The sequence below is a fragment of the Cynocephalus volans genome, chromosome 1 (genome assembly GCF_027409185.1).
Source record: "Cynocephalus volans isolate mCynVol1 chromosome 1, mCynVol1.pri, whole genome shotgun sequence".
NCBI lineage: Eukaryota > Metazoa > Chordata > Mammalia > Dermoptera > Cynocephalidae > Cynocephalus > Cynocephalus volans.
Genome location: NC_084460.1, coordinates 95,181,354 through 95,325,532, shown reverse-complemented (window position 1 = coordinate 95,325,532; position 144,179 = coordinate 95,181,354). Strand labels below are relative to the sequence as shown.

Here is a 144,179-nt window from a genome sequence, read left to right as displayed (position 1 = left end):
AGACACACTGACCAATGGAATAGAATAGAGAATCCAGAAATCAACCCACACACTTACTGCCATCTGATCTTTGACAAAGGCACCAAGCCTATTCACTGGGGAAGGGACTGCCTCTTCAGCAAGTGGTGCTGGGATAACTGGATATCCATATGCAGGAGAATGAAACTAGATCCATACCTCTCACCGTATACTAAAATCAACTCAAAATGGATTAAGGATTTAAATATACACCCTGAGACAATAAAACTTCTTAAAGAAAACATAGGAGAAACACTTCAGGAAATAGGACTGGGCACAGACTTCATGAATACGACCCCAAAAGCACGGGCAACCAAAGGAAAAATAAACAAATGGGATTATATCAAACTAAAAAGCTTCTGCACAGCAAAAGAAACAATTAAAAGAGTTAAAAGACAACCAACAGAGTGGGAGAAAATATTTGCAAAATATACATCTGACAAAGGATTAATATCCAGAATATATAAGGAACTCAAACAACTTTACAAGAAGAAAACAAGCAACCCAATTCAAAAATGGGCAAAAGAGCTAAGTAGGCATTTCTCTAAGGAAGATATACAAATGGCCAACAGACATATGAAAAAATGCTCAACATCACTCAGCATCCGGGAAATGCAAATCAAAACCACATTGAGATACCATCTAACCCCAGTTAGGATGGCTAAAATCCAAAAGACTATGAACGATAAATGCTGGCGAGGCTGCGGAGAAAAAGGAACTCTCATACATTGTTGGTGGGACTGCAAAATGGTGCAGCCTCTATGGAAAATGGTATGGAGGTTCCTTAAACAATTGCAAATAGATCTACCATACGACCCAGCCATCCCACTGTTGGGAATATACCCAGAGGAATGGAAATCATCAAGTCGAAGGTATACCTGTTCCCCAATGTTCATCGCAGCACTCTTTTCAATAGCCAAGAGTTGGAACCAGCCCAAATGTCCATCATCAGATGAGTGGATATGGAAAATGTGGTACATCTACACAATGGAATACTACTCAGCTATAAAAACGAATGAAATACTGCCATTTGCAACAACATGGATGGACCTTGAGAGAATTATATTAAGTGAAACAAGTCAGGCACAGAAAGAGAAATACCACATGTTCTCACTTATTGGAGGGAGCTAAAAATTAATATATAAATTCACACACACACATACACACACACACACACAAACCGGGGGGGGGGGGGGAAGAAGATATAACAACCACAATTATTTGAAGTTGATACAACAAGCAAACAGAAAGGACATTGTTGGGGGGGAGGGGGGAGGGAGAAGGGAGGGAGGTTTTGGTGATGGGGAGCAATAATCAGCTACAATGTATATCGACAAAATAAAATTTTTTTAAAAAAAATGATCAAGTAGAAAGGAGAAGGGAAAAAATGAAGAAAAGTAAACAGAACCTAAGGTACTTATGGAACACTATTAAGTAACCAACATATCCTTCTCTGTAGTCTTAGGAAAAGAAAGAGAGGAACAGAGAGATTATTTGAATAATGGCTGAAAACTTCCCAAATTTGATAAAAAGACATGAATTTACAAGTCTAAGAAGCTCAAGAAATGGAAAATAGGATAAACACTATGATACCAAACTGCGGAAAGCCAAAGACAAAAGGAAAATCTTGAGAGTATCAACAGAAAAGCAACTCATCAGGCACAAGGGTCATCAATAAGATTATCAGCAGATTCTCAGCAGAAACCCTGGTAGAAGACAGTGGGATGATGTGTTTAAAATGCTGAAGGGAAAAATCTTTCAACCAAGAAATTTATATCTGGCAAAACTGTCCTTCAAAAATAAGAGAGGAATTAAGATACTCCCAGATAAACAAATGCTGAGGGAATTCATTACCACCATACCTGCCCTACAAGAAATGCTAAAGGGAGTCTTTTAGGTTAAAACAAATGGATACTAGGGAGTAACTTGAAGCCATAAGAAGAAATAAATACCTCTAGTAAAGGTAAATATATGGGAAAATATCAAAACCAGTACTAATATCAGTTTGTTTCTACAGTTTTTATTTTCTACATGACTTAATAGACAACTACTTTAAAAAATTATAAATCTAAGTTATTGGGAGATGGGATGGGAATCAAAACATTTCACTACAAAAAAATCAACTAAATATGCAAAAGGACAGTAATAGAGGAAATGAAGAACAAACAATGCTATAAGATACATAGAAAACAAATGGCAAAATGGCAATAGTAAAGCCTTCCTTATCAGTAATTATGTTAAATGTAAATGGATTAAACTCTTTAATTAAAAGACAGAGATTTGGGGAGTGACATCACCAAAATGGCACATAGGAGATACCACCTTTTATGCCTCCATGAATAAGCAAATATAGACAATTATTTACAAAACAAAATAGCCCAGAGAGGACTCAAGGGCCCATTAAAGAATCTGCAAAGATGTAATGGAGCAAAAAGGAGGAGAAAATCCACACAGGAAGGATCCCTTGTAAGATGGCATGCCTGAGAAGCAAGGAGACACCTAGGAACAAAGAAGAAAAGCAGAGGCTATCAGTATCAGCAACACAGTGAGAACCACAGTAGTTCTCAGCAGTCTGCTCCATGAAGGACTCTGGCATGTCTTGCCACTGAGGTAACCAATAGCCATTCCAATGAGAAATCCCAAAGAGTGAGAAACAGCTACACATTTCTCCCTCTTCTAAAAGTGGCCACTGTTGAACCACTTCAGGAAAGGAGCTACCACCTCTCCCAACCCAGTGTGTGGTCTGAACATGGAGTTGAGTGCCCATACTCCAGACTTGGGTTCTGTGACTGCTCACTCACATCTCAGACATTGGAATCTATCACAATAGTAAACACTCAGGGTTCCAGTGAACATTCATAGTCTACACTCAAGGTTTCCAAGTGTAGCCCTCACTGCATGTGCCTGCATACAAGGCACTGCCACAACTGCCATGGTGAACAAGGCCCCACGCCAACTCTGGGGCATGCTCTATCACTGTACATTCCTGTGCTTCCACTCTTAGCTCCCCCAGCTTCTTCACAAGCACCAACAACTCACACATGGTTACCAATGCAGCAGTGGGGGTGACTGCATCCCAGGCACCAGTGCCACTGAATGTCCCACATCTCAGAGCCATATTCTCTCCACATGTGCCAATGCATCAGGACTCAGCTCCATGGCCCACTCCACAAGTGCCACTCATCAGACACTGGTGCAACCACCACTGCAAGCCAGCCTACAAGCCAGACCCATTGCTACAAGGAATACTCCCAACCACAACTTCCCCAGTGGGAGAAAAAGAGATCTAGAGGACCATACTAACCATCACCACCACAGATGACCACAACCCTCGCCAACTCTGCAAATATCCAGTGTCGATGGCTGAGGATTCCTGCAATCTCTGTTAACACCAACCTCAGCCTACAGAGGTGCACAAAGACTACATAGATGGCACCATCATTAGTGACAGAACTGCTGCATCCCACCCAGCAAGCACCCTTGAACACCCCCCCCCCATAGGGAAGGTCTTTCCACAGTGAAGTTAGCCGTAAAGTCTGCAAGAGGTGACTGCTCAATTAGTGTGCAGACATCAACACAAGGCAATGAGAAACATGAAAATTCAAGGAGATAAACACCACCAAAAGAACACAATAATCTTCCAGGAGCTGACGACCCCCCACAATGGAAATGGAACACAGTTGTTTTGAAAACTTTGTCTAGCAGGCCTTATGTTTGGGCTTCTTCAAGAATTGTTTTTGTCCATTTTTTGGTTCTTTTGAATAGGTCATATTTTCCTGTTTTGTTAATGCCTTGTGATTTTTTTTTAAATTAGGTATATGGCAATTATAATTATATACCAATAAATTGAAGGTTTAGAGGAAATGGATAAAGTCCTAACAAATACAACCTACTAAAATCAAATTGTGAAGAAATAAAAAATCTGAATAGACCAATAAAGAGGAAGGAAATTGATTAAATCATTAAAAAGCAGTCTTCAATCAAAGAAAAGCCCAGGACCTGATAACTTCATTGCTGAATTCTACCAAACATTTAAATAAGAATTAATACTAATCCTTCTCAAACTCTTCCCAAAAATTAAAGAGGAGAAAAAACTTCCAAACATATTTTATGAGGCCAACATTACTCTGATACCAAAGCCTGACAAAGTAACTATGAGAAAATTACAGGCCAATATCCCTGATCACCCTACCTGCAAAAATCCTCAAGGAAATACTGGAAAGCTGAATTCAACAGCACATTAAAAGGATCATTCACAATGAACAAATTGATTTATCCCTGGGATGCAAGGATGGTTCAACATACACAAATCAATAAATGTGATATGCAACATTAACAGAATGAAAGACAAAAATCATATCATCTCAATATATGCAGAAAAGGCATTTGACATAATTCAACATCCTTTTATGATAAAAACTCATCAAACTAGGTATAGAAGGAATGTACCTCAACACAATAAAGGCCACATATGGCTCATAGCTAACATAATACTCAATGATGGAAAATCGAAAGCTTTTCTTCTAAAATCAGGAATGAGACAAGGATACTCACTCTCACCACTTCTATTCAACATAGCACTGGAAGTTCTAGCCAGAGCAATTAGGCAAGAGAAAGAAATAAAAGTCATCCAAATTGAAAAGGAAAAAAGTTAGATTGTCCCTGCTTGCAGATAACATGAACATATATATATATATATATATATCCCTATAGACACCATTAAAATCTACTAGAACTAATAAATGAATTGAGTAAAGTTACAGGATATAAAATCAACATACAAAAATCAGAAGCATTTTTATACACTAGCAACAAACTATCTGAAAAAGACATCAAGAAAACAATTCCATTTACAATAGCTACAAAAAATTAAATAAAATACTTAGGAATAAACTTAACCAAGGAGGTGAAAGGCCAGCACACTGAAAACTATAAAACATCGATGAAAGAACTGAAGAAGTTACAAATAAATGAAAAGATATCCCATGTTCATGGATTGGAAGAATTAGTATTGTTAAATGTCCATACTACTGAAAGTAATCTACAGACTCAATGTAATACCTTTCAAAATTTCAATGACATTTTTCACAGAAATAGAAAAAAAATCTTAAAGTTCATATGGAGCCACAAAAGACCCTGCATAGCCAAAGCAAAAAGAATGAAGCTAGAGGCATTATACTACCTGACTGAAAAGTATACTACAGAGCTATAGTAAACAAAACAGTTTGGTTCTGCCATAAAAACAGACACATAGATCAATGGAACAGAATAGAGAGCCCAGAAATAAATCCATGCATTTTTGGTCAATTGATTTTTGACATAGATGCCAAGAACACACAATAGGGTAAGGACAGTTTCTTCAATAAATGTGGCTTGGGCAACTGGATACCCATATGCAGAAGAATGAAATTAGGTGTTTATCTTACACAGTATACAAAAATTAACTCAAAATGCATTAATGACTTAAATGTAAGATCTGCAACAATAAAACTACTAGGAGAAAACAGAGGGAAAGCTCCACAGCATTGGTCTAAGCAATGATTTTTTTGGATATAAACCCCAAAGCACAGGCAACAAAAGCAAAAAATAGACAAATAGGATTCCATCAAACTAAAACCCAACTGCACAGCCAAAGAAACAGTCAACAAAATGAAAAGGCAACCCATGAACTGGGAGAAAATATTTGCAAATCATACGTTTCATAAGGGGTTAATATCCAAAATACATAAGGAACCCAAACAATAGCAAGAAAACCACCTAATTTTAAAATGGGCACAGGTTCTGAATAGACATTTCTCAAAAGAAGACATACAAATGGTCAATAGATGTATGAGAAAATGCTCAAAATCACTAATCATCAAAGACATGCAAATTGAAATCACAATGAGATATCTCCTCACATCTGTCAGAATGTCTGTTATTAAAAAGTTGAAAGATAAATGCTGGGAAGGATGTGGACAAAAGGTAACCCTTGCACAATATTTTAAGGAAGGAATGTTGGTAGGAATGTAAATTAGTACAGCCATTATAGAAAACAGTATGGAGGTTCTTTTTAAAATACTGGAGTGTAAAAAAGTCAAACTCATAGAAACAGAGAATAAACTAGTGGTTACCAGAGGATAGGAGATGGGGATATTGGGTAGATGTTTGCTAAAGAAATCAAAATTTTGGTTAGACAGGAAGAATAAGCTCAAGGATCTATTTTATACCATGGTGACTACAGTTAATAACAATATATTATATACTTGAAAATTGCTAAGCATATATTTTAAGTGTTCTCACCACAAAATAATAAGTATGTGAGGTAATGCATATGTTAAATAGCTTGCTTTAGCCATCCCACATGTATATATACATTAAAACATCATGTTGACAACATAAATATATAAAATTTTACTTGCTGATTTAAAAATAAAAATAAGACAGATTGACAGAATAGATTTTTAAAAATGAGTCGATTATATACTGTCTACAAGACACCCACTTGAAATCTAAAAATGCAAATAAAGTAAAAGTGAAAGGATGGAAAAAAGACATTACATGCAAATAGTAACCAAAAGAGAACTAAGGTGGCTCTACTAATATCAAAGTAGACTTTAAGTCAAAAGCTATTACAAGAGACAAAGGACATTATATATTGATAAAAGGGTCAATTCATCAAGAAGATATAAGAATTATAAATTTATATGCACCAAACAACAAAACTCCAAAATATATAAAGCAAACATAGATGGAATTGAAGGGAGAAACAGACGGTTCTACAACACCCTGCTTTCAATAATGAATACAATAGCCACACAGAAGAGCAGTAAGGAAATAGAAGACTTGAATAACACAATAAACCAATTAGACTTAACAGACATATACAGAATACTCCACCCAACACAATACACATTCATTCTTCTCACGTACACATGGGAATCTACATAATAGAGCATAAAGCAAGTCTTAATAAATGTAAAAGATTGAAATCATACAAAGTATCATTTCCAATCAAAATGTAATGAAAATAGAAATCAACTTAAGTAAAACTGAAAAATTCACAAATATGTGGAAATTAACCAATACACTCTTAAACAACCAATGGCTCAAAGAAGAAATCATAAGGGAAATTAGAAAATACCTTGAAACAAATAAAAATGATAATACAACATACTGAAATTTATGGAATGTAGCAAAAGCATTGATGATATGAAAATTTGTAGTTGTAAAGCATACATTAAAAAAGAAAAATCTCAGATCAATAAACAAATTGTAAACTTGGAGGAACTAGGAAAATAAGGTCAAACTAAACCCAAAACTAGTAGGAAAAAATAGTAAAGATTACAGCAGAGATAAATAAAATGGAGAATAGAAAACAATAGAGAAAAATCAATAAAACTGAAAGTTCTTTGAAAGGATCAACAAAATTGGCAAACCTTTAGCTAGATTTAAAAAAAAAAGACCACTAAAATCAGAAATGCAAATGGGTTACTATCAATGTTACCAAAATAAAAAGGGCTTTAAGAGGATAATATGATCAATTGTATGTCACCAAATTAGATAACCCAGATGAAATGGACAAATTCCTAGAAATACACAATCTACCAAAACTGACTCATGAAGAAATAGAAAATCTGAATAAACCTAAAATTATTTAGGAGACTAAATCAGCAATCAAAAACCTCCCAAACAAGAAAATCTCCATGGTGTCACCTGCACCATGCTCAGCCAGTGAGTGTACCAGCCATCCCTATATAGGATCCGAACCCACGGCGTGAGCGCCACTGCTCTCCCAGTGCCGCACTCTCCCGAGTGAGCCACGGGGTTGGCCCTCTACTAGTAAATTCTACCAAACACTTAAAGAAAGAATACCATTCCTTCACAAACTCTTCCAAATAATCGAAAAGGAGAGCTTTACTTTCTAATGCATTTTATGAGGCCAGGATTATCCTGATACCAAGGCCAAAGCTACAAGAAAAAGTAAAACTACAGACCAATATACCTTATAGATATTGATGCAAAAATCCTCAGTAAAATCCTAATAAACCAAATTCAGCAGCATATTAAAAGGATTATACACCATGACCAATGGCACTTATTTGGGAAACACAAAGATGGTTCAACATATGAAAGCCAACGTAATAGCCCACATTAATAGCATGATTTTAAAAGCCACAATCATCTCAATTAATGCAGAAAAAGCATTTGACAAAATTCAACATCCTTTCATTATAAAAACACTCAATAAAATACGAATAGAAGGAACTTCCTCAATGTGATAAATAGGCCATATACAAAAACTTCACAGCTAACATCACACTCAATGGTGCAAAGCTGAAAGCTTTTCCTCTAAGATCAGGAACATGACAAAGATGCTCACTTTCATCATTTCTACTTAACATAGTATTGAAAGTTCTAGCAGAGTGATTAGGCAACAAAAAGAAATAAAAAGCATCTAAATCTGAAAGGAAAAAGTAAAATTATCTCTGTTCACAGAAGACATGATCTTAAATTTAGAAAACCTAAGATTACACATACACACACACTGTTAGAGCTAATTAATGAATTCAGCAAAGTTTCAGGATACAAAATCAACACACAAAAATCAGTTGCACTTCTATACACTAGTAATCAGCAATCCAAATGGAAATTAAGAAAACAATTCCATTTACAATGCTTCAGAAAGAACAAAATACTTAGGAATAAATTTAACCAAGGAGAAGACTTATATGCTGAAAACTGCAAAATGTTCCTGAATGAAATTAAAGAAGACATAAATAAATGGAAAGACCTCCCATGTCCAGATTGGAAGATTTAATATTGTTGACAGTACTACCCCAAACCATCCACAGTTTTAGTGCGACCCCTGTTAAAATCCCAATGGTGTTTTTTGCAAAAATTGAAAAATCTTACCAAAATCCGTATAGAATCTCAAGGGACCCCAAAAAGTCAAAACAATCTTGAAATGATGAACAAATTTGAAAGACTCACACTTCCTCATCTCAAAACTTGCTAAAAAGCTACAGTAATCAAAGCAGTGTGGGACTGGCATAAGGACAGATGTATAGATTAATGTAATAAAATAGAGAGCTCAGAAATAAACACTCATATATACATGGCCAAATAATTTTCAAAAAGGGTGCCAAGACCATTCAATGGGGAAAGGACAGTTTTTTCAACAAAAGATGCTGGGAAAACCAGATACCTATCTGCAAAAGGATGAAGTCAGACTCTTACTTTACACCATATACAAAAATTAACTCAAAATGGAGCAAAAACCTAAACATAAGGTTAAAACTATAAAACACTTAGAAGAAAATATATAGAAGGAATGCTTCATAATACTGGATTTGTCAATAATTTCTTGGATATGACAGTAAAAGCATAGGCAACAAAAGAGAAAAAATAAACTGTACTTCATCAAAAGTTAGAAGTTTTGTGCTTCAAAGGATACTATCAAGAGTGAAAAGACAACCACAGAATGGGAGCAAATACTTATAAAATCATATCCTGATAAGGAATTAATATTCAAAACATATAAACAATATGTACAACTCAACTACAAAAAAACCAGACAACCCAATTTTTAAAATGAGCAAAGGACTGGAACAGACATTTCTCTAAAGACATCCAAATGGCCAATAAGCACATTTGATGCTCAACATCACTACTAACTAGGGAAATGTAAATCAAACCACAATGAAATAGCATCTCACACCCATTAGGATGTTTACAATGGATAAAATGGAAAGTAACATGTTGGCAAGGATGTGGAGAAAATGGAATCCTTGCATATTCCTGGTGAGAATGCAAAATGATGCAGCCCTGTGGAAAAGTTACGCAGTTCCCCAAAAAGTTAAATAGAACAGCCATGTGATCCAGCAATTCCACTCCTCAGTATATACCCAAAAGAACTGAAAGCAGGGACTTAGAGATATTTGTAAACCAATGTTCATAGCAGCATTATTCACAATAGCTAAAACGTTGAAACAACGTTTAAGTGTTCATCAATGGTTGAAAGGAGAAACAGAATGTTATAAACATACACAGTATGTTTTTATTCAGTATTTATTCAGTCATAAAAAGAAATTCTGATACATGTATCAACATGGATGTACCTCGAAAACATACTAAACGAAATAAAACAAACACAAATATTTTTATTCCTCTTAGGTACTTAAAATAGACAAATTCATAGAGACAGAAAGTAGACTAGAGGTTATAAGGGGCTGTGGGGAAGAGGGAATAGTTATAATTTAACAGGTACAGAGTTTCTGTTTGGGATGATGAAAAAGTTCTGGAAATAATGCTGATAGTTACACAACGTTGTGAATGTACTAAATGGCGCTGTGTGCTTAAAAATGGTTAAAATGGCAAACTTTGTTATGTATATCTTACCATAAAAAGATTAAAATTTGGAGGTAATTGCAGCCAGACTCTTAAGATGGTCCCCAATGGCCCCTGTCTCCTGCTATTCATACCCTTGTTAATCCCCTCCTATGGCATATGAGCTGAAATTAGTGACACTTCTAACAAACAGGATAAGGTAAAAGTCACAGTGTTTGACATCGAGTCTAGGTCATAAAGAAATTACAGCATTGCTCTTTTGGATTACTCTTTTAGGGTAAGCCAGCTACCATGTTGTGAACAAGCTCCAGGGACAGGTCTCCATAGTGAGGAACTGAGAACCTGTCAACAGCCATGTGAGTGAGCTTGAAAGCAGATCCTCTAGCTCATTCTAACTGCACCTTTACAGCAGTTCCTGAGCCAAAACAGCTAGCTAAACTGCTCTTGGATTTCTGCCCCTCAGATAGTCTGTGAGATAGTATTTGTTGTTCTAAGTTGCTAAATTTTGCAGTAACTTGTTATGCAGTAATAGATAATTTATACCAGGGGTAGGGGAAAGATGTTAAAGCAAAAGTCCAAGTACCATGAAAGAGAATGATCACAAACTGCTGGTACATTTCATCACTGTAAATATTGAATAAAATTTCATATTATAATAAAATAGATTTTTCAAGTTAATCCTTTAGTGTGTAATGATAACAGGCTTTAGAAACAAAACAAAAATGTCAATCTTAGGGAACAAGAAAGTTAAGCTCACACAGGATACTGAGATGAATTGAATCAAATTTCATTGGCATTAAAAGTTTTTATTTGGAATTTGACCCACAATCATACAAGTTATTTACAAGGCATGAAAATGGAAAACAGCACAAAATACAATTGAGGTATAAGCTAAGAGCACAGTATGTCATGTTTCAATAAATATAATTCAAAATTTGTAAACTAAGTAACCAGATAGATGAGTCTTGTTTTTAGTAAAACCATATAAAATATTTATTTCACGTGAGGTAGAGGACAGTTTTGTGTGTAATGTAATGCAACCAACCACAGCAATTTTAACCATAAAACTATACATCATTGGCAAAATTTTAAATTGAATAATGGCAATGTAGTTAACAATTTGTTTCAGTTGTAGTAAAGATACTTCATTTTACTGCCTTTATGAATTAGAAATTCAGAAATAATTTAAGACTACTATGTTGGCTTAAAATTATGATAAACAAATACCTCTAACAGGATGGTTAAAAGCAAATATATTTTATTTCTCACAAACTCTAATTCCTCAAAAGATGTCCTAGATTTAGCAATTATTTTAGTAGAATATTTTTATTAGAACTACTTTAAGTATGCTGTGCTTTATTTTCAAATGAGGTATCTATATTGAAGGAAAAAATCATAAATTTCTTTTATATTAAACTAACTTAATACACTATTTTGTTTTCTGGGCTTAATTTTTAAATTTGTTTTTACATTTTATCACTTTCTAATTCAAAAACGGTAGCACTATATAAAACATTTAATTCTATTACTAAGCAAGCTCGAAAATGCATTATATAGTTTAGAAGCTATTTAAATGGAAAGATTTTACAAAAAAAAAAAAAAGACTGTCCTTTTAAATAAAATGCAATATAAAATACCCATATGCTTTTCTCCCAATAGTGGAAATGCTTAAGTATCCTATACTAGAAAAAACTTCTAAGTTCTGTTTAAATTATTCAATTCCACAATGTATACAGTAGTTATATGTCCCTTATTGTCGACAGCTTCAAAAACTATTAACGAGTAGTTCCAAGCACAGACATAGATATACAGTATCAGCACAATTTTTCATTACATTAATTTTTAATGTCCTGTCATTTGGATTAAATGCATAAAGGGCAAATAAAAATGATGATTCTTCCCTAAGTAATCAAACATAAGTCTTACCATCGAAAAGAAAATTTTAGAAGCTGATCAAAAACTTTCAGCACCAGCTTTGCAATTAATTCTAGGGAAATATCTTGAGCACATTTTATATTACTTGAGTTTCCTTATCATTTTACTTTCCACCAAACACAAGCCACACATATGTGCAAATAAACTGGCTGTTCTCTCATGACTTCTAAAAGATAGGATAACCTGCAAATATCATAGTACTCGGTCTATTTCACCTACTTTAATAACTTCCTTATAATTCAGTATGTATAAATGATTTTATATCTAAACTGGTAATATATTAAATATGTTATAAAATTAGTTCAAGAAGCATAAAATGTCCAAACTCTCATGGATACAGAAATCCAGCAAAAGAACATGCTCTACAAAAACTAAAGTACAAGCCAAACTTAAGTTGTTGGTCAAATTGTTTCATAGTGTTACAAGTTGTTACAAGTTACAAGTGAAATTAGGGTGGTTTAAGAGCTTCCTCAGTGACAGCCGGTTTTACATTTACTACCTTTTTAGATTTGGTACATTTTTTTTTTTCTAATAAAGTTTAACTATAGAAACAATCACCACCCAAATTAAATATCACCCATTTTTAGTAAGCTAATATTCTTTCTTCATTCTAAAGATGCTCTAGCAAAACTTTTCATAGGCTTTTCCCTTAATGTAAGTTTTTCAAGCAAACATTTTTAGATTTTCCCAAAAAATAATAGTATTATGAAATCTGAGGGAAAATCTGCTTGCCTAGTGAATGTGGTACGCAAAAACTAATACCAAAACAAACTTTAAGCTAGCAACCAACACAAAAGATGAGCATGCAAAGAATAGAACAATAAGTTTTACACGGATATTTTAGCAGAGGCCACTTTTAAAGTATTATGAAATCTCTATATTGTTTTCAAGCTATGTGGTGCAGTTTTAACTTAGTTACTTTTATCAATAATAGGTATAATATTTACAACTGACTAATAAACTATTTTCAAGGAAGTTAGACAGAAACCTATGGCACATCAATTTATCTTCTGGAAAATGAAGATTATACAATGTGACAAATTTTCATCATGTGAATGACTAGAAAAAATATTTCTTTACTTAATTCTGAATAATTTAACAGTATTTAAGCACTGCTTAGAATTTTAAAATAACATATTTCAAAGATTAAACAATTTATTTTAGATGTTTTGGTTTGAAACTTAAGTAAGCTTACCATTTACTAAGTAACATAAGCAGAAAAGTTTTGAGTGAATTAAAAGATAAATGAGATTACAGGTGCTTGAGTTGCTTCCCCAAAAGCTAAGCTGTGACACAACTCATTTACAACTAAAATAAAACTGTATCATAAATGTCTATGATTTTTCTTTCTTCAGATCTAAATAAATTGTATTGGGAGGATATGCTATTTTTAACATGTGTTTCTGCATGTCATTTTAACATTTGTCCTCCTTGAGGAGATTCCAAGAATCACCAAATTAAATTACAAAGTTAATATGGCAAAGTTTAAATGGAAAATAAAAAATACACATTTAGATTATACTCTATTTAGTAAAGAAACAACATTTGGGGATGTACAAAAATTCTTTTTGGATATGAATACCATTAAGCAAAACATGAAAATAACTGGTTAAATGATAACCTAGGCATTTCTAAAGTTCTACACCTTCTATGTTGGAAATAATATATAACCTGAACCCTAGCTAATTTATTTTATAATAAATTTAGCTCTCAAGTAATTTTATACAGTACTAAGAGAACAGGAAAAACATAAAATTCATGGGATAATAATGTCAATTAATGATAGTTTCAGGAAACTTCCTTTAAAAAATGCATACTAAGCATTTTACCTAATATCTTCTAAGTCGAGAATTAACGAATATGAAATTTGCCATTAAAGAATGACAGACTTCTCTGTGCAAAAAAAAAAAAAAAAAAAGTGCAGAAGATGGTTACCCCTTCCCAAATTATGGAATTCTTTTGTCTTTGAAAAATCATCTAAAAACCTTTTAGTAGCAGATAACTGAACTGTCCTATATTAACCTATTATATACACTATCATTTGACTGTAAATTCCTGATTTTAATATTAAGTAGTAATTGAAAATGGTCCATTCGTGCAAATTTTGGTAAGACTTAACACATTTAAACATACAAAAGTCTAAAATAACCTTCAGAGTGTTTAATATTTTACAATTTAAAGCAAAACAAATCCATTAAACAAATTTCAGTAACACCCATAACTATATATAAAAACTGTACAGGAGGATTACGAATTGTATAGAAACTGATGTACATCAAGAGATCAGTTTTTCTCAAGAAGCTTAACATTTCCAAGCCACTACTAACAACATAAACAAAAGTTCAGAAATTATTACATTTTATTTTTCTGAAGTTGCTGCATAAAAAAAAGTCTAACTATAACCACATTTAAGCTGAAAAACAAATTACAACTGCTTCTTATGTTTAGTAGCAGCGCAAAACCAAGTATATTATCCTTCTCCATTGTGCCCATGGGTGTGCTGTAACCTTATTAATAAAATTGCTCTTAGGAGATATTAAAGAGTACTGGTGGAAATTCATTCCACAGTCTGAACAAATTAAAAGCAAATATTGTGTATAATAATGAGTATACTGAATCAATTTAGAAAGATTATGTTAATGAGAAAAATGGAGATTTAACTCCTTCAGTTGCTCTATATATTTGAAATATGAATCTACCACTGTGCCTAAAATTGAGTCTGAAATATGAATAACAAAATTGGCCACAGCTATTTTCCATCTCATAATGCAGTTTTTAAAAAGCATACATTGTTAAGTTTGTATTAGAAATATAGGCAGATTATCTACTTATAGTTGAAACCATATAGTATTGTTACTCAACTGACTGAAAAAGGAAAAAAGTACAAAGAAACATACATTTTCATTCATTTGGAAAATGTAAAAATTTATGTACAAATATATAATCTCTTCATTTCTCTTACCTACAGACAGAATGCCTAGTTATCTTCATGCAAATAAGTTGTTCAGAATTCAATGACCAAAGCAAGCAACAAACAAAAAGCCCTGTCAGTAACACACAGATGAATCTCTTTAAGGGTTTCTACTCTTTAACATTCTTTGATGATTTCAAAATCTGCAGCTTTAGCTCTTTTATCATCATCTCTAACTTCTGTCTTGCCTCCCGCTCCTGTCTGAGTTCATCTTGGAGTTCTTGCCTATCAGCCTCGGCATGGTCCAATCTCTGTCTCAGTTCTGCCAACTGTGTGATTTAAAAGGCTTTGTCAGTTTTCATTCAGTTTTGTTATTACATTCAATGGTCATATCATGGCAAAGACCTACTTTCAAAGTACTTTTTACAGAATGAACTATCTCGTGCATACCACAATCCCTTGAATACCTAATACTATTAATTTGACATGACATTAAATTGAGGGAAAAGCAAAGGATCAAGAGGAATGAACACCTATAGCACTTGCATTATATACTACACTTTACTACATAGCTCTCATCACAACCTGCTCATGTTAGTTATTTTTTCATCTTCCCTAAACTGTAAGCTACTATTAACAAAAGTACTATTATTTATTTTTGCTCCAGTGCTTTTGAACATAGTGGGCAACAGTTCATATTTGTTAATTTGTAAATGTGAAAGCTCACATACTACATTAAAATAATATGATATCTGATATTCAGAGAGCTACAGATTAGCAATTTAGGTAACTATAGAAAGCCAATAAAAGTTTAAAGTAATAAAGCAATAAAGGTCAAAAAATCATCTTGAACAATATAGCATAAAGTTGTATTTAAAAGGATTATTTATTTTGAAGTCTAGTCTACTGAAATGAGCTTGACAAAAAGTAATACCTTCCAATTGAGAAGTAAGTTTCCATGTGCAGGTTGAAAGGGCCCCATTGTACAAAATGAGTAATTCTTACCTGTGCTGCATATTCGGCCTCTTTGTCTTTTTCTAAGTTTGAGTCACAGGTACATTTTTGCTTCATAACCTGCTCCAATTTTTTCTCTAAGTCTTTCTGTTCAACATAAAATTCTTCCATCCTTTGAGCATGTTCATTCTGCAAAGTTTCAAGCTCTTTCTGTAAATTCTGCTGTTCTTCAGTGAGTTCCTTCATAGCTTTTGAACTACTCAACATTTCCACTTCCTGTAATATAAAGAATCACAAAACAATTTTTACTTTATTTCCATCGCGTTAAAAATTTCAGTTCAGGAAAAAATAGGTCAGAAAATATCTAAAATTCAGCTATCATATAAGTTCTATATAGAAGTAGTTATCTTGAAAACTATTTTCTCTAAAAGTTTAAAAGTATACTAAAATTGCTTATCAGTGTAAAACTGAATAATCTTAAGTACATTTGCAGCATCTCATGTTGACTTTTCTTACTTAAAATACACAAAAATATCTTTTACCATCTGAAGTTGTTGCTTCTTTTGCAAAATTGAGTTCAGTTTCTCCTGTTGCTTTACATAAGTTCTCATTACTTCTTCCATGATTTTTCCTTTATCATCCTCACAAATGACATCTTTGACAAGAAATGGAGATGAAGCTGCAGCACCATGGCCAATTCCCATCTTGCTTGTGTCTCTGACTAAGTTGCAAGTGGTAGACTCGGATTTCTTTTTACTTGTAGAATTATTTGAGATTGAAGGATCTTTGAGAAAAAATAAAAAAGTAAAGTATGAAATCACTCTGTTTAAAAGTCACTGGAACAATCCATAAATAAAATTAAGAAAACAATTTCATTTACAAATTAAATAAAAAAGAATAAAATACTAAGGAATAAATTTAACAAAAGTAGAACAAGATGTGTAGAATGACAACTACAAAACATTGCTAAAAGAAATCAGAGACCTAAATACATGGAAAGACATCCCATGTTCATGGATTGGAAGACTTAATTTTGTTAAGATAGTAGTAATACTCCCCAAATTTGATCTACTTATTCAGTTCGATACCTATCAAAATCTCCGCTGAGTTTTTTGCAGAAATTGACAAGCTGATCCTAAAATTCATATGGAAATGCAAAGAATTCAAAACAGACAAAACAATCTTGAAATCAAGACTGTGTGTGGTACTGGCATGAAGACAGACATATAGATGAGTAGAACAGAATTCAGAGTCCAGAAATTAATAAACTTATACTTTTATAGGCAATTGTTTTTTGACAAGGATGCCAAGACAATTCAATCAGGAAAGAACAGTCTTTTCATCAAATAGACAACTGTATCCACACGCAAAAGAATGAGGCTGGCCCTCACACTGTATATAAAAATAAACTGAAAATGGACCAAAGACCTAAATATAAATGTTTTAGCTCTTATAAATATAAGAATGTAAATCTTCTTAACCTTGGATTAGGCAATGGTTTCTTAGATATGACACCTAAAGCAAACATCCAAAGAAAAAACAGATAAATTAGACTTCATAAAAATTAAAAATTTTTATATTTCAAAGACACTAACAAGAAAGTGAAAAAGACTACAAAACATATATTTGATAAGGATCTACTATCAAAATGTATAAAGTACTCTTACAACTCAATAATAAACAGACAAGGGCCGAGCCCGTGGCGTACTGGGAGAGTGCGGCGCTGGGAGCGCGGCGACGCTCCCGCCGCGGGTTCAGAACCTATATAGGACTGGCCGGTGCACTCACTGGCTGAGTGCCGGTCACGAAAAAGACAAAAATAATAATAATAATAATAATAATAATAGTAATAAACAGACAATCCAACTTAAAAATAGGCAAAGGATCTGAATAGACATTTCTCTAAAGAAGAAATGCACTGTCCAAGAAAAACATGAAAAGATACTAACCATCATTAGTTACTGAGGAATTGCAAATCAAAATTACAATGAGATAACAACTTCACAATCAATAGGATGACTATATTCAAAAAACAAACAATAACAAGTGTTGACAAAGATGTGATGAAATTGAAGTCCTCATAAGCTGCTAGCAGGAATGTAAAATGGTGCAAAATGGTGTAAAATGGCTTTGGAAAACAGTTTGACAGTCCCTCAAAATGTTAAACATAGTTACCATATGACCCAGCAATTCCACACCTAAATACATACCCAAAAGAACTGAAAACATATGTCCACACTAAAATTTGTACATAAGTGTTCACAGCAGCATTATTCATAATAGCCAAAAAGTGAACACAATGAAAATGTCCATGAACTGTTGAAGGGATAAACAAAATGTGGTATATTCACATAATGAAATACTATTAAACCATAAAAAGGAAAGAAGTACTGATACATGCAACAACATGCACTAAAAAAACATTATGCTTAGTGAAGGAAGCTAGACACAAAAAGCCATATAGTGTATGATTCCTTTTATATGAAATGTCCAGAATGGGCAAATCCATAAAGACAGAAAATAGATTAGTGGTTGCCAGAGGCTGAAGGAAAGGGAGAACAGGAAGTGACTGCTAATGGATTACAGGTTTACTTTTTGGAGTGACAAAAATGTTCTAGAATTAAATAGTTGTGATGGTTGCACAACTTTGTGAATATAATAAAAACTACTGGATTATACACTTTAGATGGGTAAATGTTATAGTATGTGAATTATATCCCCCCCAAAATTTTAAAGTCACTAGAATTAATTTGGGAAATAAAACACAATGCAAATGTGGCATAACAGTACGTTACCAATTATTGTTTAACATATTTAAATTTTAAAAACTGACTTTTAAAAATCTCAAATTTAAAGTATAGAAAACTTTCAAGAATCGCAATTCTCTATGAAATCAGTTAAATAAGTAGAGGACTCTCCAAATGTTCCAAGGCAACTAAAATATCCATGACACTGCCTAAACACTAAGCAAAGATATGCTGCAATATGGAGGGTAACACAGGGAGCATTTGAGTGAACATGTCTTATTTGGTCCACAGTATTTTAAAAGGCATGGTAAAGTAGGCAGCTTTTTTTAGATGACCAATCAGCATTCTGCATTTATGCCATCTTGCCTGGCTCCCAGAGCTTTCAATCCTTGTTTTAGTCCATGATTAAGTTTCCCTGAGTTCTATACCCAACTACTCTTACTTATATACATTATCTTACATACGTATATTATATATATCTTATTTATATATATTATATATATATTAACTATAATTTAAATAGTTTCTCAATTCACAACAAATTAGAAAGAATAATAAGGATCTAACAAAGAAACCTGACAGCAAAGAAAAGGCAAGAAGAGGAAAAACATGAGACAAAAATTACTTGCAGTATGAAGCCAGGTAGCCTACATATACCTCATTAGCCTCTATAGCTATTACCATGCTAGAAAAGCATAGCAATTGAGGGTTGAAAAAATCACCCAGAGTTCTGAAAGATGGTCTGAAAGATGGTTTTTAAGGTAAAAGCTTCAATTCTCTGGAAAATTAGTTTAAACAGAAATTCTCTTTGAAAATGCTGAATAAATGTCTATTAGATATTCAATTTTAAAAAGATAATTTCTGAATACTTACCTAAATGGCTACTTGTTTTTAAATCCATTTTCTCCTGTTCCTCAAGTGAGACATCTGGATAAGACACTGTTTTTTGATGTTTACCATTACTGTGAGCTTTCTCTGTCTGTCTTGACATGGACTTACTTGACTCTGTCTTTGTGACCTCTTTAGACTGGGATACAGCAGAAGTAAGCGACACATTTGGGGCAACTACTTTATCACACATGTATAAGTAGTAGCTGGAAACAAAGAAAGGCAAAGTAAGACATATTACACATTTCTTTTAGGTAAAAATCAAAATATGTAACATATTTCTATGGTTAAACTCTTTTCTAACCAAACAGACAATATAACAACTAAAATAACAGGAGTCGCAGAAAAGACTTTCATAGAAAAAAATCAACACTTTAAGCATCAAAAGCAAAATTATGAGGGATTTTTGTTATTTTGCAAATAATTTCTAAGCACTAAAAAGATACTTACTGGGAAAGAAAATCAGTCCCTTCTTTCCTCAAAACCACCTGAGAACTAAAAGCATGAAGCACTTTATACAGCTGTTTAATAGCCCTGAGTAGGTAAGGTTTATTCCAGAAAGAGAACAGATTATATGCTACTTTGAAGGGCTATTTCTTGCTCACCACCCCTCCAAGGCAGGGAATCCTTGATTTTTGCTCCGGTGAAGCTGCTTCAGTTGCATACTACATGGCTACGGCCTGATTCACGACAGGCCCAATGAAGAGTTCCCAGGGCCCTTCTTATATAGCTCAGAGAGAGAGCAGGCACTCTGAATGTTGTCCAGCTACTGGGCATTTCTTCTTGTATCAAACCCTACACAGTAATCTTCTTAAAATACTTTAGTACTTCCTAGTTATTTGATGAAATAGCAATAAATGTGCAAAATAAGATTGAAGAGATAAGTACCAATTTTGCTAAAAGCTCACATAAAATTGCTCAGTAGATAATCTGGGAGACTCATGGAACAAATTTGAGCTAGATATTAAAGTATCATATTTGTAACTATAATATGAGTAACCTTTAGCAAAAGGGTATAACCATTTAACTGACAACATTTCATCCTCTAAACTCCACATATTCTCCTCTTACATCTCATTTTCTTTGTACAGGACATCTATATTGTTCCTCTCTACCAATCACATGAATTCTGAGGCTGAAAACTCTGTTCTCTATTAAGAAAACTGACAGGCTTAATAGTGCCCAAAAGACTTACTTCAAATGCAAAAGGTACAGTAGTGATTGTGCAAATGGAATATTCTTCATTGCCATGCTTTGGGGGTGGGGGTGGGGGCAGGAATACAGATTTAAAATAGCAGATAAGAATCTAGGACTCAGTAAATAAAAATCTTTGGTGCATTTTATTAAAAATATGAAACCTTGACTTTGAGAGGTATGGTTATTATGAAAGCTCTAAGTTTCAAAACAATTGATTTTTAAAATATCAAAGCTGCACACCACACTCTCGAAGAGTTGGTTTACCGTTTGAAGGACAGTAAGGAAATTAAAGGAGAACTTTGATTTTTTCACTTCAGGGCAAAAAGAAATAATCTATTTCTAGGAAAAAATACAGAAACACCAAGTAAAGGTTACCTCAAATATTCAATACGATTAACAATTCATTTCATTTTAGATTCTTTCTTTGCATTTTTTTGCTAATAAGAGTGACCAAACACTATAATTCTTCTCTAATTTCCCTATGATGATAAATAGAAACAAAAGATATATTAAATCCCAACATAATTCTTTAAAATTCTGAATTTTCAAAGATAATCTACTATTAACAAGAAAGCCTGAAACTTTGAATACTTTAAATAATGAATTCCCAGGTCCTAGAATAGTACCTGGCATATAGCTATTCAATGAATGAATGAATAAATAAACAAATGAATACTCACTCACCTGGGGTGTAAAAATGAATCTGTCTGATCAACGTGGTCAACTTCCTGCTTTATAACAGGATACCATGACTGCAATTCCATTCCTGATGGTGTATTGGTCTGTAGAGTGGAAGGGGAAAATGTGATGGTTAATTTTGTCTGTCAACCTGATTGGGCCACTGGGTAAAGAATAGTTACATTATTCAAGAGTCATCTTCTAATAAGGCAATTTTTCCTTAAAGTATCATATCTAGTCACTTGAAACTCAACATGAACTATCCCATCAAAGAACAGTTTTAGTATGTATGTTAACATGGATTACCAGAAATGATTTCATCAAATATCATACTTACAGAATCTATTTTAAATAATAGTACTCTAAAAATGTACAGCACTGGGAAGCTGTGATTCTTATTCTTACTGCTATAGTCAGCTAGAGGATATCCCACACCTACAGCATTTGTCAGCATATTAACCAAATAACATTCTACAGCAATAAATACTTTACACCAAACTAAACCCTAAGCCACTTTGTTTGTTGACACTTATCAATAAACCATATTTCCTCATAAATATGAAGTTTTTTTTAAACACTGAAAGATGAACTGTACTTGTTAATAACAGAAAAGAGACAAGTAACTGGTAACTTAGTTGCATCTCTCTGCTGAAAACTTTATACATACTGCTTAATTCTAACAAATTATCATTATCTCCATTTTACAGATTAGAAAACAACTGAAGTTCAGAAATTGAGGGGGGAAAAAGAATAAATGACTTGTGGTTACTAACTTTCCCCTGGTTTCCTCTTTGCTTTATACTTCCTCACCTGACCTCCCCCCATCATATTAATTATCCTGCTCTTATGGAGGGAAAAACCTAAAAAGGGTGGCAAGACTCACTGTTGGAAAAGGAAGAGGGGCTGAAAGGTGGCATGGTTGCTCATAAAGACAGAAGGTTAACAGACAAACCCAGTATAGTGAAGAAGAATGGGATTAGGAATGAGTTAAAGGAAAGATAGGACAAAAAGGAGAGCTGGACATTTTTCTGAATCCTGCCTCTGAGAGGCTACAGTCCCTTCTGCAACTAGGCAGGGTGTGTGCGAAATGACAACTTTATTCAATAATGAATAAACACCACATACAAGGGATAATCACTAAACACGAAGAAATTAGGAAAGCTGTTTTGCCCTGATGTCCCCATATTCCAGTTCAGAACCAAGAGGCTAAGGTAAGGAAAGGAAACAGATCTCTGGATGTTAAGCAGTTGTGATTAAAGCAAAATCAATCTAAGTTGTCCATGGTTTGAATTGGGAGATCCTGCTAATGGAGGAAACAAATGAGGGTGAAGAAATTCAGGAGATATCTGACAAGTAACCTACTGCCCCCAATAAAACAGTCTGGAAACAGAAAAGGAAACAGCTACTGTAATACACATTATACGACTTGATTAATCTGGAGATGATTTAAGGTCAATTAAAAGCCAAAAGTTAAAATATGGTAACTTTATTAGTGGGAGATATACATTTATGTTAAGAATTATTAGGCAAAGAATTTGAAAGACTAACAAGACCTCAAACTATATGGAAAAGAATAATACTTCAAAAGGATTTAAGAGTTGAATACTCAGTGAGGACCTCTAGGCTGTAAGAGTAGATTCTTAAAAAAAAAAAAAAAAAAACTCATAATCCTAATCAACTATTCTAAAGATTCAAATAAGCCTCACAATTCTGATAAAATATTCAGAAGCTGGGCAAATTCAACTGTTTATTTATAAAATAAACTGATCATTTGTTTACGTAGTTTCTCAGCCTACAGCTTAGTTCCAGCAGTGAATAAGACTTCTGGCAACAGAAATACTAAATGATAGATGCTAGGTAACAGCTGACAGCCTAAGGAGAGAGGAAAATTACAAGACGCAAACACAAAAACTGCTTCAAAAGCAAGACAGTCTGAGGGTACGAGCATAGGCCAGGGCAAGTAATTTAATATATCTCCACTGTCCTCTAACCCCAACTGAATAGAGTATAGTAATTAATATTTAAGAAGTCTTGAGTCAACACAAATAGTTTAATTATGTTTTATATGCCACTTAGATTCAAAACTAAGACATTTTAGAATTCATAAAAAAGGTTAGTTTTTAAAAACACAGTGCTTAAAAAAGGGGCATAATGGACAGAACATTTTGCAATGATAAAAGAGGTTTTAATGAGTATGGATAAGTTCACTCTAACAAATCAATGAAATCTAAGAATAGTTTGAATTAAATGAGTATTTCTTTTCTAGAAGTTATTTTTTAAACTTATTATATAGAAAACAAAGAAAGCTCCTTTTTAAATAAATCTTATATCTGAAACAATTCTAGATACACAGTGTTCCCTCAGTATCCATGGGGGATTGATCCCAGGACCTCCCACGGATACCAAAATCCTCAAATGCTCAAATTCCTGATATAAAATAACAGTATTTGCATATAATCTATGCACATGCTCCTGTATTCTTTAAATCTGCTCTAGATTATTTATAATATGTAACACAATGTAAATACTATGTAAATAGTTGTCATACTGTATTGTTCAGGGAATAATGACAAGGGAAAAAAAGCTTGTACAAATTAAGTACAGGCATGTTTTTTTCCCCTCATCGTTGGTTGAATCCAAGGATGTGGAACCCACAATACAGAGAGCCAACTGTACTGCCCAAGAAATCAATTGTTTGATTGATTTTTTAAATTAAAATTACTAAAATTGATTTACGTATTTAAAAGTTTTTCCTGGTATGGATACTGGAATCTCAAATCTTCAGAATAGCAAGCAAATTCTAAACTTCTTCAAAGACCTAGACATGAAATTTGACTCAATTTTGTTCATTAAGTTCATTTCAAACTATAGTTTGATTTGTATGGGTAAGTTTTATTTTTATTCATGATCCAAACCTATCATCTCTTTATTTCTATGATGTCTGTAAACTTTAGATGTCACCTTAAATAAATGCTAGTGCATTTGTCTATTTTTAAACATTCATCCCTCTTAGTTCTTATTCTTTATTTTATTTCCTACACTCGCACCAACCCAAAATGGAGTCAAAGACGAGGAAATCTCCCTTTAAGATCTTAAAGTTCTAAACAAATCTCCCTTAAAGATCACCTAGTATAGTCCCCAAGCCAATGTCTGGATTCCCTATTCAAATTTCCTGATAAGTGGCTATCTAGTCTGTGCTTGAATAGCAGTTTGAGGTCAAGAAGTGTCTTACTTTTGTATTTTCAGTACCTAGCACTATGCCTAGCATGTAGTAAGGACTCAATAAATATTTGTTGAATGAGTTCTGAATGACAGCATAGTTCATTAATTCCCAGAGTAGTCTTTTACAAGGTTACTCTGCTACCACAAACTCACAATAGTGCGTTTCACATTCGATATCTTTCTACTCCATGAAGCACCAAAGAAGTCCAACAGCCTCCAGGCTGTATTATACCCGATGGGGAAATGCACAACACTAACCACAATAAAATGCTGCAAGTCAATTTTACCTAATATACTGTGGTAAGCCATAAACACATTTGTAACAAATCATCCTAACTGCATGTTAAAAACAATTCAGAAAAGCACAATGTTTATTATACAACAAAACATTCACAGACATGCCAGATTTTCTGTCTATTCTATGTTTGTGTCAACATACAAATAAGGTTTTCAAAAAAAGAATAAAATTAAATGGCACAGCAGTAATAGTACTGATCAAGAATAAAAATCAGATACTAATAAGATATAAGCATCTACTGCCTTTTACCTAACTTTTCAACGTAGGAATAATTTATTCCTTTGTGTATTTAAGCATTAAAAGAAAATGCATTATATTACTTGTCAAAGGAAAGAAGTAGATTATTTAGTAGCTTAAGTTAGAGGCTTAACATTTTTAAATGCTTTTATCACCCACCTTTCCCACCATTATCTAGCCCAAAATGAACACATGGCATCCCCATTTCAGACACATAAGCAAAATTTTACCTATATTATTTTATTCCAAAGGTTCTTTCTGTAAGTCATAAAACTCCAAATAATATCTATAAAAATTCAAGCAATCTCAAAATGTATAGAAGAGTTCATTTAAAATAAGTAAAAATTAGGAAATGTTGTATGAAAGTTTCTCTACATTTCTGCACCTTACTGTTAGTTTGCATACATGACTCTCTGCTAACCAGATTTCCTAATAAAGAACCATTGCATTTTGGTAATACAATGCTTATTAGTCTCACAATAAAAAAATAATTTAAAAGACTTGATTTCATCTATAAAAAAATCATTTTGTTATCACTTTCTAAATACAAAAGAAATTCCACCAACTCAGCACTATTCACATACAAGTATTCCAATTTGTACTTTAAAAAGAAAAAAAACTCTAAAATTTCAAGACTTACTTTCAATAACAAATTTTAGGTGGCACTCTAGTTTTTAATTACAGCATCAAATTACTATTATGATCTTTAATTAAGTCCTAATGATACACATTAATAAATGAAAGAAATTAAGACAATGACTCAAAACACTAGTGGGACTTCCAAACTCCCAACAAAATCAGAATTAAGCCTATTTTAAAAAATATTTATATGTGGAAAAATTATTTTAAAAAATAGAATTTAAGAAGTATTATAAGTGATTATAATTAATTTTTAAATTTTTGTGTTCATAAAGACAGTAAGTAGGTTGGTAAATTCAACAGTTTCTATCTTCCTAATGACGTGTTAACACAATAAAATAAAGTGCATATTACTTTGTACTAATCCAACATATATTGTTAGCAATCTTACTAAACACATGACTGGATACACAGTTAGGAAATAACTCCTTAGGTATAAAGTGAATATACCGGTCAAGATCTTTTTACTGTTTATAATTCTAAGGCATTCAAGTGGTCAATAAATGATTTCAGAAGTACACAAAAGACACCCTACCAGACAGCTGCCAACATCTCTTACTGAAAGAAAATGAATCCCTCAGCAAAGCTATCAGGCTTCCTCAATACTTACAACTGTAGTGAATGAGAGTTTCAACAACTGAAACAGACTAGTGTTAGAAGGTAGCAAATAGCTACTTACAATATTTTTAAGGCTTAAACTTATGGCTCACTTCATTGTAATCACTAGAATTAATCAACCTAATGCAAACCTAGGACAATACGATGTAAGCACTTGCACTAACTTATCAAATACAGAACTTCAGGAGTCACAGCAATGCCTGCTGCTTCCACAGACTCACTACCTACCCCACAAAGGCGATTTTAGGTTTAAAGTGCTTCCAAAAGGTCACCGGAAAAGCAAAGGCTCAAGTTCTTATAATAAATGTACAGCTATTATCTTAAATCCTTCATGGAAATAAAGCCATGTGAAGTCAGTAGTATATTACTCCCTTTACAACTTGAAGGAAAAGGAACAAACTGATAAAATTCCTGTTAACTCCTGGGACTTTTCAAATTAAAAATTTTTATATTGGAATTCTGTAGTGTCCAATCCATTTAGTATTGCAACTATTTGGAAATCTCAATGTCACATACATATATTTTCACTGAAATATCTGTTGTCAAAATTTTTAATCTGTATAATCTAAGGCTTTATTTTTCTCTTTCATTTCAGCAGATATGCTTTTTTAAAAATTATGGCCCCGGATTACTTTGGTCTTCAAATAATATAAATTGGCGATATTAAAAAGGAGATTAATTAATCTTATTATGTGCAATGTACTCTATTTTCTATTTTATTCTATTTCATATTTCTTTTTAAGTGCTGGTGATGCACTAAACTGATTTCATGATTCTCCTGGCCCTTATCAATCGGGATTCTCAAGAGAATTAAAAATGCACCAAGGCATCCATTGCAAGTAATGAATTAACTTCTCTGATGCACTTACAATGGTACTATGTGCCATCCTCGGGAGAACTCGCAATCATTCAAATTATCTTCTGTAGGGCTTAACTCTCCCCTCATGGACACCTTATGAGAAAGGCTGCATGAATGACAAACTGCAGTTTGAAAAACACTGCTCTAAGTGAACTGTCTTTAAAAAAATGGTCCAAAAATATTATTCCAATAATTAGTCCTGTATAAATAACATGTGTGCACTCTAGAGATGCATTTGCACAGATTTACAATCACATATGTAAATGAACAAATTCTAGTGGCAGTTATCACTCCATGGTGAAATTATGAGGAAATTGTGTTTCCTTCTTTGCACTTTTTTAGTATTTATTACAATGGGCCTATATTGTGTTCATAATTACACAAAAAACTTTTTTTAACACAGAATATAAAAAGCATAAGAGTTCTGGAATTATTTACCACAATGGTCTATAGAAAGTTTCTTAAAGGCTGGCCGGTTAGCTCAGTTGTTTAGAGCACAGCCTGATAACATCAAGGTCATGGGCCTGGGTCCCCATACTAGCCAGCCGCCAAAAAAAAAAAAAAGTTTCTTAAGTGTTTTTATTCCTTGTCCCCATAAGACAGCAAAGTATGTACATTTTTTTAAATTTTAACTTCTCAATATACATTGCAGTTGATTTTCATGACCCCATTATAGTTGATTTTCACGACTTTCATGAACGGTCCTCTTCCCCCCTCCAAAGTATGTACTTATAATGTTATTTGAAATCTCAAAATAAATTCAGTATCACAAATAAAAACAAAATGCTGCTTTGTTTTTAAACTAAACCTGTTTTCTTCCTAGAAGATCACAGGTAACTCAACACGGCTACTAAGACTTTTCATTCAGTTGTTCAAACCTTTATTCAGCATCTACCACATTCTAGATTCAAAGACTAAAAAACAAATTCCTGTTCTAGGAGGCCTCCATCTAGTCTTTATATTACATATTTCTGTGACCCACTCCTAAGTCCAGAAATCATAAAATCAAAATGAGTTTTAAACTAATTTTATATCTTTCCTATTAATTCCTCTTCCTGTGTAGTATGGTGCTATAATACTGTATTTAGTGACTGAAGCGAACCACAACTTTAATAAAGATGTACAGTTTAAATTATATATTCTTTTGCTTTTTATAGTCTAATAAAATCCTTAAATTATTTCATGTAATATGAGCCCCCAGTAGAATAAAATTCTATATGTGGACAAAATACAGGTTCAAGCTATTTACTAAAGCTATTTCCAAACTAGTTCTATATATTTACTAGAATAGAATCAAGTTCTGGCTCCACAATCACCTTCCACCCCCAAAATTCTAAAGGGATTGAAATTAACCCAATTCTTGGTTACTTCCTTGTTCTGCCAGTGGTATAAATAATAACACACAGATAGCTAAGAGAACACTATTGGCTGACTACACACTGATTCAGGCCTACTCTGAAAAGATAGCAATCTCTTTTTCTTCTTTAAAGTTTCTTAATTTTTTCTCATTTCTCAGACCAAAAGGATAAATTTCTAAGTTTTTTTAATCGTAAGCCTTTTTAAAAAATGCTAAAAATTCCATTTTTCAATGGTAGAACTGAATACAGATTCTGTATTTTCTAAACCATAAGGGGCACTATTCCTAAAGCCATCCTAAAGATTTCCAAAAATGCCAGGGAAAGGGAAAGTCCACATATCTGCTACAAACAGAATGAGCTCCAAAAATTTGATTGAACTCATTACAAATGAGAAAGGTATTCTAAACAAACTCTAATCCAATTAAAATAGATCTGTGTTAGTCTCCATCACACAAAACCTCAATGAGACTTCAACCAAGTAATCGGAATGGGCACTACCTCCAAAAGAACTAATCAATGTACCTTTTTGGGTTGCAAGTCTAAAATAATAAAAGGATTTAGAAAATGTTTCTACTTTTTTTAACAAACCCATTTCACGCTTTCTTCTTGCACACTTCATTTTAGTAAGTAAAATATCCAACTGATATAATTACTGTGTACAAACAACTAAGAGTGAAATACATTTGAACCCAATATTTAGTTACCTTTTTTATCTTAAAATATCTTCACATAGTTATAGATAAGTTAAGAAGATATTTGGAGAAAGAAGGATCAAATATATATTAATAAGTATTTCAATAATAATTTAAAATACCGTCCTGCATTTCTACAGTGAAGACTTCCAAAATGCTTTCACATTCATTCTCTTATTTGATGAAGTTATATTAACAGTTTATATACAAATTATATATGCATTTACAGGTTAAACCATCATTTTTTTAAAAACATTCCATACTCTAAAATATAGTTTAGTGTTGTTTTTCAAAAATTTATTCAGTTAAAAAAAAACAAAGATTTCATTGAGTTCCTTTGACATGCCAGGCTCTCTAAATTAGGTTCTGGGAAAATAGGAAAGCCAGTCTCAACTCATGAAGAACAGTTAAATTAATATTGGTTAACACAAGCACTTCGTTTGACTCTGACCTTATTCCCACTTGATCAAAAATTATGCTAATCACAAAATGCAAACTATACCACCGAGGTAACAAGTTACCATCAAATCTACCACAATTATTTACTACTGGAACACATTTTGTCCAAACAATACTCCATGTAGTTGCCCATTCTCTCCAGTGCATTTCCTTATCTCATTAGGTTTATACTGAGAAACACACTTCCTAAACAAAAGTATAATAGCTTGCAAGAGAGAAGAAATTTTTTATGCTGTTGTTATTCCAATAAGCTCTGCAGAAATGAGGAACTGAAATAAAATGTAAATTTAAAGGTAGTGAAATGGTTAATATGCTTTCAGGGGAAAATTCTTAAAAGTTGATTGTATCATAGATAATCTACAGAATTTTTCTTCCCCCTACATAGAGTAAAAACCATATTATTTTATTTTACTAAGAGTAGTCCAGTCTGAATGTTAGAAATCTAAATTTTAACATACTTATAAGAGCATATACCATCCTTAACTTAGTAGAGATTGTCAGGCACATGCTGTAACAGTGAAGAACCACCTACAATTAGTTTATCAATTAACCGTAAATGGCCTCTTCTAATGTGCTTAAAAATAATCTTAAGTAAATATCACCCTTCAAATTTTATTTACAAATGATCAGTTTGCTTAGCAAACTTATTTCATGGACATAAAAGTAATATTCAACAAATAATTTGATCTGATTCTGATTCTGTTGAATATCCACTGAAGATGTGAAAAGAATCAGAAATATGACATTCCTGCATGTATACAGGCAATACAATCACCATTTTCCTAATGAAAAGCACAAAAAGCTCATATGGGATAAATTCCTTGGTTTGATAACATCATTCTGCACAGCAACCTAGGCAGATCTAAAATGATGTAGTACATTTCTTGTGGTGACCTAAGTAAGAAAGAGCTCAAAATACACCTTTAGTTTCTACAAAGAATAGATTCAGTTCTTTCCTTAGAACACTGACCTTACACAACTTATTTCTCCCTTCTACACATAGTTATTAACTGTGCAAGTTAAACATAGCTATTACTATGAAAATAAGTAGTTTGTTGATCATTACTAATATAATCTCCATGCTTTAAAAAAATTACATTTCCAACAATTGCCAATTGAATTTCAAGTTTCTTTTTTTTAATCTAAAAACAGTACTTTAGGGGGCTAGCCGGACTACTCCGTTAGTTTGAGCATGGTGTTATAACAATGACAAGGGTTCAGATCCCCACACCAGCCTGCCATCAAAAAAAAAAAAAAAAAAAAGGCCAAAAACAAACAAAAATACCCAATACTTTAACTATATAAACTATATAAACATGTCAAATTACATTCATACTCACACTACACATAAGGTATTTTATATAACAGGTAAATGTATTTAATATAGTCTTAAAAAAAAAAAAAAGAGCCTGGTTTGACTTTTAAAATGAGCTTCGTCTGGGTTACTTCAATTTGTTTGGCAACCAACTCACTGACTCAGAGAATATGATGAAAAACGTTCCCCAGTCAAGGACTATCTCCTTGTACCCTTCCCAGTTAAATACCTTAGTCTATAAATGCAGGTTAATACATAGTTTAAGAACCATTATACTAAGGTAAGTTGATAAGAAAAGTTTATGTTCTTCAAAACTCAGTTTCTACATTTGCTTTAGAGAGAAGTAGTAAAAATTACTAAACTTCAAGTCAGAAGACCGGCATTCAACACCTGATTCTACCATCTTTCTGTTATACAACCAGAAACATGTGACCCATGTGAGAGGGGTAAATATCATTCTAATCCACCTTCATCACAGACCTTCACAAAGGTCTTATAGCTCACAATATTTTGGGGAGCAAATTTTTTTAAATGTGAAGTGACAAGTATAATAAACAACCACTCAAGTATGTGCAATACCAAAATACAGTTGATCCTTGAACTCAGGGTTAGGGACACCAACCCTCACAATGGTCAAAAATCCCAGTATAACTTTTGATTCCCCAGAACCTTAACTTTTAATAGCCTACTGTTGACAAGAAGCCTTACCTATAACAGCTGATTAACACATATTTTGTATGTATGTATTATACACTGTTTTCTTACAATAAAGTAAGCTGCAGAAAACGTTATTAAGAAAACCATAAGGAAAACACATTTTAAAAAACACTTAAACACATTGAAAAAATTCCACATATAAGTGGACCCACACAGTTCAAAACTATATTGTTCAAGGATCAGCTATACACCACAAGCACTAAAGCAAATGCTACAAAAAATAACATAGCAAAAAGAAAAAAACCTCACACCCTTCCAAAATAAAAAATGTACTCCAATTAATAAGTTCAGGGACAATAAGGGACTGCATCCCAGATGAACGATGGTTTCAATTTTAACTAAAACTGAACACATTCAGTTTCAGTTAAGTAAATTCATCCATTACCTTTTTTTTTTTCTAACCTTTATCATGGTTCTCAGATGTTTTTTCACACAAACACAGCAGTAATATTAGGCAAAGTATAGTTTATCCCAAAAATACTTATGTCAAAGTAACAAAGATTGGAGCAAGAATATCTCTCAAATAATGTGGACAACTATAATTATGTAAGGGTCAAGGCCCTAATTAGCTTGGGGGCAAGATATCATAAATATCTAAAGGGGCATTCCACATTTTGAGAGTATAGATAATTTCTGAGCAAACTTCAGCATGAGACAAGTCCAGCTGTAAGCAAGTTCCACACACTTTGAGTACTGGCTTAAAGTCAATCCTGCTTTCATAACTAGTTAATAACTGCACCTGAAGAATATAAATTTATCTAGTAGCCAGTGGCAAGGAATTTCGAAGTGCTGACCTTCTAGAAGCAGCGAGCAGCAAACTACCCTAAGTGAGAGTCTAAAATTATTATCTTCATTGGGCTTCAGAAGCAAATCACTGTATTAAAACTACAGTTAATTAAATTTCCCTCAAAACCTTAAAGGCACCACAATAAAGCACAAGATACCAAATTTAGGTTTTAGTCCAAGCTCTAACACTGCTGTGAATAACCTTTGGTCATTTAATATGCTCATTCATTTCTTCTGTAAAATAGAAAGAGCAGAGATATTTCAAGGAATCAAAACTAATAGTGGAAAGATTAAAAGTTCTTAAATTAAACATGACCAAACCTTTTGTTGTAAGAATTAAATAAAATTACACAGGTAAAACTGCTCAAGAGCAATCCTTACCACATTTTAAACACTTAGTGTTAGGTATTGTTACTATATATCAACTTTAATCAATTGGGAAAACATATAAAAACCAGATAAACAAACAATACTTAACAGCCCAAATCTTGGTCATTATCCATTCAAAATCTTAGTGTAGCCTACCAGACAACACAGTTGGAAAATAACAAACTTAAGACCTCTTTGCTGATAGGCTTTTATATTAATATTTCATTAGCGTAAAATAAACTCTTCTTAATTCCAGCTGTCATAATTTTTTAAAATATTCCTTTCTTTAAAAAAAAACCCTTTGAATCCTAGAATCACAAATTCTTCAGATAAATGTCTTCTCCATTTGTTTCAAATATTGATCAAGCCTGAATATTCAAGCATAGAAACAACAAATTACAGGTGTACCTTTGAAAATGCTGTTTGGCAACCACCACAAGAATTGTTTTGGCTATTCAGTATACCATTTGCAAATAGAGATAACACCAGAGTGTAAATTATCTAGTCTTAGGAAAACAATAGATTTAGTGATCAAGAAGCAGGATGTGTGAAAAAGAAAGGGGACACCACTTGAGAAAGATGCTCCTACTCCTCCACAACCTGGCTACAATAATTTTGGGAAAGCTATTAGATCTCCCTGAGCTTCATTCTCTTTACCTGTAAAATGGGAATAATCCTACTTCTCTCACAAGGTTGTTCAGAAAGTCAAATGAGAAAACATACAGGAAAGCAATTTATAGCCTAAAAATTGCAAGACAAACATAACATCATATTCATATTTTCTGTTGCTGTTGCATAAGCAGTAAGTTTTGTAACAACACACAGGTTAATTTACACTCTAAGTACAGAATTTTAATTTCAAAGTAAACCATTACCATTATTCAAAATTGCTATTTAGGGCCGAGCCTGTGGCGCACTCGGGAGAGTGCGGCGCTGGGAGCTCAGCGACGCTCCCGCCGCGGGTTCGGATCCTATATAGGAATGGCCGGTGCATTCACTGGCTGAGTGCCAGTCACGAAAAAGACAAAAAAAAATAAAAAAATAAAACAAAATTGCTATTTTAAAAAACTTGCCTTGGATTGAGCTCTCTTTCCATTTCTCATGTTAAACTTCTCTTTCATTTCTTCTAAAATTATCTTCAGTTTCTTTTCCTCAGGTGTCCCTAAGTATTTTTGGTTCACATGAAGATAGCAATGCCATTTGGCAGATTCAAAGCCCCAGTGGCAAGTTCTTTTGTCAGGTGATCTGTGAGAATGCATCACAAATGTCTGGGGTGCAAACATTCCACAGCACTCCAAACACTGAATACACGGAGCATCAGGCTGAACATAAAACTGGGGTGCAAACAGACCCTGACATTTACCCAAGCATTCATGTTCCACTTCAAAGGCACTGCCAGTTTCCTTTAACTGGGCCAATGAGTTTTTAGCAGGAAGTACGCTACCATTTTGAGGAAAAGTCCGTGGCCGCAATAAAGCATTACATAGTCTTTGTGCATCAGTTAATGTAATCAGCCCACAGGATGGGGCATTGAATGGAAGTATTCCCAGGACCTTTAAGATATGAAGCTGGTCTGAAGTACACCTTGAACAATATATGTACAATTCATCACATACTGTATTTATTTGCTGGAGTGAAAATTCTCGAAGAACAGAATTTAAGACTTGGGGCAAACAGAGTCTCTTTTCTCCTCCAACTTGAAAACAAGAAATAGACTCCCCTTCCAACATTGTCTGGGTGAGTTCTGTGGAACTATCAGAAGGGATGAGCAGTGGGCCAGAAAGAACCTGAGGAGACGGAAGAGGCAGAAATACAGTAGGTGACATGCTTTCTTGGGAATACCGAGCAGAGAATGCTGCTGGCCCACCCAGAGAGCTCTGACTACTTAAGTGGAATTGTGCCAATGTGTGTTTCAAACTTGGATTTAAATTTAAAGGTTCAGGCACAGAAGCACAGGTTCGCTTGACGTGGTCTCCATCAGTTTCCATAGGTGCTTCTCCATAGTCATCCAAGTGTTCCTTCTTTACTGTTGGCACTTTATTTATCATTTTTCCATTTGCATGAATGTCTGTCATCATTTTTTTTGCTGGAGGGCTGCCATCATCTCCCATCCCATTCAGTTTTTTATTTGAGCTGTGAACCAAGGAGAAATTTGTCTGTAGGTTTTCCATAGCTACACCACTATGCTAAATAATTAAGTCTGACATTTGCATTTTTATTTAGTTGCTTGTTTGAAGAGAAAAAAGTAATGCTTACAACTAATTATGGTAACTTACTCACAGAAATTTTAAATTTCCAAAGAGATCTCCTCAAATTACTCAATAGATTTTGCAACTTTGTTTTGGTTCTGCTTATATATAATTTCACTGCAAATGCTATAAAATTTTTCGTTTTGCCTCTAATAATAAAGAATATAATTTTAAGAGGCACACCTATGAGGAAGCCTTTGTTTTCTTGAATTCCTCAGATACATGTATTAAAATAAAGTTACCAACTTTTCAATTCAAGATGTCCCGGTTCGACGCAATGGTTTGGTTTGATTTTTTTTTTTTTTTAAGCAAAACAAGAGGAAAGTTTATACGTTATTTGAGTCATAAAACCTAGATTCAAACACAAGTCAAAATGATGCAACCAAATTTAATTTTTGCCACCAAGGACACAAAAAAAGAGGGTGAGGGGAGTATCTCCTCCAAAAACGATCGTCTGTTGGTCTGTGTTGAAAAACTGAAGATTTGTATAAATCGTATAAATCCTCACAGCAGTAAGAGGAGCCTCTGACTCCACTTCAACTTCTACAATCCAAAATGATACTTAAGGAAAAATTGCCCAGTTATCTTCGAGAATTACAGCTCATTCTTCTTTTAATTAATCTGCAAGAAGAGAAGGGGGTTGGGGGAGAGTTACATTTGAATTTGCTCCAAAGGCCAAAGGGTCAGTTTGAAACCAGTTTCTTAATCTTAAACTGAGTTCACTTTACCAAAGGTGACACTTGAGTGATTTCTTTAAATCTAACACCCATTAACTAAAAGGACCTCATTTAAATAGGAAAGCAATTTGGAAGGTGGGTAAAGGAAGCAATAATATCCCTCTCAAAAGGAAGAAGGCTACTCCAATTCAGAGTATAAAGAATCTTCAACAGATCATCTCACCCAAAACTAAAGGCTTTTTCAGGTATGCCATTTTCAGCTTTAAAAAACCCAAAAAACAAAACACATATTACCTCATCTACTAATTAAAAAAAAAAAAAAAAAAAAACCACGAGTTTCAGCCAAAAAAAATCTGATATAAGTTAGCATACCAATCATATGTAACTAAGTTACAATCTTAAATTCATTAATTCATCTAGTCAGTGTATGCTATTCTCGAACAACTGTGGACAAAAATTAACTTTCCCTTTAAAAGGTTAGCGATTCTGCTTAATGGAAGCCAAAAACTGGAGACTCCACACATGGGAATCTCCATCCTTGAACAAGTCTAATCCGGGACAAAAAGCACAAGGCAGACAGACCTCACAAAGAATGCAAATGGAGGAGGAGGAAAAAAAGATTCTCCTTCCACTTCCTTCTTGAGAGAAAACCCAAAAGAAATGTAACAAATAGAAATATTTGCTTCCCAAACTCCCAGCAATTTACCTTAAAACAGACCCAAAGGATTAAAGACCAAGGCAAATAGCCTTCGTACTGACTTTCGTCCACCACAGGAACACCTCAGCCAACGCAGGCCAAGGAAGAGGGCAGGAGGCATGACCCAGGATGAGGGAACCCCTAAAACCCTGAAGTACTCCGCCAACGCCAAGTCACCCATCCACCTCTAACACGAAGGGGGGAGCATAAAGGACCCGGGACGCCTGGGGGTGTGCAAGAGGGTGGAGAGAAGTGGTGGGAGAAGTCCCCCAGCCCCCACCTGCAAGCTTGGGGTAACCCCAAGTATCCTCCCAACACCGCCCGGTCGCGGAGACCGCGGGGAGGACTGTGGAAATCCCCTGCGCACCCTCTCCCTCGGAAGTTCTCGGGTGTTACCCCAGCGCCCCTAAAGCTGCACCTCCCCCCGGCCCTCCCCAGGCCAGAATGAAGAGGGGACCGCGCGGGCAGGTCGGAATCTCAGCCCGGATCCCCGCGCCGCCGGGCGCTGACTGACCCAGTCGAGCCTAGTGCATCCCCGCGAAGCGCAGACGAACGGGGGAGGGGGGGCGGTGACGAACATCTCAGTCTCTGGGGTCCCAGCGGCCCCGGTCAAGTGCAGAGCCTTTTCCCTATCCGCGCCCACCGGCCGGGGTCAGCGAGTCATGATCCGCCGTAAGACACCCGCCTCGCGCCTCCCTCTGTCCCCGACCCCACCCGGGACCCGCGCATCCGGACCCCCAACTCCGGCCTCCACGCCCGGGGAAGCTCGACGAGCTTTGTTAACTCCCCACCACCCCTGTCGCCGCCTTAGGGCTCCCCGGAGGCCGCGCGCACCCTTCGCCTCCCGCCGCCTGCGCCGCGTCCCTCCCGAGAGCCGGGACCGCACCTGTGCCCGCCGCCGCCGTCGCCTCTCGCCAGCTCCCTTCAGCTGTGCCGGCGCCGCTCCGAACCCCACACACATCGCTACACACAGCCCTCTGACGTCACCGAGCCCTCGGCCCGCCCACGTCACTGCGGAGACACACGGCTTCCCGCAGACGCCGCCGCCGTCTCCGGCCGCCGGGGGAGAGCTAGGGCGGAGGGAGGGGGAGGGGAGGGGAACGGAGCCAGCTGAGGCACCGCGCGCGGACCCGCCAGCGACGCCGCCGCCTCGCGGCTCCCATCCCCCGTCGGGGACGCGCACGCCGTCTGGCCTATTGTGGCTCCTCAGGGCTCCCCACCCCCCACCCCCGTCGTCTCTCTCGCGCGCTCCTCCCCCCAGGCGCGCGCCCGACGCTCCGGGCCCCGCGCGCCGTCTGGGCGGCTGGCGCGCGGCGCTGTCTGCGGTGCGCCCGGCGCAGACAGGATGTTCCCTCCCCTCCCCGCCCCACCCCCACCGCCACCGCCACCGCCACCGCCTCCCTCCCTCCCTCCTTCCTTCCTTGAGTCGCCCAGCCGGCTGTCTGGGGCCACCACCGCCCCGCCCCCGCCCCACCCGCTGCTCTGTGGTGACCAGCCAGACCCGGGGGCGCCCTGGCCTCTCTGCCGCCGCGCGACAGGCACGGAGGGGGCAGGGCGGTCGCGCGGTGCACTATGCGCGACCCCAGCAGCCGGCAGGGCGGAGGCAGGGCCCGCCCGGCAGAGCGCCGTCGCCCGAGGTCGGGCACGGGCGACCCTCCCCCCGCGGGCCGCAGCTGGGCCGCCTCGCCCCGCAGGCAGCCGGGCGACGGCCGACCTGCAGCGCCCCCCGTGCTGGCCCCGCTTCCCCGGGCTCGTTGCGTAGACGCCCCCCGCCCCCGCGGGGCCTCCCGCCGGAGGGCAGCCCCGCCAGCTGGCAGCGCGCCGCCCCGCCCCGGCGGCCTCCACCCAGACGCCTTCCCCCGGCTGACCTCCATCCGCCATCGGGCCAGGAGGGAGGGGTGGCCAAAGTTCCGGCAGAGCCAAGAGAAAACATTTCTGTCTCGACTTCTCAGCCAGCCTCCCACCAGAGTGCTTTCTCGGTTCCAAAAGGGAGCTATAAATGACATGTTCTTACAGTGTTTGCTGAGGGTTTTTTTTTTTTTTGAAAGGGACAAGAGGAGGTGGAGAAAGATACGACTTAAGACCTTTCGTCTGTGACTCTCCGAGACGTAGGGTGGTCTTACTGGTCACTGTTCCCAGGGTAGCCAATTAGCATATTGAACTTTGCCAAGCTGCTCCGTCATATTTCGAAACACCGAGAAATCCCCCTTTCTCCACCCCACCGCAATATAGGAACTGAAATAGTCCACCGAGTAGCAGTGCATAAAATTCAGGAGACTCGAGCTTTGTCCTTTTTTTATGTTTGCCCATTTTCACCCAATTTTAGTTTTACTGTTTCGGGGTCGGGAGGTCTACATTTGGAGTCGGCCCACTAGGAATACTCTTATGCTCGTAGATCCCCCCAACGCCCTTTCCCTCAGAACAGGCCTACCAAAGGCTCACGGGCCTGTCATCCCCCGCTCCTCCCCTCTCTCCTGCCTAAGTCTCCTTCCTTACGCCCCCATCGCCCTGCTCCCAGGTCATGCCCCTTCTCCCACCCCCCACCTTTCCCTCCTTCTTGACTGCCTCCTTTTCTGAACATGAATAATTCCACAGCACTTCCCATCTGTTATTGCCATAGAGACAGAAGCTCGGCAAAGATAATGATGTTCTGTGTAGAGCCAGTGGGGGGAGAACAGCATCTGCGAGTCTGGGGGGCGGGGGGAATAGATTTTTCTAACCGCGAGAATATTAAGAAGGCCTGGCTTAAGATCTGGTGTGGAAGACTGGACAGTCCTGAGACTTGGCACTGGGTCAACTCTCGGCACCTGGCTCATTTGTCTGGCGAAAAGAAACAATTTTTAGAAACCAAGATGACTGATTTTTTTAAAAAAAGTTATTCCAAAACTGCAATTAACCATAAATGTTTAGTAGTAATTTTATCAGCCATAAAAAATAATTACTTGCTAGCATGTCCAAAGGCCTGACCAAAATAAATTGGACAGTTTATAGACTTGAGAATGAAACACATTTTCCCCCTCCCCTGTTCTTTTGATTTGTTTTCCCCAGGAAACTGATTTTGAGAGAAGGACCTTTTGTGTGGTGATTTTATGTACAATGGTTTCAGAAATAGTGACAGGCAAATGTGGCTAGAACCAATCAAGCTTTGAGGACATTTTTTTTCCATTATTCGTCAAAGTACAAAGTGTACCAATTAAAATTCACTTTGCCCTTGAATTCCCAAGGTCTTGGCCTCAAAGGTACAGGTTTGAACGCAAGTGAAACTGAGCAGGCTATATTTACACAGATCTGATGCAGATGGGGAAGCTCACACTAAGCCACATTTCTGCAGACCTACTTAAGGATTTTCAGAAATTAACAGTAAAATTGATTGTATAATATGAAATTAAAAACACCGAAAACAAATGATAATGGTTCTTTGTCCCAGAAAGAGAATTGAAGGGACACAGAAAATATAGGCCTTTGAAAAAAAAGTACTGTGAGGTAATAAATGTAATTCCACGTACTGATGGTCTTCATCAGTGTTGAAAAGTCAGCTTAAGAATTGGTCAGTAAATAGCTCTGAGGTGGATTTCTCTTGGCCTCCTACCTCACCTTCCTGGCTGCCATCGGGAGTTGAGCAAGATCTCTGTGACACAGGTATTAACAGTCAACACTGCTCCCTATAGATATGTACAATCAATTATGTTTCCATCATAAATAAATAGGTAGATAGATTAAGAAGCTCACTGTGAGAGTATGTGCCTGGTTGCGTGTAAGAATCCCAAATGATTGGAGAGGGAGACTGACCGCCCACTGTTTTTCATCTTTCATTTAGTAGTACAGATAGAAGATCCAAATGAACTTGTCCTAGGTAACCTAGAGTTTCCTCTTCAGTAGTCACGGCTGTCTAGTAATAAGAGAAATCAAGAGTTTAGAAGTTGTAAATTTGAAGGCCAATTCTAACTTGTGACCTGATAAATATTTGGGGCAAATGCTTTCCTTTTGTCTCCATTTACTTATTTATTGATAATGACATACTAATGTTAATTATGAAAAATATGAAAATGAAAAAACACAGGATAAAGTGCAAAAATTCAGCAGAAATTATTTTTATCATTATGAAGGAGAAGGAAGAAAAGTCAAATGTTAATTGAACATACAAACACTGGTTTGTGTTTTTCTTTATATTTTCTACTCTGTTCCAACAAAGAGAAACCAATTGCAGCCTGATGGTCCTTCTGCCTCCTCTTTCTCCTTCCTTGATCCTCAACCAAAATACAAAAAGAACTTGTCTGAAAGGTTTTTTAGCAGCAAGTGAAATGCTACCTGGTCCTTTGATTTCACAGAAGAAACTCAACCCTTTCCTTTTCCATCGTCTTTTCTTCTGTAGCTTTTCGCTTATTTCTATTTGTGAGGATGATGATGGTGATGCTCCTTAACTTCACAGTGCTTTAAAGTTTTTCTACCTGTTTTCTTCCCTGTACACTTTACTTCCCCATATTTGTTTAGTGCTGCTGTTCCTGCTGGTGCAAAATTTCTTTCCCTCATTGACTAAGCTTTCTCCTCAGGCCTTTCTCCTCTTATCTGCCAAGTCAGTACTGGATCCACAAGGTCCCAATTCCCATTTTTTTTGCCTTAAATAAGATGAAAACCAAATGCTTAAAAGTGATTAACCTCCTTTCCTTGAATAGTGTCACACAGAACTTTTTTTCAGGTTTATAACTTAGGCCCTGTGAAACTGGAAGGGAAAAAAGAAGAAAACAAAAAAGCAATAGCCAGAAAAGGCAAAATAGAGAAAAGTTACGCTAGAAATTTTCACATTTTCAATGTGAAAATTTCAAAAAATCCTAAAATCAATGTAACAGTCACATTAAGTGTATTTCATTGTCAATTCTAGGAATTTCATAAGTGTTTAGAAAGTTTGGCAAAGTTCAATTTATTGCAAATCAGAAATCTTTTCTCTGACTTTTTCCTAAAAAAAAAGGAAAGAATTATAATTAGCCCTGTGATGTTGCCGACCTCTGATTCACAATCTGCAAGTTGAAAGATGTTGTCTGATTAGTACTGCTGGACTCTAAGTAACTCAAAGTGCTTCACATGTTTCTATGAGATAAGTACAAGAAATTACCTCTTTTAACAAAAGGGAAGTTGAGGCAAAATCTAGGTCATCTGCTAAACCACACTGTTCACCAGTGACAGGACAGGCCAAATGCATTTGACCCACATCACTGGAGTTTCCATTCTTCATTTCCTCGGTCCTCTTGGTGTGCCTTCAAATAAGATATAAAGACTGATTCAAATTAGTCAAAAAGAGCAAATATTGAAACTCACAGGTTGGGTACACTTAACCCACGATAATACTTACCCTTACTATGTACAATGCTCTCTGATATTTTATTTTATTCTATTGTTTCTTCATATTTCAGTCCACTATTAATGCATTGCAAACTGCAGTTTAAGAAACAATGAATTAAAGAATAATAATTAATGTTAATATTTATATAGTGTTTACTATTGCTAGGCTATGTTCTAAGCACTTTACATATAATAACTCATTTAATTTTCATAACAACCTATGAGGTGGTGTCTATTATTATCCCATTTTACAAATGAGTAAACTGGCACAGAGTCGTATCCAAGATCACACAGCTAGATGAATCATTTCCCTCAGATTGTGAGAAAGGTCGTACTCAATTTTCAAATCTGAGTTCTATGCAGAATCAATCTGGATATCAAAAAAATAGGTTATCAAAGTTTATGTTATATGATTTGAGGGTCGCTAAAGAGTCTTTGATTAGAGGAGGGTATAGAAATTGTCGAAGTGTATTCATGATGTAGCTCAGGGAGGGAGAGCACAGGTGAAGGAACAAAGTGGAGAATACTGGGCATCAAATGGTAGAGTGAGAATTGTAGTGGCCTCCATAGGGTTGACTGCCCAGCCCCCATTTCTTTTCCTGACTCCTGCCTCAATCCCTGAACCACATGACCACAACAGTAGGGCTTCATGCAGCTATGGTTGACCTTGTCCCTTATCACAGCTAGTCAAACCAGGAATAGACATCTGAGCCAAGCTGGGCCAAAGAACACTTTCCCAGAGGTGTTTGGAATGATCACTGAAGGAGTCTAGCCTCAGCCTGGCTCATGTACTGAATGGAAAATCTTGGGAGGTAGTGGCATTGGTGGTCATACTTGGTATTATGGAGTGGAAAAGCAGTGTAAGCCAGTCTGCAGAGAGAAACCAAAATGAGGCAGATGCAAGAGAGGAGCAGATAGAGTGTCGATAAGACTCAGGGCTAAGGGCTCAGTTCCCCATGCCAGCTAGCTGCCAAAAAAAAAAAGACTTAGGTTCCAGTTTGTTCCAGAGGCTGAACTGTATTCTTGTCCTTGGATGCTCCTGCAACCTTGAACTGAATTCCCTCTTTGGCTTAAGCTAATCAAAGTGGGTTTCTGATACTTGCAGCCAGAGTCCTAACTAACTGAAGGGTGACTGACTCTGAGAAAGAAGTAGGATGGGGTAGTGGCAGCAAAGACCAGCCCACTTCAATTTCATTGGACTTAATCATAACTGCCAAATCTCACTAGCATTAGATTCCTCAGCCACAAAAAAATCGAACAATTAAAACACCCCACCTTTTTTGCTTTTGGCATAGAATATAAAATGTTCAAGGATCTGCTTGCTTCTTTTAACGGTAGGAATCTCTAGACCAATGCCATTCAATAGAACTTTCCGCAGTGATGGGTATGTTCTATATCTGCATTGTCCAGTAGGCAGCCCCTAGCTACATGAGACTGTTGAGTGTTTAAAATGTAGCTAATGCAACCAAGAAACTGAATTTTTATATTATTTTATTTTAGTTAATTAAATTTAAGTAGCCACATGTGGCTAGTGGCTACCACATTGGACAGCACAGTGCTCTAACCATTGAAAATCGGGTTTCTTCTGTGACAAGAAGCAAATAGTAAAGTTTGTTTGCAGTGTCAAGATGAGAATCAAAAGAAAACTGGAAGTGAGTACTACAGAAACACTAGGGGACAACTGTAAAGTACCTGACCCAGTCATTGCAAATGATGTCCCTACCTACAAATCCATGAAATAACTTGGAACAAAGGATAGTAAGATGGCTCCCTGAGAATTACTGTAAAACAAACAAAAAGAAAGGAGCAAGAAAAGGGAAAGAAGGAAGGACAGAGGGAAGCGGAAAGAGGCAAAGTAAATTTAAAGAGATAAAATGTTCTCTGTTCAGAGTAGAATTTAACTGTTGATTTACAAATCTACAAAATAAATGTATCCCTCAGAAGGCATAAGGGGTAAGCAATATTAGCAAGGTTATCTCAATTGTGGAGGTTAATAAATCAGCCTCAAATTATCCAGAAAGCAAATTATCTATTTAACCTCCGTTATTCTGATGCATTACCTATGAAGCAACCTTCTGATGACAATGGGGCTTCTCAAACCACTTGCATGTGGGAGATCCATGCCAATGCAAATGCTTCATCTCCTTTTCTAACTCTAAACAAACACATGGCATGCTGATTATGTACTTCCAGTGCTATGAATTTGGTTAATGTGAAGCGGCTCACAGACCAGATCCAATCGTGTTGACAAAATCAGGTGTCTGAACCTTCAAGACAAAGAGCCAGGTTTTAATGAACTCAGATAACCTCAGCCTGGTCAGGTTTGTGACATACAGCCAAATGTCCTCCTGACCAACTCCCTGACCTGTCCCAGGGACATAAATATTACCTCCTAAAGTAGGATCAGGATAAACTCTAGAGATCCTTAATGGATTCTAGCATGGCCTAATAAGAACAAGAGAACCAGAGGGGTTAGGAATGAAAGACTATGAGACAGATGAGTTAATTAAAAAGGATGATAGTAGAAAAATGCCAGGGCCAGCAGCATGCTTGTCTGGGAAGTACTGGGGAAACAGAGTTCAATATCCTCTGTGAGAAAGTTGTTTGATGAAATCCAGAACTGATTTACTGAAATAAAGAGTAGCATAACCAATGTTTTTAGCCTTTCTTTGTTTTTCACGGCTGGCCAGTATGGGGATCCAAACTCTTAGACCTTGGGGTTACAAGGCTACGCTCTAATCAGCTGAGCTAACTGGCCAGGCTTCAATGTTTTTAAATAGAAAACATTTCACCTTGATTTCCTCCCACACAAAAAGTACCCATCAAGTCCCCAAAGCAATTTTTCTCAAGTCCCACTAAGTGAGATTTACCAGAATCATCTGAGAAGCATGTCACCCCCATCCACACCCCCTACCCCTACTACCTGATTAGAATTTCAGAGATTGAAATGCAGGAATCTGCACTTTAAACAAGATCCCAGGTGTGCTTCTCTGCCCTCTCAAGTTTGAGAAGCTCAACACCAAGTGAAGCGGAGTCTAAAGAAAAGGTAGAGGGAAGAGTTCTCCTACCTGAAGAGTCACCCAGGGACGATGGTGGCAGTAGGATCACTCTGACCGGCCACTTGGGCAGGCAGGTCAGAAGTACAAATGCAGACTCCTGAGAGAAGGAACGAGCCCACTTCCCGAGATCTGTCTGCTGTTCTGCCACCCTGACAGCAGTCTGTGTTTTAAATGTCTTTTACAAAATTGGCAAAATTAAGTAAAAAGAGAACTGAAATCTCTCTCTGTCTCTGTCTTTCTCTTGGATTCTAGCCTCTCTTGCAGCAGTCAAGCTGCCCTAACCTTTTCTTGAAGTAAAAAACATTCTAGAGATATGAATATTTCCCAAAATAACATTAAAATTCTTTCACAAACAATCTCACAGGAAAACAGGGAAAAGAACAAGGTTGTAAGGTTCAACCACATTTGTGAGTTCATTACAGAAGTGAAACTTTTATTTCTCGTATGTGTCCACACACGGAAGGAGGGAGTGAGTGTTATGCTCATGGTGTTAGGTAAGTTAAATATGAAGAGACCAAGAGAAATGTAATAGTAGAAATATGGAAGATAGGTATCAAAATTAAAATTTTTCATACCCTTTGACTCAACAGTTACTCTTCTAGGAATTCATCCTAACAAAGTTAGCGGACAAATGCAAAAAGATGTGTAACAATGATGTACATCACTGTTGTTTACCATATTGAAAAACGAGAAACTTTCTAATATGAAACACATCAATCATGATACAGGCCACTCCCCTATCCTCTTCTAACAGAAACCATGCCGTGCATAGTCCATTGCTGTGGTCTTAGGGTATTCCTTGAGCAAAGGGGGGTCACTGAATGGATCAGGAGCAGAGACCGGAACCATAGGCTGGCCAACAATCTAGGCTTGGCCCGATGCCAAAAGCCTGGCCCAGAGGGTTGATACTGATTAATTAGGCCAATTAGACTTTCTCCTTTTACACTTACCAGTAAAAGACAGAGCTAGCCAATTGGAATTGATGTATGTATTTTCCTTTGTAAATAAGTTATATATTAAGTTATAGATTAAAACCTCAGGCAGTACAATGGGTATCTGCAAATATGCCTAATGTAAGTAGAAAAGTTTTTTTCCTGAGAAAACTGTTAACAACACCGTTGTTTTATCCATTAATGGTTCAACCATTTACCCATTAAATTAGTTACAGTAGGTGGTCAACATATTCTTTCAACTGACAGCATGAGAAACAAGTGTTGATAATGAAGTCTTATATTCTCGAAGTTAAATATCTTGGATTTTAAAGCTCATTAGAATTGGCCTCTGTGGGAAATGAATATTGGCTCTGTTACCAGAATCAGAGACTGGATTTCTAATGAATAGGTTTTCTTTACACAGGTAATATAGATTTTAAAGAAACCACATGGGCTCATTAAAGGTTAATATAAATGTGAAATTACTACCCTGAAGTTCCATTAGCCTGTGTTGATTTTTAAATAAATCAGCTTGTCAAGTAAAGCTCTATATAATATTTTTCTCATGTGCTTTTATTCACCTTCTTCTGGACAGACAAGGGCTAGGCATTCATTATTCAATATTTAAATCTTTTACACATTTAAAAATAGATAAAATAAATACTGCATTACCATAATTTTGGGAAAGTGGAGGACAACTTGCCAATAAATGTTACAAAATTTTTCAGTTGTAAACAATCATCCACAATGAGGTAGACTCTTAAGGCCATCTATTAAATACACACAGCAGAGGTGATGTTGGGCCAAAATACATGGGAAATAAGAGTCCTGTCTCGCACAGGCTTCTGTGACCTCACCAGCAGCACCACACCTGCTCTGGTGTTTAGTTGAGATCTCTATCTAAACTGGAAGATCTAGTATCACCTCTCCAGTTTTGGCTCCTTGCTTCCAGAAAATGATGCCAACCATAACCTCTGCCCCATTGATTGTCCAAATACCAAAATGTCAGAAATATGCATCTGCTATGAATCAGCTGTATCTAATTTCTGCCCTTCAGGATATAAGCTCTCTCCTCTTTAATTTTTTTCAAAGCATAGTTGTCAGGAATGCTATTTATCAAGGATTGCCTGGAAGATTGCAAGGCAGTGCTCTCTTCTAGGCATGTTACCTTTTTCCCCCCTTTTTTCCTTGAATCAAATCAAACCATGAGAAATGTTCATATTTAAAGGATAGAGAGTTCCCTCGATTTTTGGTACTGTGTTCTCCATCTGTGTAAGGGATTTTCTTTCTTTTGTTTGTTTGTTTTGTTTTTTTGGTGACTGGCCTGTATGGGATTCAAACCCCTGACACCAGTGTCAAAACACCATGCTCTAACTATCTGAGCTAACCGGCCAGCCTGTGTAAGGGACTTTCTAAGAAAGAGCCATCTACAGTTTATTGGTTGAGGATGACTGAGTGTTCCTTTTATGAGGACCCATGGGAGAATTTTGTTGGGCCACAAATGCTTTGCTTCTGTCTTACGAACACTAAAAATGTTGTTATTAACCATGTTTTCCCCTAGCTCCTTAGAGGCACAGAACCATATTTGCAGACTACCTCCAGCTACAATTGTGTGTTGTCTACTCTTGGTTTGATTTTATTTCCCACCTTAAATTGATCATTGTTCTTAATTCATCCATGAGGCAGGGAAGAAAGAGGAGAATGAGAGAGGGTGGGAGGGAGAGAAGTTTGGGATTAGAGAAAAAGAAACTAGAAGTTTTGGTTAACATAACTTGTTTTGGTTCCTCTTGCATACAAATGTAAGGGCAATGTCCACCTTATAAATACTAAGATGACTTTCAAGGTACTTATGTTGAGAGGGTCTCAGAACTAAGAAAGAAATAGGAAAAAACCAACTTGTTTCTATTTCCATTCATTTTGTCCATGTAATTTAGTCGATTAATTTTGGTTAAGGAGCAGATACCCATTCCATTTACTTCAAGTCACTTAGAGGTAGAGGATTATAAGGACCAGTAACTGAAACCAGAAAGTCCTTAGGCTCCTAGGTATCCTAGTACCACCTTCTTTTCTTCTTAACCTTGTCTTACAGGTGGTATCCTTTGACTTGAGTTCTTTCCATGTTTCTACACTTAAACTGTCAAGAAGGAGACTCTCATTGGCTCAGAATGTCTTTGTGTGCAAAGCTGTACTGGTCAGACCACACCAAGGATTGATAGTGCTTGGGTCACCTCCTGCCTAAACTGTTGGATCAGGGGGTCACAGGCATTCAAAGCATTACTGCCCAGAAGAGCCTTTGGGCAAGGTAGCTTCTTTGGAGGGAATAAGATGAGCAGGTGCTGGAAACATCTAGCACACCACAGAAGAATTTGATTGGAAGGAAGGTCTTCCTTCCACTTAACACCTACTGAAATTTGGGCCATCTTTCAAAGACAGAATCCATTCTCAGATCTCCTGTGAAGTTTAGCCTGACCATCTCCTAATCTCACAATCATTTACATTTACCATGTTATGTTTTAGAATCCTATAATTTTGTGTAATTCTTGGATCCGCATCTACAATGAGATCTGGCAGGGCAGGAACTGCATCTTCTTCATATCTGTGTCCCCCACAGGGCTTGGTTTGGTTCCTTTACATGGTACTCTCAATGAGTATCTATTCTTGACAATGCGAAAGTAGATACAGTGAGCCTTCTTGCTAACCCACCAAATAAATAATAATCCTATCTAATGAGCAAGATATTGAAATAGCAATAGAATGTTTTTTTCCCACATTCTGATGTTTCTCTAATATTTTAGGAAGAATCTCAGAATTATTTTTAAATTGAATAAAAATCAACCAACCACAGGCAGAAAAGAAATGTTCCCTGCCTCTTTCTTAGGCCTTTAATCCCCACCCTTCACTCCCTTAGCGCCCCAGGTAAGTCTCCATGACTGAGAAGTCTAGATATGCCCTTTGCCTGTGTGCGTAAGGGATGCCCTTTGGAGCCAATCAATGTGGCCACAGGCTATCAGTCCTGACTGGGACACTTCTGACTCTTCACCGAGGTGGATTTCCTGTGCTGGCTGACACACTTAGCGTACAGATTCTTATCGTAAAATCAACACAGTCGAGTTCCCCAAGGGACTGCCTTTTTCCTGGTAGAGCAGTTCCTCTTTGTCAGTATGATAAGCGTAATATTTTTAAATCTACCCTGACTAGGCACTAGACTTTTCTACTGACTGTCAGAGAAATGAATATAGCCAAAAGTTGTACTTCCAAGAAAAGTCTGGATTGAGCTCAAGTATATAAGTTTAAATCTACTTCAAGGATCATGAATTTGGCTAGAGGATATAGCTTAGAGCTAGGCTCCTTTTTGGTCTCCAGTGTTTTTCTCTTCCCCTCTTCTTCCATTGAATTTGAATGCCTTCAGATAGAGCATGCTGTTTAATTTACCATGGCCTCACTACTCCCTCACTGACCCACGCAGACATTTTCACAGCAATTCTACCATTCACAATGGCCAACTACCCTGAATCTTGCTTGGCTCTGCAGATCTAACCTGACCCCTATTGCCTACGCAGAGCAAGCTCTGCGACAAGTCAGAGGGGCCTGGGCATCTACACCAGCCTTCTGACGCTGTTGTGAAAGAGCTGACCCTGTGGAATAACAGTTTGTAGGAAAAGGAGGGCAGGCCATATAAGCCTCCCTTTACTTTGGTATGTATCTCTCAACAGCAAGAAGTCTTTGAAAACGCAATCGCAGTACCAGTATTGTACCTTAAACAATTAATTTCTTAATATTAAATATCTAGTCAATGTTCATATTTCCCTGATTATCTAATGCATATTTGTTTGTTTGCTTGTTTTTATAATTGGTGTGTTTGAATCAAGGTCCACATACTACATTTGGGCTTGTTTCCTGGGTCTCGTTATCTATAAGAACCCCTTCTTTTTCCTTGCACTTTATTTGTGGAAGAAACTGTGTCCTTTATCCTGTAGAGTTCTGAGTTTTGATCCCTATAAGGGTTGTCTGCATCCCTACAATGTCAATTTATCATGTTTTGGCTCCCTCTATTTTCTGTTTAGCTACTAAGAAAAATTTTATGCAGAATGGTCGTAAAATCTAGAGACTTGATCAGATTGCATGTGACTTTTTTTTTTTTGGCAAGAATGTTTTATTGGCAGTGTTATGTACTTTCTCTTACATCACATGAGACACATAACATCTGCTTGCCTCTCTCTTTTGTAATATTAAGACTGACCAGTGTGTTCAGCTGTTGTCAGCTGATCCATCTATTATAAAGTTCCCCAATCGGCTTTCAGAAAATGGTTTTCAGAAGCCATTTATGATCATTGTCTGGATCCGTGATTTCAGTATGGGTTGTGATATCATTTATTCCTTCTTCGTTGATTAGCTGGAAATTTTTTTAGAAGTTTTTTTTGAAAATTTTTCATTTTTTAGTTTTTAAAAAAGAACTCTCCCTTATCATCTATTGGTTACCCTGAGGTATAGTTTTTTTTGAGGAAAGGGAGAGATGTTTGAGTTCTTTTATTTACCAGTTTTCAGTATAATGAACCTCTCCCAAAGATGACCATGAGATTTTGGTTTTTGGGTTTCTGCGTCCAGATGAGCTCATAGATTTTAGCATATTTTATGTGTTCCAATCCGTTACAGTTTGTTTTTTACTCAAAATGTACCCCGGCCGTAGAGCCCTTTGTGTCGTAGAGATGAATGACCCACAATCACCTAAGCGTTCACTTTCCCATAAGACTAAGAGCTACTTTCCAAAACTTACAAAATGAGTTGCTATGAATTACTTAAATTTGGTATTTATAATTAAAATCATTGTGTTTCTGGAGTTTACAAGGACTTTACTTTCTACTATGAAGTCCTGGGCTGGCTGGTTAGCTCAGCTGGTTAGAGCGCAATCTTACAACGCCAAGGTCAAGGCTTTGGTTCCCCATTACAGCCAGCTGTCAAAAAAAGAAAAAAGAAACATATCTACTATGAAGTCAGACTGTCATGCAGATAATTGGGATCATCTCAGCCTGGGAAATGTCGCATTTTTGGTACCTGATAAGCCCTTTTGAAGAAATAATATCTGCACCTTCCTGAACCTTCATTAAAAGGGAAGTAAATGGATAAAATAAGTGGAAATGCATAAGGACCAAAAAATGCAAGAGATAAGGACAAAGGAATATGCAAGACTAATGGTGAAGACAAGCTCCAGGATGACAACTGCATACCAGCCAGATCAGCGCAGAAGAACGAGAAATGACAGAAAAGTATCACATTTCCTAATGTTTAAACATATCGAGAGAGATTTATTGTTTAGTGAGAAAGTTTGAAGATGAACGAGTGATAAATGAGTAGATAGAAAATTAAGCAAGGTTTTTTTTTTTTAAGGTATTTATTAACTCTAGAGAAAACAAAAAATTATTGAAGAAAATTGTAATACATTACCTGGCTCTGCTGTGAATAAAATTGACATAATAATAATAACGTAAACACTCTATTAATAACCAGAAATTGTGATATAACTATATTGAGAGGAGGAAGGGGAATAATGTGTGTGTAATAGAGTTGAATTTTCATCTTCCATAGTAGAAGTCCTTTGATAAATTGTAAAGAGCAAAAACTTCAGAGATAGCAATTGGAATACATTATTTAGAAATATGAAGGTAAATGTCAGAAGCAACAGCTAAAAATAGAAAGTAGTTGTTCCTGGGAAATAGAAATCTGGAGTGTGGGGGAGGGGCAGGGGACTTGTATTTTTATCACTATTTGACATTTTAAATTATGTAACTATGTACATTTGTTAAGATATTTTTAATTAAAAGTTTGTCACACTTCTATATGTCTCTAATTCAAATAATTTTGCTACCACGAAATTAATCTCAGACATGATTTGGGGTTCTCTTGCTCCTTAAGGTCATGCAAGAGTCCCAGATGGTCTCACATATTTTTGAATATACAAATAGTCCTCTGGTCTCCTGTGCATATAGGTCCCCACACCTTGCCCAAGCCCACAGTCTATTCAGTTTGGGGACCAAACTTGGGGAGAGGAGTCTTTAGCTGCTGCCCTCACATCTTAGCATCTCCCAACAGCTCTCATCAGAAAGGTCTTGTCACTTGCTGGGGCCCTACATGGAATGGGACTCCCATCCTTGCTCACAGAACCTGAAAACATAGACACAACTGCCTTCTCAGATTACAGTTACTTTTTTCCCAGCACTTTCCTCTCCCCCACCCCCTGTCCCTCTCCTTTACCTTTGAGAAAATCAGGAAAAATCTCCTCTTAATAATGTTTGGAAACCCAGAGCCCACCCCTCTTTCCTGCAGGCGGGATATTGGGAGAAGAAGGTACCAAGGAGAAACTTGAGCCTGCCCTAGTCCCTCACCCACAATCTTTCATTCAAACAATTAATTAACATCTTCCCTATTTTGTGTAATATTCTATGTAGAGACAGCCTCCCTTCTAGAACCCATCGCCTGTCACTCAGCCCCTCCTCTCCTTGCTTCACCCCGACAACAAATCTCTGCAGCTGCAGCTGGGGGGAGCCTACAGTCAGCTTTTTTTTTTTCTTACTTGGCTTGTTGCATTTATAATTATATTACTAAAATTATTGTGTTTCTGGAGTTTACAAGGACTTTACTTTCTACTATGAAGTCCTGGGCTGGCTGGTTATAATCAATTATATTACTTTGCTTGTATTTGCGTAACTCATGTGTTATTACATTTTTTATTGTAATTTTGTTTCTCTTTGATATAATCTCCCAGTGTTTCTCCCTCTGAAGGAGTGTGACAAATGGGTCCTTTGCCTCATCAAGAGCCAGTTTTAAGGTAGCAATCTCCAAAGAGGCATGTGCACACTCCAGGGACACACGTGGTGATGACTGGGGTGTGGAAAGAAGAGAGTAGGACTTCTACGTTCTTTTTTGTTTTCTATTTTTGCATGTTTTCTAATGTATGTAAAGTATATTTATAAACAAAAAAATTACATATTTGGGAGTGCATTCTCAAACCTTTTTTTTTTTTTTTCCTGACCAGTAAGGGGATCGCAACCCTCGGCACGGTGTGGTCCACACCACGCTCAGCCAGTGAGTGCACTGGCCATCCCTATACAGGATCCGAACCCGCGTCCTCGGCGCTGGTACATCCCTATACAGGATCCGAACCCGCGTCCTCGGCGCTACCAGCGCCGCACTCTCTGGAGTGAGCCACGGGGCCAGCCCTCAAACTTTTTTTTTAACTGATGAAATGTGTGATCTAAGATATTTAAGAGTTATGTTCTAGGGCAATGCTGTCTAATGGAAACATGTTGTAAGCCACAAATGTGATATGAAATTTTACATCTTCCATAGCCACCATAAAAAAGAAAAATAAAAAGAGGTTGAATTAATTTGTTTGTTTGTTTGTTTGTTTTGGGGGTTGGCTGGTTTGGGGAACTGAACCCCTGACCTTGGTGTTACCAGCACCACACCCTCCCTAATTTTAATAATATATTTTATTTAACCGAGTATGTCTAAAATATTCTCATTTCAACATGTAATCAATATAAAAATTATTAATAAAATATTTTGCATTCTTCTTATTTATTTTTTTACTAAATCTTTAAAATCTAGCATGTAGTTTACAGTGGCAACACATCTCAGTTTGGGCTAACCACACTGCAAGTGCTCAATAGCACCTGTGGATTGTGGCTACCATGTTGGACAGCACAGCCCCAGGTAGCAGAGGGCATGTTTGACAGGTCCCCACTCTAGAATTGCTTCTAGCAAAATAGCAGACCTCCTGGGGTGAGACAAAGCTGTACCTGCCTCATCTCTACAGCATGTCCACAACAGTAAAGAGGAGAGAGCTACAATTCGTTGAGCATCTACTTTGCACCTATGCACTTTTATGCTCATTTCATTTAATTTTCTAGCATCCCCTTTGAGGTAGAGATTATTAAACCATATCAAAGATGAAGAAACAGAAGCTTGGGTCACAGAACTAGCTAGAATCTGTCTTCTTCATCCAAAGCCCTAAACTGCAGATTCTTCTGACCACACCCCATTGCATCCTACAAGGCTCCTGAATTCACTTCACTCACTGTCCTGTGATGCTGTTACCTGTTTAGAACGCTTTCATAGAGCAAGCTAGCAAAGTCTGTGCAATCAGACTGCAGGATAGTCACAATGCCATCCTCCACCCCCTGAAAGAACAAAAATGCAGATTATATGGGCCACTCTATTGCCCTCTTACACTCTCCAACTACACACTGTCTGATTTCCTAGAGTGGTACTTTCCTAGTTGGGGCTTCTTTATGTGAAGTCAACCTGTAGTAGATTAATTAAATGCCATATTGATCTTTATATTCTCTGGGGTACTTCTAAAAGGGCTATATCCTTGAAGCCCCTTCTCTGAGTTAGTAGAACATTTCCCCTTTGCAACTGTGATACTTGGAACTTTATCACAGTCCTTCACCCACCGCCACTCAGACATCAGCCCTCGCCCCCCATCCCTCGGCATAAAATCTGACTTCCTGCCTTTCTCAAAAGATGATCATGGCAAGAAAAAAGGGAGGGAGTCCTGCTGGTTTTCAGGTCATATTGATTTAACACTTCATGATTTATGCATCCTGGCTGTCTTGCTTGTAGATTTTCACTTTTACATCCTGCTAAATACCTTGCAGGGGTGTTGTTCTTCTTAATTAGTTAATGTTTGTAAGGCACATAACAGACGAAAGTGCTGCATCAATGCTAAATGTGAACATTCAGGTATCCTCAAGCTGTCCTTTGTCTGCACAGGGGTTTTTAGTATAACAAGAATTGTGAAAGAGATTCGCATTTAAAAAAAGACGGGTATTTCCCCCTGAACTGTAGATTACTGAAATATACATATTTGGGAATTAAGAATGGCAATAAACACATGACTTTTTGCATTAGCACAGTTTTCTGACCTTGATGTAATAGCTTTCTCCACTTATTCAAAGTGCTGTGATCTGATGGGGGGTGAGAAGAGAACATTCCCGTGAATTGTGCTGCTTTTGTGGTAGACCCTTAACCTTGCTATGTAGCAAGTAATATGTGGTCAGGTTGTTTTATTTTGTTTTGTTTTTTTGTTCAGTGAGTGGGCGACTGAGATAATTTAGCTGCATTTCCAATGTGTCTGAGTAGGAAAAAAGATTCATTTAAAATTACAGCATGTTAAATTAAGTGTTGAGTAATGTTTCACTAAGAAAAACTTTAAATACCAGTTTCATTTGCTTTTGTTAACATATTCACTAAACCTGAGTTTATCAAATTTCTAAATGTGTAAAGAATCATGTTAAGCATCTTTATCAAGGTTTTTGATTTCATGTGGCTCATCTTTGCAAACACAAAAAATGTTTTCTTGTAGAAGACTGAGTGGTTTTCCATTCTCTATTCTCTAATTCTCAGATTTTAAGCTAGGTTGATATTTAAAAATAAGAAAACTAAAACAGCAGAGAAAGTCACAGTCTTCTATTTTACTTAAAAACAAGGGTTTATGAAAAATGTGGCTTTTGGTGGCACCTTTCATTTTTCCGTAAAGAAAAATATATAATTTTGTGGCCTAAAACCCACTTGATATTTTCTCTAAAATCCACAAATGGCTGTTACCGGTAAATACTTTACAATAATGTTAATAAATGGTATTTTGGCTGATCCAGATTTCATTCTAAGACTATAACAAATTATCCTTTACCTTTTAATTGCTTTTCAATGTAAGAAAATCCTCAGTTTATTTTTAATAATCAAAATTCCTAAATGCTCCAGCAGAATCCTCAGTCAATGTAAATTTACATAATTCATCTTCTTCCACTCAACTTGTTTTTCTATAATTAGTGCAGCTGTCACCAGGGAGCCACATTCTTGTGGGCAGGTAGCTATGGGTACAGCAGGCAGATTTCAGTCAAACATTTCCTTTCAAACCATCCATCAGTTTTTTCCCTCATTTCAAATGAATCAGGTTCTGTGAACAATTTGTTTCCTACCTCTTTTTTCAACATCATTCCCTAACTTACAATTCTCTCTCCAGGTCTACTTAGCCAGAAGACATAAATAAATCTCTAAAGAATTTCTCGGTCAGGCCAACTTTTAGGCTGCAAACATGACATCTCTCTTCATAGCTTTTATATTTTTATCAAGACAGATCCTCATTTCAAAATGTAGTTATAATGCTGTTAAAAACATGGCAAGGCCACATTATAAGTAAAATGGCAAAGCAAGTTTCAGAATAGTAGAGTAAACAACTAGCTTTATTTTTTCCTCTTATATACGGTATAGTCTTTAAACTGCCTTTCTCTTTAGTATTTCATACAGTCTTTGAAAGAGATAGAAAAAATGAAGTGTTGGACTTCTGGTCAAGATGGTGAAATAGACGGTCCCCAGCTTCACTGTCTCCCACAAATCAACCAATTTACAACTATAAAAAAAGCAATGACAGCAAAGCTGGGGCCACTAGAGCTCAGGGGAAGGGGAGGAGAGACCTACGAAGTACATGAAGGCAGGAGAAGCCACAATGAGAGAAAGAAAAAACTGCTCTGACCGTTTTGAGCCCTGACCACTTCCAGGCTAGAGCTGCCAAGTGCTCAGAGCAGGACCTGGCAAAAGCCTCAGCTGTGTGCTTCAGATGAAGTTGCTTGGAGGCAGCAGGAGAGAAAAGGGACTTTGTGGCCCACAGGCCAGCAATACCACTGATAGGGTTTCCGTGGACCCACATAGGAGTGAAGAACCAAAACAACTGAAAAAAAGGAGCCACTCAGAGGCCAGTGAGTCATCACAAAGGACTGGTGCACAGCTCGTCCCATAGGAAGTGTTTGGAGCGTGGGCAGTGGGGGAGACGGGCCCACTGGGAGAACACTGGGACACAGCAATGACAGCTGATCTGCCCACCAATCAGTGTAGGACCACTCAGAGGAGACTGGTCAGGAATATAGAATTGCATGGGGTGCAGTTTGATGAAAAGACTCAGGCCCAGACCAGGTGCACTAGAATTCACTAGACCCAGAAGTACCTGTAAAGCCAGCCATTAAAACCAGAGCTGCACAAAAAGCCTTCCCTAGGGAATCAGCAGCAAAGCAGTAATTTAGCTCAACCACAGAGCTCAAGTACTGGTCCCCACAGGAAGTTCCCTCATTTTAGAAGTAAGCAAAGGACAACAAATTAGTTCCAGTGCAGAGTTGAAGTGTTAGGAACAGCATATAATTCAATACAGAACTGAAAGAAAAAACAAAGTACCCACAACCAGAGACAGAGTTTGATATTAACCCAAAGGTCTCATTTCACCAAAGGAACACCTATAACACCTAGAAGGACCAGAAGTTCCCTGGCTACCAAGTCAGAAATAGGGGAGGATTGGGGGCCTGATCAATGCTCCCTGACACCCGCAACCAGTCCTGAGGCTGGGGGATGAGGGCCTCAGCCACGCCCCCCTGACATGTGCAGCCAGCCCAAGGATGACCGCTGAGCTGCTGCAAAAAGACCCCTTTGTTCTCCTGATCTGGAGTGGTGAGGGACCTCAGGCCTCAACCACGCCCCCCTGACACCTACAGCCAGCCCAGTGGTGACCACTGAGCCACTTCAGGAAGTGCCCCAGGCTTTCCCAAGCCAGGGTGGTGGGGGGCCAAGGGCCTCAGCCATGCCCCCCGACACATGCAAATAGCCCAGTGACGACCACCAAGCCACAGCAAGAAGGGCCCTGGGTTCCCGAGCTGGAGTGGTGGGGGGCAAGGGCTTTTGCCACACCTCCCTGACATCTGCAACCAGCCCAGCAATGACGAAGCCACCACGGGAAGCCCCCCAGTCTCCCCTGTGGGAATGAGGGGGCTGCCACAGGCCCAATCCTACCCATCCTCCTTCCTCCTTCTTCCGTCACATTTCCTTCCCCTTCCCCCTTTCCCCTTTTCCCCCTCCCTCCCAACTGCTCTGCAACATCCTAGAATGTAAAAAATCATATTAATAAAATTACATTTTCTTTAAAAAAATAAATAAAAAGAAAAAATGAAGTGTTTTTCTTACTCTTACACATAGTTAAGACAGTACTCAACACAGAATACTTCACCTCTAGTCACCCAAATGTATGGGGATTTCTCCCTACCAACCACCAATCAATTCTCCAGCAGACAAACTAGGTGTCCTAGGATTTAACTGAATTTTGACACGATCTACTTGGTGATATTGTCAGATCTAACAGGTTAAGGGCTCAGTCCCACGAGACTGCTCCCCATGTCTGATGCCAGTTGTAAACTCCAGGTTGTGAGCTGTGTTTCTGACCAACCAGCTATAATTGGGGATCCCTCCAACCCCCTCCTCGGGTTTGATTAATTTCCTAGGACAGCTCACAGAACTCAGGGAAACACTTAACTGACATTTACCCATTTATTGTAAAGGATATCACATAGGATATAGGTGAACAGCCAGTGGGAAGAGATGCACAAGGCAAGGTGTGTGGTAAGGAGCACAGTTTCCATGCCCTCTCTGAGCACGTCCCCCTCCAGGCATATGTTCAGCAACCTGGAAGCGCTCCAAATCCTATCCTTCTGGGTTTCTATAGAGGCTTCATTACATTGGCTTGATTGATTACATAATTGGCTGTTGGTGATCACCTCAGCCTTTAGCCCCTTTCCTCTCCCTGGAGGTTGGGGGATGGGGCTGAAAGTCCCAACTCTCTAATCATGCTGTCTTAGTCTGTTTTGTGATTCTTTGACAAAATACCACAGACTAGGTAGTTTACAATGAACAGAAATTTATTTCTGATAGTCCTGGAGGCTCAGAAGTCCAAGATCAAGGTGCCGGCATCTGATGAGGGTCTTCTTGCTTTATCATCCATGGAGGAAGGATAAAGAGAAGGCAAGAGAGAGCAAGAGGAAGCTAAACTTGTCCATGTATAAGGAATCCACTCCAGTGAAAATGGCATTAATTCATTCATTTCACCCTCATGGCCCAATCACCTCTCATTAGACCCTATCTCCCAACACAGTCAAACCATAGCACATGTCTTTCTGGTGACCAGCCCCCATTCTGAAGCTATCTAGGGGCCCCAGCCACCAGTCATCTTATTAGCATATGAAAGACACACACTCTTATCACTCCAGAGATTCCAAGGGTTTTAGGAGCTGTGTGCCAGGAACCAGGGACAGAGACCAAATACGTATTCCTTATATCACAATATCACAGTCTTCCTCAGTAGTGCTATAGGTTCAGTCTTCTCTATCGTCTATTCTATCATTGCTTCATTTGTAATATTTATTTTAAGAGCATAGTAGCCAATGTTTTACATTATCTAAATCTTCACTATAAAAAGAATTTCCCTTAAAATCATAAATGGTTAAGGAAAAAGCTAATATTAATAATATTTAGGGATTGCCTAGTCCATGCTAGGTGCTGTGGAGTGAACAAAGTATATATGTGCACATAATAAGATATTCATTAAATATATACTAGGGGTTTGCAACTTAGATGGGAAAGGGATGCAGAGCACCTACATAAAAAAATCCTACCATTACAAGGCTGTTGACTTATGTTAAGTGGCAAAGGAAGGATTTTTACTGAGTGTATTTTAAGCCTGTGTGTTTTCTGAATTGGCTGGGCCACAGAAGGTTTTCAGTGAGGAAGCCCCTTGCAGGCAGGGGAAGTTGGAGTCCCAGGCCCTCAACACAGATGCGGTCTGGACCGTGGGGAGGTTGAGGGGATCAGATAGGCTCAACTTATCAGTGAGGTGGAAAGCTGAGTGTTTTCAAGTGTTAACAGGACAGACTCTAGAAGTCCAAGCCAGCAGTCAGCCAGGAGGGAGGTCAGATGGAGGTGAGAAAAATGAAAGAGGAAACCAAAGTGCCAAAGCTAAGGGGAGGCCCCAAAGGGCAGTGGCCTGGGCATGGGGCATCAGGACAAGGACTTGGAGCCCTGAGTGCTGTTGTCTACATTAAGGAGGAACAGAAGAGGACTCACACGACACGTGAGCCAAAAGTCAAGGAGTCCAGCGAGCAGCTGAATAAGGGGCCAGGAAGCTTGGTTGGTGGATCTTGGATAGCGAGGAAAGATTGGGAGCCCGGAGGCAGTGCCATGCTGAATGGGAGCAGCACACAGGAGGAGAGCAAGGGAGGCAGCCGTAAGTCCAGCCGAGCCAAGAATTGAAGAGGGAAACCAGAGCGGGACACAGCACCTACAGTGACCAGAAACCAAGGAAGGGTGGTGCTGGTGACCCTCTGAGCATCGATTCAGGGCTTCCTACCTGATCATTCTCAGTCTGAAACTTGCTGATGTTCCTCCAAGGGTTAATGCTGGGCTTCTCTGATGCCACTCAGTCTGAAAGAAGCTCTGCCCCAGCATGAGGCAGCTGGCAAGCCACCAAAATCTATTTGCCTCTTCTTCCTGGGCACATAGTTGGCTGGCATTCCTCAGCCTCTCTTGCTTTAGGAAAGGCCACTTGACTGAGTTCACAAGCCAAAGCAATGTGAACCTAAGTAAAGGAAGTTATTTTTCAGGCTGGGGTGTAAAACCTCCCACGAGTGTGCCTCCCGGGCTCTCTACTTCCTAGAAACTGTGGGTTGGAGATGGCAGAGCCATCCTCAGCCTGGATCACTGTCAATGAAAAACAGAGCCCCGTCTTTCCAGCTTTGGACCCAGAGCTTCTGTCCTGGACTGTTAGGAAAGGAAGAAATAAACTTCTGTCACCTTATGGGTCTATTTGTTAGAGCAGTGTAGCCTATCCTATATAATACAGTGTAGCCAGAGATTCTCCAAGGCCTCAAAAGGGTTATCACAGAGCAAATGCCCCCAGGCATCACCTTTATGTGTGTTTGGGGTATGACTACCCATGGAGACACACAGAGACTGTTTCCACGGTAACACTAGGTCCACTAGTTTGCTTGTTTATCCTTTGTTTGGAACACAGAAAATCTCTCCCATACAGATAGTGCTAGAAATGGCAATTAGGACCTCACTCCTACACCTGCTTAACCTACAATACCAAAAGCAGTAGTTCAGTACAGTCCACCATCATTTATAACATCTCTTCGCTTGGTGTCGGGGGTGAAGAAAACAGGAAATTGGGAAGGGAAAATCAGATATGGTTCCTGTCATGTCAAAATCCGTAGAGGGGGATTTTGTAATGTTACTCCAGGTTTAAAATGAGACAGATGCTCTTTTAAGTACCAAAGTTCCAAAGGCCCAAGAATCATGCTAGCAAGGAGACTATGAATCTTAAACGTGGACGTGGAGATGGCAAGCATAAGATATTAATCCTCAGAACGCAAGATATCTGATTTTTTTTTAAAAAAGAAATCTAGATGTGACTGAATTAAAACAAAAAACAGAAACCAAAAGCAAAGCAATTCCATTTCTTTCTTTCCCTTCTCCAAACCCAGAATGGCTGTGTTTCCTCTACCCATCATAGCAGCAGAGATGAGGGGTAGGGTAAGAATAGTGGATGTGGGTGGTGGGCAGGGAGAGAGGAAGGGGGGCTCTGGGTGGGACATTCTCTGCTATCTTAGGCCTGGCGATGAGCCCCTGTGGTTGTGTAAGCTTCTAGGGACAAGGATTCTACACTAGAATAAGGCCTCCCTTTTCATTCCCTCCCTTTTCATTCCTACTACCCCAGCCTTATGAAATTCCATCAAAAGCTGCTAGAGTACAGAACGGATTGAATATTGTTCTGGGTTCTACGAATATTGGCTTAGAAGAGCTTCAGAACTAGACCCTCCTGACCCTTGGCCCATAGCAAGCATCTTAGATACATCCAGTGGGCTCAATGCAGAGACACAGGGCACAGCTCTGGGGAATCACTGTGCTGGAGATAAAATATGTTTTCTGGGCCACCATTTCTTCTCCCCTGAGAGGTACTGAAGTCTTCTGTGGCCCAAAGAGAACGAGCAGAATGTCCTGTTTACCTCTAGAAGTCATCCTGTCGGGGGGTCCTCTGGCAGGGGGTGGACGAGGGACGGGCTAAGGCTCAAACTCCCAGAACAATATTTTGCAGATTTGCCACCCAAATTAAACTTGACTCCACGTGGCTTTTGAGTACTTCTGAGAACTGAATCCATCTCTTAAGTACAAAACGTGCTGCCATTGAGGACTTTCAATAGGTTTCTCTAGTTACTGCGTCAGAGGCAATCTATCCACCAAAATTCCCCTCTCCTAAATCCTTGTTACAAAACAGAAAACTCACAATCAACTATAATTAGTCTATGCTTTCCAGTCTTTATAATGTTTCAGGAGTCCTCCTTCCCTTGAGTTCCATTTACCACCTGAGTAATGGGCGCCTCCTCTAAAGCATCCATTTTTATCAGTGCTGGGGAATCCCACAAAGTTCCAGAGTGATTCAGTTTCCTTCCTGCAGCAAAAAGTTTCTCTAGCCTAGTTCAGCATTCAGTGTGTGGGTGAAGGCCTTTCCCTAGTGCAGTTTTCCAAACATTATCAGAGCATAGAAATCATCTGGGTGGCCTATTAAAAATAGTGGTTTCTTAGCCCCAACCCAGTTGCAGCAACAAAAATTTCCCTGCCAACCTCTACTCAGGGTGGAATCACAGGCCAGTGGGAGCTCTCTGTTTGCAAAGTACAGAGCTAATGTTCGTTCATTCACTCACTTATTTATTCATTTTACAAATATTTCTAGAGGGTCCATGTGCCAAGCATCGTTCTAGGTGCTGGGGCTGCAAGAGTAAATAAATGGACATGGCCCCTGTCCTTGTGGAAAGTACAGATTGGTGGACGTGACAGATGCTGATAAAATAAACCAGCAAATATATAATTGCACATTGTGGGAGACTCTATGACGGTACAGTGATAGAAAATAATGCAGAGAGCCATCAGATAAGGTGGCCTTGGGTAGGCCTCTCTGGGGAAAGCTATAAGGTGCTCACTGTAAGAAAGCAGGGAGAAAGAAGGGGAGGAGAGTATTACAGGCATGGGGACAGCATGTGTTAACATGCTTAGGTGGAAACAAGTGTGGTAGGAAAAAGATTGATAAGAAAGAAGGGACGGGATTTGGTGTTTGATTGGATGTTGGACTCCTGGCTTGCTTAGACCTTGAAGTTGTCAAAGATGGCAGGATAGAGCAGTCAGTGAACCAGGTGCCAAATCTTCCTCAAATGAAATGGAATAAGCATGAGTGTGGCATATGACAAAGAGGCAGAGCCACATAGCGTGAACCCCAAGAAGTAGGGCTTTTATACATGGGGGGGGGAGTAATAGTATGCAAGTGGCATAAAAGAACCAGAATGCTGAACCCTGGGAAATATCAGGACAATGAGCAGCCTCTGCTCGAGGGTAGCAAGAAAAGCAATGTCATTAGGGGTAGGTCAGAAGGGGAAGGGAAGGGCAGTGAATAATATAACACAGATTTTCATTTATCCAAGAAGGGGGGTCCCAGTAGGCACAGGAGAAATGTCAGGAGGGGAAGAAAGTCAGAAGGTTGAGTTTGGGAGGGGCAAGAACAGAGCAGAATGGGATGAGAGCACAGGGGAGGGGAGGTTACCAGATGCACATCGTGGGTGGTCACCACAGAGAGAACCAACATATGGGTATGACCATTCCAGGATATCTAAGAGAACTAACTCCAGCAGTCACCTATTGGATTAGAGGTACATGTTTAAGTTTTGGGGGGCACCTTGGTTTCCCAGAAATCAGCAGCCTCCTGGACTTCTTTATCTAAGGCAGTCATAGGCAGGTGAGGAGGCCAGCAACAGGACTGTTTCACTGGGCAGGCTCGCACCACATGTTGGACATAGGAACTGTTTCTGATGGACAGCATTCTGAGTGCTTGAAAGAAGGGGGTCTTGGAATGTCAAAGAGAATGTATTTCATAGGTACATAATGTAGGAGGCTCAAACCTTTGGAAGATAAAGTGCAACATCACGGGAAAAGGCTGAGAGGGCTGAACCAATAAAGACAGTTGCAGAGAAGGGACTAAGGCCTTGAACAGACCCACAGAGACAGCCGTCAAGGAATAAGCAAGACAGAGAGTTTGAAAAACAGTGCACAAGTCATGGGTGTGTACTTTCTTGGAAATAGAAGTTTTAAAGCAAATTCGACATACGCTGTCTTGAGGAGTAATGGGCACACTGGAGTCATATAAACTTTGGATAAGTTACCTAACTTCCCTACATCTTTTTTTATCTCCATCTGTTGAAAGAGGATAATAGTAATAGCTCTCATACTAATGCAAATTAGTGGTTCTCAAAATTTAACTTGAGACTAGCCTGGGATGCTAGTCCCAGATCTTATCTACCAAAGATTTTGGTTTAGTAATTGTAGGGTGGGAAACAGTCAGAGGACTGTTAGGATTAAATGAGCCATGTGTAAAATATCTAACACATGTCTGGCCCAGGTCAGCTATTATAACCCATAAATAATATTTCTATTTGTGTGGACCTAACATGAGGAGTAACTTCCTTTGGGAAACTTAACTTTCTTTGGCTTCACTGAAAATCAAACATAAGTTAAAAACACTAGGCCTCATTACAGTTATAAGGTACAAGTTTTCCCCTCTATTTTAAAATATTAAAAAATTCTTACATTTTCAAGAATAGTTTGTAAGTGGACAGATTTCATACTTAATTGCTCCTACTACCAAGTTACAAGGAAATTATAAAGTGGTGTTAATAACACAACAAATCTAAAAAAGATGTCGATAAAAATCCTGTGAAGGAGAAAGTGTGAGGTTGTTTAGTACAACCTATGGCACATTGTACAATCAGTTATTCTGGGCAATGAAGTAAATAGCTGCCTGAAATTGAGGCACGCTCGAAATTAATTTTCAACAGGATTAGCAGAAAAATGTCCTTCCTTGGCAAACAGATGATTTCAACTATTTACCTACCTTACAAAAATGTTTAGTGTTTGTGAAATATGAGGGTACTTCAAAAAGTTTGTGGAAAAATAGAATTAAAAGACAAAATGAATCTTTCCATGAAGTTTTTAAAGACTCCTTGTAGCAACATAGTCAAAACTCTTCTGAAATCATGTTTTTAAAGGACAATCTGAGTGTCTGCAAACATTTATGGGTTAGATCTGTAAATGACACTATTTTAATGCTATGCAATATTTGATACAGAAAGTTCACAACTGAAGAATGTGGACAATTTCTTGGATTTTGTTTTTACTGAATTCCTTTGTGTTTAAATGACCAAAATCAGCCCTGGTTTTATCTTCATCTAAAAGTATTCTTCAGAGATGTAATGAGACATGATTAGACTCTTGCTTGATGTATTCCTAGTGTCTAGCACATAGTAGAACCTCATTTATGTTAGAGAAGGCAAAGCAATTCAGCTGAAAAACTTGCCAGATAATATATTAGAGACTTCTGAAAAACAATTCAAATGGGATACGGACTTTTAATAGTTCTGTAAAATCAAAATACACAAGATCAGCACTGACAAAACCCTAGAACCTTTTGCTAACTGGCCTATAATGACTAAACTGGCTCCTCCAGAGGGCTGAGGTGCTGGTAACTCTGACCTTCATTACAGCAAAAGACTGGCCCCTGGTGGTGGTAAAGCAGATAGAACCACCATTCTGAGAGAACCAGGCATACTGGTGTCTCCTCCCCACTTACTACTCACTCTCCCTAGACCTCACTGCTAGAGGAAGAATGTTAATTTCTAATAGTCATAGGAAATATCTCCTACTTAAGGGGATAACATACACACAGAGTTTTTTAAAAACTTTAATCCAACTCTTCTGGAACATGCTTATTCCTTATATCACAAAAAGAAATCCATAAAAGATCACTTTTCCAAATCCTGCAGAATTGGTAGTGCTAGACATATTGTAAAGCCCCCAATAAACACATGAATTAAAATATAAAACTTAAATAAATAAGAATAATTTAGCAAAATACCAAGTCTTTGGCACACTGACTCATACTACCCCACTAGAAAATTACTAGTTCAACTGGGTAGAAGAGTCAAACTGTTCATAAATGCTTTCAAGATCCTTAAATTTAAAAATCTGTTTTAAATAAAAGTTTAGTGACTAGAAAAAAATTGTACCTAAAAATTTCTATTAAAGGGCATAAATGTGAGTTAGATTTCTGTATTTAACTATCTTTACATAATTTTATTCCTAAATATATTATGAATAATGTAAAAAGTCATCATGTGTGACCACCTACATTATATTTTATATCATTTAAGTTTTAAATCTGGTTATGTGACACTACCTCTAAAAAACACCCAGAACTTTCTTTTTATGGAAAAAACAAAGCATCTAATTTTTCAAGGATTTTGCTAGAGCCTTTCAACAGGCTCTTTCTTATGCAATTAGAATTAGCTTTTGATCAGCTAATTTTAAACTGTTGATGAAAACCTAAGCTAACACAACTCTCTCTCAAGTCTAATGAATCCATCTAGCATAGGTTTTAACTTTCAGGTATCCTGTAAAAGATCGTACTAAATAGCCACTTAATTCTTAGATACTTGGAATTTCAGTTTATCCAATAAAAATATTAAAAATAGTAATTGGAGTAAGAATACATTAATGCCAGTAAGGCACAAGTTGCTACATGAAAGTGAATTGTAATACCACATTTCATATCCAGAAATCATTCTCAAATTCTGAGCTGGATTCATGTTAATTATAAATTTCAGAGATGGATTGTAAAAAATCTAATCTAAGCAGAAGCATCTGACAATGTGCTCTTCCATTCCAAAGTAAAATCCAATTCATATCAGCACAAAAGCTGAAAACAGTCTCATAGTGTGTGTGGTGGTGGTGGTGGGGAGCAGAGATCTAAGATTTTATTATTCTTATTGTCTATATTATGAACTCAGAAAACTTTGTGGAATCTACTGGAAAACTGAAAAATGTCTAGCATGGATCAATTACAAAAGAATGTCAAGTAAAACTCATATAAATTTCATTAGTGTAGGTGATAAACTGTCATGATCACATAACACGTATTTTACTGCATTTATTTGGCTTTTATCACCAGACTATTTGTTGTGGAGATGAACATCTTTCTCAGTATGTCTGTTCTCTATCTTGAATGTCAAGGGGAGAGGTTCTGTCTTCTTAAGAGCTGTATTTGGCACTGTGCATAGTAAATTCCAGCATATTCTGGAACAATAAACTATGTATACAAACTACTCAGACTATCTGGGTCTTAACTGATTCCTTAAGTCCTACAGCAGAGGAGAGTAAAACTACGAAAAGGAGACTACCTGATATACCAAATGACTCACTGCTAGGTGTTGCCAGAAACCAAGCTATTGAATTTTGGGGGCAGGGGGGGAGCAGGCTGGTACTGGGAACTGAATCTTTGACCTTGGTGTTACAAGGATGTGCTCTAACCAACTGAGCTCACCAGCCAGCCCCCCAAGCTATCGAATTTCAAGGATTGGAGACTGGTTTTACCTTTTAGGGAGAAACCGGCTGCCCCAGTGACTAAAGCTTCCCTAAAGCTTCAAGTTCCTCTTTGGGTTCTGTTTTGGGATTTTACTAACTCATAGAAAGAAACAAAATTTATGATGTGATGCAGGGAATAGCCTGGACAGCACTTCACTAATACTGCCTATACCTCCATTTTAAGCAAGACTTGAAATTACAATAAAATAACAGGAGATCAGTCTTTGGTGGTTTTAACATACAGGCCCTTTGCTCTTTGACAAGTCAATTATGAATAAAGTAAGGGCACTTAAGATTTCATTCTCCCTGTGAAGGGAAGAAAACATTAAGTTATGGTAAAGAGGATTATATGTGTGGGACACCAGATTCATACTTGTTTATATATGGACACTAGCTATACTTGAGAAAGGAGAAGTTCTGGACTTTAGAATAGAATAGATTGCTGTAGAATATAATATGGGAATAATCTGTTCTGAATTTGTTTAAATTCACTTCAACTTTAAAACCAGCTAAAATGTTCTATGTTTAGCTGATTTTTTACTAATTTGCTTTCCAATAGAACAGATGAATGGAAGGGTAAGTTAAAAATACACAAAAGGGAGGGTTTCAAGATGGCGGCGGCTGCGGCGGCTGGCGCGGAGTAGCTGAGGTGGAAAAGGTGGCCACTGGGCCTCAGGCAGCCGGGAAACTTGTGGACCTTCCTCTGGCCATCTCTTAAGGGAGGACTGCTGCTGCTGGCCGGTCGTGGGGGCTCAACGCCACTTTGCCCCCGGCAGGAGAGGCTGCCTCATTTACAGGCAACAGCTTTGAAGTGTGGAGCAGGAAAAGAACTGATTCTTAGCTGCAAAAGTGAGTCTTGAAACAGGGAACACGGCGCCAGGGCTGCTGTGGATGCAGCCAGGATCCCGGAGGCTGGGGCCGCACTGAAGGCGGCCAGCTGCCCTATTCAAGATTCGAGGTTTCAGGCCGGCATTAAAGAAGACTCCTGGGAGCGCCCGAGCGGCGCCGCGACTGAACAGCCCGAGGCGGCAGCGCCGAGAACACGGAAGGCAACAAACCAGAGACAGAGCGAGCGCCCGACCTGGCACAGCACTGTGAGTGATCCCTGGCACAGCTCTGTTCGGGGGGTGGTTGCCCACGCGGCTCCCCGACTGCACCACCAGGCCACTCACTGCCCCGGTGCTGCCTCCATTTTCCCAGGTGCGGGCAGCTCCGCCCTGCTCGGCCATCACTGAGCCCATTTGCTTGGCCTGGCGCAGGGCTTTCCGGACCCTGCGGGCCGGCTTCCTCTCCCACTCCCTCCACGGTTCTCTGGCAGGGCTGGGGGTGTGGGGCGTCCCGACCAGTTTTGGGAGGGCTAGGAAGTACGGGCGGGCCGACTGTCACTCCACCACACCCTGGACTCCGGCCCCGGTAAACTTCCTGTTACTGGGAGGCAGATACCATCTCTGCGACCACCAGTTTGGAAAAAAGCCTAACGAATTTCTGGTTGGGAATAGTGTGGTAGGAGAGTTCCCAGGTCCGCTTGAACCTGCCGGAGAGCAGGCTGCAGGCGGGCACTAGACTCGGTTTATACCGGGGGGATACAAAGGTGAACAAGACCCGAGAAAGATCTACACAGTGTTACAAAGGCACCCAGAGAGACCGGTCGTCTGTGCCTAGCAGAAACCTGGTAGACTTCCTGGGCGAGGCGGTGCTGAGCAGGGTCTTGAAGGCCCAGCTGATAGACGAGGGGTGCAGAAGACACGCCCCAACCCAGCACAGTGTGCACAGAGGGGGGAGACGTGCGGCCAGGGAGGCGGAGACTTGACAGAAACCACACACCCGGTGGGGTCGCCACTGCACGATCTAACAGCCTGGGCCAGAGCACACGGAACGGGGAGAAGTCCTGTACAGAAAGTGAAAGCTCAACAGAGATCACACACCCTGTGGTACGTGATCCACCAGCCCAGCAGAGTACAAGCTGACCAGAAAGGTGGATCCCCGGAGAAGCCCAAGACCCGAGGCAACCACACACACAAGACACTAGAGGCCAACTGAGCAGTCACGGCGGGAGCCATACCAAATTGGCAACAACAGCAACATCCTAGTTAGTCATTAGTCTTAAACCGGTGGACTGTGAAACCCCCTGCCACAATGAATAAACACCAAAAAAAAGACACCAGAAATACAAAAAATCAAGAAAGTACACCACCAAAAGTTAATAAATCTCATACTCTAGATCCTATAGAACAAGAAGCCCTTGAAATAACTGACAAGGAATTTCGAGTGATAATTCTAAAGAAACTGAATGAGATACAAGAAAACTCAGCTAGACATCATGATGAAATGAGGAAAAGTATACAGGATCTGAAAGAGGAAATATACAAGGAAATCAATGTCCTGAAAAAAAATGTAGCAGAACTTGCTGAACTGAAGAAGTTATTCAGCGAAATAAAAAACACAACGGAGAGTTTAACCAGCAGGCTTGTCGAAGTTGAAGAGAGAACCTCTGAACTTGAAGATGGGCTGTTTGAAATAACACAAGCAGACAAAAAGAAAGAAAAAAGAATCAAGAACATGGAAGAAAATCTGAGAGAGATATCAGACAACCTCAAGCGCTCAAATATCCGAGTCATGGGTATTCCAGAAGGGGAGGAAAATGGAGATTCCATTGAAAACATATTCAACAAAATAGTGGCAGAAAACTTCCCAGGTATAGGAAAAATCACAGATCTTCAGATCCAGGAAGCTCAACGATCTCCAAACGTATTCAACCCAAAAAGGCCTTCTCCAAGACATGTCATAGTCAAATTGGCAAAACTCAGAGACAAAGAGAGAATCTTAAAAGCTGCAAGAGAGAAGCGTCAAATCACCTATAAGGGAGCCCCAATCAGGTTAACATCAGACTTTTCATCACAAACCCTAAAAGCTAGAAAGGAATGGGATGATATTTTCAAAATACTAAAAGACAAAGATTGCCAGCCAAGAATACTCTACCCTGCAAGGCTATCCTTCCGAAATGAGGGGCAAATAGTATATTTCTCAGACAAACAAAAACTGCGGGAGTTCACTACCACAAGACCACCCTTACAAGAAATCCTCAAGGGAGTACTGGGTTTGGTTCCTGAAAAATAACTACCACTGCCATAAAAACCTAAGAAAAATCTAAACCCGCTAGTACAATAAAAATGGCATTCATGAAGAGAAAACAAGCTAACAAAAACACTATCTACAACCTAAGGAACCAACAAACAAAGAAACCAAACAGTAAATCAGAAAGCAAGGAACAAAAGACACCTAAGACAACCAAACAACCAATAAAATGCTAGGAATAAATCAACACCTTTCAATAACAACTCTTAATGTTAAAGGCTTAAATTCCCCAATTAAAAGACACAGACTGGCTGACTGGATCAAAAAGCAGGACCCAACTATATGCTGCCTACAAGAGACCCACCTCACCCATAAAGATTCACACAGACTAAGAGTGAAAGGATGGAAAAAGATTTACCATGCAAACAGAAAAGAAAAACGAGCTGGAGTGGCTATTCTTATATCTGACAAAATAGACTTTAAACTAAAAACCATAAAAAGAGACAATGAGGGACACTACTTAATGATAAAAGGACTGATCCATCAAGAAGACATAACAATCATAAATATGTACGCACCCAATGTTGGAGCAGCCAGATTTATAAAACAAACTCTATTAGACCTAAAGAAGGAAATAGACACTAATACCATAATAGCAGGGGACCTGAACACTCCACTGTCAATATTAGACAGATCATCTAGGCAAAGAATCAGTAGAGAAACACAAGATCTAAACAAGACTCTAGACCAATTGGAATTGGCAGATATCTACAGAACATTCCACCCAACAACCTCAGAATATTCATTCTTCTCATCAGCACATGGATCATTCTCCAAGATAGATCACATATTAGGTCACAAATCAAGTCTCAATAAATTCAAAAAAATTGGAATTATCCCATGTATCTTCTCAGACCACAATGGATTAAAACTAGAAATTAATAACAAGCGAAACTCAGGAAACTATACAAACACATGGAAATTAAACAGCATTCTACTTAATGACATATGGGTCCAAGAAGAAATCAAGCAGGAAATCAAAAAGTTTATTGAAACTAATGAAAACAATGATACATCATACCAAAACCTGTGGGATACTGCAAAAGCAGTATTGAGGGGAAAATTTATTGCATTAAATGCTCACTTCAGAAGAATGGAAAGATGGCAAGTGAACAACCTAACACTTCACCTTAAAGAACTAGAAAAACAAGAACAATCCAAACCTAAAGTTAGCAGACGGAGAGAAATCATTAAGATCAGAGCAGAACTAAATGAAATTGAAAACCAAAAAACAATTCAAAAGATCAACGAATCAAAAAGTTGGTTTTTTGAAAAGATAAATAAAATTGACAAACCATTAGCATGGCTAACAAAAAAAAGAAGAGAGAAGACTCAAATAACAAAAATTAGAAATGAAAAAGGCGATATTACAACTGATTCATCTGAAATACAAGGAATCATTCGAGACTACTATAAACAACTATACGCCAACAAATTTGAAAATCTGGAGGAAATGGATAAATTTCTGGACACACACAAGCTCCCAAAACTGAACCGTGAAGACGTAGAAAATTTGAACAGACCAATAACAATAAAGGAGATTGAAGCTGTTATCAGAAGGCTCCCAACAAAGAAAAGCCCAGGACCAGATGGATTCACAGCAGAATTTTACCAAACATTCAAAGAGGAATTGACATCGATTCTTTACAAACTATTCCAAAAGATTGAAACGGACGCAAATCTCCCAAACTCATTCTATGAAGCAAACATCATCCTGATACCAAAACCAGGTAAAGATATAACCAAAAAAGAAAACTACAGGCCGATATCCTTGATGAATATAGATGCAAAAATCCTCACTAAAATACTAGCAAACAGAATACAGCAACACATACGAAAAATTATTCATCACGATCAAGTGGGATTCATCCCAGGGATGCAAGGTTGGTTCAACATACGCAAATCAATAAATGTGATACACCATATTAATAAACTCAAACACAAGGACCATATGATCATCTCTATAGATGCTGAAAAAGCATTTGATAAAGTTCAGCACTCATTCATGACAAAGACCCTCTATAAGTTAGGTATAGAGGGAAAGTATCTCAACATAATTAAAGCCATATATGACAAACCCACTGCCAATATCATCCTGAATGGGGAAAAGCTGAAAGCTTTTCCTTTAAGAACAGGCACTAGACAAGGATGCCCACTCTCACCACTCCTATTCAACATAGTGTTGGAAGTACTAGCCAGAGCAATCAGAGAAGAGAAGGAAATAAAGGGCATCCAGATTGGAAAAGATGAAGTCAAACAGTCCCTGTTTGCAGATGACATGATCCTATATATCGAACAGCCTAAAACCTCTACAAAAAAACTCTTGGAATTGATAAATGAATTCAGCACAGTAGCAGGATACAAAATCAACACACAAAAATCAGTAGCATTTCTTTTCTCCAATAGTGAACATGCAGAAGGAGAAATCAAGAAAGCCTGCCCATTTACAATAGCCACCAAAAAAATAAAATACTTAGGAATTGAGTTAACCAAGGAGGTGAAAAATCTCTATAATGAGAACTACAAACCACTGCTGAGAGAAATTAGAGAGGATACAAGAAGATGGAAAGATATTCCATGCTCTTGGATTGGAAGAATCAACATAGTGAAAATGTCCATACTACCCAAAGTGATATACAAATTCAATGCAATCCCCATCAAAATTCCAAAGACATTTTTCTCAGAAATGGAAAAAACTATTCAGACATTTATATGGAACAATAAAAGACCACGAATAGCCAAAGCAATGCTCAGCAAAAAAAATAAAGCTGGAGGCATAACACTACCTGACTTTAAGCTATACTACAAAGCTATAATAACCAAAACAGTATGGTACTGGCATAAAAACAGACACACTGACCAATGGAATAGAATAGAGAATCCAGAAATCAACCCACACACTTACTGCCATCTGATCTTTGACAAAGGCACCAAGCCTATTCACTGGGGAAGGGACTGCCTCTTCAGCAAGTGGTGCTGGGATAACTGGATATCGATATGCAGGAGAATGAAACTAGATCCATACCTCTCACCGTATACTAAAATCAACTCAAAATGGATTAAGGATTTAAATATACACCCTGAGACAATAAAACTTCTTAAAGAAAACATAGGGGAAACACTTCAGGAAATAGGACTGGGCACAGACTTCATGAATACGACCCCAAAAGCACGGGCAACCAAAGGAAAAATAAACAAATGGGATTATATCAAACTAAAAAGCTTCTGCACAGCAAAAGAAACAATTAAAAGAGTTAAAAGACAACCAACAGAGTGGGAGAAAATATTTGCAAAATATACATCTGACAAAGGATTAATATCCAGAATATATAAGGAACTCAAACAACTTTACAAGAAGAAAACAAGCAACCCAATTAAAAAATGGGCAAAAGAGCTAAGTAGGCATTTCTCTAAGGAAGATATCCAAATGGCCAGCAGACATATGAAAAAATGCTCAACATCACTCAGCATCCGGGAAATGCAAATCAAAACCACATTGAGATACCATCTAACCCCAGTTAGGATGGCTAAAATCCAAAAGACTATGAACGATAAATGCTGGCGAGGCTGCGGAGAAAAAGGAACTCTCATACATTGTTGGTGGGACTGCAAAATGGTGCAGCCTCTATGGAAAATGGTATGGAGGTTCCTTAAACAATTGCAGATAGATCTACCATACGACCCAGCCATCCCACTGTTGGGAATATACCCAGAGGAATGGAAATCATCAAGTCGAAGGTATACCTGTTCCCCAATGTTTATCGCAGCACTCTTTACAATAGCCAAGAGTTGGAACCAGCCCAAATGCCCATCATCAGATGAGTGGATACGGAAAATGTGGTACATCTACACAATGGAATACTACTCAGCTATAAAAACGAATGAAATACTGCCATTTGCAACAACATGGATGGACCTCGAGAGAATTATATTAAGTGAAACAAGTCAGGCACAGAAAGAGAAATACCACATGTTCTCACTTATTGGTGGGAGCTAAAAATTAATATATAAATTCACACACACACATACACACATACATACACAAACCGGGGGGGGGGGGGGGGAAGAAGATATAACAACCACAATTATTTGAAGTTGATACAACAAACAAACAGAAAGGACATGGTTGGGGGGAGGGGGGGAGGGAGAAGGGAGGGAGGTTTTGGTGATGGGGAGCATTAATCAGCTACAATGTATATCGACAAAATAAAATTAAAAAAAAAAAAAAAATACACAAAAGAATATTATAATTTATGAGTAAAATGTCTACACTATAATGTCAGTATTACTAGAATACCACTTTAAGTACAGCAAAATTCTGAATTTTAAAATTTTCCTTCTTCTCTTAAACAAATTTTGATATATCTTTTAGTTCTCACACAAATTTATCATATGCTACATAGTAAAAACAGCTGATTCTTGATGGGTATTAAGCATTTTATTTAAAGATTTTAAAGTAAAAAAAAAAAAAGTACACAAATTACATTATGATGACCAAGGCAGTATTCTACATGACAAAAATTTTTTAAAAACAAATTTATAATGTACCGGTACTGAACAAGCATTATACTTGATATCCAATGCAGGCTGCATATACATAAAATTATCTGACCACACGCTTATGCAAAATAAATTTTTTCTCAGAACGCCAAAATTCTAACCATTCTGACTGTCCACTGCTTTATTCACCTGGTGATTATTTTGAGAGAGTGCCTATATAATATAAAAAGAATTGGCATGGCACTTAAAGATTGCAAGAAACAAAACACAATTAAAACATATTTGTGATGCAATTCTGTATAAAATAATTACTTGGTGAATCTTATTAGTTAAAAAAAGATTTAAAAACGAAGGACCACACTGAATAATGGTTAAAACCTCATCATAGAAAAAAGCTCATCATTTGCACATTATTGGTAAAAAACTAACTGGTTTTTTGGGGGGATGGGGGAGATATCTAACTTTAAGAAGTTATTCATCCAAAACTGTTTGATATTGTGGATAAGATAATAACTCACTGCTTACCCCTTCTCAAAATGTTTTATCATGAATACTCTTTCTAATATTTAAACACAGGACAAAAGAAAAGAATAATTTGAAGAAAGCGTTTTTCAAAATGAGGTCCAAATGCCCAGAAGAATTCTAACATGGGCCCAGAAATGTCCATTTGAAACAAACTCCATAGGTGATTATTCCCCATTCTAAAATTTGATAACTAATGCCCTAGGGAAAACAGCACCACTTACAAGCAAGATCATAAACATATTTCTGACATAAGATGTCAGAATTCTCTATAAGTTTATGATTTGAAGTGAATACCGTTTTTTGTTTTAAAACAAGTTTCAGGTACTAAGAGACATATATATACCTCTCAAATAAACATGTGAATGTATATAAATATTTTCTTTTGAGGTTTTCATTGCTTTCATACTCAGTTATTTGAAGAAAAGAGAGTACATGGCCAGAAACTTTGGAAAAATTACATATTTAATGAAATGTAGTATCAAAAAAAGATAACTGATTAATGCTTACAAATTTTAAATCATTCTAAATTTAAGATTAGGTAGCTTCTCTAAAATTAAATTTTATTAAGATTGGAAATTTGTAAGTAATTTAGATAATCATGATTACCTTTTAAGTCCCTTTTCATAAAAAAAAAATTTTTTTTAAATAAACAACAGAAGGATGTTATAATTGGTACTCCTTTTTATGATAAATTGTTAAACACTAATATAAATAAAAAATAACCTGAAGAACTCCACTGAAATGTATTCTACTATGTATTACATGTGTTACCTACCTAATAAGAACTCACTTAAGGGACTGGAACTGTGATGTGTGTGAGTGTATATGTGTGTCCTGAATAATTATTCATGTTTACTTTATTATTTTTCTTGGATTTCATTGAAGACTCCATAAATAGGATCCAAAATTACAGATAACATAGTTTTGGTGAAAAAATGAGCACAGTTAGGACACCCTACATAGAAGATAAATTATTTTCCTGTATACTAAATTATAAGGAAAAAAAATTATACATCCTGCTTTTGCTGAATAAATGGAATACAATTATAAGTTTGGTAACAGGTGAGTGCCACCTTACTATTTAAATCATATAACAAAAAGCAACTGTGGGGTTCACTCTCCAGTAAGAAACAAATATTACCATTGCACTTGTCTGTATCTATTTTAACTTCATATTCTTTCCTTTCTATATACTGAGCAATTTTCCATTCAACTTCATCCTGGGTCTTTTGAACTACATATATTAACATTCTAGTTAAAGTTTTGGCTAAAGAGACAAGCTCAGAAGCTACCCCCCTTAATATACTAAAAAAGTCACTTGTGCCAGTTTTTCAAAAATAACTAATGATTTAGAATCTGATTCTTAATAAAATTACACTATTTTTTAACTTAAGAAGGATCTGTATGTCTCAACTCTAAACAAGCAACATCTGTTATTACCAATTTAGTAACTGTTAACCTTAAAAATCAGTAATTTAATTATCTCAGGCAATGATAAAATTTACAGTTGAATTTTTAAACATAAAGAACTCCAAAACTAATAGACATCATTAAAAGTTGTTGTATTTTGAATTTATCTTTTACTCTAAAATTAAACCCTCAAATGACCTAACAAAGCATGACGAAAATTATGGGAGGCTTATGAGGTAATACCACAATGTACCTTAATGCAACAGATACTTTCTTTTAAAAGCAGTGGTATTTCCTTTAAACAAAAAAGATAACTTCTTCTAAATCACAGTTCTATGACAAAAAAAAAAAAAACCCACAAAAAAACTTCATTACTCCTCAGTAGGCCTCTGAGGAACCAGTATACCAAACTCCTGACACGACTGTCTGGAAGCTAGCTTTAATTCCTTTTCCAGAGTCAAACCTAGATTTAATAACTGATTCTTATAGTCTACAATAGAAGATATTGAGTGTTGTTTGGCAGGTGGCAAATATAAAATGGTTAACTGTATACAAACTGGTAACAAGTTTATCCATGCATTAAATGGCAACACAAGCAGAATGCATAGTCGAAGAATGAGGGTCAGACACATTCTTCTGCAGACATCAACAGAGGATTGATATACTCAAAACCTTCAAATTCAGACTGATCAATCTTCCTCACAATGTCACTGTTGAAAGAAAAATAAATTTATTTTCATCATAATATTTCTTCAACCTTTGATTTAAATGGTAAAATAAGATTAAAAAACAAAAAATAAGGCTAATTATATAAACTGTGAAACAAAATCTCTAAATTCTTAGATTAAACCCAAAACATAGAATTAAGAATAAAAATTACTGAAAATCAAAAAAGACTAATAGTCACACAAGCAAGTTTAGACCAAAAGGTTGTTCAAAACTGAAGACTGGGAATAAAAAAGGCACATGTTGTCACAGTTCTAGTTAATCTTAGCTTTTGACCTGCACAACACTCTTAATTTAGATAAACATCCAGGTCTGAATTGGCAATTCAATTTAGTAGTCACCTCAACAGCCAGATGGGAGATGGTGAAGAGAAGGCCCAGAAGTTAGCCAAAAGGAAAACTCAATAGGAACAAGTACACTGAGAGACCTGGAATAAGGAGAGAACACCACAGGAAGATAACAGGTCACAGAGAGTGGAGAGGTTGGCATTCTGCTACACTGAGCATCTAGTTTAACATATAGTAAGAGTGAGTAGTACATCAAATATTTTAATACCTAAATGTACAAACCATACTGTGGATCACAAAGTTACAGAGGATACAGTCTCTTCCTTGGGAGGGAGGATGTGTATGTGTAACTCATATACTTGAAAGCTATGAAAGAAAGCAGTACCTGCAAAATTTCATATAGGATAAGCTAAGTCCTGTTCTAACCACAGTTCTAAATAAAGGGGTGACTTCTAGTTGGAGAAATCAAGGAAGGCAGCATTCATTCTACAAGCACTTAATGAATGGAATTATGAAAGATTATGGTAGTCTGGGGAAATGCAAATAATATACTAGAGTTGGAGCATAGGAATAGAAGGGTTATAAACGGCAGATGATGCTGAAAGGAAGGTAATGGCTAGATCAAAGAAACCAGTGATGTTTACAAAAAGGTGTTTCACCATGACCCATCCACCAAATGCAAAAGATTGCATTTGAGATGGCCCTGAAAGATGGGAAGATTTCAATGGTAAAACAGGGAGGAGGAATACAGAGGTATGAACAGGCAGCGGGATAGTGATACCCACTTACAGAGAATGGTGAGTAACTGAGACTGATCAGCACACCATTCGTGTTATAGTGGGAGATATGGCTATAGAAAGTTGGGCTGGAGCAGATGAGGAGAGGCCTTAAATGCTAGCCAAGAGAATAGATGTTATCTGATAGGCAATGTAGAAATTACCAGGAGGTTTCTGATTAAAGGGGTTAAATAATTGGAATGGTACTTCACGAAGTGTACAGAATAGGCTGCAAAGTAACGAAGTGAAGAAGATCAATTAGGAGGCTGGTGCAACACTCTAGGTATGATCCGAATGAGATCTGAACCAGGGTTATGGCAAATGGAGATGGAAAAGAAGGATGCGATACAAGTGACAAAGTAAAGGAAAAACAGACAAGGACTTTGCAGCTGCAGGTATTATATAATCTGCTAAGGAAAAAGAAGAGTCAGCAATCACTGACATATTTTTAATAGGAATGACAGGAATATGTGAGGATACAATAAGTAGGAAGAGGTGAATAAAAACAAGAAACTGATAGAGAACAAAAGAAAAAGAGACCACAAAGGGTCACAATTATGATTTTAGACATCATATATTTGAGGTGCTTATCTGAAAAACTGCAGGAGATGTTAAACAAACATGAAAATGTGGTTCTGGAGAGATATCAAGGAAGGGGCTAGGTGCTTCAGAGACCATCACTGGTTTATTCTTCACAGCAACCTTATGAGGTAGGCAATATGAAAAGAGATAGGCTCAGAGAAGTTAAGCAATTCACATTCAAGGTTACCCAGCTGGTAAGAGGTGGCATCGGGATTCAAATTCCTATCTTTTGATTAAATCCAGTGCTCTTTCTAATACACAATGCTGTCAGAAATAATGATTTGGTATATAACTCTCTCCTCTAGTAGATAGTACACTTTTTGTGAGATTTTACTATCTTAATTGTCTTCGAATGCCTAGTACTTAGCATAGTGCCTTTTGCTCAATAACTATTTGCCAATTTAGCTGGGAGTCATTTAAATAGTTGGTATCCATGCTGCAGGGCTTATTGAAATCTCAAGGTACAAACTGCATATAGCAGCGAAGGCGAACCATCAGCATCCTGGTCTCAAGGGGACAGGGAAAAAAGATGACAGACAAGTGGTCACAGAAATGAGCAGAACCAAGATGGGCAGTGATACCTAAGGCAGGACCATGACTGCCAAATGCCTCACAGACATCCAGAGAGACGAGGACTGACCACAAAAATGCTTTACAATTTAGAAGTTAAGAAGTTGATTCAACTTTCAAAAGCTGAAGGAATAAGCTAAACTAAATTTTAAGGGGTTAAAAGCATTGGCAGAAAGAAGTACAAGACAATCAGTGTTGACTACTCTGAAGGAATTTGACAGACATACTGCTTATTTATTTTTCTTTGACCATGAGCATCTATTAACTGTTTTTTTAAAGGCCTGAAGATGAAAAGCAAATGAGAAAAAAAAGCTCAAAGAGAGGCGAAGATTTGGGGGAAAAAAATCAGGATATCTGAGCATGTTTGTAGGCAAAGGAAAAGAAGCTGGAAAAAATAAATCAAAGAAGGTACAGTATTGAGATGATAGTTAACAATGAAATCCTGAAGGAAACCAGGGAAACAGGTCTAGGAAAACACAAGGGGTATCCCTTGCAAAAGACGGAGAGCCTTCCAAGAGTAGGGAAGAAGAAAAAGTTTGAGAAGAGTTAGAGAGCAATCCTGAGATGCAAAGTGGTCTGGTGACAGCTACAAAGGGAGCAAGTTCACACCAGAGAGGTCTCAATCCTTGCAGTCAAGTTAAGGCAAGGTCAATCCAAAGACTGATGGAGGCTGGGGTAGGACTGAAGGCTTCTAAAACATAGAGACTGTTCGGAACAGCTGCTGTGAGGAATGTGATAAGAATTAAGAAATAAGTTAAATGACTGTCAAACAGTAATGTCCTCCTTAAGATAAGAGAATGAATCTGTACTGACAGGTAAACAATCAAAATATCCCCAAATTATTCTAAACTATATTTTTAACAGATGCAACATAAACAGATCACAGCTGGCTGAATTTGATAACTTGATGTAGTCTTTTTTAAAAAGCAATTTGGCAATACATATCAAGAGCTTTGTAATTTTCACACCCTTTGCCCTAATTCCCTCTCTAGGAATCTATCATAACGTAATACTCAGAAATTTAGACGAAGACAGTCATGGTTAAAATGGGAAACAGCGCAGTGCTGTGGAAAGAGCACAGGCCTTAGTCAGTCAGATTTGGGTCTGAGTCCTGACTCTGCTACCTGACAGCTGTGTAACTTTGCTTAACCTCTCTGAGCCTCGTTTTCCTCATCTGTAAAATGAAGATGACAATAACCAGTTTACATAGTTGTTGTGGGAATTAGAGATAATGCATGTAAAACAAAGTAGAAAATAAATGGCAGCTGTTATAATTTATAGCAGTATAATGGATTCAAATATCCAGTAACTGAATGGTTAAATAAATTATAGTATAATCTGATAATGAAACATCGGATAGCCATTAAAAGTGGGATTTTCAAAGAACTCAAAAATATTTCAGTGTACAGAATTACTTACTCATCATCTGGAGTGAGCTGGACAGGTTCATTAGTAAACTGAGAATCGAAGTTGTCCAAACCAAATTCCCCAGAAATATTTGGTTTAAAGGGAGGTACCACCTGCTTTTGCTCCATCTGAAAAGACATACTGGATGCCAGCTCAAGCCTGCATTCTTAGAAAAATTTCATCTCAACATTTCTCCTCTGCCCTCAGATGTCTCCCCGTCTTATTAAATTGAGTCTCTGGACACGGTTCTATATTAACAATGATGGACATAATTTACAAATCCGACATGGGCCACAATAATATTACAAACAACCTGTTCTACTACATTTATATTCTCATATTTTTGTTTTAAAACTTTTTTTAAAAAAGCACTTTAGAAAGTGGTTTTTAGTTATTTTAGCTGGAATGTATTAGTTTTTCAACATTCTTTAAAGACAATAAAAATTGGCCCAAGATAATAAAATCTAATACAGAAAACAATCAAAATTTACATACCATATCCCAATCAACATTTCGGAAGAATGGGTGTCCCTGAATATCAGCAAATCCTGTTTGAGGATGACAACCCAATCGTTCTTTTGGGTCCTATTGTGGAAAGAAATGTTTTAAGAATTGGGTGAATGTCATGCTTTAAAATAAGCCATCCGGGGGTGGCCTGCTAGCTCAGTTGGTAAGAGCGCAGCTTTATAACCCCAAGGTCATGGGTTCGGATCCTTGTACCGGCCAGCCCCCAAAGGAAAAAATAAATAAATAAAATAAATCATCTTCATGACCTGTGTTTCATGCCTACTACATGATACCTCTAGTTCTAAAGTTGTAATGGTCTATCTTTTATATCTAGAAAATACAAAACTTGACCCAACTGAGTTATCTGAAGCTTGTGACAGGTAAGATTTCCTCATGGCTCTCTCTACCTATCATGTAATTAAAACACACAGAATTGCCACCACTCCTTGCTAAAGAAAAATGGGAGCAAAAAGAGAGCAGCAGAATCATTTGAGCAGTACCCAGTTATTTCTTTGGCATGGGCTAAAGCGACAGTCAAAATATGCAAACCCCCAATTTCACCACAAGTTTGTTCTTACCTCAATTTAAGAGCCCTATGCTCACTTACAGCAACAAACCATAACCTCTGTAAGCCAATGATACAACCAGAATCTGAATCATTGGACTGAGAAGGAGCCTGAAACTTATAAAATGTCTTGGCTTACTCACTACTGTGAAAGAGACACGTTCCCATTCCTGAATATTATTTTGCATATTAACATCTTTCACCTTCATTTTTCACTATGTAAAAAGATTGTTTTAAGTTTAAATCTTTCCTCACATCAAGTATCCAACTTATCTAAAGTTGGATTTATGATTACCAAGATCACAATCATAAATAGATCCTAAAACTCCTCTAGCCTACCAACTGCAACAAAGTGAATGATGTTCAGATTTTTAAGAGGCAAAGACAGTCATTTCATTTCTTCTGAATTTTACATAATTACAGAGTTCTTGATAGGAGAATTTATAGGGAACACTATTGGCCCAAATGCTCAAAAAGTATATGGTGATGAACAGAATCTATGGGTAATGACCCAGAGAAAATGAAAAAAATAGAGCCAAAAAAACAAGTGTGGCTAACCCCAAAGATCTAATTTTCTTATAATTGAGTATAGGTTATATATCATTTACATTAAAAACATCATATTACTATATAGCTGGGAGTGAATTATACTGGCAAAATGGCAAGGACAACTCATCTCAGGATCTAATGCTATTAATTTCTCTTTGGTTAAGAGACAAATTCCAGCTCTAACTAAAAAAGTTATATACTCTACTGTTTTGGAATTGTATGTTGCCTGAAGCTCTACTTACAGTTTGACTTATATAAATAGAGACAAAAGACTTTTACACACGATTTATACCTTGTTGAGAAAACTCTTCAGGACACTTGCAGCTTTTACAGACAGAGAACGTGGTATGCGAATTTGTTTTTCCAAAATAACTAGAGAGAGAAAGATTATGGTATTATATTTAGTTTTTACATGGCTTTCACCTCTAAATTTTTACTATGAGATATTTAAGACATTCCAGCAGAAAGAATAAGACATTACATACACAACTGCAGTGCCTCGTGTACTTTACCAATCCCATTCCTCTCCCTCCTTCTCAGAGACAACCTCTAATCCTAATGCTGTATTTATCATTTATGTGCATGTTTTATTCTTTGGCTACCTTACTGTGCCTCGATTTCCTCATCTGCAAAATAGGAATAAAAATAATACCTGTTTCACAGGTTGTTATGAGGTTTAAAGGAGTTAACGTTTGTAAAATGGTTGGCACATTATTATAATATTTAATTTTATTGGACATTGCCAAATTATTCTCCAAAGCTGTTTTGTCAATTTTCATTCCCAACAGCAATCTACGAGAGTTCCAGTTGCTCCACATCCTCATCAGGGCTGGTATTATCAGACTTTAACATTTTTGCAAAATATATGTGTATGAAATGGTAGCTCAATAATATTTTAAAGTGCATTGCCCTAATTACTAGTGAGGTTGAATGTCTTTCCACATATTCCATGGCCATTTGGGCTTCCTATCATATAAAATATTTATTCATATCCTGTGATGGCTTTATTAAATGTAGAATTTTATGTCAGTTAGCATACTTCCTTGGATTGGGTGATAGAGGTCGCTGTATTTGTCTGCTTGTTTCTGTTTTGTTCAATTCATCGTATTCTCCATTGCAAGCCTCTTTTTTTCACCTTTTGAACCCTCTTATGTCTCGGTACTCTACTTTTTCCCCATACTGTTCTTGAACTTATGCACTCAGCCTCAGTGTCCATGTATAAAGATTATCCTCTCTAGCCACAGGATTCCCTCCTCCTGTCTCTGTCTGTGATATATAATCTGAAAGGATCTCTTTGTTATGATTGAGTATGCGAAGATAACTGCGAATGGGACTAAAGACTATATAGGTAGAAAGGATGTATCAAAAAAAAATTAAAGCTTCACACAGTAAGTCAGGTGTATGCTGTCAAGATTATTCTTTTTTTCACTCAAAGTAGTAACCTGAGTCACCCTCATTTGTACTCTAGAATAGGTTATTCCACACAGAACCTCTGTAAAATACTGCCAGTTACCTTGGAAAAGATAATCCTCTGTGTTTTGATCAGGGTTATCAGAGCTGCCAACAATATCAAATGGAGATCTTCCTGCCATCATCTCAAACATTAGTACTCCAAGAGCCCACCAGTCAACACTAAAACCTTCAGAAAGAAATTTTAAGGCAACAGATTATCCACTCTGCATTCCTAAAGACCAGTAATCAGAGATTCATTTCATCACATAATGAAGAAATAAACGTAATGAAAAAATAAACTCTAAATGGGTTACAACTATCATGGTAGGGATTGAGAATTATAGAAATAATTTGCTTATTAATGAGGGTAGGTACCTAAAAGATAACTTTAAAAATAAAATTATGGGAAATAAAACATAAGTTTCTTTTTCCAAATATGTCTGTAACTTCAGACTCATGCCCAGTATCTAATATTTTTCTTGAGGATATAATAAAATTGTATTTGAGAATAACCTCCTTTGGTCTAAACCTTAATCTTTTTGCTAGCTGATTATAGACTCTTGCAGGACCTTGGATTCAGACTGTGAGCAGCTATCGTCAGTATTGCGTCTTACTTCACATATGCTGAAATCAGAGGGCCAGAATCCAAAGAGTGAAATGCTTTCTGAAGATGAATTTATCCTCTGGAGACTGATGAGTAATCTTTCCACCATCTTTCAGATTCCTGGGGAAAATATCCCAGGAAATCTGAATAATCTTGCATAGGTTCATGACTCTGGAATCACACAGCTACTGGTTTGAATTCCTACTCTGCCACTTTCTAGCTGTACGACCTTGGACAGGTTATTTAAATTTTCTGTACATCATTTCCTTATCTGTAAAATGGGAACTAATATAGGGTTGATGAGAGAATGAACTTGGTTAATATATGTAAACTCCTTAGAATAGTGCCTGCCACTCTTTAGTGTTTGTCACTAACGCAATATTATTCAAATGTGTACCTCCAAATACCACCAAGGTCCTACTATCTCAGATTTCAGAGTTTGTGGGGTATTCATGTAGATTTTAACAGGATCAAGAAAGTTTATATTAATAAGATCAGTATTAAAGTGCTATAGTATACTATAATGCAATTGGTACCACATTTTACCACCATCTAGCAATAGCTAAAAGACCACCTATTTATTTATTACCATAATCTTCTCCTCTTAAAATTTCAGGAGCAATGTAATTAGGAGTACCACAGAAAGTGCTCGTTGTATCTCCTGGCCGTAATCCTTCCTTTTATTAAAAAAAAAAGAAAGAAAGAATAAGATGCAAAATTCTGTTTTAAATTCACCTTTTCTATTTCATCTATCATATAATTTAAGTATCTGTAGGTAATACATTAAGCTTAAATAATATTTCACTAGAACTGCCTTTATTATTAAAATCATGGATTGCCCTTAATTAGCTTAAAGAAAACCTGTCCCCATTAGATATTGCTAAAGAGTCACTCCAATTAAATAAAATGTTGCATTTAAAATAATTTATATTCAAGTTAAAACTTAATACAAAAATTTAACCTCTGTGATTTAAATGAATCACATTTCATGAAGATAAGAAGCACTTCAAATCCTACCTCCTAACACAACCACTGTTGAAATTATAACGTTTTCCTTAGGGTCATTTTTCCTAAAGTACATGTTTTTTGGTTTTGTATTTTAATAGCTATAGGATGGAGAAAATTAAGGCAAAACATACTAGTAGGAATATGTGGAGAAACTACATAATAATAAAATGAGCAATCACCAAGAAGTTAAAACAAATACAAGCTTGTATACACATAGCAACATTGCCTCAAAATACAAAGAATAAAAATGAACAAAACTATCAGAATTTCACAATCCCCAATTATGACAGGAGATTTTAACAAATCTGTATCAGATATAGATCATACAGACAAAAAATTAGTAAAAAGAGAAAGATATGGACAAATGTAGACCTAAAAAATATACATAACATGCATACATATAGAATATGTATGTTCATACGTGTGTGGAGAGAGGCAGAGAGAGAGAGACTGCTTGCATGTAAAATAGAGAATATATATCCTTTTTAAGTACACACAGGATACTGACTGTATACTAAAGTCATAAAGAAAATCTTAATGTATTTCAAAGAACCATTCAGACCATTCTCTGGCCACAAGGCAATTAAGTAAGAAATCAACAGTAAAAAGAGAGCATAAAAACAACTGAATAATAGTATATATAATTAAGCATCTGGTTTTTTACTTTATAAGCATTTCCTAAGTAATTACAGACTTTCTGTTATTAATGATTACAGAAAATGCAACTGAACATGGGTACTTAGGATTTAACCATTTCTTTATTGTTAGATTATATGGTACAAAATTCCAAACCAAAAACGGGGGGAGATATACATTGAAAATCAAGCCTTCCTTCCATTCCTGTCCCTGACTCATACAGTTCCAGCTCCCTAGAGACAGCCTCTATTATGAGGTTCTTATGTGTCCTTCCAGAGACATTCTGGGCATGGTGTACATATTTTTCTTCAAATTTTACCCCATTATGTACAACACTGCTATAAATATCTAGAAAAAATATTTAGTAATATGTTGTGACTCCAAGGACTTTTTAAAAACGATTCCTAATAGGGATATATATGCTATTTTTGTATACTAAGAAATATGAATATTTTTAAAGTTGTTTTATATTATTGGCAATGGCTTATCATAAATTCTCAAGATAAATGACATGTATTTTCAGGGCAACAGTCAGAGGGGAGAGATGAAGTCTGTTAACTGGTAACAAAGCCATGCTAAGTCATTCATTTGTTGACTGAATATCTGAATGTAGGCCCGTTAGTTAAATTATCAACAGCATAACATAGATGTTGTTATTAAAATTCCCCTACTGATGAAAAAAGAGATAAAGGCACATCAATTTATAAAATGGCTAGTTTTTTACTCAATAAAATTAATGATCATAAAGTATTCCAAACTTAAGTCTGAAGATATTAATTCATGTTTTTATCACTGTCCTCTGCACTCTTTATATAAAAGCATCTAGTGAGAGGCTGAGGAAATTAAATAAATTAAAACCTGAAGGAAGTATTTCTGGAAAAACTGTGAAAAAATTTTTTAGTGTATCCAATTTCCCAAGGAATTGTTGTAAGCAAAAGAAGTTCATCCAATAATTGCATGAGGTCAGACTTAAGGTAAGTTTAAATATTGACTCTAGATTATAAGACAGTAGAATATAAACTTTTAGGGGGTTCATATTCCCATTAACTTTAACATCACAATGGTGTAAATGTGTCATTGAGAGAAGAGACAAAGTCTGTCAGTAAAGTCTTTGAACAGAAGTTCCAATCCTAGTGTCTTTTTCCACTAATAAAACTAAACAGTTCCTGAAGAAGAAGGGAAGGTAGATAGGGAGATAGGCAGAACAACTACTTTAAAGACCTACTAAATAAAGATCGCTGAGATTAGTAAAGATCCTGACTAATTTGATTGAGATCCTTGTAAAGAATGAGAACAAACCAATATTATTTTTCAATAAGAGTAACAAAATGTGAAGGAAGGAGGGAAGGAAGGAAGGAAGGAGGGAGGGAGGGAAGGAAGGAAGGAAGGAAGGAAGGAAGGAAAGAAGGAAGGAAGGAAGGAAGGAGGGAGGGAGGGAGGAAAGGAAGGAAGGAAGGAAGGAAGGAGGAAAGGAGGGAAGAAGGAAGGAAGAAAGAGAAAAAGGAAGAAAGGGAGGGAGGGGAGTAGAAATGGAGAGAGAGAAAGAGGACAGGAGGGAGAAAGGAAAGAAGGATAAAAGGAAGGAAGGAAAAAAGAAAGAAAACCTTAACTAATTTTTATGATTTTTATATTTTGACTGTTTATGTAATGCAAGGCCATTATAATAACTTAAAAATATATAGAAAAATAAACAGAACAAATGTGTGATGCTACATAATAGAATAATAATAATGGAATTAAAGAATTCCATACTTTAAGACTTAATGCTATATTATAAGCATTTTATATTGTTATGGATTTTTTGTAAACATCTTCTTACATGACTTTATAATAACTATCGTAAACTACAATAAAATTTTTGGTCATAATCATCTCCTCATAGACCAAACTATTCAGAATACCAAGAGGCAGAATTATTGGATCATGGCCATCTTTAAGATTCCTGATAGATCCCCACCAAACTGTTTTTCAAAAGGTTATAACAATTTATACACCCACCAATGACACAGGAGAATGCCCATTCCATTAATCTCTGGTAAATACAGACTATCCTAATTTTAAAACCAATATCTGACAGGCAAAAAAAGGTCTCATTGTTTTAATGTGTATACTTTGCTCGTCATATTTTTTGTTCGGTTTTATTTTCTCTTGAGAATTATGACTCCTTTATTATAGTTACTGTTTTTTTGAAATGAGAAAAAAAATCCTTTTAGAAAAAATGACAGAGATCAAAGAGGTATCACAAATATACGTAATGGGTACACAGGGGTTCCACTCTCTAAACTTTCTAATTGTTTATGATCGGAAATTTGCATAATAAAAAACTGAAGGAAGTTATCAGAAAACTGTCTTTGAGTTTTATACATAAGAAAAAAAGTAGTTTAACTGAAGGTTTTATATTCTATTGTACGCTGAACAGATAATAAGGTTGAATCTTAAATACGATTAGACATTTAGATAACCCAGCTCTGGAAGAACTTCTCTCAGGTGAATGAGGAATGCAGTTCACACATTTATATGCTTGTTGCCACATTGACTATGTGAAGGTAATTTTGGCCCAGCTACTTTAACAAGGAGAGTAGTTCCCTATACACTTTATGAAAAAAGACCAGACCTTTAAATGAAACACTGTTACAAAAAACAATAAAAGACCAAGAAATAAAGATGACATGTTCTGAGAGTAACTAAAATTCTTATTTTATTATATTTTATGTTAGATATTTAAATTTTAAATATAAAAAATGTTATAGACTTCTGAGGAAAATCCTGAATGGATTATTTAAGAGTCAATAAAAATGGCAAAAATTCTCACTAGGAAGGTGATATGCAAATGGTTGTGCTAAAGTAGAGGAATTGCAGACAATTTTTATTTACAAATTTTCTTCAACATTGCCACAACTTTCAAAACAAAAAGTTACAGATAATAAAAAGAGACTAACTCATTATGGCATATATAACACAAAAGATACGGAATTTAGCAAATGATTAGGACAAAAGTACATGTCTCTCTGTGGTAGAATTCCAAAAAGTATCCTAACAAAGTAGCAATCATTTCAGATCTTTAAACATTAAGTTACTTTATCAAGACAATTTTATGAGCTGCTGAAAATCTTTTTAATAACTAGAAAATTTTCCTCACCTTACACATGCCATAGTCAGTGAGCTTTATGTGCCCTTCAGAGTCCAGTAATACGTTGTCCAATTTCAAATCTCTATAAATTATCCCTCGCTCATGAAGATAATTTAATGCTAGACTGATTTCTGCAGAGTAAAACCTACAATAAAATAAAAAATAAGTAACTTGATTCAAATTATTAAATTGTGGTAAGTTTCTAGAGGAAGGTATTTAAGTCCTACTTTCACCTGCAGTCGGAAACACAAAAATCACATCATAAGATGTTTTCTCTTCCAATATTGTTAGAAACTAATATAAAAAAATAAACTGAAGTAATATTAAAAAAAAATTGAAGTACTTTAAAACATCTGAGCCCAAAACAAAATTATAAAAGTTCCAGTTTAACTCACATTGTTCATACAGTTATTAATTTGACAGTTTCAATCTGGGTCCTTGGATGGACTTTAGGCAGTACAACTGGAGGCAGAGTTGTATGGACATGTAAATTTTCTAGGGAGTTCCGACAGCTTTCATAACTTTTTAAGGGACCAAAGACACCCCCCCTACCCCCAAAGGCTAAAAACCATGGGTCTAGAATAAAAATAATACTATAAGTTGACTGCTCAAACCATAAAATTCACACCAAGATTTTAGAAAAGAAATGAGAAGAAATTATTCTACAACTATAAAATTTAATATTAAGAAAAAACTTTTTAAAACTGCCACCAACTCACTAGTGGTGATGACCAGAACTTTTGGCCTTAATAATGAAAATGAAATACCTAAGCTGGTTTTTGGCTGCTTAGGTGGCATGTTATCATGATTATGTTTGGAGGTACATAAAACACACCTTCTAGCTACTTAATTCCATGTTTAGGGAACTTGAGTTCTTATCCTGTGCTTTAGTTCCTAGAAAAGCAAAGACGGTATAAAACCAGAACTGGCACTTTAATACAGTAAAAACCAGACCCCCAAGTCCAACTGACCAAACAAGGAACAAATACTGGCTATATTTACAATTTAAAATATCATCTGTGACTTTACTAGGAAGGGTGGCCATTTGAAAAAGCCTAAATTCACAATAAACATAAACAAACAGTAAACTAAAAAATAAGCAGTAAGTTAAAAAATAATAATTAAAAATTAGATGAGTGCAATTTACACACATTTATAAAATTTAAAAATATTATATTTTCGAGATGTAATCAATGAACTAGTAAGACTTTCACTAAATAAGTTATTTTAAAAAATGAAATCTCTAACCTTTGTTTCCCATTTAATAATTATATGCATATAAAAACTCACATGCTTCATTTTGGCATTACTTTCATGAAACAGGAAAGAGTGAAAATTACTGCCGATATAAGTAAAAAAACAAAAAACATGGTACTGATGGGTTAAACTGTTTATTCAAGGCCATGATCCCTTTCCATGTACATATAAACAATTTATAATCTTGTACATTAATATCAAATTAAGGGCACAAAATTAATATTTAACACTTTTTCTCTTATTCATCAACATGTATGGGATGAGATGGAAAAAAGCCAAAGGCAGAACAATTCAGAAATTGTAATCATAGGAAGAACAGTAAGAATTACATAATAGTGTAAGAGGAATTATTTTATTTCTCTCAAGTATATATGCATAGCACTCTTCTACTGAAAACCTGTCACAGGGATTACTGAAAACCTGTCAAAGAGATCACTGCAAACTTGATAAGATTAATGTGTTTGTAAATTTATCAATTATTTAAGTGGCTGATGCTGAATAGAGAAAATATTTGAAAATAATTGGTTTTAGTAGACTAAAGTTTCCCCTTTAATACTGTTTATGCTTTTCAATTGCTTAGGAAGCACTATATATATATGATATATACTACAATTATAATACATAATGTTACATAAAATAATGTAAACTAACTTTTTGCTCAGCCTCTACATAACTTACAAAGAATTAACTAGTATCAAATTAAATGATTTTTTGACTGTTTTCAACCACTGCACATAAAAAGTCATGCAGCCCTGAAAAAATCCAACACAAATAAACAATGAACAAAAAACTTAACCTGGCATGTTCTTCAGGAAGTTTTCTTTGTCGCTGCATATGAAACATTAGATCTCCTCCATTTACGTACTCTATAACAAAGAACAATCTAAAACACAGGAGAGAACCCATCAAAACAGATGCAAAATAAGGTAGTATAACTGTACTTTAAACACTACAGAAACCAGTTACAACAAACAGTATTTTCTACGATTTAGCCTTTAAAAAGATGCCAAGAATTTGGTGGAAACAAAGGGTATCTAGAGTACAGAAGATAAGAGAAAGTAAACCAGCAGGATAATAATTCTGTAGCTTGCTACTTTTATTCCAAAGTAGTACCATTTGCAGTCCAGAGCCACTCACTCCCATCCCAATTTTAGTATTTACTAGATAACTCATGATCAACTGTTACTCAAGGTAAAGAAATTAGTTAAACTCTAGGAAACTTTAAGTCATAAAACTAGAATCCTGGGGATATTTAAAAGGTTGAATTTCTACTTCTATGATCTGGCTATTTGTTTTGCCTAAAGCAGGTGATTTCCTAATGCTGATCCAATGTCAAACTAGTATCACTGATTGGAGTATGACTAATAAGAAATTGTAAGCATAATACTGTTGTGTCCTTCTTCATGACTTCTACTTCATGAATCACAGCAGAAGGATTCTTATTGTATAATATACCGAAATGTATGAAGCCCAGTAAACATCCCATTATCTTTCAATCTTACCTGCTTTCTGTCTGAAAGCAAGAATGCAGCCCAACAAGAAAAGGATGATTGGATGCCTGCTCAAAAACATGTTTCTCTGTCTGTACCCAATCAATATCCTATTTTAAAATATGAAAGAAATCTATATCAAACTAAAATGATATCATCAAAACTAATAATAAATTTGTTCTTAGCAATTCAATTTTCACAAATGTAATAGTTAACCAACTAGGCTAGATAGCAAAACCATTGATAATCATGAAACAACTTACATACAGAGAAAAATACCTAGTAAATCTTTCAGTATTGTGAAATGGTCTAGAAAACTTTACAATGCTCAAGTACTTCCCTTGATGATAATATGGTTTGATTTTTGTGATTAAAAAATCTAATAATGATCAGATTACTTTAAATATCTCTTATATAATCTGTTTGAAGCATATATTTAGAAAAGTAGGCTGAAATAATAAAGCACAAACATTGAGCTTTCCTCTGAAATAGTACTCTTAAGCAGTTTAACAGTTTAGAAATAATAAAACATCAGTGTACTTACCTCATCATCATTGACAAGCTCTTTTTTCACAACTTTCATTGCATAAATACGATCTGTTTTTTTTAATCGAACCAACAGTACTTTGGCATAACTTCCTCTTCCTATTACCCGGAGCAAATCAAAATCCTGAAGGCCTAAACTGGATGAAGCTTTGCCACTTTCCCTGGTGTTCATTGCCTGTTGAAAACATTTATATCAAAGAGTTATACCTGGAAGCATTTTTGCATAATATGTTATATTTCTAACACCTACTTATAACGATAATAATTTAAAAGTAGTTTCTTAACATAAAAATACTATCTTAAGTTCTTAATTCTTTTCTTATATCATTCCAAACCATATAATCTAACTACCCAAGAGGCAGAATGAGTTCATGAGCTGAGGTAAAGAGGAGTGGTAACAGGAATGGAGAGTTAAAGGATGATAAATGTTAAAGGATGTCTTAAAAAGGACCCGATAACTTTTGGGTATGGGGGTAATGAATATGTGTGAATAAAAAATGACACTAACTTTGGTGACTAGGAGATTAGAAGTACCACTGACAGGGAAAATAAAGTATGTGGATAGGATAAGATTGACAGATTTGTTGGAGATAATACATTGGTTTTCATATTGAATTTAGAAGTTACAATGGGACATCAAGATTAAAGAATCTGCTGGAAGCTTGATATATGAAATTTGAGCTAGTGAAAGGACACATTCAGAGGCATGTGGCATTTCTGTATGCTATAGACAGAAAACAAGCACAAAGCAGTTCAGCCAGTGGAAGACATTCTTTTCCATAGAATACCAAGGCCCCTTTGGAATGACAAAGTAAGCCATATAATTCATTCACAACTAGAAATTTAAGCTTCAGGCAATTTATACAGAAGACTGAAGATAATATTTTATTAGATACCTGCAAAACCATCAGCACATAATCAACAGATTTACCCATGAGAAGAAAGTATGAATTCTCTGAAGAGTATTAAAAAAACAAAGAGCAAATTTTGAGAATGATAAAGAAATCAGTAAGCACAAAATAGAAAGGAGAGTATTATGTAAACTGAGAGACAATGACAATTCAAAAGAATAATCATACATGAAAATTTAGAAATAATAATTTAATTTGGTAACTAGGATAAATAGGGGAGTGAAATGAAACCAGAGTAGGAGCAGATTAAGAAAGAAGATAATGGTAAGAAAATAAGTCAATGTACAGACTTAAAATATGGTTATAACTGGAAACTATAAAAGAGAATGAAATGGAACAAAAAAGCACAGTACTTTCTCAGACACAATAATAAGACTGAAACAACAGAAGCCAGATAACAGTGGAATGTCCCCTTCAAAGGGCCTAAAAAAACCCCTGCTGACCTAGAATTCTTCTATTTATTTATTTATTTATTTTTGATTAAACACATTTATGGAGGGCACAGTTGACTATCAGTATTTGCGTACAGTATGTGATGATCAAATCAATATTACTAGCATGTTCATCATTTGACAAAGAATTCTAATCCTGCAAAAATAGCTCTCAAAATGAAAGTGAAATAAAAACATTTTTCAGACAAAAACAACAAACAAAAACCCCAGAAAATCCATCACCAGTAGGCTCTTGCTAAAGTAAACACTAAGTTGAGCTCTTCAAGAAGAGAAAATATGATCTCACATGAAAGGACAGAGATGTACAAGAGAATGAAGAACAAAAAAGGTGAAATGTGGGTAAATCTAAATAAGGATTGACTTTAAAAACACTAGTACACAGAATTTTAAAATATGACAAAAACAGCACCAAACATAGGAAGGGAGATGGAATTAATTTTTTTTTTTTTAATCTGTAGTTAACTATTTATTTTTTTATTTTTATTTTTTTATTATTATTATTATTTTTTTTGTCTTTTTCGTGACCGGTACTCAGCCAGTGAGTGCACCAGCCATTCCTATATAGGATCCGAACCCGCGGCGGCGGGAGCATCGCTGCGCTCCCAGCGCTGCACTCTACTGAGTACGCCACGGGGTCGGCCCAAGATGGAATTAATTTAAAGTGTGATAAGATCACTGCATTTTATGGGAAACAGTAAAAGACACTATGTTAAGTGAAATAAGTCAGGCACAGAAAGATAAATACTGCATGTTCTCACTCATATGTAGGAGCTAAAGCTCATCAAAGTAGAGATTGGAATAGTGGTTACCAGAGGCTGGGAAGGGTAGGGTGGGGAGAAAAGGGAGAGGTTGGTTAAAGGATACAAACTTACAGCTAGACAGAAAGAATAGGTTCTAGTGGTCTATAGCAATACTAGGTAGGTATAATTAACAATACTTTTTTGTATACTTTCAAATGACTAGAAGAGAGAGGAGTTTGAATGTTTTCAACACACAGAAGTGATAAATATTTGAGGTGATGGATATGCTAATTACCCTGATTTGATCATTACACATTGTGTACATGTATCAAAATATCACTCTGTACTCCCTAATATGTACAATTATTATGTGTCAATTAAAAAATTAAAAAGCAATAATTTGTATTCAATTTTAATAGGTAAAGAATGCAAGATGCAATCTCTAGACTAGCCGGTAAAAGAATGGCAAAAAATGTCAAACAAGTTATAAGAGGTTAAAAAAAAAAAAAAAAAAAAAAAGTAATAAAAAATAATTAAACCAAAAGAAGGCAAGAAAGGTAACACAGAATAAGTGAGATATAAAGAACGCACAGTAAAATGGTGGACTTAAACTTAAATAAATAATTACATTAAATACAAAAATACTTCATACTAAATACTAAAATAAACATACTAAATACTATAGTCAAGGATTTTCTGACCAGAGGGAAAGAAAAACCCAACTATATAATGTTAATAAAACACTCACCTTAAATATATGGATACAGAAAGACTGAAAGTAAAAGGATAAAAAACTATATCATGTAATCATTAGCCAAAAGAGAGTTGTTGTAGCTAAACTGAGACAAAGCAGCAGTAGCCTATTGTGGTAGGGTGACTTCTAAGATGGCTCCCAATGATCCCCAATTCCTGGTATTCATGCCATTGTGTAATTCTTCTCCCCTTGAGCATGGGCTGGACCTTATAACTTGCTTCTTTTGAACAAAATATGGCAAGAGTGATAGGATGCCACTTCTGAAATCAGGTTACAAAAGAATGTGACTTCCCTCTTGCTAGTACTCACTCTCTCTGAATCTTATTATTTGTTTGCTCTGATAAAGCAAGGTATGATGCTGTGAGCTACCCCATAACAGAGAGGCCCATGTGGCAAGGAACTCAATCCCTATGAACAACTAGGTAAGTGAATATGGAAGCTTTGAAATGATGGCAGCCCTTGTCAACACCTTGACTGTTTCCTGTATGGGACCCTGAGGCAGAGGACTTGTATTCCTTACCCACAGAAACTATGATGTAATAAATGTTGTTTTAAACTACTAAACTTTGAGGTAAATTAATATGCATTATTTATCTAATATACAGACTTTAAGGCAGGCAAGAAGCATTATTACAGACAGAAAAGGATAGTTCATTATGAAAAAGTATTAATCCAATAGAAGATATTATAATTTTAAATTTGTATGTACTTAATAACATAGCCTCAAAATACGTAAAGTAAAAAATAACAAAAACAGGCAAATCCACAATGAAATCTTTCAGTAGGAAGGAACAAGCAATTGGATATGTCACGAGATTACTGAAGATTGAATAATATTGTTAATAACCTTGACCTAATTGGCTTATACAGAACACTGTACCCACCAACTACAGAATACACAATGTATTCAAAAATTCATATAAGACATTTACCAATCCTATGTGCTTGGTCTTCAAGTAAGTTTCAACAAAATTCAAAGGACTAAAACCACACAGAACACAATCACTGACTTGCAGTGAAATTAATCTGGAAGCCAATAACAAAAAAAAATTTCTCAAATATTTGAAAATTAATCAGTATGCTTTTAAATAATATATCAGTCAAAGAAGAAATCACAATAGAGATAAGGATATATTTTAATCTGAATGACATAAAAGCATGAGGAAATGATGAGAGGGGAGATCAGTGCACTAGAATAGAAAATAAGCACTTAACAGAGAAGAGCCAAAAGTTTGTTCTTTGAAAAGACTAATAAATTGATATCGCCCTGGCAAGACTGATGGGGAAAAAGGGGAATACGCAGTAACCTTTATCAGGAATAAAAAAGGGTATCACTTCATATCCTCAGAAATGAACAACCTGGGCTGGCCAGTTAGCTCAGTTGGTTAGTGCATGGTACCGATAACATCAAAGTCAAGGGTTTGGATAGCCCTGTACCAGCCAGCTGCCAAAAAAAAGAAAACAAAACAAAAAGAAAACTCCAGGCCCAGAGTGCTTTTATGGTGAATCTTTCAAAAATTTAAGAAATAATGCCAATAAATAATGCCAAACAAAAAACAAAATAAAACAATATTGGCAAATCAAATCCACCATATATAAAGAGAATAACATCATGACACATGGAGTTTATTTCAGGAATGAAAAATAGGTTTCATATTTGAAAATTAATGAAATTTACATATGATTAATTCAATAAATGTCAAAGGATGTTTTTGACAAAATTTGACATCTTTTTATGATGAAGAAAAAAAATCTTAGCAAACTAGGAATAGAGGTAAACTCCCTTATTTTGATAAGGGGTATCAACCAAAAAAGAACCTACAGGAAACATCAAACTTAATGATAAAATACTAGAAAATTTCCCTTTGAGATGTAGAACAAGACAATAATGTCTGATTACCACTTCTGTTAACATCATTTTGGTTATCCGGAGAGGTCCCTGACAATTCAATAGGCAAGAAAACTAAATAAAAGCTATAAGATTTGTAAAGGAAGGAATTAAATTGTTATTCACAAATGACATGATCGTATACATAGAAAATCTAAAAGCATCCGTAAACAAACTATTAGAATTAATAAGTAAATTTAGCAAAGTCGCAGGATACAAAGGCAATTTAGAAAAAAAAAATTATATCTATAAAACAGCATTTAACAATTAGATAACTAAATCTAAAAATAATACCCAATACCTATATTGCAAGAACTCTGAAAACTACAAAACATTGCCAGAAATTAAAGAAGAGCTTAATAAATGAAAGAATATGCCATGTTCATGGATTGAAGACTTAATATTGTAAAGACATCCCTTTTCCTGAAATTGATCAGCAGGGTTTTTAGTTGATTTTGTGGAAACTGACAAGCTGATTCTAAAATTTGCATGAAAATTCAAAAAGCTAGTAACAGTAGCCAAGATAATTCCCAGAATAACAGAGTAGAAGAACTTACTTTACTAGATAAAAAGACTTAGTAAAAAAGACTTACTTTACTAGATGAAAAGCTATAGTAATCATAACAGTAGGATATTGGCACAAGGATAAGCAAGATGAGGGAAAATAAAAAAGAATCCAGAAATACATCATGTGATAGACATAATTGATGAAAAGATAGCTCTGCAGAATAACAGGTAAAAGTATAATCTTTTCATTATCTTCAATAACTTTGGGAAAGGCAAGAGATTTCTTGAACAGGACCCATAAAGGAAAAGATTTATGTATTTCACCATATTAAAAATCGAGAACTAAAACTATTAGGTGAACAATCTGAGCTGCAACAGGAAATCTACATAGACATGATAGTACTTCATAGACACTTCTTATTCTCTATAGATTGTAGTCTGGGTGCCTCTGGAAACTTTAACTTGGTGACTGTTAATATTTAATATAAAAGCCTAGTAGGTTGTCAATAAACGTTAGCTTTCTTCTCCTCTTCTAAAAGTCATTTATTTAATAATGAAAAAAAGAAATAAAAATCAAGAATATCTGTTTATCAAAAGACACCATCAAGAGAGTGAAAAAACAAGCCACAGAGTGTGAGAATATATAACTGATAAAGGACTAATGTCAAGGATATACGAAGAACACCTACAAATCAATAAGACAATGGCAGACCACCTCCCCTTTTTAAAAAAGGGGTAAAAGAGACAGAACAGGCACTTCACAAAAGATGATATCCAAATGGCCAATAAATATATGAAAAGGTATTCATCAAGGAATGTATAATAAGCTACCTCTATACAATCAACAGATTGGCTAAAATTTAAAAGACTGACTATATAAAGTGCTGACAAGAATGTGGAACAAATGGAACTCTCATACACTGTTGGTGAAAGAATAAATTAATACAAGCCCTTTAGAAAATTGTTTGCTATTATCTACTAAAGCTGAATGTACTCATGACTCAACAATTCCACTCCTAGTTATACACCTAACAGAAATGCTTATATAGGTGTGCCGAACCACATTTATAAAAGTGTTCATAGCAGAATATCATAATAATCCCAATCTAGGAACAAAAAAAATCAGCAGTAGAACAGATTAATTGAAACAACTGTGAAAATGAATGAAATACTCCTATATCAAACATAGCTGACTTGCACAAGCATAATGTTGAGTGAAAGAAGCCAGATACAAAAGAATATATACTGTATGAGTCCAGTTATACAAAATGAAAAAAAAAGGCAAAACTAAACTGTGGTGTTAAGATAGTGGTTACTTGTAGGGGATAAAGGAGTGTAAGTGACTGGGAGAAGGCACAAGACGGGCTTCTGGGATGTTGGTAGACCTATTGATCCAGGTGGTCATTACATGGTTACTGTTCACCATGTGCTAATTCATCTAGCTATATACTTGTGATTTGTGCATTTTTCTGTATGCATGATATTCTTCAATTTAAAAGTATAGTAAAAATCTTGAATATAAAGGCAAATGAGTCTTTGGTAAACAATCAAACCAAAATAATAATAATAATAATACTGGTAATGAGAAACTCCAAAAGGAACAAAAAGCTATAAAAGAGCATCAAGGACCAAATAAAAGGAAACATTAGCAACTTATGATTCTAGAAAAACAGAGGATTCACTCCTTATTATCAGGACTTTCCTTCTTTGACTGATTCATTCAACTTATGAAGAAAATATGGAGGATTTGGTTACAGTTGCATGACAGATTATAAATGTTACAAACCTTGGCAATGTAAAAATAAATACACGGCTAAAAGAAAAGTTGAGAGTAAGAGTAGGCATAGCTAAAAGAGAATCAAAATACTGACTAAAATAGAATAAGAAACTGAGATGTGAGATTAAATAAATTACCAACAGATTTGCTTCAAAATTATAGAGGGGTGAGGGAAGTGGGTAGATAAAACAAGACTGGCCATGTATTGATAATTGCTTTAACTGGGTAATGAATACAGGGGCTTTGTTATATTATTCTGTCTTTATTTATGCTCAAAATTTTCCATAATAATAGGTTGGGTTTTGTTTAAATGGTAACTAAGAGAAGACCAAAACATAATACACCTATCAAATATTGGAAAGAGAAGAGAAAAAGGGGAGGTAGTGTGAACTAAATCTTTCTTGGCTAGAAATACATAAATTTGAAAAACTGAGAAACAGAGATATAAACATTATGAACACAACTAAAAATGCTTAAAAACTTTTCAAGAGTAGAACACTAGTTACCAGATTCTGGGGAGGGTACAGGTGAAGGAAAAACAGGGAGAGACTGGCCAAAAGGTACACAATTACAATTAGATAGGAAGAATGAGTTTTGGTATTCCATTGCACAGTAGAGTGACTACGGTCAACAGTCAAGTTTTGTATATTACATAATAGCCAGAGGAGAGGCTTTTGAATGTTCTCATCACAAAGAAATGAGAAATGTATGAGGTGATGGATACACTATTCTGACTCGATAATTATACAACATATATGCATCAAAACATCAGATTATACCCCATAAATATGTACAGTTATAATGTGTCAATTAAAAAAAAAATAGTTGCCTCTAAGAAGTCAAGTTGGGAGTAGTCAATATGAGGCATAATAATCTTTTTTACTACCAGTTTTTTTCAAAAAATTGGTTATCATTTTAATTAAATATTTTTAACTAAAACTTTGTTTTGTTTTAAAAACTGATAAAGTGCTTAATAGTCAGAAAAAAATAGTGACAGTTAATATGATTAATTCTTTATACTTTAAATAAATAATTAGCCCACAAAATGGAAGTGTCTATAATATATTTTAAACAATACTACCAAGTATTCCAAACACTATTCTTAAATACATTATAATTTTCAGGGTATGTTATCTTAAACTGAAAATAAGTTATCCCACCAAATTACTTCCTAAATTAAATTAAATTAGTAATTTAATTACTAAATTAAATCAGAATCAAACTCTGGAATCATTAAAAATCATTCCTGTATTTTACCATTATGATCTAAAATCTAAGCAAGTTCATGTGTCATATTTTTAAACTGTTGAGGCTCATTAAAAAGCTAATGACATAATGTACAATAAGACAAATTATCTTACCTCCTTTTCTTCACCTACTTGGTCCAAACTCTCATGACTTGAAGGATTATATGGAATTACTAAAAACCAATCCCAAACATTAATATAAAAAAGGGAGAAAAACATAGCATCCATTAATGAGTTTGACATAAAAATTTTCTCCTGATTTTTTTTTTTAGTTTTTACTTCTAAAGAAGTTTTCAATATTTAAAACTGAGTATCTGTCCTACTAATAAAAAATTGTGTATAAATATACAAGTACAGAGTTATATCTTTAGTGAGGACCCAATCTGGTAGCCAAATAATACTCCTAACACATATTTTTGGTATTTTTTAAGCATTTCTCTTCTTTACAAATTAATCAAATAATTCCTTCTATAAGGGTGACTCTATAAACCCTATTTGAATCTTTTAGTATGAATGAGACATAGAAATAGAGGGCCTACGGTGTTCACTTCTCACTACCTTGATACTCAAAATGTTCCTGACTACCACATAGGTCTAGTAAAGAACTGACAAGGGGACCGGCATATTAGTTCAGCTGGTTAGAGGGCGGTGCTGATAACACCAAGGTCCAGGATTAGATCCCTGTACCCACCAGGTGCCAAAAAAAAAAAACCCAAACCAAACAACGAACTGGCAATGATGGGACTTCTATTTCCTTAAAGCTACTCAGGGCAAAAAAAGCCTACGTTTCATATAGCCAGCTTCTTCCATGACCAAGAGACTGTATTCTGTCCTTCCAGAAAAACTCCCTTGTCTTCCCTTTCCTTATTCAGCCCAGATCAGATTAGGCTGCTGTACCCCCTTTCACTGTTCTCCAGATTTCCCAGATACGTGTTTAAGGTTTTGTGCCTGTACACCATTTTAATTCACATCATCTTTCTGGAATTTCCTAAACTGCATCTCTATATCTTTTACATAATTTCTACTTCTGATAATAAAGCTTTTAATAAAAGCAGGTCACCTGAACACAGTCAACATGGCCCACAAAATCAGCTTTATATTTTTTTATTACAGAAAATATTGGGTTTGCTGAATTTAAAGGAGTCTCAAAAGAAATTTATCTGAACTAGAAAAAAAATAGTCATTTGTTGTAGTTTACATAGTTGTCTTTTTTATAATGCCAAACATGTATGTTAAATATTGTGACTGATCTTACCACCATAAAATATGCTTACCTACTTTTATTTGGGAAGAACATAAATGTTTTAAACTTGGGTGAAACAGTCATCTAAAGAAGTCTTGAGATGCTACTCTGTTAATGAACAATGGTTCATGCCAGCATCATTCTTACCTGTCTGTGCATGGTCTGAATGCATGGAAGACTGATCCAGGGACATCATTGGTTCCTACAGGTCAAACACATATACAGCAGGTCAAACAAAAAAGTTAACTATATCCTACAAATAAATATTAACATAGTAATTTCAAAAGTTACAAAGTTCACAATATGTTAACTGGAATGTAAAGTATTCCTACCCACACTCTGTAACAACTTTTGTGAGCTGTAATTCCTTAACACTTCTCTATTTCAACCCTCTGTTCTAGTCGTGTTATCAAACATGCTCTATTAAAAAAAAATTGACAACCGTGTCTTACCGGTGGCAAAGAATGCCGCCCACATTCAACTGTCACAAGTTTGTGACACTTCTTGTGAACCAGGAGTTTGCAGTTGATGCACTTATATCCCTGGCGTCCAAGTCCCCATATTCGGTCTGTGCAGATGGCACAGTGAGCACGCTGAAAAGAATAATTCAACAATATTTTATTGACCAAAAAAAAAAGGTCATAACCATTTTTCAACAGTTTACTCATAAAATAGTGAAAATAAGTGGTTTTCTTCTCCAACTCAATTCCCCTTATCATGATGTCAACTGCCAGCCCATGGCAAACAAAACAAAACAAAACAAAACAAAACAAAACAAAACTTTTTCAAAAGCTATGAAGGTCACTGAAAAATAAACAGAAAGGAGAGCTTAAAGAGAGAATGAAATTTCCAACCACACTGCTTTCTGTTATATAAGCCCAAGAATTTTCAGCCTTCATATTATTAAGTTCAGAAAAACAGAAAACAGGAATAGTGAATTAAAATTGAAAAACATATGACAGAAAAAGCCATGTAAGGACTCCTAAACAAACATAAACTTTCCAGACTGTTCAGAGATCAGACCAAAGCCTGCTTTGTTAAAAAGCAACACCTAAAGTGACTTTTCATTTCAAAGCCTTTTTTAATATATCAGTGCTACTGGGAACAAGAATTTGGGGATCTCAGGTGGTGGTTTCTATTTACGTTAATGAATTTAGGACATGGCATTAGTTTTAGAATAGAAATGGAGTCCATAAGTTTGTAGTTATGAAATGTTGTTAAAAATGCGGACTTCTGGAGACACACTGCCTGTTTTCAAGCCTTGGCTCTGCCACTTACTGGCTGTGTCATCATGGGCAAGGTACTTAACTGCCCTGCATTTCAGTTTCCTCATCTGTAAAATGGAAATATATCGTACCTGTCTCATAGAGTTATTGTAAGGATTAAATGAGTCAATATAGGTAAAAACATTTGGAAAAGAGCCTGGTACATAGTAAAAGCCAGGTTTGTGTTTGCTATTATTATTTTCTAAATAGTGAAAATTAAGTTACAATATTAAACGAATTGCAAAATAAACCTTGCTTACTTTCCAGTTGCCTTCAATTATATTTAAAAACCCAATTTTATTATAGCTAGGATAACCATATAATTAATCATCCTTTCTGGAGCATTTTTAAGAGAGAAAGGAGACGCTATTAAAAACTACAGGCATGGGCCGGCCCCATGGCTCACTAGGGAGAGTGTGGTGCTGGTAGCATTGAGGCTGCGGGTTCAGATCCTATCTATGGATGGCCAGTGTGTTCACTGGCTGAGCGTGGTGCAGACCACACCGTGCTGAGGGTTGCGATCCCCTTACTGGACAGAAAAAAAAAAAAAAATACAAAACTACAGGCATACAGTTTACATGTAAAGCCATGCTACTTAACTTCTTTAAAAAGGGATTAACAAGACATAATAACAATATCTTTCATGATAAAAAGGGAAAAAAAAATAGATGTCACAAATATTATCAGCATTCAACAAACTAAGTTTACCCTGTTGAAACGCTTGGCTTGAAAAGTGTGGCCATTTGCACAATAAAGTTTTCTCCAGCGGCGTGCACCTCGACGGTAGATGGATTCTGAAGAAAGGTTAAAAGTTAAAAAAAGAAAAAAAAAGAGCAGTGTGAGGAGAAGTCACTTTATAATTCTCTGTGATTATTTTCATGATGTTCACTGCAAGAAGAAAACATATACTGATTAAAACCCAAAAGTGAAAAAGTAAAATAGGCTCATTGAGGGACTAAATGAAAATAAACATCATGGGCTACAAATGTTTGAATAACTATTATTGCTTTCCTTTTATTAAATTTTCCCCCAGCTTTTTATTTTAATTTTTAAGCCCACAAAAAAGCTAAAAGCATAAACACCTTCCTCCCTCACCTAGATTTACCAATTATTAGTGTTTTGTCATATTTGCTTTTCTCTCTGCAAAAACAAACATTTTATATTTCTAAATCATTTGGAAGTAAGATGCAGGCACCAGGACACTTAAATACTCTTAAATACCTAAATATACATTGTTTGAGATTAAGGATATTTCCCCTAATTTTACATAACCATAATAACATTACCGTATCTTAGAAAATTAATATTAATTCAATATCACCAATATACAGTTCATATGAAAATTTCCCAATTGTTCCAAAGTGTCTTTCAAAGCTTTCTTTTTCTATCCAGGATCCAATCAAGATTCAGGCATTGCATTTGGTTGTTATACCTTTTTTGTCTCTTTAACGTATTCTAAAACATTCAGTCTGCCTTATTTGTTGTTTGTTTTTTTGTGGTGTTGACTTTAAAAAAAAAAAAGAGTCTAGACCGGACACCCCAGCCCACAACCAGGCACACCACCAGCACCTTGGGGCCCCTCCCAGGGCACAGAGCCAGGGACTGGACCCCCCACCCAGGAGCATGCCAAAAACATCACCTCTGTGTGGGTGGCCCACCACAGCCACCACAGTAACCTTGGCTGCCATGAAAGTGGCTAGACGTCACAATCACCACGCAGATGGTCTGCCAGCCACTGGAGTGCAATGACACAAGGAGAGTCACCAGCAGAGACCAAATAGAAGAGGATGTCTCTCTCCACAAAACCCATGACAGAGTGACAGAAGAAGCATCTGCTGTATGATATAATATTGGGGGACCTGAACACACCTTTCAGCATTGGACTGGTCATCTAGGCAACAAATCAACAGAGTAAACATTACTCTTTCAGAGGGAAAGAAGAAATCTAGGGTTATCAATGGTGTGAGGGGGGAGGTAGGGAGGTTAGGAAGAGACTGGACAATGGGCATAAAGAATAAGTACAATTTGTAACAATATGCAACTAGTAACATTGATTTGATCAACATATGTCAACACTGAATCCCAAAAATATGTATAATCAATTATGATTCAATTAAAAAAAAAAAAGAGTCCAGGCAATTGTTTTATATTGTGTCCCACATTCTGGATTTCTCTGTTTCTTCATGATTAGTCAATATTAAATACTTTTAGCAAAAATAATCATAGTGATGTGTATTTCTTATTGCATGACCTCATGAAGTATACAAATGTAAGAATGTTGGCTCCTACTGCTGATGCCAAATCACTATTAAAGGTAGCGATGGATAGATCTCTTCATTGTTAAGGCCCATTTTACTTTTTGTAAGTAATCTGTAAGTGATATTTTATAACCACAAGAATACATTCTTCCCCAACAACCTTTCATCCAATGTTTTTATATTAATGCTTTTCTTAAGCATACTTAGAGAAAGAGGTTCCAAAAGATCAAATCTAGTCCAACTCTGTAGTTTTGGTTAAGTCCATCACTATTATATATATTATCTACTAATCATTAATAGTAACATTCCACAGTAACAGTTAATACTATGAATGCATTAGGTTACTAAACTCATATTTTAAAGCAAATGTAGCACTGAATTTACTATTTAAATTAAGATAGAAAAGACCAATTGCAATGGTCTGAATTAGAAATCTTAAGATAACATAATACAAAACCTTAAATATAGATGCTTTTACTTTTAATTATATATTGTTAGCAGTAACCAAAGCAGAAAGTTTCTGTTAATAGCATTTTAAACTAAAAGAAGATTCTATTTCAGAAGCTTTCATGAACTACAACTTGACAAACCTTAAATTTAAACATTTTAATTTTGCCTAAGAATCAAAAGAGGGCTAAGATACCACATTAATGGTTATCAGTTTTTTTCCATGCTCTAGTTTAGTATTTATTTTCTGCGGGAGAGGTGGTGTCAAAATCTCCACCAATTAATTTTAAAGAGGGAAAGTAAGCATGAAGTATAATGAAAAGTTAGGAAATATTTTTTCTGGGAAGCATGCTACAGACCTTAAATAGATTTGGAGATGGAACTCTGGAACCAAGAAGATCTGCTACAATGGCAAGTCTTTCAAAATTTTGGCTCTGAACAAAGAGAAGATGGCTGTTTCTCCAACAGCTCTGTCAAGGAAGCCTACATGGCCTTAATCCATCTGCCACTGGAACCCTAGTGAAATATTCCTACCTGAATCTAGACTTGAATTTTTCAGTATTGCTTCTGGGTTGTACCTATTGCTTGTATTTCCCCATCTTCCTATGTAGTACATGGCCCCTGTTCAATCCTATGTACAAACGCCCATACTTCTTTAATTTTCCCTTTTCACCAGGGAGCATAAAGAGTCACAGAACTGAAAGTTTAGAACTATTTCACTTAATTCAAAGCAAAATATTTACCACTATTCCTTCTAAAGTCATGTACATATGAAGAAATCAGGTTTGAAAATTTCCAAAATTAAAAACTAGGAAGACCCGTAACTTAAAATTAACTTAATTTTCCTTTCATATGTGCAACAGACAATTAGGTGAGTAAGTTTGTAACTAAAAACTATCTATATTGGATCTGGCAAAAGTAGACTTTAGGCAGATGCTAATGCATTCTAAATTAGACTGAAAAATGGAAAAGAAATCACATGAACTTTTAGTTCTATTTCTGATTTCTTTTCACTTGTGCCGTTGCATAATATAACTTTTTTCAAAGGTATAAAGTACATAAACACTCACTATCTTCTCCTGGACAGGGCATTCCAGGACGTTCTGGAACACAAGGGAATACTGAAAGAAAATAAACTAAAATTAATTAAGTGCATGTTTAAAACATACAAATTATATAAAATTTAAAATTCAGATATAAAGGAAAAATGACTCAAATTTCAACCTGACCCTTTCTTCACTTGAGACAAGATACTTAGCATATGGACAATATTATCTGAAGGGATCCATTTTACCAAGGCTATCTAAAAGAAGTGTTTTCATGAAGACATGTCTATAAACAACTCATTAGAAGATCAAATTAGGGCTGGCCAGTTAGCTCAGTTGGTTGGCATGTGGTTTGATCTCTACACCAGTCAGCCGCCAAAAAAAAAAGAAGATCAAATTACTAATTTCAGTTCCTGTCACATCACTAATTACTTTTTTGTCCTTAAAGAAATCATTAAGTGACAAGTGTACTACAAAGAAGAATTAAAATTAATTTTTAAAAATGTATACAAATATGGAATATAAAACATTAAAGTTTTTAAAAGATGTACACTAAATCTAGGAATAAATTAACACCAGAAACAGTATCAAAATCCAAAAATAAGTATATATTAGAAACTATAAATTTATAAACATACTAATTCAAACCATTTTTATGACAAGGTAGAAAATAAAGCATAGTGAATTTATGAACATCTAGTTAACTATTTGTAGTCTGTGATGTACTAAAGGATACAGTTTAATAAAGAACACAAAGTATGAAAAGCACAATTCTTAATGTTATATTTTTAAAAGCTGAAATATAAGCTAAATTCTGAAAACTAACTTCTGTAGTATAAAAAACAATAAAACTTAAAACTGTTTAATACCACTGATCAATCAGCTCTTTAAAAGTTCGTTGTAATTTCACTCTAGAAAGAAATGACAGAAAAAAAAAAAAAAGATGACTTCTAACGCTCCACTGGGATGTCAACAAACTAGGTTATGGATCCCTTGGGAGTCACCATGTCAAGTCAAATTAAACTACTGTTTTTTTAAAAACCACACTCTAAAGAAAAGAACAAGGTATTGACATGATTCCTTGTACTTGGGAGACTTATATTTGTTCTATGTTTTAAAGAGCTTCCTATCTGTTCTCTTGCAACTCCCAAAAAAGTTACATGAAATATTGCCAATGTACTGCAACTAAATGTAGCATATCAAGTGGGTTCTACATGACATAAAAAATTTGAGGTTAGCATAGTAGAATGAAAAGAACACAGATTTGTTACCAGAATTCACAGATTCCCAACCCAGCTCTATAATGTATCAGTTACACGATCACCAAATTTAGGTTTCTTCCATACTACCCACTTCTCAGGGTTGCTGAAGTTTAAACACATTAATGTCTGTAAAATACTATGTAAATGGTTTCACTATTAGCTCTTAAACAAAAGAAAATATTTAAGATGCCTTACTTTGGGAGATTATTATTTGCATACATTACAAAACTGCAAGAGATGACTTAGGTTCACTAGGCTCTGAATTCTCATCATTCTATCCTAAACTTGAAATGCTATGAGATCATATTTTACTATCTAAGAAAGCATATACAGATAACAAATTTCCCAATACTATAAGAAGCAAATTAATTTCATCTTCCTTAACATTTGAAGAACTACTAAATAAGGACAATTACATAGGGACAAGGCATAGAGATTAAGAAAATGACATCAAGATTATGTTTTAAAATGGTCAAGAATATAGGGTTATTTAAAAAAGAAAAATTATAGCTCTAGAAGAGTAAGAAATGATTACTCCTTTACCATGAATTAAGAGTTCAGAATCCTTGTTTAGCTCATAAAGCCTAAAGGCTTCTTCTAACTCCAACTGAGATGATACTGTACACGGGTCTCCTAAAAAATACAAAAAGTAAAGTGAAGCTCATTTTTTTAAAACTTCTAAATGCAATGAGTAGTAAATAAATCCCATAATAAAATATCTTGAGGCAAAACAAATATATACACATGGAGAAATATTTGACAAGGATAATCTTCAGATATTTATTTAGACAATTTTATTCTCTGAAGTAGGTGATATAACTTTCATTTCTATTTGTACAAAATATTACACAAGGTTCAAAGACACCAAATTTTATACAAATAAAACCATTTTATTCTTCATATTATATGTATTCAAAATAGAGCAGACAGAATGTATCCTGACCACATTTTAAATTGTCACTGTTACACGGCTAGTGAGTATGATCAAGAGCAAGCTTTCTGTTACCTGTTTCTTTAAAAGAGGAAGAGAAAGTAGTTCCCTATTGCCACAGTATGGTTGGTTAGAGGTCTCCATGTAATTATTTTGTCAAATTTTTTCCTTTAAATAAGATCACGCTCAAAGGAGTCCCAGAAAAGAAATACAACTACCAGTGTACTCTGAAGTCAAGAACAGTTCCACTTGAGCTGCTTTTAAATGTAAATGCAGAGTTTTAGTAAATATACACAGAGAGAAGAAGGAAGAAACACCACCATTAGCCAACCAGCCAAAGAACTGAGTCATCTTTGGCAATCAATGAGGGAGCACATCTCCCTGGACAATGGCATTCCTCAATAAAAAAATCATTTAGAGCATAGTTGGGGCCTGAGCTGGATCCTCCACTCTGCCTTTCTTTCCTTCATTCTTGTGGTTAGACCAACCATTACTACACACTAGATGCCACCAACCCTATCAAACCTCAATCATCCTCAGCAAAGAACTCAGTCTACTACCTGAGAGAGAAAATGAAATCATCATCTTTCCTGATGTCTCAAAGAAAACAATGCCTCTATTCTTTTCTCCAACTTGGCCACAGAATCCCTACTTCCTTTTATCTTTTCTGCTCATTATTCCATTAGTCCTCCTCAGTTCCATTTCCTTTTCTTCTTTCCTCCCACTAACTCTTCTCAGGCAAAGGCATGCTTGAGTCTCCCTCTCAAAAATCTCTCTCCTACTCAGGTTGCCGCTCCATTCATTCAGTAGCCTCACTTCTCAAGAGCAAACTGTAGACAAACTAGAGGGGATGGGTAAAAAGGAAAAGGAAAAGGGCAGGGTCTTTGGTTTTTTTGTTTTGTACTTTTCTTTAGTGCTTTTAAATCATAAGTTTCTAATCTTTTATAATGAAATAACTGTTCTTAATATTAAGAGTAATCACATCCTGCTTTCTCCATGTTCTTATCTTACATGCATTTCTCAAAATTCTGCTATCAGGCTGTAGCCCAAATGCTCCACTAAGACTGCTGTAGTAAAGGTCATGAAAATAGCTGCCAAAATCATGGCATCTTTTCAGTTTTTTTCCTAGTTGACCTCTTTATAGCATCTGACAAAGTTGCCCACTGACTACAGAAACTCTGTGTCTGGATTTCTAAAACATCATTCTCCTGGTTTACCAACTCTACTTTTTAACTTTTTATTTTGGAAATTATCAAACATATTACAAAATCTTGTTTCCCCTGTCTACCCACCGGTTAGTCTCCCACCACTGTATCATTTTGAGCAAATCTCTATAGCTCTAGATAAAAGCTTATTAATATAATCATATACTATTATTAACCTATAAAAACTAACAGTAATTCTCTATAAAATATCCAGACATATCCATATGCAAAAGAATGAAGTTGGACATTTACCTTATACCATAAACAAAAATTAATTCAAAATGTATCAAAGCCCTTGATGTAAAAACTAAAACTACAAAACTCTTATAAGAAAACATAGAGGAAAACCTTTGTGATTGGATTTGGCAATGATTTCTTAGATATGACACCAAAAGTTTAGTCAAATAAAAAATAGATAAATTGGACTACTTCAAAACAAAAATTTTTATGCATCAAAGGACACTATCAACAGAGTGAAATGACAACCACAAAATGAAAGTATTTGCAAAAGATACATCTGATAAAGGATTAATATCCAGAATATGTAAAAAAAACTTCTACAACTCAACAACAACAACAATAAAACAAGCAAACTGATTTTAAAAAATAGGCAAAGGACATTTCTCCAAAGAAGACATACAAATGGCCAATAAGCATATGGCTCAACATCAACAATCATTAGGAAAATGCAAATCAAAACCATGAGATACCACTTCAAATCCATTTTAATGGTTATTACCAAAAAACCCAGAAAACAAGACCTAATGGCAAGGGACATAGAGAAACGGGAACTCTTGTGCACTAGTGGTAGGAATGTAAAATGGTGCAGCCACTGTGGAAAATGGTATGGCAGCTCCTCAAAATATTAAACATAGAATTACCATACGATCTAGCGATTCCATTTCTGGGTATATACCTAACAATCTGAAAACAGGAACTCAAACAGATAGTTTGTACTATCATATGCATAGCAGCATTATTTATAGCAATCAAGAGATAGAAGCAACCTAAATATCCATTGATAGATTAATAAACAAAATGTAGTATATACATACAAAGGAATATTAGTCTTAAAAAGAAAAGAAATTCTGACACATGCTTCAACATGGATAAACCTTGAGGACATTATGCTAAAATAAGCCAGTCACACAGGACAATATTGTATAATTTCATTTATATGAGTTACGTAGAGCAGTCAAATTCGTAGAGACAAAAAGTATAATGGTGATTACCAGGGTAGGGAAAATGGAGAGTTATTGTTTAGTGGGTACAGAGTTCAGTTTGGGAGTATGAAAAGTTCTGAAGATGATTGGTGGTGATGGTTGTACAACAATGTGAATGCCACTGAACTGTACATTTAAAATGGTTAAAATTGTAAATTATATATTTTATATAAACAACTTTAAAAAATTATAAAAATGCATTATCTTTTAAGCTAACAATTTTACTTGTAAGTATTTTCCCTCAGATATATCTGCATATGTGGAAAACGACACATATAAGAAAATTCATGAGGGTTGGGAAGAAAAAAAAAAAAGAAAATTCATGATAGCATTATTTAAAGTTGTAAAAGGTTGGAAAAAAACTAAATGTCTGTCAACAGTTTATGCAGACTTTAAAGAGAATGCAGCAGTTTTGTGTGTACTGATATGGATTACCTTCAAGCTACAATGCTCAGTGAAAAAAAATCAAAGTATACAACAATGTTTATTGTCTATTGTCTGGGGGGAAATACTTGTAAACACATGCACAATGTGCTCATATATGCATAGAATATATCTGAATGTTACAAAGTAAATTGATAACAGTGACTAGGAAGAAAGGGAGAGAGGTTTAGACTTTCACTATCTACCCTTTTTTGTACTATCTGAATTTTATTTTACACATACATAATCTATTGAAAAATAAACAATTTTCTTTAAATGGCTTACTTTCCAGGCTCTTTTCCAGGTGTCCTCAAAACTTATTGTACACTTTGATCATACTGAACTACTCAGCCATTGCTTCTGTGCCTCCCTAACTTGGTTCATATCTTCCTAGAAAGCCTTTCTGTGGTGGATTAAAGATGGCCACAAATTCTTTATCATTCTCACAATGAGAAGTGGAGCTTATTTCTCCTCTCTTTGAGTTTGGGCTGGTCTCTGACTGCTTCAGCCAAGAAAATGCTTTGAAAGTGGCACTATGGCAATTCTGGGCCCAGTCCTTAATAAGGCTTTGTGGCTTCCACTTACGTACTTTTGGAAGTCCTAAGCCATCGTGAAAGAAGTCCAGCTACCTTGCTGGAGAGGACACATGTCCATCCACAATGTGCAAAATGAAGCAAGAACTATGGACCTCCAACTTTGCAGGAGACAGTCTGAAAAAGCTAGTTGAGCTGCAAACACATGCCATTACTTCCGAAAATTGAAGAATGACTCAAAAGGCAAAGTCAAGAATCATGTAAAATCACTCCCATAAAGCAGCACTGGGTTTTAATGAAGGAACTGGCAATGTGATGCCCAGCTGTATTTCAAAATTAGGATGGAATAGTGACTGTCATATACCTTAGACTTTGAGCCTGATGCCATAATGGATGAGACTTTTGGGGTTTGAAAGAGTATATTTTATACATAGAAGGAATGTGAATAATCCGTGGCTAGAGAGCAAACTATATGCCACGAACTGTCACTCTTCCAAAAAAGGGTGTTTTATTTCTCTACCTCCTGAACCTAGGCTGGCCACAGCACTACATTAACTAAGATAAAGCCACAGAAGTGGTACTATGCCAGTTCTACGCTTCAGCCTTAACAAAATCTGGCATCTTTTGCTTTTTGTGCTTTTAGAATTTCTGAGCCACCATGTGAGAAGTTCAGCTACCTCTGCTGAAGAGAAAATAAGGAGACAACATGGAGTAGAAGCCCTAAGACTGCACAGAGAGGAGGAGAACCCACCACCTCAGCATCCCAGGTGAGCCTCCTCATAACTGCAGGCCCAGCTACCATCTGACAAAAATTGCACAAGAGATCTCAAGCAAGATCAGCAGAACCACTCAACCCACAGAAGTGCAACAAATAATAAAATAAAATGGTCTTTTTTTCAAAGCTACTAAGCTTTGAAGTGATTTGTTATATAACAATAAACAACCCAAACACCTTCCTACCATCTTTCAAGTTGAATCTTGAAATTTTGTAAATCTTACAAGACCCAGGACAAACGCCACCTCTTCTGTAAAGCCTTTTCAGAATGTGGGTATCTCACATTTTTTAAAAAAATGCTAAGTATAATCTACCAATTTTTTATAACAATTTTATTGAGATATAATTCACATAGCACTCAATGCAGTGGTTTTTAGTATGCTCACAGTACTGTGCAATTATCACTATAATCAATTTTAGAACATTTTTATTAAAAAAAAAGTTTTTATCACCCCCCCAAAAAAACTCTTGTCCATTAGCACTCTCCATTTTCCCCCAACCTCTCCTTCCTATATCAGACCTAGACAATCACTAATCTATTTTTAGCCTCCATAGATTTACCTATTCTGTATACTTCATATAAATGGAATCATATAATATGTGCTCTTTTGTGACTGGCTTCTTTCACTCAGCATGTTTTCAAGGTTTATCCTTGCAGAATGTATCAGTACTTCAGTCCTTCTTCTTGTGAATTATATAGTAAATATTCTTGAGCTGAAATATTTGTGTGCTTAAATAAGCTCTGATGATAATTTCCTAGAAGTAGAACTGACTGGTTAAAAAGTGTGACCACTTAAAATTTGGACAATATTCCCAATTGCCCTCCAAAAGTTTATTACATATATTCTCAACCAACAGTGTACCTTTCCTAACTCCCTACAGATAAGTATTAAATTTTAAGTATTTTCTAATCTGACAGGTGAAAAGTGATGTCTTTTTTTATATTTTTAATATCTTTAATTATTAGTGATTTTTCAGCTTTTGTTATTTATGAATTGGCTATTTTCACTTCTTTAAAAGTAGATTTTTCATCTTTTTTTGACTGACTTATTACACATTTGAAATAGTAATCTGTTGTAAATGTTACAAATATTTTTTGTTATTAATATTCTAGAATTTTTTGATACAGAATTAGGAAACGTCTTTCCTCTTTACACTTCCTTTTTCAGAATTTTCCTGTTTATTTTTGAGCATTTATCTTTCAAGGTGGAAATTTTTGTCATATTTCTTCAAATCTTGTTGGAAACTTAAGGGGAACTCTGTTCCTTATACATTAATTTGTGGGACATTTACATGTTGCTTCTTCCTAACACCATTCATTCAAGTTTTGTTTTGACACTCAATTTGGTTTTTTTGGTTTTCTTTATATGGTTTCTTAACATTTCTCAAGTTATTAATAGATTTAAAAAAAACAATTTTTATGTTGTTACTATAGATAAAATATTACTTCCAATATATTTTCTGATACAGTATTGTCTATATGAAGGAAAAGTACTGATTTTCATGTACAGTTGTCCCTCAGCACCCATGGAGGATTGGTTCCAGGGTTGCTGCAGATACCAAAATCCACAGATGCTCAAGTCCCTTATGTAAAATGGCGCAGCATTTACATATAACCTACATACATCTTCCCGTAAACTTTAAGTCACCTCTAGGTTACTTGTAATACCTAATACAATGTAAATGCTATGTAAATAGCTGTTACACTATTTGATGATGGTAATGGATGCACAATTCTGTGAACATAATGAAAACCACTGAACGGTATACTTTAAATGGGTGAATTATATCTCAATAAAGTTGTTTTTTAAAAAAGCATGTTTACTCCAGCATTTTTATAAAAGTAAGTTTCTCCACCATTAGGAATATTATGTCAGTTACTAAACTAGATCTGCTCAGGGGTTCTTAGATTTTCTTTTGTTATTGCTGTTTATTTTAATTTTTTAATTTTCAGGTGTGGAGCCGTAATACTGCTATCTAAATAAGTGTAGTAGCACTGAATACACATTTTGTCAAAAAGTTTTCCCCCACTCTTTTTTTCTGATATGACTACCACTGTCAATATACAGTGTGAGAAGATAAAGAAAAAGTATGAGTGATCTGTTATTTTAGTTCTTAACACACCAGCTAAAATTACATAAGACCAAAGCCATTCGGAAAATACCACATAAGAGAAGCATGTTTATTATCATCCTAAGAATTGTCTTGATATATCTTAGAATCCAATTTTCCCCCTATGAACCCGTCAGATTTTATAATGCAAGTCAAGAACTTTAAGCTCCTGGAATTCAGAAATACTCCATACTCTTTATGTCAAAGAATTCTTACACTAATTTAAAATTTCCATAAATCTCACTTTTGAAGTCATCAGGACATAAGTAAATAAATTACATCCAAATAATAATTTTAAAAAATAAAAAATAAAAATAAATTAAAAAAAATATATATATATGTACACTCTCCCACCCCCTACAAATCACCTATACTTTCAACTTCTTCCTTCACATTTTTTTCTACATTGTGTAAAAGAAAGAAACCACATATGCTATTGGTGAAAATGTAACAAAGGGTACAATACTTTTGGAGGTCAATTTGATACTACCTAGCATCAAAAACACATTCTATTTCAGAAAATTTACACTATAGATAATATAGCACAGGTACCCCCAAAATATATGCACAGAGATATCCTCTGCAGCAGTATCTGTAATAATTAAACTGCAAACAATCCAAATATCCATCAAAAGGGGATTGGCTATGTAAGGTATGGTACAACTATGTTATATAAAACTACACAGTGTTTAAGAGGAATGAGGTAAACCTACATGCCCTGATACAGAAAGATATCCATAAGACATAAAAAAAAAAGACAGTTAAAAAATAAGACAGTAAAAAAGCAAGTTACAGTTTTGTGTGGTATTAGTCTATTTGTAAGAAAGAAAAAAGTTGTTACCCAGCCTTTCTAGTTGTATATTCACAGAAAAGGACTTATGTACAGTAACTATTTATTTACAGCTGCTATCTCTGGGGATATGAGGATCCATCATGTCCATCAATGAATGGATAAATGGATTTAAAAAACTGAGGTATAGATATACTATTCAGCCTTAAAAAAGCAGGAAATTCTGTCATTTGTGTCAATATGGATGAGCCTACAGGGCATTATGCCAAGTGAAATAAGCCAGGCACAGAAAGACAAATATCACATGATCTTACTTATATGTGGAATCTAAAAAAGTCAAACTCCTGTAAGTAGAGAGCAGAATAGTGGTTAGCAGAGGCTGGGAAGGGGGAGGGGACATGAACAGGGAAAGGGGAGACACTAGTCAAAGGGTACAAAGCTGCAGTTAGACTAGAGGAATAAGTTCTGGTGATCTATTGCACAGCATGGTAATTATAGTTAATAATATTGAATTGTATATAGATAGAAGAGTGAATTTTAAATATTCTCACTACAAAGAAATGATAAGTATTTGAGGTGATGGATATGTTAATTAGCTTGATTTGATAATTCCACAAGGTATACATATATTGAAACATCACAATGTACCCCACAAACATATCAATTATTATTTATCAATTAAGAAGAAAATAAAACATTAACAAAGTACGGTGAACTAAAAACTCACATTTGTCATTCCCCGCTCTACACTCTCTTAACCACACGAGGGTATATGGGAAGAAAAAGGGGAGTATGATGGTTACAAGATACTACTCATTCTAAAATGTTTAGTTAGATTAAGCAAACTAGTTCTTCCTCATCAAAACAAATCAGTAAAACTGGTTTTGAGTGTAAAGAAAAAGGACAGTTGTCTTCAATCTTTTTAAAGAGATGATGTAAGTTTATATCTTTATTTGCTTGAACATAAAATCCCACAATTAAATGTTTTAGGTTTTAGAATATTTTTCATATGCCTGAGAAATCAAATTATACACAGTCCTGTCTTTGATCCTAGAGAAAAATTTTTCTCCAGATTAGCATGCCCCAATGCATACACAATTAAAAATAAAAGTGGCAAAATTACAATTGAAAAATAAGTGCAAGTAACTTAGAAATAATTACTGTTGGCTCTGTGTGCCTAAAATTAAGAAAAGCCTAGTATACAGAATTAAGCAAGAAGGATCACATGGGAGTCAACAGACCTTAATGAAAAACTTAACCTTTTACTTGGCAAGGCGAAGGCTATATTTTCATAGTTTTCCCCAGAAATCAGGACAGTTAATAGCTATTTAGGGAGAAAGAGCTATGAATTGCATTATAAGAGGATAAGACTAATTCATCAAAGAATTACTTTAAATTACTATGTGAATTAAATGTTAATTAAAAAATGCGATGACTTTAAAGAAAAAAAAAACAGAATAAACACAACTCCCAATGCTTGAGTCTCCAAAAACAAGTACTGTAAAACTAAACCATGGAAAGGCTTGTTACTAGCCTTTGTACAATTCACAAATATTTTTTGAGCATAGTATTCTTGAGTACTGCTCTAGGCACTGGAGCTCCATGGTCAATGAAACGAACAAGATCTCTGCTCTCATGGAGCTTATATTCTACCATACAATAAAAAAAAAACCTAAAAAACAAAGCAAAAACAGGATAAGAACATACAAAGTGAATGGGGGTAAGAAGGCTCCTTGGAAGACAGGACATTTGAGTTAGGACCCAAATGACAAGAAAGAGACAGCCATGTGACAATCTGGGAACAGAATTTTCTAGGCAAAGACAATACAAAATACAAAGGTACTATAAAAAATTTTGATGGATTATCTCTAAATCAAGTTCTTTTAATAAAAAGCATTATCCAGTGATTCCTATGTATGCTACTGTTTGAAAACCATTGATTGTAAAAACCCTAAATGGCAAATAAATAGTATGAAATGATCAGGACAGGATTAAAATAAGAATAACATTAGTTCATGATAAGAAGCATTTTATAGAATGCTAAGCATATGCTATGCACTGTGCTAAATTATATAGTTTCATTTTCAGGATGAAGACATTTTAAGATACCCATGACATTTATAATTAGCCATATTTAAACTAACTTTGTGATAAAGTAGGTCAAAAAGTGGCTGAATAGATGAAGATACTCAATCTTCCTCTTAAATCATGCAAAATTTAAAACACCAAGCTAGCATTTCACTTATTAGATATCCAAAAATGCTAATGACTCATAATATTCAAGGTTGGTGAGGGCTAGAGTGAAGGAATGCTCTCATTCAATATAGTTGTGTCATAAATTGTTTTAACTTTTTTTAACTAACAAAAATTACATATATTTATGGTGTACAACATGATGTTTTGAGATAATTAAACATTATGAAATGGCTGAATCAAGCTAATTAACATGCATTATCTCATATACTTATTTAACTTTTTTTGTTACCAACATTGATGACAAACTCTCATGCTGTGCATATTCTGATTATATGCCACACCTTAGTGACTCTCACATGACTGCATAAAATTACATTTAGAAATGTTCTTTATATATTGCTTATAGTAGTAAAAAATTGAGAACATCCCTAATGACTATCAAATAAGGGATTACATAAATACATAATGAAATATCTACAATATACAATACTACGCAGTGCTAAAAAAAAGTGGTGATGCAAACTGATGAACACTGAAATGAAAAAATGTCCAATATACATTATAAAAGGAAAATAATGCATGTTTGTATATAATTTTTGTGTTAACAGAAGTATGCTAATATTTATAAAACATACATGTTTACCTATAGAAAATACCTAGATGGACAGATACTAAGTCGTTACTAGTAGTTTTTCTCTTATGACTGGGATTGGTGAGGGGAGTAAGAACAGAAAGGATAAACAAGAGACTTCTTTTTAAATTTCATAAATGTAGTTTTTAAATGTCTAAGGTTCTGGTCAAGATGGTAGAAAAGATGGTTCCCAGTGTCACTCTCTCTCACAAATCAACCAATTTACAACTATAAAAATGTAACATCAGCCAAGATGGAGCCACTGGGGCTCAGGGGAAGAGGAGGAGAGACCTATGGAGTTCATGAAGGCAGGAGAAACCACGATGAGAGAAAGAAAAAGCTTCTCTGAGCGTTTTGGTCCGTGGCTGCTTTAATGCTGGATCTGATGAGTGCATGGAGCAGGAACAAGCAGAAGCCACAGCTGTGCCCTTCAGATGGAGTTACTTTGAGGCAGCAGGAGAGAAGAGGGCCTTGGCAGCCCCCAGGACAACAAGACCACTACTGGGTTCCCATGGACCCACACAGGAGGAGCCAGAACAATTGAAAAAAGGGAGCCATTTAGAGGCTGGTGAGGCATTGCAAGGACCAGTTCAGGGCCCGTCCCATGGGAAGTGTTTGGAGCACAGACAGTGGGTGAGATGGGCACACTGGGAGAATACTGGGACACAGCAAGGACAGCCAACCTGTCCCCTAATCAGCACAGGACCACTCAGAGGAGAATGGTCAGGAATGCAGAATGGCATGGGGTGCAGTTTGATGAAAAAACTCAGGCCCAGATCAGAGATTCTACAGAACACAGATCCACCGGGTCTCTGGAGAGTTGGAAGTACCTATAAGATCAACCATTAAACCCTGAGCTGCACAAAAAGCCTTCCCTAGGGAAACAGCAGCAAAGCAGCAATTTAGCTCAACCACGCAGCTCAAGTATTGGTTCCCGCAGGAAGTTCCCCTGTGTTAGAAGTAAGCAAAGGACAAAAATTAGTTCCGGCCCAGGCACACCACCGGCACCTTGGGGCCTGCCAGGGGACCTGAGGCATGTAGAAAGGGACCAGAACCCCCTCTCACAACCAGGCACACCAAGCCAGCACCTCAGGGCCCACCCGGGAACCCAAGGCATGGAGAACGGGACCAGACCTCTTTCCCACAACCAGGCACACCATGCCAGAGCCTCGGGGCCCACCTGGGGACCCGAAGCATGGAGAAGGGGACTGGACCCTCCTCCCACAACCAGGCACACGGCGCCAGCGCCTTGGGGCCTGCCCAGGGACCAGAGGCATGGAGAAGGGGACCAGACACACCCCACAAACAGGCACACTGACAGCACCAAGGAGCATGGCAAAAATATCACCTCCATGTGGGTGGCCCACCACAGCTACCACAATAACCATGGCTGCTGTGAAAGCGGCTAGATACCACAACCACCACACAGATGGTCTGCCAACCACTGGAGTGCATTCACACAAGGAGAGTCACCAGCAGAGACAAAGAAAAGAAGAGGATGTCTCTTTCCACAAAACCCATTTCAGAGTGACAGAAGAAGCATCTGCTCTACGATAATATTGGGGGAACTGATCATACCTCTCAGCATTGGACAGATCATCTAGGCAACAAATTAACAGAGTAACCATTATTCTTTCAGGAGAGAAGAAATCTAGGGTAATTAGAGGGGGGAGGGAATGGGGGAAGGGGAGAGATGGGACAAGGAGCATAAAGAATAATTATGATTTGTAACAATATATATGCTAGTAATATTGATGTGATCAACATACCTCAATGTTCAACCCCCAAAATATGTATAATCGATTTTGATTCAATAAATAAAATAAATTTTAAAAAATGAAAAAATAAAAAAATAAACTTCTCACCCCCTCAAAAAATAATAATAAATTTCATAAATGTTTATACCACTTTTCCCCCACTGAACATAAATTACTTTAGAGAAACTTTTAAAAACTTTTTAACCTATACTTTGGAGTTGGGATAAGGTCTTTCCAGAGTTCCTTATATCAGGGAACACAGAAATGGCCCCAAATATTGAACTAAATATAATGTCATTCCTTAAAATAAAATTCTATCTGTATTACAATTAATAGAAAACCATTATACAAAAGTAGTGTATTTAGGGTACCTTTTAACTACATTTCATTGGCATTCCATAACGTAAAATAAAGTCCAATGTGGTTTAGAAAGCCTTTTGGGATCTAGTCTTGTGCTTCTCAAGCTTTAATCATGCAACTTACCTGTGGGTCATGATAAAACATAGACTCTGTTTCAGTAGTCTATGATGGGGCCCAAAAGTTCCCATTTCTAAGTTCTGTAGATCACACTTTGAGTTCATACCTCACCACTCCCACACTTTAGATTTAGTGAATTACCACTCTTCCCCACCCACCATGTTCTTCATACCTCAGGCAGATGTCAATGCTGCTTCTTTTGGATTCCCTGCAGCCCCTATGAATTTATGTTCCAGAATTTATCACATTTGCTATACACATGTCCATCTCCCTATCAGATTACGAGTTTGAGGATAGGAAATGTCTATCCTCAGCACATAGATATTCAATAAATGTGTTCTGAGTACAAGTCACTAAGGTATCAAGTTCCTGCCCCCACTTTGAAATAGTGGCTACCACAATCACTTTCATTCCATAACATTTTCTTTTAAGTAAAATTCAGTAAAAAAAAAACTGAATTAATCTCTTAAATTAAAATATAAGACAACACATATTTAAAATTAAAGTAAAATGTCACACTATTTGATGAGATGTTTGCCTCATTGCTGAAAAAAGGTTAATGTCATTTCATTTTGAGGTAAAAAGGACAAAACAAGGATTATACATTTTGATACTTTTAATTTAAATAATTAAGAAAATAAGAATGGCATCAAATTTCTAATATACCTTTCCTCTTTAAGTGTATTAGGACTCTTTTATTGTTTTTTAAAAACAGATGACAGAATAATATCTTAAACAAAATGCTTATACAGGCAGCCGTCCCTTTACCACTCACCTTCCTCATCTATCCATTTCATGGTGAAAAGCTGTTCATTGTCAAAAGAACACATGTCTCGAACCTCACTGCAAAGGCCCTCAAAGGAGATGGAAGGTTCAAAATGTGTTATCATGATATCTCTGAAAAAGAAAAGGAGTTTTAAGTTTGAAAATGATTAAAATTTTATTTACATTTATTGAATGGCTGATGATTTGATAGACTTCAGCTATTTTGTGTGTGTATCAACATGCACTGCTTCCAGTAAACTATCTCTGCAAAGCAAAAATTAAAATATCAATATTAAATAATGACTTAAAAATAAAAATATTGGATTTTTGAGAAACCTTAATTCAATCTCCCCTCACTCTGGAAAACCACTCTAACTGCTCTAACAGATGATAGTCCCACTTCTTTAATGTTATTAGAAACTTACTCCTTTGGGACGCATTCCACTCTACAGATGAACAGCTCTATTATTGATAAGCTTCTGCCTTGTATTTAACTGAAATTTATTTCAATCACTAGCCTCAGATCTCCCCTCCCCCAAAAGTCTACCCTTCATCTAAGAGATAACACATCTCCATTGGCCTTGACTTCCACAGATTAACTACCCATGAGTCTGTTAATTGTTCTGTGTATGGCATGACATCTTCGTTTTCACCTTTTTCCAAAAGAATTACAGTTTGTCAAAATTGGTTTTTGACTTATATTTTAAGGTAGGTACTCAAAAAACATAGGAATAAATAAATAATAAATAATAAATGTGTATTTACTTTTGTATTGGTGTTAGATGAGCAACAATTATTTAAATAAATTCACCTAGCAGCTATTCACTATAAGACTTAAAACCGTAACAAAATGTTTTACAGTAGAGGCCTGGCATTTCCTCCAAGGAGCCATGAAAAGGCTTCCTACGGTCTAATCTCCATACAGCAGCCATAATGATCCTTTCAAATACAAGTCACATAGACTGAATGACTCTTAATTTAACACTTATATAGTAATCCCTGTGTTAGACTCTGTTCTAAGGGTTAAACTCTTCAAATACCTCTCCCCTCAGGTAGAATAAAATCCAGAGTCCCTGGAAGGGTCTACAAGGCCCTGTGTGAACTGGCCCTGGCTACCTCTCTGACTGACCTCTCCTACCACTGGACAGGTAAACAAATGTTTATAGTCCACCATCTGCACCAGCTACAACATAAGCTTGGTAAAAGCAGGGACTTTGCTTTCTTCATTATATTCCTAGAGGCCAATGCAGTGCCTAGCACAGAATGGCTGCTCAAATGGGTATTCGATAAATATTTGCTGAAGGAAGGAGGAAATGACACTGTTAGGAACTGTGAACAGACATGGGTTAGTCAGAACGCAGAGTAGGAAATAGGAATTAAAATTTTTAGTCATCTGCAAAAAATGTTACAGCTGCAGTCTTTAGGGGATATAGAGGGTAAGCAGAGAGCCAAGCAGGCATAGAAATCGAATGGCCTTTTCCTGGTTATCATTTTCTTCTAAGCATCTCCTATTTTTCTGCCCCTGCCTCTTAGAACTCTCTTGCTTTGGCTTTCCTAACTATATGCTTCTCTGGCTCTCATTCGATACTGTTCTGAACACTTAGGTCTCCTTTTGTCTTCAATCACAATACATTCTCTCATATTCATTCTCTCTCTCTCTCTCTCTCTGAAACCTAATTCACATTCAATGCTTTTACTATTTATTATCTCTACATAGATGTCTCCTAAATCTGTAATTCCAACTCTGTGTGGTATTTAAGATTCTCAGTAACCTGGTTCCAACTTCTATTTTCAACTTGATCCCAGCACTCCTAACACAAATACTCTGTTTACTCACCCATTAAGATCTTGATTATCCAAGTCTAATCCTGATATTCCCTCAGTTTATGGAGGGTGCAAGGAACTACTCTTAATGGGCGTTTCAACATCATCTTCCAATAAACCTTTTCAACCACACAAGTCTAAAGGTCTATACTTCTAAACCTGTCCAAAATGTATCTTATGTTCCGTCTTTTGTTATTTAATTCATAATATACTAATAAAGCATCCTCAACTAAATTGTAAACAAATGAAAGAAAAAATTCTCAGACTTTTTAATATATTCACAAAACTGTTAACACAATAGGGACTCAAATATTTCTTGACTGAATGTAGAAGAAATACTTTCTATGAGAAACCTATCTTCCAGCAAATGTACTTTTGACAGGTATATATTATTAAGTTTACTTTTCCTATAAACATTTATAAAATACTTATTATGTTCCAGATGTTTAAACAGGACTTATGTAATCTTCACGGTAACAGTCAAACTAAACATACTAATCCCATTTTATAGATTTTAAAAGCAAGGAACAAAGGCATACTTACCAGAGTCTCACAGAAAATAAGACAGGAATTCAAATCAGAATCTCCCAATGACACTAGTGGTGCATGCTGTGATCTGACCTTCCCCCTCTCCCACCGCACTCCCAGAATCCACTATCAGCAATGGAGAATTTATTATCTCTGCTGCTGGGAGTGCTGCCAGTAGACAATCTTCAGCTGTTAGCCCCCACCAGAGATTTGACTTGACTCCTTGTCTATGATCATACTCCATTCCTGGAGCAAACCACAACCAATGACTGACTGGATGTGGGAGTAGAAAGGCCTTAGATACAACACAGGAAAGCTCTAAAGTGTCAACTCATCTTCAGCCTGGAGGGTCAACTGTGGTTTCTGTTGAGACTTCAGGGCAGCTTGATTTCTTTTTTTGCCTAAGCTTGTGCTATGATTTGAATGTGTGACCCCTCAAAATTCATGTTAAGCTTAATACCCACTGTGGTAATATTTAAGAGGTTGGGCCTTTTGGGAAGTTAATAAGTCATGAGGGCTCCACCTTCATGAATGGATTAGTGCCTTATGAAAGGGCTGAATGGAATTAGCTTAGGCCTTTTTTTGCTCTTCTATCTCTTCCGCCATGTGAGGACCCAGTGTTTGTCCCTTCTGGAGGACCCAGCGACAAAGTGCTGTCTTGGAAGAAGAAATTAGGCCCTCATCAGACACGAACCTTCTGGCACTTTGATCTTGGACTTCACAGCATCCAGAATTGTGAGAAATAAATTTCTGTTGTTTATAAATTACCCAGGCTATGGTATTTTGTTATAGCAGCACAAACTGACTATGATTGCTTGCTTCCTTCCCTTCTCTTCTCTTCCACGCCAGTCAATGAGAAGAGCATTCCTGTATAAACCTCCTGCATGTGAATCTCCTGAGATACCACTTTACAGCAGAATTCACCCCAATGCACATGTCTTAACCTGTTCAGGCTGCTAAAATAAAATGCCATAGACTGGGTAGCTTATGGTCAACAGAAATTTATTTTTCAGACTTCTGGAGGCTGGGAAGTCCAAGATCAAGGCACCAGCAGATTTTGTGCCTGCTGAGGCCCTAATTCCTGGTTCAAACAGAATAGCACCTTCTATCTGTGTCCTCTGAGATCTCTTTTATAAGGGCACTAATCCCATACATGAGGGTAGAATCACCTCCCCAAAGCCCCACTTTTTAATACCATCACCTTAGGGGGTAGGGTTCAACATATAATTTTGGGATGACACAAACATTCAGACCACAGCAGCAAAATTATTATCAAATGACATTTTTTGACAAAAATATAATAAATACAAAGTCAATTTCACTTTTTTTCTAGTGCTTTTTCACTTAATTTCAGTTTTTTTAAGTGTAATTTTATTTTTTTTAATTTATTTTATTTTGTCAATATACAATGTGGTTGATTATTGTGGCCCATTAGTGAAGCCTCCCTCCCCCCTCCCTCCCAACAACCTCATATCTATTCTCTTGTCTTATCAATTTCAAGGAATTGTAGTCAATTTCCCTTTTTTAAGAGACTGGTTAATGAAAAATATAATCCTTCTTTTGGAGATTAAATTAGTCTACCTTACTACATGAAACTAGTTAGTTTTCTTTATTCTTCAGAGAATATACATTGCCAACATATATAAATTATACTTTTTTTTCTACCATGTAAAGTTATTTTATTATAAAATTTATTTTCTAATTAAATATGAATAAAATATAAAACACAAATTAAAAGTAAATCTTATAAATATTACTTTAAATATTTTTAAATTTTATTTTTTAAAAATAAAGCAAAAATAGAAAACAATTCCTTCTAGTGACATTAAAAGACAAGGTTTGGCCTGTTAGCTCACTTGGGAAAGGGCGTTGCTGGTAACACCAAGGTCAAGGGTTTGGATCCCTACAGAGGCCAGCTGCCAGAAAAAGAAAAAGAAAGAGAAAAACTGCTTGCCTTAAAGCAATCTTTCTTTCAAAGTACCCTCAAGGTTACTAGTATGAAGGTATAAGGGTTGGGAGAATGTAATTTGGTATTAAATTAGAAGAAATTCTCCTCCTATAGAATTTCTGCAGCAAAGAACAAATGTGGTTACCTTCTTTGAACGCAAGGGGGAAAAATTGGGAACATCAGACATCATCAAGGTATGACTTCCTTATTAAAGTCCACATGGAGTTAAAATTAACACATATGTAAGCATATCTGTAAAAACAGGGATTTTTCAGAAATCTTATTTTTCAAGAGCTAAAAAATATTTATCAGAAAATATAAATATTTTTAAAACATCTGTGTAATCCTTAAAAAGTATAAGTACATACAACCTTAAGAGACTCAATGAAAGAGTTATGCTATATCAACTAACACTCCTTAAGTTCCAGGAACTGAAGCATTTAAGGGAGTTTTATATAAACACTTATCTTAAGTAATTGGGAAAGCACAATGTTCATAGCATTCCATAATCACCAGATCCTAATTATAGTATCAAAGCTAAAAATGAGCTGGAAAATAAATATACCACATTCTAAAGGTATAAAAAAATTCTTGTTTAACTTCAGCATTAACATAAATTATTTTACCACTGATCTTCAACAGAATATAGTCTGCTTTACCACAAAGATTCTCAAAATGGAAAATTTTAGATATAGTTTTAACTAAATTAAAAGAAAAAGAAAAAGAAAAAAAGCATTTTTAATTTTGAGATTGGGATTCAGAAGACAAAAATGCTTTAAGCATTCAATGTTCATATGTTCTAAAATATAGACTCTAAAGTTTTTCCTAAGGACTAATTGCTTTTAAAAATAAACCCGCAAGAGAACCACATTGAGTTCTTCTGCTATCACAAAATAAGCTCTTCTAAATTAAATATAGACTGTGCAGGTAAAAAAAAGTATATGCAATCACCAATATCACAATCAGTTTAGGCAGGATTATCCAGGGATAGTAAAACCATTGTGTAAAAGGTTTTGGGGGAACAGAATACTCAAACAATCTCAAAGTATCACCCCTGAAATTAATTATTAATTACAAAAACAGTCATAAAGCAATTTCCATTTTTTAACAATCAGGAAGATAGATAGTAGACTCAAAGTAACAACTGTGAAATATGAATTTGGCAATAAAGCAAAAAAGCAATGTTATAAAGCCCCGTCAATACAGGAAAAGGGAAAAGAGAAATTTCTCTGAAGGTTTGCTAAGTCTCAATGTTATTTGTAAAATGGAGATATTGATATTTACCTCTGAGTATTACTGTGAAGATTAAATAAAAATGAGTGCAAAACACATATTACAGTTCTTGAAACATGCAGTTACGTTATAAAAGTTAGTTTCTATGCTCTTTCATACTTCAAAAGGAGAAAAGGGGGCTGAGTATCTCTGAAAACACTTTATGAGATTTTTCTCACTATTAATTATATTTCATTAAGATAAAAGATCATTGCTATAATTCAATACTGTCTGGACAATGCTAGCCAAATGTGAGGAGCTGCCCGAAATCGCCATTACAAGATGGCGCTGATTTCCGGTGGAGGGCAGGGCTGCTCGGTAACACGCCTGGGCCGATTAGGCAGCCACCAATAAGGTAGGAGCACGTCCTAGGCGAGGAGCAGTCTCTATATAAAGGGCGCGGGTTCCCTCGCTCGGGGTCTCCATTTTTGGCAAGCTTATGCTCTCCCTCTCAAGATGCATTAAAGCTGATCTGCAGAAGGATCCTTTGTGTGCCGCGTCGTTCTTGCTGGGGAGACGGTAGCGCGGGACAGCCAAATGGCTAAGATAAGAAAAATGGGGCTGACCAGTTAGTTCAGTAGGTTAGAGTGCGGTATTATACCACCAAGGTCAAGGGTTTGGATCACCATACTGGCCAGCAGCCAAAAAAAAAAAAAAAAAAGGAAAAAGAAATAAGATATAAAAAGGAAGAGGCAAAACTGTTACTTACAGATGACATTATCTACTTATAAATTCTAAGACAGTTAACTAAGAAATTACTAGAAGGTGGCCCATTCACTTTAAACATACAAAAATTGGCAGGATGTAATAAGCCTATGAGAATAAAATATCCCATTGGCAAAAGCAACAAAAATTTAAAATATATAGGAACAAACTTAACAGGAAATGTACAAGACCTATGGAACAGGAACTTAAAACTTTATAGAAAAACATGAAAGAAATGAATAAATAGGTATATATCACATACTTATAAGGCAAGGCTCAATATTATAAAATTATCAGTTTTCAAATTAACCTATAAACTCAATGCGATTCCAAATCAAAATGCCTATAGGATTTGGGGGGTGGTGGGTAGGGACTTACAAAACCTTCTAAAATTCATCTGGGAGTGAAAATACACAAGAATGGCCAAGAAAATTTGGGAATAGAAAATTAATAAGCCTTTCTACAACATATATCAAAATTAACTCTAATATTACAATTAAGCCAATAATGGTATGTGCAAAATAGATCTCTCCCGAAGAGTCAATGAAACAGAATATAAAGTACCTATTCACATTATGAGAAATTTAGAATAAAACAAAGTTGTTATTTCAAATCAGTAGTGAAAAGACAACCTATTCAATAATGGTATTAGAATAAACTTTGAAAAAAGTAACTTGTATCAGTACACTACAAATGATCAAACCCACACTACCAGATTTGTTGATAAGATAATCACCTAAAAAGCTGCATAATAAAAATTGTAAAACTTTTTTCAATGATAAACACATCTACATAAGACAGCAAACCCAGAAGCCATAAAAAAAAGACCAGATTTGATTACATAACAATGCTGACAACGCAGACAAAATATTAATGCCCCACTAAAAAATTAATTTTAAAAAAAATAGAAAAATAGGCAAAAGATATGAATAGAGGGCTGGCCAGTTAGCTCAGTTGGTTTGGTTAGAGCATGGTGCTGGTAACACCAAGGTCAAGGGTTCAGATTCCCATACTGGCCAGCTGCAAAAAAAACCCCTCAAAACAATGCCCCCCTACACACAAAAAGATATGAATGGACAATCCAGAGGAAATATGAGTTATCAATAATGTATAAAAAGACACTTGTAAAAAAAATAAAAGCTACCATTTTTTGTCAATCCAATTGACAAAAATTTAAAAGACAGATAACATACAATGGGAGCATAAGGAAAAAAACTTCACTTGTACACTGTTGTTGAGAATGTAAATTGAGTAGTTTTTTGGAGGACTATATCAAAATTTAAAATGGGCATATCTTTGACCATGGTTGCAAGAATATGTATTAATTATAAGGATGTTTCTTCAACATTATTTGAAATAGTGATTTAATGAATAAAACGTAAGATGTTCATCAATCAGAAAAAGTATTAAATAAATTATGGTATAACAATACTATGGAACACTATGTATCATCTAAAAAGAATGAGATCCACCTACCTGTCTATCCATCTATCTGTCTGTCCTGGCACAGAAATATGACCATGAATGGAAAAAATCAAGTTGCAGAAGCATGTGTAGAAATATGAACCCTTTATTAGAAAAATAAAAGGATGTGTCTATGTTTGTGTATGTTTATATATATCTATACTCATAGACATACTGATATGGTATAGAATATTTCAAACTGTTAACAATGGCTGCTCTTAGAAAGTGGGAGTAAGAGACTACAGAGGTAATTTCCACTTTACGTATTTCTATATGTTTAAAATTCAGCTTTAGTGTCCTGCTTTGTGATCTGCATTTGGCCACTCATGGCATTTTTGTTTCTATCATCATTCTCAGCCACATTCCTACATAGGTTAGCTGTCACGCACAGTGCTTACAACATAGAGCAGGCATGTAATAAATGATTGTTCAGTTAATTCTGGACATTTCCACCTGGATGCTTCATCAGCACTCAGAATTCAGTTAATTGTTTCAGGTAATGAATTAGCTTCTCCCACAAGTCTCTTCCTTCTATATTCTTCAGTCTCTCCCAAAAAGAAACCTATGAGTTGTCAAATTCCTCTCTCCCCCACAGGCAATTAATCTCTAATTCAAATCAATTCTACCCCCTAAGATCTCCATTGAATCCATACCCTCTTTTCCATCTCCTTAGAATCTCTTACCTGGACTACTTCAAAAGCCTTCAAATTAGTCTCATTCATCACCAATCCATCTCCCACAAGAGATCCATCTCCCACATCTTCCAAGAGAGATCTTTCTAAAATGCAGATCTGATCATGTATCTCTTTTACTTAAAATCTTCACTAATCAGAAAAGGTCTGAACTCCACAGCATGACATTCAAGGGAAAACTTTATTAGCCTCATGTCTCATCAGTGCCCACTTTGCACTTTATATCCTAATAGGTAATAAATATGAGACTAACAATCAAACCAATCTTAATTCCCCAAATTTATCACGCAGTTGTTCAATACCTGGAATGAACCCCCACCCAACATTATCATTCACCAAGCAAAGTACTATTTATCCTTTAAAAGCCTTAGACAGGGCTGGTCTGTTAGCTCAGTTGGTTAGAGCATTATGTGCTGATTACACCAAGTTCTAGGGTTTGATGCCTGTACCAGCCAGCTGACAAAAAAAAAAAAGCTTCAGCTATTTCATCCTCTAGGAAAGCTTCCGTGTCACCCCAGGCTCCTCCCCAATACTCCAATATCTATCCCTGCAAATACCACACACACACACACACACACACACACAGTCTTATATTACCTACCTCTACATCCTCTGTGCCCATGATAGCACCATGTGCCTAGATTAAAGTAGATGTCAAGCAATATTTATTAAACTGAGTTTAAATAATCTCTGGTAATATTTGAAATCCTAAGCAAGACCGGAATTTTAAAAATTCATGTTTTTAATTAGGCTAATTTCAACCATAAAAAAACAAACACTCAAGTTACCTTAAAAAGAGGGTAGAAGTGGGAGTTATATTAGAAAGCTGTTATGAACTAAGGAGTTCTAGGGAGAACTTTTCCTGCACAGAGCTGCTTCTTTCTTGTCTGCTTCTTCAGACCTTCTTTAGTTTGCAACATGGTCAGTTCTGGCCTCATCACCCTCTCCCTCCAACTCTTCAGTTTCTCCCTCAACTCTTCTCCAGGGCTGACAAGCAATTTATCTCCACGTTATCTAATCAAATTTCTGAGAAGGTTCTTTTATTTGGTTTGCTTTTCGGCACCAGGCCTCCATGCTCTATTTTTTTGTCTCTGGCCAAGCTATGATCAGCTGCCCTATGGTTAGGTGCCATGCCAGGACCAATCAACTAATTCCCCCAAACCTCAACTCAAGATACTATTTTTATTTCCGTAGAACCATTACTAAAGTATAATGCTAAAATAATTTAGCAATACTTTTAAAAACAAGTCCTGCCAAGACTTGTCCATAGTGAGAAAAATCCTGCATATTTCGTCACCGAATCAGCTTTGCATTCTTATTTCTCTAGATGTGCACAGAAGGAATCCTCTTAATTGTTATCACTGCTCAACAGCAGTAGTTTAAAGAGCATTTTTATAAAGTTTTTGCATAATTTCACTTAAATATATAAAGAAATGAGTAGCCCAGACATTGCCAAGTTAAATTCTATCCCATAATATCAAGTAACTTTATACAACAGCAATCTATCACTAACCAACAAAACCTGTTTCTCTTCCTCCAAACTAACACCAGTGGGTAATGACTGAAAATGGCCACTCACTGAAAAGCAGCCATGTTGGGGACAGAGGGGTGCAGGCCAGGGGAAAGAGGGGTGCAGGCCAGGAGACAGGCACTTTTAGGTGGTCTCCAATAAAATAGTATTCTCAGTGCCATCAGTCTCCTGCTTAAAAATTAGAAAAAAACAAATTAGATGTCTTTTATATCTGCGGAGACACCACATTTTCACTAAGATCAAACTTAACAAAATAAGAACACTATACACATCTTTGAAAGGAGAGGGCAATTTATTCACTAAAAAATTCTAGCTATTCCAAGAGTCAACATTCACTGGAAAGAAATATTGCTAGAAGGGGCAGGGGGAAAGCTACGTGACAGTGGCCATTCAGAGGATCTGAGGGAAAAGGAAACTTTTTCAAATGCAGGATGTCCTTACATTTCTTCATATAAAGGAAGCATTTTCTATTTTAAAATCAGGTAGGTGTTCTAGTTAGTCAACCTGTTTATTAACTATCCTGATTAGTGACTCATTTTTGTTTCATCTATATTAATGAGCAGCTGACTATGTAATATCACAACTATCAGTTTAAACTATATAACGTATAATCTCAACAGATCTAATTTCAGAGGATAGAAATTGGTACAATTTAGAAAGGGCTGATGTTGTCTATAAATGAGGCTTGAAATTGACACTATTAGAAAGCTTTCATTGAATAAAAACACTAAAGGCCAAGGGGTTATTCATGTCTTTCCTTAGTAAATTTTATAGGTTTTAAAAGACAATGTTAACTTGAATGTCTTGGAGAAATTTTAGTCAAACACTAAAAAAGGTCATACGCATTATTCTTTTTTTTAATAATTGGAGCAATAAGTCAAGAAAATACGATACCTATATTATGAAAGTACTAGCAGACTCTGATTTCTTACTAACAAAAATGGGAAAAAAGAAAGAAATACTAATTTCTCCATCTTTCATAGAGTCATTGAAGACTATCTAAATTTAACAAGTCAAGAATTAATACTGTTGAAAGTTATAAACGTAGCCCAGATAACTAAAAATAATAGTTTAACAACCAAAATTTGAGAGAGACCAGGAGAAGTAGAAGGTGGAGTGCACTGAATTTCTCACTTTTCAGTGGAAGTAATAACTAGATACTACTAAAAGTTGATAAATCATGAAAAAGAAGTACAACTTTTAAAGTAATAAATGTAACCTCCAGAAGAACCAAAAATAAATTGTCAACAGTGGTTACCTGTGGAGGTTGGGGGGATGGAATGGTGGACATTTTTTGTTTATTTTATACCTCTGTACAATTTGCACTTTCCTACCGTGTGCATGTAATCTAGTTCATTAAACTGTCAACAATCAGATACCTTTAAAAAAAACAATATCTACTATATTTCATTCTCTGCACATAATGACTCATGGTCAGTCAACTTTAAAAAATGGAACACACTCTAAAGATATATCATTCTAAAGTGATATACTCATCCATCAAATTACAGGGAAGGTTTTTTTAAAAAAGGCAAAAGAAGCTTTTTTCTCATCTTGCAAAATTCATGGTTGATCATCCTCAAGTCAAAATAGCTCTTGTGACAACTACAAACTTTTAAAAAATCCACACATTTCTTGGAAGTGTTTTAAAATAAAAAACTCCTTCAATTTTTCCTGTGTTTTAGTAAAAACACAGGTATAATGTTGTCCAATAGTAACTCCTATAAACTACTCCTAAATACAGTTAAGCTAATAAACCAAGGCCAGAAGCTTCATGGAAGCAAACTAGTAAGTCCTTACATCAAATCAATAGAACAGTTACGGGCTTATATTTTATTTGAAATCAAAAACAAGAGAAGCAATTTGAGAGTTTGCTATCTTCACTGACCTTCTCAGGAATGTAAAAGTATGCACTGCAGTTTCAGCCTTGCAGTGCCTGAGTTTTTTAAAGCAATTTACTTCTGCCTGAACAAGCAGTAGGACAGGCCAAAGCAGTTGGGTTTTCTATTAATCCTTAGTCTCAAACCTTAATGTTCACACTGACATTTCACCTTTCCAATGCTCCTAAACATAATTATCTCAAAGAAATTTCAAACCACAACTGAATATAAAGGAAGGGGGCATTTTGCATCACTGATGATAAAATATGATTTAACACAATGCTCTTAGGACTGAATTATTTCTAGTAATCACAGTAGTTATAACTTAGGTAAGAATATGAGTAAAGATCACAGAATTTAAAACTGTGCCTTAGCTCGTCCTCTTCTCACCTTGCAATATCTCACCCGATTGGATGGGCCTTGAAACAACACTGACAAAGGGTTAGCAAAATTTTAACTTACATATATGCAATTTAATCTTGGCGAGACATAAGTACCTAACGCACATCCCTGAAAACGCATCAACTTTACTCTTAAATATAACTCCTATGTCTAATATACTGGCAGTATGACCGCAGTCCTGATACTCTTCATGAACTCTTGAAGACGGTAAACCTGACCTACAGAACCATAGGCTTTAGGCCTTCTGATAATAAAAAGGACCAGCTAACTGACGCAGTCCTGTCCTCGAAGCCCATAGCAATTGAGATAACTGAGGGCATTACTAGGAATCCTCAAGTCTCAATCCCCAATACACCCGGACCTAATGAGGTTAAAGCTCTACAAATTTCTAAAGAGCGGTCTCTCCACCCCACCAGGTACTCCTACTCTGTTCCAAGCCTCCGCCTCCTCCTCGGACCCTATTCTGGGCCCCGGCTCCCCGATCCCTCGGCGCCCCGCACCACACCTGGGGGCGCCCCCAATTGCTCGCCCCCTTGTTCCTCCCCCGATCACTCCGTCACACACCCCGAGTGCCTTCCCCGGAGGCGCCTGCCCAGCCCAACCCGCCCACAATACCTCTAGCCCCTCATCCTCCCCTCCTCCAGGCCGAGTCCAGCTGGCCTTTCACTCCCCTCCCGCTCCTACCCCTTCTAGAGGATACTCACCCGCGGTAGTAGGCTTTCACCCGGACCTGGTGAGAATGGTCCCCGCTGCCGCCGCCCGCGACCGTGTGGGACATGGTGCTGCTGTCCCTCTGGGTCGGCATCTCCTTACTCCCCCGCCTCAACACAGGAGGTCGAGGGTGCAGGGGGCGCGCCGGGCGCCGCGGGGGACTCCGCCGCTGAAGCCTACCCGAGAGCTGCGGTCGTCAGCTCGCCTACCTGCCCGCCTCGTCGCAACGCCGACCCAAGGGTCGCTTCACCGAGGCAGCCGGAACCGCGCGGCTCCTCCCACCGCCAGTGGCCGCCGCCACCGCCTCTACAGCCGCCCCGGCCAGCACGCCTCCCTGCCTCGGTCCCTCCCACCTAGCTGGCTCCAAAGGCCCACATTCCGGGGTAGGGAGGGCGCAACCATCAGTCCAACTCAAGGAGCCTCAATGCCGGACTGAACCATCCTCACGGGGGCAGAGAAAGGGGGGAGGGGAATCGGAGACGCTGACGATCGCTCCAGGCACCGCAGAAAGGGACCTCGTGGGAGCAGTGACAGAGAATTCACTACTGTAGTTCTATTAAAAGCCCCTTCCCTACAGGAAAAATGTTAAGAGACAAATACTGCAACATCTCACCCCAATTTCCCATCTTGGCCGCGTCCGCGGTCAGCCGACTTGGCACCCCGGATACATTTGCCATGCGGGTTTCTGGGATTTGGAGTCCCCGTGGGATTCTGGGACTTAAGGTTCCTTACATGCGGAGAGCCCAACCTTCTCTCTGATAAGATTATGTCTCTTCAGCGCGCTCCGCTTAGAAATCTTGAATCCAACTTGGGCATCTGAGGGCACTGGAAATGATTGGGCCTCGTCACGATCTAGACTTTGTCCTCTGATGAATTCTTCCTTCCATTTGCACAAACCATCTAAATTATACAGTTCCTTTTTGGGGGCACAAGAACGTGTTTACCCGCTCATCCCGGGCATTTTTATGGAAAGAATTTAATAATATATGTAACAAATGTAATAATCAATGTAATAAAGGAAGAAACTCAACCAGACGATATGATGGAAGAGAGACTTTTCTTCCTTCGCGCCCCCCATATCTAGCCCCTGAATACTGATATTGCATGGAACAGGTGCTCAATGAATACTTATCCAGTCAATCAATCGATCAATCAATCCATCAGCATTTGTTCTGTTAATATTGGCTAACCAAGGATTAGAAAGAAACCGTCCTTGTAACCTAATCTCTGACTTTGCTCAGGTCTTGTCTGTCACAACTAATACTGCAATCACAGGTAGCAAAATTCCAGCCTTTGCGTCAGTCCTGGTAATACCACATGCTAAAAGAATTGGAATAATCAAACAAATAGCTTTCTTTATCATGATTAAATAGGCTTGAGGGATTGACTCAACAGAGTTATGGGTGATATTTAGGTTGGTATGAAGTCCTCTGACTGCTACAAACTTGGATTATATACCCTAAATAAAATTTTCCGTTTGGGAGGTGGGGAGATGTGTTCTTGTTGAAAAACTTGGTATCAATTTTTTGGCAATTGGGGATCTGCATGAGCATGTTAAATACGGACCAATTAGCTATGAAATATAAGTTATTTCTAAAGTGAAATGGTCAAATTTCAGTTAGATTAATGGAAAATTTAGTATGCTTGTGACATAATTGAAAGATTCTATCGTGTTCTAAAAGGTTTCATGTCATACAAAGAGTGAAAATTTATAGAAAAATGAAGGGTAAGGCACAGAAAACTTTCTTTCTTTTTTTTATCCTTGAACCTTTGTCAAAAATCAATTGACCAGGGCTGGCTAGTTAACTCAGTTGTTAGAGCGAAGTGTTATAACACCAAGGTCAAGGGTTTGGATTCCCTTACCAGCCAGCCACAAAAAATAAATAAATAAATAAATAAAATAATAAAATAAAAAAATCAGATGACCAAAATGTAAAGGTTTATTTCTAAAGTTTCAATTCTATTCCATTGATCTATATGTCTATCCTTACACAAGAATCACACTGTCTTCATTACTGTAGCTTTTTTTTAGTAACTTTTAAAACAGGTAAGTGTGAGACATAACTTTGTTCTTTTTCAAGGTTGTTTTGGTTATACTGGGTCTCTTACATTACCATATGAATTTTACAATCAACTTGACAGTTTCTCAAAAAAAACCCAGCTGGGATTTTCATAGAGATTGCGTTGAATCTGTAGATCAGTTTGTGGGGTTTTGTCATGTTAACAATATTAAACCCTTCAATCCATGAACATGGGATGACTTTCCATTTATTTAAGCCTTCTTAATTTCTTTCAATGCTTTGTAGTTTTCAGAGTATACGTTTTGTACTTCTTTTGTTAAACTTATTCCTAAGTATTGCATCCTTTTTAACGCTATTGTAAATAGAATTGCTTTCTTAATTTTATTTTTTGATTATTGGTTTCTAATGTACAAAAATACAATTAATTTTTGCATATTGATCTTATATTCTGCAAGCTTGCCGAACTTATTTCTTAGGTGGATTCTCTAGGATTTCCTATATACAAGATTATGTCATTTTAAAATATAGATAGATTTATATCTTCCTTTCCAATCTGGATGTCTTTTACGTCTTTTTCTCACCTGTTTGCTTTGGACAGAACCTCTAGTACTAAGGTAAATAGAAAAGGAGGGTGTAAACATCTTTGTATTGTTCTCTATCTTAGGTGGATAGCTTTTAGCCTTTCACCATTAACTGTGATAAGTGCTCTAGGTTTTTTGTGGATGTCCTTGATCAGGTTGAGAAACTATTCCTAGTTTGTTGACTTTTTATTGTGAAAGGACGCTGAGTTTTGTTAAGTGCTTTTTCTGTGTCCACTGAGATAATTATGTGGTTTTGTCCCTTATTTTATTGATATGGTGTATTACAGTAATTGATTTTTGGATGTAAGCCAACCTTACATTTCTGGGCCAAATCCCAGTTGGTTATGCTATATAATCCTTTTTTTTTTTTTTTTAATGTTGCTAGATTCAGTCTCCTAGTGTTTTGTTGAGGAATTTTGCATCTGTACTCATAAGAGATATTAGTTACTAGTGTTCTCTTGTGATGTCTTTAGTTTTGGTTATCAGGGCAATAGTGTCCTTATAGAATTAGTTGGAAAGTATTTTCTTTTCTTACACTATTTAGAACAGTTTGTGAAGAATTAGTATTAATTCTTCTTAAATATTTAAAAGGCCTCACATTTCTTTGTAAGGAAGATTTAAGTTACTGATTTAAGTTACCTATAACTTTACTTGTTTTAGGTTTATCCTTATTTTGTATTATTTTCTTGAGTCAGTTTTGGTAGGTTATGTCTTTCTAGGAGTTTGTGCATTTCATCTAAGTTATCTAATCTCTTCTCAGACAGTTGTTGATAGTATTCCCTTAATAATTCTTTTTATTTCTGTAAGATTGGTAGATATGACCCCTTTTTAATTCCTGATTTTAGTAATTTGAGTGTTCTCTCTCTTTTTTATCTTAGTCAGTTGAGTTAAAATTTGTCAATTTTGTTGATCTTTTCAAAGAACAAACTTTTGGTTTTGTCAGATTTTTTCTGTTGTGTTTTGTTCTCCATCTTATTAATTTTTGCTCTAATTTTCATTATTTCCTTCCTTCATATTGCATTAAATTTTGTTTGCCCCTCTTTATCTAGGTTATGAAGGTAGAATTTTGCCCTGGATTGAGTGTCTCCCCAAAACTTAACCTCCACCGTGACAGTGTTAAGAAGATTAGAAATCCTATTACAGTAATTCAAAGGTGGGCTCTTGAAGAGGTGATTAGATTGTAGGACCATACCATAGTGAACTGATTAATAATGGTGGTCAGGGGCATGGTTCTGAGGGCTTTAAGAGGAAAGCACACAAAGACTTTCTCTTCCTCTGCTCTGCCATTTTCTACCATGTGAGACCCCTGCATTACTGTAAAGCCACCTCCAAAGAAGGCCTTTACTGTTTGTGTTCCTTGGACTTCGAACTTCCTAGCCTCTGAAACTGTAGCAATAAATTTCATTTCCTTACAAATTACCAAGTACCATGTATTTTGTTATATGCAACAGAAACAGAGTAATGCAAAGTTTAAGTTACTGATTTGAGATCTTTCTTCCTTTTTAATGTAGGTGTTTATAGCTATCAAAGGAAATACTCCAAACAATTCTTTAACTGCCTCCCATAAATTTTGTCATGTTGTGTTTTTATTTTCATCTGTCTCACAGTATTTCTGTTTCCTTTGTGATTTCTTATTTTTAGGAGTGTGTTTGTTAATATCCAGTTACTGTGAATATCTCAAATTTCCTTCTATTATTAATGTCTAATTTCATTCCATTGTGGTCAGAGGACATACTTTGTATGATTTCAGTTCTTTTAATTTTATTGAAGCTTGTTTTATGATAAGCATATGGCCTATCTGGGAGAATGTTCCATGTTCACTTGAGAAGAATGTATATTCAGCTGTTGTTGGGTAGTGTTCTATAGATATCTGTTAGGTCTAGTTAGTTTACAGTTCTGTCCAACTCTTCTATATCTTTGTTGGCCCACTGCCTAGTTGTTCTATCCAATATTGAAAGTGGGATATTGCAATCTCCAAGTATAACTGTTAAATAATCTACTCTGTTAGTTTTTGCTTCATGAGTTTTTGAGCTGTGTTGTTAGGTGCATATGTGTTTATAATTGTTATATCTTCCAGATGAATTAACACCTTTTAATTATACAATGTCCCTCTTTAACTCTGATAACATTTTTTGTTTTAAAGTCTCTTTTCTTATATTAATATAGCCACTGCAGCTCCCTTGAGGTTGCTGTTTCCATGGCATATCTTTTTCTATTCTTTTACTTAATGTCTACTTGTATCTTTTTTTTTTTTTTTCTGACTGGTAAGGGGATCACAACCCTTGGCTTGGTGTTGTCTTCACTACGCCCAGCCAGTGAGCACACCGGCCATCCCTATGTAGGATCCGAACCCGCGGCCTCGGCGCTACCAGCACTGCACTCTCCCGAGTGAACCACAGGGATGGCCCTCTACTTGTATGTTTTAACCTGAAGTGTATATCCTGTGTATAGCAAATAATTGAAACTCATTTTGTTATTTAGTTTGATAGTCTCTGCCTTTTGATTATATTAGTTCATTCACATTAATGTTATTAATATGGTTAGATTTACATCTACCATTTTACTTTTTGTTTTCTATATGTCTCATGTCCTTTTTGTTCTTTTGCTACTTCTTTACTGCTTTTCTTTGTGTTAATTTAATATTTTTTAACATAATATTTTAATTCCTTCAGTGACTTTCTGAATGTACATTTTTGAGAGTTTTTTAGTGGTTACTCTAGGGCTTACATTGTGCTTTTTAACTTACTTCAAATGTATACCAATTCCAATGAGATATAGAAACATTACTCCTATATAACTCTTTCTCCCTCTCATTTTGGTGATTTTTTAAAAATACATATTACATCCACATATGTTACAAACCAAGCAATTAATTGTTGTAAATATTTATATAATTTTATGTCTTTTTAAAGAGCTGAGACAAGAAAAGAGAGCAGGTATATATTTATAGAGTTTGTTATATTAATCTTTCTATTTGCAGGTCTCTTCATTTTTTCCTGTAGATTCAAGTCACCATCTGGTGTCATTTCCTTACTCCAATATAGCTTTAATATTACCTGAATCCTTTAAATATTGTCAAACATATTACATATCTATATGTTACAGGACCAACAATACAATTATATTTATGTGATTGCTTTTTAAATCAGTCAAGGAAAGGAGAAAAATATGCAATTTACTTTTGTAATTACCTATATAATTACCTTTACCAATGCTCTTCCCCCCCCCCATTCCATGCAGATTTTAGTTACTGTCTGGGGTCACTTCACTTTAGTCTGAAGAACTGCCTTTAGTATTCTCGTGAGGCAGATCTGCCCACAACCAATTCTCTCAGCTATTGCTTATCTGGCAATATCTTAATTTTATCTCCATTTTTAAAACATAGTTTTGCTGGATATAAGATTCTTGGTTGATACCACTACTTTCTGGCCTCTAAAGTTTCCGATGAAAAGTCAGCTATTAATCTTATTGGGGTTCCCTTGTGCATGAGTCATTTTTCTATTGCTGATTTCCAGATTTTCTTTGCCTTTGATGTGACTGGGTGTGTACCTCTCTGCATTTATTCTACTTAAAGTTCACTAAGTTTATTTGATGCTTGTTAAGCATTAAGGTTTTTTGCCAAATATGGAAGTGTTAAGCTATCATTTCCTCAGATATTTTGTCTGTTTCTTTACTCTTCTGTCCTTCTTGTATTCCTTTTATGCATATGTTGGTGCATGTAGTGGTGTCCCACATCTCTCTGAAGCTATGTTTATATTTTTCTTTTTTCTCTCTGTTCTTCAGATTACATAAACACTATTAATTACCTTAAAGTTCACTGATCCTGCCTTCTGCTAGTTCAAATCTGGTATTGAGCTCCTACAGTGAATGTTTCATTTTTGTATTTTTCAACTCTAGATTTTCCATTTGGTTCTTTTTTCAAAAAAACCTTTTTATCTCTTTATTGACATTCCCTATTTGAAGAGACATTGTCTTCATACCTTTCTTTAATTTTTTAAAGCATGGTATCCTTTAGTTCTTTGAACACATTTATAATACCTGGGTGCTAAATCCAACATCTGTGTCCTCTCAAAGACAATTTCTGTGTGTATGGGTCACACTTTCCTGTTTCTTTGTATGTCTTGTCAATGGTTTTTGTTGCAAACTGTACATTTCCATTTTAGCAACTCTGGGTACTTATCCCTGGCTCCAGGGCTTGTTGTCATTGTTGTTATTTGCTTGTTTATTTGTTTAGTGACTTGGCTAGACTAGTTCAGCAAAGACTATTTCCCCCACAGTGTGCAGCCTGCAATGATGCCCCTCAGTGTGTGCAGTTTTACCACACACACTGTCACTCCTTCTCTCTTCCCAGGGATGACAGTGGTTTTAGTCAGGTTTGCTATTACTCTGTGTTTCCCTTATCTCTCTGTCAAGTCTTTGGATGGCTTGCTTTTGCTGATGTTACTCCCAGCTGTGAACCTCCACTAATTACTAACTGATTGTGCCAGTGGTTTTTTTTTTTTTTTTTTTTTTTGTGCCAGTGTTTTTGACAATGCCATAGGGCATAAATTACTCCACAGTCTAATCCAATGGTTATTTTTAATTTATAATTTTCACCAATTATGGTTATTTCAGTTGGGAAAGTGTCCATGAAGTTCCTCATATCTCTATTCTGAAAGTTCTCTGACATTAATTTTTAAAGTCCATGTGATGCAGTTAAAATAAATATCACATACAGGATGATCAGGGCACAGGAATTATGTCATTTTTAATAACAAAATACTGACTTTGAACCATCTCTTTAGTTTAAAGAAAACAGGACTCAGTTAAAGGGTTTAAAAGGAACCTGACATAACATTAATCATATCTTCAGGAAATCTGGCTTCCTTTCTACAAAGTGAGCTGCTTTAAGAAGAAAGTGGCTAATCAGAATAGGGAGACCTTTATATTTACTCTTAATTACCCTTACCAGTGTGCCCAGCAGCCAGGATCAAATGTGCAAATTTGCTTGCCATGTTCCTTATATCATCTTAAAGATCCTGTCACTAGCTCTTTGATGCCTATTTCTCAACTGAGAATCAAATGATACAAAATGGAAAGCAAATGGTAGACACTGTAAACAAGCCTCACAGCCCATGTTCTTTCTGTTGTACTTAAGATGGTGCTCACTAATACCTTAGCCTTTGTGTAAGCCTACCGCCCTTAACACAGCATTCTCCAGCAGTTACACTGAGCATGTGCTAATGTCATTAAAAGGAGAGAAAAGTGTTTGGACTGGAATTCTTGATCATTTGGAGGGATTTTGTGACCCTACAGAGATAAACATTGGGCTCTGGGCTGAACTATACTTGCCTTTGGTTCAATATGATATCTTTAATAGGAGAAATTAATTAATGCCAAATTTATAGGCTTAAGAGATTTTAAATATTTTTGGCCAACATTCTCTCATTTTGTCATCATCAGAGTTCTTGTTCCACTGGGGAGCAAAGAAATGACCTGCTTGGAAAATGGTTAATAAGAGAATAAATAATTGACACAGGTCCTATGTGATCATTTCCTAATATCATATTGATTGTTTTACTTAACCTTCAAGGACAGAAGCCAAGACCAAAAATGACCAACTTCTGATTGGAGTTCTGACAGCTGAGGTTAGTGAGAGAGTTTAGTTTTTATTCTGTTAGTTAATCTTACTGAGTTAACATAAATAGCAAACAATGTCCCCATGATCAGGAGACACTCCCAACTCCCTTCACCTCTCCACTGACATTGCCAACTTTATCTCCATCTCTGAGTACTCCATTCAACCCAGCCACATAGACTTATTTACATTATGGTGTTATGGAATGGACACCCAAGG

At 36.3% G+C, this 144,179-nt stretch overlaps 2 protein-coding genes and 1 non-coding gene across 3 annotated transcripts; 1 reads left to right on the top strand and 2 right to left on the bottom strand.

Annotated features, from left to right (window-relative positions):
• Positions 1-15,235: 15,235 nt before the first annotated feature.
• On the bottom strand, positions 15,236-35,589 carry SKIL (SKI like proto-oncogene). The gene is made up of 6 exons (XM_063107417.1): positions 34,300-35,589; positions 21,664-21,761; positions 19,768-19,988; positions 16,690-16,931; positions 16,199-16,423; positions 15,236-15,522 (listed from the first exon to the last, which is right to left on the bottom strand). The coding sequence occupies exons 1-6, from the start codon at positions 35,395-35,397 to the stop codon at positions 15,364-15,366; spliced, it is 2,043 nt and encodes a 680-aa protein (XP_062963487.1). The 5' UTR covers positions 35,398-35,589; the 3' UTR covers positions 15,236-15,363.
• Positions 35,590-77,423: 41,834 nt separating this feature from the next.
• Positions 77,424-136,088, bottom strand: PRKCI (protein kinase C iota). The gene is made up of 18 exons (XM_063093765.1): positions 135,735-136,088; positions 122,795-122,916; positions 109,510-109,599; positions 107,729-107,779; positions 104,662-104,747; positions 103,141-103,281; positions 102,836-102,890; positions 101,560-101,618; positions 93,168-93,344; positions 92,636-92,733; positions 91,930-92,016; positions 89,886-90,021; positions 85,692-85,779; positions 84,560-84,685; positions 83,339-83,418; positions 81,921-82,010; positions 81,438-81,553; positions 77,424-77,787 (listed from the first exon to the last, which is right to left on the bottom strand). The coding sequence occupies exons 1-18, from the start codon at positions 135,833-135,835 to the stop codon at positions 77,700-77,702; spliced, it is 1,791 nt and encodes a 596-aa protein (XP_062949835.1). The 5' UTR covers positions 135,836-136,088; the 3' UTR covers positions 77,424-77,699.
• TRNAT-GGU (transfer RNA threonine (anticodon GGU)) lies at positions 130,001-130,080 on the top strand. The gene has a single exon. It is a non-coding gene; the product is annotated as a tRNA-Thr (tRNA).
• Positions 136,089-144,179: the final 8,091 nt, after the last annotated feature.

Coding starts and splice junctions, on each gene's coding strand:
- SKIL (XM_063107417.1), bottom strand. CDS start 35,397: ATGGAAAACCTACAGACAAATTTCTCCTTGGTTCACAGCTCAAATAAA. Junction 19,989..21,663: donor GATTCATTTTTACACCCCAG/GTGAGTGAGTAT, acceptor CTTTGTTTCCAG/CTACTACTTATACATGTGTG. Junction 15,523..16,198: donor AGGCCGAATATGCAGCACAG/GTAAGAATTACT, acceptor TAAATCACACAG/TTGGCAGAACTGAGACAGAG.
- PRKCI (XM_063093765.1), bottom strand. CDS start 135,835: ATGCCGACCCAGAGGGACAGCAGCACCATGTCCCACACGGTCGCGGGC. Junction 92,017..92,635: donor TGCTTTCAGACAGAAAGCAG/GTAAGATTGAAA, acceptor CCTGTGTTTTAG/ATTGTTCTTTGTTATAGAGT. Junction 90,022..91,929: donor CTTCCTGAAGAACATGCCAG/GTTAAGTTTTTT, acceptor ATTTTATTGTAG/GTTTTACTCTGCAGAAATCA.